Source organism: Colletes latitarsis, chromosome 10, assembly GCF_051014445.1.
Source record: "Colletes latitarsis isolate SP2378_abdomen chromosome 10, iyColLati1, whole genome shotgun sequence".
In the NCBI taxonomy this organism is placed as follows: Eukaryota; Metazoa; Arthropoda; class Insecta; order Hymenoptera; family Colletidae; genus Colletes; species Colletes latitarsis.
In genome coordinates this window covers 24018282-24162460 of record NC_135143.1, presented here as the reverse complement: position 1 = coordinate 24162460, position 144179 = coordinate 24018282, and the positions used below count along the sequence as shown (strand labels likewise).

At 38.6% G+C, this 144179-nt stretch overlaps 10 protein-coding genes across 27 annotated transcripts in view; 4 read left to right on the top strand and 6 right to left on the bottom strand.

Moving 5' to 3' along the window:
- Nucleotides 1-44017, top strand: part of Dtn (transmembrane protein 132C dtn) — a 114853-nt gene extending 70836 nt beyond the window's left edge. Inside the window, exons 3-11 of one of the 4 annotated variants that reach the window (XR_013080529.1) lie at nt 10087-10230; nt 16984-17257; nt 25659-25802; nt 27737-28582; nt 29028-29466; nt 30559-30893; nt 31566-31846; nt 35553-38889; nt 39260-44017. Coding sequence is in view for 2 of the 4 variants with exons in the window: in XM_076775598.1 (XP_076631713.1) it covers nt 10087-10230; nt 16984-17257; nt 25659-25802; nt 27737-28582; nt 29028-29466; nt 30472-30893; nt 31566-31846; nt 35553-36252 (3250 nt within the window). In the remaining 2 variants the exon portion in view is untranslated. The other 3 variants (XR_013080528.1, XM_076775599.1, XM_076775598.1) reach the window with 3 other exon arrangements.
- Nucleotides 44018-44096: 79 nt separating this feature from the next.
- Nucleotides 44097-45954, bottom strand: LOC143346914 (large ribosomal subunit protein uL16m-like). 4 transcript variants are annotated; one of them, XM_076775601.1, is made up of 7 exons: nt 45899-45954; nt 45197-45280; nt 45061-45129; nt 44838-44995; nt 44632-44763; nt 44442-44552; nt 44097-44363 (listed from the first exon to the last, which is right to left on the bottom strand). In XM_076775601.1, the coding sequence occupies exons 2-7, from the start codon at nt 45231-45233 to the stop codon at nt 44148-44150; spliced, it is 723 nt and encodes a 240-aa protein (XP_076631716.1). In that variant the 5' UTR covers nt 45234-45280; nt 45899-45954; the 3' UTR covers nt 44097-44147. The 4 variants fall into 4 exon arrangements, with proteins under 4 accessions (XP_076631716.1, XP_076631715.1, XP_076631717.1 ...); XM_076775600.1 differs by lacking the exon at nt 45899-45954 and adding an exon at nt 45411-45543; XM_076775602.1 differs by lacking the exon at nt 45899-45954 and adding an exon at nt 45467-45502.
- Nucleotides 45955-46168: 214 nt separating this feature from the next.
- On the bottom strand, nt 46169-47937 carry Trs20 (trafficking protein particle complex subunit 2). The gene is made up of 3 exons (XM_076774166.1): nt 47711-47937; nt 47137-47370; nt 46169-46790 (listed from the first exon to the last, which is right to left on the bottom strand). Exons 1-3 carry the CDS (start codon nt 47798-47800, stop codon nt 46692-46694), a joined length of 423 nt encoding a protein of 140 aa, XP_076630281.1. The 5' UTR covers nt 47801-47937; the 3' UTR covers nt 46169-46691.
- A 4859-nt stretch (nt 47938-52796) lies between these two features.
- C1galta (Glycoprotein-N-acetylgalactosamine 3-beta-galactosyltransferase 1) lies at nt 52797-62832 on the top strand. 4 transcript variants are annotated; one of them, XM_076775895.1, is made up of 7 exons: nt 52821-52930; nt 55707-56666; nt 57601-57743; nt 58388-58563; nt 58647-58854; nt 58952-59090; nt 59585-62832. In XM_076775895.1, exons 3-7 carry the CDS (start codon nt 57695-57697, stop codon nt 60129-60131), a joined length of 1119 nt encoding a protein of 372 aa, XP_076632010.1. In that variant the 5' UTR covers nt 52821-52930; nt 55707-56666; nt 57601-57694; the 3' UTR covers nt 60132-62832. The 4 variants fall into 4 exon arrangements, with proteins under 4 accessions (XP_076632011.1, XP_076632010.1, XP_076632012.1 ...); XM_076775896.1 differs by lacking the exon at nt 55707-56666 and having other exon boundaries at nt 52797-52930; XM_076775897.1 differs by lacking the exons at nt 52821-52930; nt 55707-56666 and adding an exon at nt 57076-57295.
- Skd (mediator complex subunit skuld) lies at nt 58410-91640 on the bottom strand. 4 transcript variants are annotated; one of them, XR_013080543.1, is made up of 18 exons: nt 91500-91640; nt 78769-79102; nt 73816-73984; nt 73541-73686; nt 73023-73452; nt 71810-71959; nt 70068-70635; nt 69786-69992; nt 68003-69715; nt 67590-67932; nt 67098-67393; nt 65806-65997; nt 65332-65643; nt 64750-65088; nt 64103-64387; nt 63492-63763; nt 62927-63173; nt 58410-58551 (listed from the first exon to the last, which is right to left on the bottom strand). XR_013080543.1 is itself a non-coding variant. In XM_076775890.1 (17 exons), exons 1-17 carry the CDS (start codon nt 91566-91568, stop codon nt 63041-63043), a joined length of 5958 nt encoding a protein of 1985 aa, XP_076632005.1. In that variant the 5' UTR covers nt 91569-91640; the 3' UTR covers nt 60735-63040. The 4 variants fall into 4 exon arrangements, 3 of the variants coding, with proteins under 3 accessions (XP_076632005.1, XP_076632006.1, XP_076632007.1); XM_076775890.1 differs by lacking the exon at nt 58410-58551 and having other exon boundaries at nt 60735-63173; XM_076775891.1 differs by lacking the exons at nt 58410-58551; nt 91500-91640 and adding an exon at nt 90824-90900 and having other exon boundaries at nt 60735-63173.
- A 22-nt stretch (nt 91641-91662) lies between these two features.
- Nucleotides 91663-97116, top strand: Mrpl50 (mitochondrial ribosomal protein L50). The gene is made up of 5 exons (XM_076775898.1): nt 91663-91874; nt 91996-92096; nt 95542-95744; nt 96428-96547; nt 96888-97116. Exons 1-5 carry the CDS (start codon nt 91800-91802, stop codon nt 97019-97021), a joined length of 633 nt encoding a protein of 210 aa, XP_076632013.1. The 5' UTR covers nt 91663-91799; the 3' UTR covers nt 97022-97116.
- A 1366-nt stretch (nt 97117-98482) lies between these two features.
- Nucleotides 98483-103643, bottom strand: Nop17l (PIH1 domain-containing protein Nop17-like). Of its 4 annotated transcripts, none has more exons than XM_076774951.1 (7): nt 102968-103640; nt 101683-102897; nt 101187-101620; nt 99932-101105; nt 99667-99868; nt 99483-99597; nt 98483-99399 (listed from the first exon to the last, which is right to left on the bottom strand). In XM_076774951.1, exons 1-7 carry the CDS (start codon nt 103607-103609, stop codon nt 99243-99245), a joined length of 3939 nt encoding a protein of 1312 aa, XP_076631066.1. In that variant the 5' UTR covers nt 103610-103640; the 3' UTR covers nt 98483-99242. The 4 variants fall into 4 exon arrangements, with proteins under 4 accessions (XP_076631066.1, XP_076631065.1, XP_076631064.1 ...); XM_076774950.1 differs by having other exon boundaries at nt 99655-99868; nt 102968-103639; XM_076774949.1 differs by having other exon boundaries at nt 99483-99868; nt 102968-103639.
- A 258-nt stretch (nt 103644-103901) lies between these two features.
- Nucleotides 103902-107114, bottom strand: LOC143346109 (uncharacterized). The gene is made up of 4 exons (XM_076773870.1): nt 106287-107114; nt 106020-106130; nt 105679-105942; nt 103902-105594 (listed from the first exon to the last, which is right to left on the bottom strand). Exons 1-4 carry the CDS (start codon nt 106522-106524, stop codon nt 105416-105418), a joined length of 792 nt encoding a protein of 263 aa, XP_076629985.1. The 5' UTR covers nt 106525-107114; the 3' UTR covers nt 103902-105415.
- A 766-nt stretch (nt 107115-107880) lies between these two features.
- Nucleotides 107881-110759, top strand: LOC143346082 (uronyl 2-sulfotransferase). Its single transcript, XM_076773836.1, has 6 exons — nt 107881-108304; nt 108728-108937; nt 109829-109989; nt 110134-110208; nt 110365-110525; nt 110605-110759. The coding sequence occupies exons 1-6, from the start codon at nt 108149-108151 to the stop codon at nt 110757-110759; spliced, it is 918 nt and encodes a 305-aa protein (XP_076629951.1). The 5' UTR covers nt 107881-108148.
- LOC143346977 (obg-like ATPase 1) lies at nt 108828-127209 on the bottom strand. Of its 3 annotated transcripts, none has more exons than XM_076775725.1 (11): nt 127075-127209; nt 125039-125220; nt 119085-119145; nt 117325-117452; nt 116786-116961; nt 114717-114794; nt 114543-114640; nt 114263-114403; nt 112779-112875; nt 112589-112711; nt 108828-112511 (listed from the first exon to the last, which is right to left on the bottom strand). In XM_076775725.1, the coding sequence occupies exons 2-11, from the start codon at nt 125217-125219 to the stop codon at nt 112401-112403; spliced, it is 1194 nt and encodes a 397-aa protein (XP_076631840.1). In that variant the 5' UTR covers nt 125220; nt 127075-127209; the 3' UTR covers nt 108828-112400. The 3 variants fall into 3 exon arrangements, with proteins under 3 accessions (XP_076631840.1, XP_076631841.1, XP_076631842.1); XM_076775726.1 differs by having other exon boundaries at nt 127033-127116; XM_076775727.1 differs by lacking the exons at nt 125039-125220; nt 127075-127209 and adding an exon at nt 119695-124931.
- Nucleotides 127210-144179: the final 16970 nt, after the last annotated feature.

The following is a 144179-nucleotide window of genomic DNA, read 5'->3' as shown; positions in this document are numbered from 1 at the left end:
TGTCATATAGAACTCGGGCGTCTGTTGTAAAAGTTCATTATAAACGATTACGAATCTAGACAGAATCCCGATATTTTGAACGATATAATGTTAATAAAAACGAACGAATTTTACCGAGGAGACGATCAATGACTGTTTTTATTTCGGTTACGGGTCAGCAACCGAAAAATCCCGACCGTACGTCCGTTCTCAGTTCCAGGCGGCCACAAAAGCGGTAGTTGTCCTTTATGTCGGTGGTTCTTTTCAAAAGCCAGGCCAATTCTCGTCTCCCTTTTGCCCTTCTGCCCTGCGCGACTGGTCTTTTCGCTCGCTAGTGAATATCGCGGTTAACGCCGGACTCCCTGCAACCTTTCGCAACCCTAATTTGCCTCTAACCGTGTTTAACTTAATTATCCAGCGGAACGGGGGTTCGTTTGCTTCGGATACTTGGTCCCGACCAGGTGTAATTCGATTTGGAAAAAGACCGACGCGCTCGCAAGTTCCCTTCCGTTCCCCTTGATCGCGCCGTTTATCGATCACCCGCTTGTTCCCGGAGCTGCGTGAACCCCGTTGGTCGCGAAAACGAGGCCGAAACGGAAGACTTACTCGGTCGTCGGGCCCGCAAATCGAATCTACCGCTTATTTTGCATCGTCGATCGAATTATCTGGCCGTTTTGCTCCCCTCTCCCGACCAGGCGGGGGTGGGATTCTATTTGCATCGAGAAGACGGTCTCTTGATAATTCATGCGACCGATTTTCCGTATCCTGCGCCGGCTGCGGGTATCGATTTCGTCCTAGGATGCCCAACTCTTTATCTCCTTTCCGGCTCGGCGATATGAATGTATTAGAAAAATGGAAATGGGAATGTTTAACAAGACCCGGGGAAACGAGGTTAGTCGAAAACGGATAGCGAGTTGCGAGGAACAAATATTAGGCGAAGCTGGGAAGATGAACGATGTGGGTTGCGTAATGGATGTAGAGGTAGAATGAAACATATGTTGGGGCACCACGTTTAAGCAATCGGGCAGTAATTGAATAGAGTAGGATAGGAGCGAATATTTAGAGCAGAGAGAACGAACACGGGATGGATAATTAAGTATGGTGCAAGACGGAAGGATGGAGCGACGCGCGAACAGTACCCCCTCGTTTAAACGTTGCATTTGTTCCTCGATATAGCGTACGGCGGATAACCAGCTGCTGCGTACGAAAATATTTTGTTTATTAATTTAAAGAACGGAGATATTTCACCTGGGAAAAATTAGTGTTTGACCGTGTATACCATTGGAGAAGATCTGAGCGGTGTATCCCCTTAACCTTTTAGGATATTCTCAAGGATTCACAAACTTAATAACACCTAAAGTAAAATGTTCAGAGGTGGTAAAAACTTGGACTTTTTCGCGGCTAAATCGCCGTTTTCGAACACGGTTGCGACGCAACCCCTCGAGCGGTTAAGGAAACTCGATCTAATTCTATCCTGAAAAAAAATTTCTATAACGCGTTGCAGGGGAGGGGTCAGTCGACCCGGCGAGCGACGAACTTTCCCCGTAATTACTTTGATGTGAAAATTTAGTCGGTCACGGTTTCGTTAGAGTGTATCTATTTGGCGCGGCGTCGGGTAGACGGTAGCGTTCCTTTGAGCACCGTAGCTTCCCCGTGACGCCGACCTCGTGACCCGGTCACGTAACTGGAGCGTGAATTCTCGGGAGCAAAGACTCCGCGAGAGCGTAGGCGAGCCGGCGTCGCGACGCCAAGGAAATGTCCTTTCGAGTGCCGACGAACGGCGAACTTTTTTCCCTCGTTTCGCAATGGAGGCTCTGTCGATCGGTATTCATCTTGCTCGACGCCAGAACCCTGTAAACTTCGTTTCGATGCTGCCTGGTAAATTCAGAACGCGTCGCGCGGAGAGAAACTTCGCGTTTCCCTCGCCGTGTTCCCTGCCTACGGAAAAATTCTGCTCGCGACACACGCGTACACAGGGTGCACCGACAATTTTTACCGCCACGAATATACCCCGTTATTTTTAAAGATATCGTACACGTGTATTCTTATATAAAAGTCGTATGATATAACTTTTATTCGTATTGCATGTTTCAACAGATACGTGAGAAAATAAAAAACCTAAATTTACATAAAAATTATTGCATATCACGAGTTCCTCCATGCCATACGATTTTACGTGAAAAGTTTCTCCGTATCTTTAGAAGATATTCAAGGTGGACAAAGTTGTTGGTCCATCCAGTACACGCGTGTATGTGCTCTTTGATGCACGCTGTAATTAACGCGTGGGATTAATGTTTTTTTTTTTCGGACGACGAGGAGGATTAGGCGTTCGTTCCTCTAATTAAAATGCATTAACGGCGGCCGGGGTCCGCCTGGCTGGCGCACTCGCGTTTATCTGCGTTTTCGGGGCGTTTTAATTACGTAGCCGACGACGATGTACCCGCAGCAGATTTGTCATTATTAACGTCTCGATATTGCGAGCCGGCAAGTGCTTCTCCCGGTCTGCCTCGAAGCCGATCGCTTAAATTGCAATCTTGCGCAGCAAACCGCGAGGCGACGAGCACCGGATGAATGGTTCCTGCATTTCTGCGGCACCCCGTGTACACGAAACGGGTTGGTGTGTCCTCGTGAGCGATATTGCCGCGACGGGAATGACGTTATTTCGCTTGAGACCGTACGGGAAACGTCGTCTTGGGCCCTTTGGAATCGATTTCCCGTCCTCCGTAACTCACCGACGAATTCTTCTGATTAACCTTATCCATATCCGTGCGTCGCGTGTGCGTGACAGACGTGGCAAATGCACGTGAAAATTATTTTTGCCGTAGGGACGATTTGCCTTATCCGGCGAGGGTTCGCTGTAATTCATTTTAATTCGCTTCGGGTCCTCGATATCTGCGTAAAAGTATTTTTTCCCCGATCGAATTTACTGGATCCACGATCAAAAATTCACAGTCTGAATCATATCTGTCGAAGAAGGTAGCTTACGGCGACTGTGGCAACAAGACGGAAGATCCGCAGTATTTCAGTAGATAAGACGCATAATAAAATAGCCAAGTAAATGGAGTAGCTTGTGATAGGAGTTGAAGGAGTGGCGGTGTCACGCACATTTCGTTTCACATGTTAAACTTCAAGGGTCGTATGTCACGTTGTCTCGCTATCCGATCGAGCTCGTGTTTTACTGGAATTACTTTTTTATGTATTGGAACCGTGCTGAGGGATGGGACCAAACAAACCCCAAGATCAAAGAGTAAGAATCTATTTATTTATAAGTGATGAAGAATACAATCTAAACAAGATTCCTAAATCATATTAATGGCGTAAAACAATCGAGTACCGCACAATAATTATAAACATATACGATTTACGGGGTCTCCAGAGGATAGACTTAGTTAAATATCTGTTGGGGAGAAAAGTTCGACCCGGAGCATAGAAATTAATATAGAATAATAGAATCTAACCAGAGACCAAACCATTTAATCCCTCGATTTAGTCAAATTTTGCCTGGTATGAAAAAAACACGTTTTAACGTAACTGAAATTTGTATCCTTTGTAAGTGAAACATTGATCATTCGGATTCAGTTACCTACAAATCGTATACAGAGTCTAAAGGATTTTCTTCGAACGGAAATAATTTTAAAACATGGGATGCGGATGATATTTTTAGTATTCTCGTAAGAGACTCAATATGCAGTTCGCTTTTACAAAGCTATCAATGGTCCGAACGTTGTATCCTTTCTATTTTTCGCTCGTTTCTTTACGTTCGATATCGACTACCCCGTTTAATCTGCTATTGTCTACGGTAACGTATTCACGACTTCCGGCAAATAATGGTCCTCGTTTCATAATCGAATCAAATAAATGAAACGCACGGGATATTCAGCGTAACGATCGACACGATTTTTTTACTTACCTTTCAACGGTTCGTGGAAAAGAAATTACACACAGAAGCATGTCAGCTTTCGACGGTGAAATAAATTGCCGCTGCGAACTTTATATACTGTATATGCGTTTCGATGCTTTTAAAACTGACAAAATGACCTCGATGGTTCCTAACAGAAAAGTAATTTCAAAATTTTCCAGCGTCAATTTATTCCAACGACGAACAACGAGAAACTTCTGTTACTAAAAATTCATTTTAATCGTACACGCTATGGACGCGTATATACGTTGTCGCGCAAAAGTTTCGAGCGTCTTTCGATTTTTAAACGAATGAACCTTTTCTCGTATATGCACAAATACTTCATTAAAAATATCTTTATATACTAATTTCACGTTATTTAAGTGTAATTTAAAATGAACATTATAATTGTAAACAACGGGCCACTATAGCCTATTTGTCCTACTGAACACTAGATTTACGGAAACCGTCAATTTGACGGACGTCAGATTCCATATTTAAAGTTGCAAAACGCATAAATATTATTGTTTAACAACTTACGTTGAATTTGATTGATGCAATGGCATGAATACATATTCTAATTAAAAGAAAAATCGTATTTTAAGGTAATCGTCAACATGAAAGGTATCAATAAATATATATGCGATCGATATCCGTAAATCTAGCGTTAAATTGTTGAAAAGTTCCCAAATAATCGTATTTCATGCTCCTATACGAAAGATTGCAATTTCTCAAGAATTGCAACTTAAAAATTTATCTAAAGTTATGTATATTATCGTTTACGCAACGAGCGAGGATCTCTGTCATTATTGTTGTCGACTAATATTAACTAACAGTGTTAATATTGTCGAAGATTAATACTAGTGTCGGTCGAAACTGGTGTTGGTGAATTCTGGTCGATGAAATCTGTGTGCTTCATTTTAATGGGACTCTTTTGAAATTCTGCAGAAAATAAAGTTTTTAAATCTATCTCGAGCGTTTTACTTTGTTTAATAATCCATTGTAATACCGTTGAACATTTACAAAGGTATATTTTCGCAGAAAATCTTCCTTTCTTATGCTTATAACTGTCGGACGTAATTTCAACAATTATTTTTAATCGTTAGACGTTTGTTTCTGATATCAGTATTTTTATCCTGCAACGATTATGTAAATTTAGAATTCCTTTTTGTTCTTTTAGTTCCAAATACGCTTTAAGTGGAATGGAAATGTGTATTGGATCATTCTCTTGTTGCATAATGAATCCTTTGTCTACTAATCGTTGCCCTGAGGGGATTGCCTATTCGCATAAAATACGTTTGTATTCCAGTTGTTCGTTTGCATAATATCTGGATGGAGTATCGAATTGACTACGCGTACCTCCCACGCTTAACTAAATTTGTACGAGTCGTCGAAATAAAATAATTGTTAGTTGCACGATATATGCAAGTATCTTTATTTAAATAATTATACGTGAAAAGTGAGTATTTAAGGATGAGTGTACGAATCCCATCATTCAATAAGGGAATAGATATCAAAACACCCGCGCAGGTAGTAAAAAAACTAATTATTTATCCCATAAATATGTTAGGCATAATATTTATAGTCACTCGATCTCTCCACAGATCACATAAAAAAGATTATTATATCTTGATTCTCGCACGCCATTGATCCTTCCATTAAAGTTGAACTCTAACTTTGATAGAATACATAACACTAATCAAACTTTTTTGTTTATTTACATATTTTTTTTTATGGATTACAGATGACTGTTACCTTTAATTTATTAGACAATCAGGAACGTTTGTGATCGATTGCCTATTTTGTAATGTACGAGCTCTGTAAAACGACGACTGTGAACTATTCCCATTAGTGGATTTCTAGCGGTGGGAGTAATGATGTTGCAAGTTTATTGGTTACTTTGACTATGCGAGAGTTGGTTGCTTGACAAGATGGAAAATTCTTGTGTCTTCGTAGATGCATTGTTTGACCAAGCAACGGTTCTAAGAAAGTTGGTTGCTTGACAAGATGGATCTTGTGGTCCAGCTAAATTGCAGGCCAAACTTATTTTCGAGCTCGATTTACGGCTCTAACGACCGTAAAAATAATTTCCTCGGTCGTCGGTACTTTTTGAAAGTAAAATAAAATCATCCGAACTAACAGAGGGAAATATTCGTCTCGATTTTTCCGATAGTCTGATTAAGAAACTAAAGCAGGCAACTACGTTATAAAACAAAGATGCACATTTATTGCGCGAAATCGCGCATAGCGGTTGAAAAAGCAAATTACTAATTCCTATATATGGCTGTATTTCATATTTCTTCTAATATAAATATTTGAACGGCATCTATTCCCTCTCGAGCTTTCGTTTATTCTCATGCAATATTCCTGTACTTTATTTTTGCAATATCCATTTCTGCGTAGTCTCGTTTAATTTATCATTTTTTGCTAATTTTGCATTCTTTCGCGAACGGTTACTGCCACGACCACTCGTCTTGTTTTAAAATTGTAATAGTTCTGATTCATCGCTTTTAATTCGGATAATTATGGACTTTCTGCCATCATAAATACACATTTTGTAGATAAATTAGCAACTCGTTTGTCTAGTTTTGAACGTTAGATAATATTTAATTTTCTTTCAGGCTTCTGTTCTATTTAAATCAAAATATAAATGGAGGGATCCATTTTTATATATTGAAAGCTATTCAAAAAATTACTATAAAAAATAACAAAATTTTAATACATAAATGTTTTGTTTTGGGCGTTTTCATCTTCATGAATACTTAATCTCTTTTCATAGACATTATCGAAGTACTTAAAATTTAACGAAATAAACCATTGCATAATAACAGAAAACTACTAAAATTTGTATGTTCTTATAATCAGTTGATGATCTAATAATGATAAGCAACGTGTCTGCTACATTGAACAATATCACTGCGTTTAATCATGGATTTACTAGTTTGACCTGTCAGTAAGGCTTATCAAGTAGATTCTGCGACAAACGTGACGAAATTAATTGTTAGAACACTTTCCAATTAATAGGTATTTTATTAGCAGACAATTAGTTTGAACACATTGTTCGAACGATTAATGGCATCACATCGAAGGCAGGATCTGCTAGATAAGCTTTGCTGATTAATTCAACGAGCTGTAACACTGCTCTTTGTTCTAAAACTATTAGTAGATACTTACTGTGTAAAGGTCTTTTAATACAGGATGTTCGGCCACCCCTGGGAAAAATTTTAATGGGGGATTCTAAAGGCCAAAATAAGACGAAAATCAAGAATACTAATTTCTTGATGGAGGCTTCGTTAAAAAGTTTTTAAGAATTTTTTTCTAGAAAGTGGGTAGGATTTCGGGGGTAGGTTTATTCATCAAAAACTATTGTAATTGACCTCCGCAACCGAAAATAATTTTTCCAGAACGATTTGAAATTTTTTAATTTCATTGTTAATAACTTTTTAACGAAGCCTCCATCAACAAATTGGTATTCTTGATTTTCGTCTTATTTTGACCTCTAGAATCCCCCATTAAAATTTTTCCCAGGGGTGGCCGAACACCCTGTATATTAGAGATTTCAATAACAGAGAAGCAAAGATTCCTAATAAACATAATTTTAATGCCAATGAAATGCCGTGATTTTCGAAGGAACGTTTACGATAGAATTACAAATTTTATCTTAAACTGTATCCGTGTAATATCTGTTATAAACGAGTAAGTAAAATTTTCGATAAAACGTGAAAAAAAAAAAGAAAAAAAAGCTGCGTTTCTCTAAAGAACGAAGGGTGCTCCAAACTTTTAAACGGCAGTGTATGTTTCGAGTGTAAACACGAACACGCGTACATTTTCCGCCGGGCGTAACGACGAGCGCTCCCGTCGAGTGGATCGTCGACGTTGGCGCGGAAAAAAACGTTTTCGTGGCGCAAAGGGTTGAAAAGAGCGGCGTAAGCTTCCGTTGGAAGCGACGATTTGTCTGGGAGCGAGACCGTGGCTCGTGAACGACCACCCTCGGTGCCTATATTTCATCGTGCTCGTGGAAATTCAATTTTCAATCCGGTACTTTGTAATCGAAGGGGGTAAGACGCGCGAGCGCGCTGGCATAAACGATTCCCGATGCTATTCGGCGTGCATGCACGAGAGATACTCTCCCTTGGAACACGAGAGACACGAGAAAGAACACGGTTATTGCACATGCACAACAGAACAAATCGCTGAAACGGTTCTACGCCGAGGATGCGTCAGCGACGCCAGATTCAAAAATATTGGCTGGTCAGGATCGAATCGAAAAATTTAGCGACATTTCCGCCTAACTTTCGTACCATGAAAAATATCAGAACGAAATTTATTCGGATACGATGTAAGAAATTGTTTTGTAATCGCTGTAATATCGATTTTTCTTCTGCTTGTTAAAAGACAAGAAAGAATAATAATAAGTAAAACAAATTTTATTTTAATTTTAATGTAACCGTCAACGCGAAGGGTTTCGATGAAAATACGTGAATTTAGTATTGAAATTTTGGAGCTTCGATAGTAGTAATATTTCAATTAGACGCGCTCGTTTTACGACGAAATGGCGGCTACTTGGCGTTACTTTAGAGAGTTGTTGCTCGCGGCGACGCGATCGAACGGAAATCCAATACATTCGTACGATGGTGACGCTTCGTTTGCAACCGGTCTGGGATAATTGAAAGAACCGTAGGGCTGGAAAAGTTAACGAGCGTGCGACCGTTCGCATTGTTCCAAGGAGTTGAGCCTTTAGGGAAGGGCTGGAAGTAATTGAAGTAGTCGGATTGGAATCCCGGTGGCTGAATGCGCGCATTATTCGCGAAACCGAAACGTCTCCTGTCAAAGTATCTAATGTCCAAGCTCGCGGCCAACATCCGCCGATGTCGTAACGTTGTCGTCCCGTTTAGGCGAGATACGACGATAATTATTCCGACTTGTCGTACGTTCTTATCTCCGACGTCGTTGACTGTACGTCCAAGAAATTTTTAACTCGTTCAAGAGATCTTTGCAGAATATTCATGTACAGTACAAGGTTCCTGATTGAATTTTATATAAATTCTTTATTTATCAACATCGTCAACTCTACAAACTCCCTCGGTATAATTTCTATTATTGTTATTCATCAAAAACCAAAACGTGTTTCAATTGAATTCTTTAAACTAAATACATTTTGGAAAATCGACGGAATATTGTAGAGGGTAAATTACATTAACTTTTACGGCCGAATATTTATGAATTATATTTGTATAAAGCTCTGCATTGTAAACGTTAAGAAAAGGAGTACAAAATTTATGCATGTACGTTCTGTTTAACGATGGTTAGTCTGCACGTTTCAACCTGTCGTTCATCAAATTTTCAGTACGCAAGATTTTATGGCAACGTCGTACAGCCGTACGATACGACCACGGTGCACAAGTTACACAACAACCCCACGCACTTTACAATAATCGTTCGAACAGTCGTATCGACGACAGTCGTACAAATTATTACACGGGAAGTCGTTACGCTTCTGTCATAAAATTATCATGAGTCTTTACCCGCGCGGAGAACTTATCGTCGCGGCACGTTTCGTCGTTAACCGCGGGAAATAACGCAACTGGCATCCAGATTTTCCGTTCCGTCAGCTCCGGATGGAATTGGCGAACGGTTAATTGCCGATGCAGCTGGCAGCTGCGAGCCGATAATTGCCGACCGGCGCGAAATCACCTCCCCCTCCAGTTATTGAACAAAAAAAAAAAAAAAAAAGAAAAAAGTAAACGCCGTAGAATTATCTCATCCTTGAACTCGCTTACAACCTCCCTCCCCGGTACCTCTCGTTTTTTCGCGGAAGTTTGCCATTCTTTTTCGTCGTTTCGTGCCTTCCGGTCCTCGTCTGGCCAGATAAAGTTGTTACCGTCTCTTTTTTTTTTTGTCCGCGAAAATTTCGACGGGAACGCTCGTTGCTCGGTGTATTTTCGTTGTCGGTCGTGTTTGCCCGTCGAAACTCGCTGTTCGGGTTCGCATTGTGCCCCGGACTAATCGGATTCGCTCGTTTCGTGACGTCACCAGCGGTTTCTGAATAATGTAACGTCCCCGATTTATGAACCGCCCGAGCGTGGGATTTAACGGCGCTCGACAAACCTGCCGGCTTGTTGTCGAACGAAATATTTGTACGAACGGCCGATTGATTTTACCCCCTCGTGAATATTACGATTAATCGCGGGGACACGCGCGTGTTTCAGGGCGAGGATGAAGTCCGGCGTGAAGATCTTGGAAGCCTCGTCCAGCAATCCGGACTGGGTCGTCGACAGCGACATAAACGCGAAGAACACGATCGCGACGTTCACCGCGAGGAGAAAGGAGAACGCACCGCGTGCACCAAACGGGTATGTACATCGCCATTTTTACAAGGGGCATTTATTGTGATTCCAACTGGGAGAAAATAAATTCATCGCACTATACGATTTTTTGATCGTACGACTATTTTACCGAAAGCAACATTCGCACCTTATTTTCGTTTTGTGTTATTTAACGTTAACAGCCAAGATCACGAGCGGTTATCGATAACCTACGTATTTTTATTTTAGATCATGTTATATAATGTCCTTTAAAAAATTGATAAGGTTTATTATATTTTCCTGTAATGAAATAAAAATCATTTCATTCGAATATAATATATTTCATACTGAGATTTACGTTACAGTTTGAACGTATTGGAGCATTTTCCTTCGTTATTAGGTGCGAATTAGTTAATTTAGCATGCCTTGTTTCTTAAATTAGTAAAATTATGACAACGTGGGGAATTAACGCGCGTGCTATCTCTTTTCTTGAGGGTGTATTTTGTCAGAATTTTTTGTCAAAAGTTTAAAAGAGAGGTGTAATTTTCCTCAGAAATGGTCCGACCATAAATTCCGCAGCGCGCGGTAGAAAAATACATATAAATGGATAAAAAATAAGTTAACAATGATAGCTAAGTTTATTTCTAGTTTGCAATAAAATACAGTTAAATCCCTTAAATACAGTGTTCCTCAGGTGCAAACCATGTTTCTTCTCGCAGCGACTATGATTGCAGATAAAATTATTCGAAACGTTACATAAAATGTCAAGCAAAAATGATGAATTCTATGCAAAATACATAGATACAAAACAGTCCAACGAATTCGGTTTGTCGTCGCTGTATTAAATCTTCAAAAAACAAAAGATATCGAAGAAAGGTGACGCCGACGCTCTTCAAAACTCGTAACGAGCAAATGTGCCAAAATCGCAAGCCTTGAACTCCGGTACAATTGACATTATCGTCCAGATAATGCTCGGTAAACAGAACATACGCGTATTGCAACTTTCGATGAATCTCCTTAATTGGAAACATGGTTCACACGTAATTCTTTCACTCCCTGTTACGATTCTTCTGTCTTCGCGTTTACCTCGTATTTTTTATTAACTGTGATGATTGGCTTCTTCATCTTCTTCCTGTTCCGATCTCATGTTCTCGTGCAAGGAAAGATCGCCGAGGCTATCGTCGATCGACAAAGTATCGTCTGCGCCGATCATCCGTTTTTTGCGTTTACCGTCGCATTTTTTCTTCGTTTTGCACTTTTTGTCGTCGCTATCGTCGCTATCGTCGCTGTCATCGTCATCCTTCTGGCATTTCTTGCTCTTCTTCTTGTCATCATCGTCATCGTCGCTGTCATCGCTGTCGTCGCTGTCGTCGTTATCCTTTTCACATTTCTTGCTCTTCTTCTTGTCGTCATCGTCGCTGTCGTCGCTGTCGTCGCTGTCGTCGTCATCCTTCTGGCATTTCTTGCTCTTCTTCTTGTCATCGTCGTCATCGTCGCTGGAAGAACTACTACTGCTGCTGCTGCTACTACTACTACTGCTGCTGCTGCTGCTGCTACTGTCGTCGTCCTTCTTTTTCGCTGATCGTTCGTGCCTCTTGTGAACTACTCCCTCTTCTTCTTCGATCAGTTCCCTTTTGGTTTTTCCCTTTTCCTCGCTGCTACTACTATCGTCGTCGTCCTTCTTTACTGATCGGTCGTACCTCTCGTGAACTACTTCCTCTTCTCCTTCGATCAGTGCCTGGACGAGGCTAGCCTCCCTTTTAGGTTTTCCTTTTTCCTCGCTGCTACTACTGGACTCGTCGCTCGAGCCAACATTTAGCTTCGCGACTTCCGCTTGTACTTCCGGTCCATTCTGCGGTTCTTCGGGCACCGGGTACGCCTCGACGAGAACCGTCGAAGCCAACACCACCGCGGAAAGAGCGATTACTAATGCGCTGTAACGCATGTCGAGGATAAATTCGACGTCTCGATATTGTACTCGTCGGCTGGTCTCGCGCGCGGTCTTATATAGCTCGTGGCGTCCATGGCATCCGATAAGCGCGCGAAAGAAGTGACGTATTCGGATCAGCGATACTCGCTGGGACGCGGATGCTGATAGATCGGTGGCGTCGAAGATTAATCTGTTATTAGGTTACCAGCGGAACGTACCACGAAAATTGCGACGCAACCGCGTGGCGATCCTTCTTGGAAATGTAATTCGACGTCGCAGTGAATTTTCTTCGCGAGTAGATTAAACAACATCGGAGTCGAGAGACTCCCATAGGTCCCCAGGCTCATTCGTCTTCGCGAACTTCACGGTCGGAACGATAATAACGACGATCCTTTTCAATTTCATTCGTTTATCGACGTTCGCGGGGCACGGTATCGATAAATACACAAATTTTAGACAACGTTTTCCGTTGAACGATCTCGGTATACCGTTCGCCTTGCGATTGTCGTGTCTGGAACCGAGGTTGCACATTGTGATTTTAGCTGGATCGCTGTGTGTCTCGTCCCTGGCCGAGTCGCTGAATTAAAAATAGACTCGATTTAGAATGAAAGACCCCGAGAGAAATCGTCCTTACTATTGAACCACTTGGCCGACGAACGAGTTTCTTTTCTCAATATCGTAGAAATTGAATTTTCGTGTAATATCTTTGTGATCCTGTCGTTTTCGCGCAGTGCTTCGAGGGCACGAAACGAAAGAGGTTCCGAAAACTGTTTAAGATGGCTGCTCCGGAGACGCAAGAGGCTCGGGAGGTATGCAAATGACACCGTAAACGAATGTCAGAAAACCCAGCGAGGAAAACTGGGCGAGAATTGGAAAAAGATTTTATCGGTTCGTCGCGCGAAATAAAAGTAAAAGTTGCCACTATCACTGTATGGTGGAAGTCGTTATCGCTGTTAACCTTGCGATGCTCCGGTTTGATTGCTTCTTTCCCTCTCTTTCTATTTCTCTGTAGCGCACGAAGTTAGCACAATTTATTATCGTGGTTTACTGAATCATAGATCGAGAAAATACGTGGCATCAAGACCTATGACCCAATAAAACGTCGCTTTAAAGGCATCGCGATCGTTCCTGGAATCGAGCCTCACTTTTTCTGCCAATTCTTCTGTTTTGTTGCTTACGAATATTCAAGAGACCCGTTCAAGAACCAAATATACCGACGTAAAGTAAACCTTTTATCAATGTTACGTCGTGAAAAGTAAAAATACTCGATACCTCGATAACGTACTTTTAATTGTACAATATTTCTAACGACAGTAACAGTTCAAAGTGTACAAATATTGGGTTTCGTTTATTTCAAGTATTTCAACAGAATATAAAAAATCAATCTTTTATGTTAATTAATTATTCCTCGTTCATAAAAATCTCTTAGGAATCGAAGCTTTGTCTACTGTTTGGACCTGGTTGTTCTGTTTCTCAAAATATAACAGCAAGAAATTTGAACCTATTCCAATATTTTCATTATTATTTTTTATCGTACAATTACTTCTTGTTAACATTAGCATACAAATTTATTATTTTCTTTTGGACAGAAATCAAGCAGAACTTTCCGGTAGACCTAATACATGAAAATAAAATATAAGTAGAAGGGACGTCGTTAGAAAACTCAAGTTACCTCCATTATACGAGCCGATAAGAAGTATCGATCCATCTGAAAGAAATACACGATTCAATTTAAACGAAACCTTATCAGAATAAAAATGTATTGCGATCCGCTGTATCAGAAGCTTAAAGCGAGGGCAAATAATGTCGATTCGAGAATTACCTTCCTCCTGCTAATTGTATTCCAGTTTCCTTTCGCTTCTATTTCCCTTCGATCTCATTCCATTTTCGATCCCGCCGCTTTTGCAGCCATTGGTATTGCCTTCAACTGGTTTAATTCGGATTCCTTTCCTCGGGAACGGCGAAAAATTCCCTGTTTAATTTCGTTCACGGTTCCTCGCTTCCCTCGATTTCTAGCGATTTTATCTCAAACGGAATATCATCGAACTGCGCGAAACGAAAACCGGTGATCCCTTTCTCTACTTGAGCGAAGCTTTGCAATGAAAAGAAAAAACGAAACTCCTGTTTTTAAGAGTAAGTCAGAACGACTCCGAACTGTTTCCATTAATCCCCTCTTCGTCCACCTTGCATCCTTGAATTTCCATCGCGATAGAGTGCCAGGATTCTCCCTCCGAGTTTCACGATTTCGTGATCCTTGAACTCCGGAGGATCTTCGGCTAGACGTTCACTGCTCTTCAATTTTGTCGAAACCGTCTGCGAGCACGACTATTCTGACTCGCAAATTCGTCAGGAATAAACGCTTGTCCTCCAACGTGGCGCGTAAGCAGCGAATTGTAAATTGTAATTTACTAAATTTGGAAGAAAATTCGTTTGAAAAGCTTCGAGACCTCAGTAATCTTCGGAAACAAATTGCAAGAATTTACAAGAAATAAAAACATGTTTTCTATGACCGTATACGGTTATCAATCAGGTCAAGACGATTGGTCACTATTCGACGCGTAATAATAAATGATATGAAACTAATAGAAAATTTAAATGATTTTTATAATGATAAAAACTTTACAGCTAAAATTATAGATACGTTTATTGTAAATATGGGCACGTCATTCTGCCAAAATTTCGTTGAAATCGGTACGATTCGTGTCTTATGCTTCCCTTGCGAGACGTCATTTGCTCAGGTTCTCGTAATTCTTCGATGTACATGGCGTAACGGAACACCCGTGATTTTACAGCGCAACGTGTTGCGTTCGCGTTAACGTAACACCAGCCATTTGTAAACTGGAAACTTACCCTCGTCGCGAGTTTATCGTTCTCGCTAATCGTTGAAATTCTCGTTAGCTTCTCGAACCTCGACAAACAGTCGACGCAACGACGTTTCGACGTCGTGACGTAGCCTTCGCCCCGTCTGGTCGCGACTATTTAAGCGGATAAACTCGAACGTTTCCTCTTGCACTTGATTTTTCCTGTTGGATCCAATTACACGGCCCCTGCGTATCTCGTTTCGACGAGAGACGTGCAATTTACCGTCAGACGCCGTCCTCGTACCATGGGATTCGTCAACGTGGCCGAGCTTGGATCACTGATCGACGAACAAACTTCGAACGAGACGACGGTGTCCCATTTCTCTGCTATTAACGGTGAACCTCTCGCAGTCTGAGTTCACAAATCTGACGATTATAGACTTCCGGCGCTTTTGCGTGAATTCAGAAATCCATCGCAATCGGTCACATCTTATAAGTATTTTTATCAAATTATTACGTAGCTGTTTTTATTAAGTACTATCGTCATATTTATTTTTATTTATTTCTGGATAATGGAAAATGAATTTCTAAAGGCATAATTTTTTATGGTATGTACGAGGCAATAAAGTGTGAAATATTTATAAGAAAACATAGATACACTAACCAAAATTGTCTCTTTTAAATAAAATTATTTGATTCTTTTTTTTTTAATATCAATTACAATTTTCCAGACTTCAAACTATCAAAACTCATTATTTATTTAAAAAATAAGGAGTATCTTGGTGTCCTTAATTATTGAATATCCATAAATAATATGTAAGTAACAAAATTTCGCATAACAAAAAATAAAAAAGGAAAATAGAACAATGTCTGCTTAAACAATATGGTTTTATAGCCAATGTTATAGGATGTAATAATAAAGGATTATTCCCGCGTGGCAACATCCAATTTTGATGAAATTTTTTCGCGTGGTAGTTCTTGCACAAACACACGATGTGTATTTTTTTCTATCAACAAAAGTATACACTGTACTGGTGAAAATAGCTATCAAAATTTTGGATGAAAAATTTATTTGCATCGATGTATCGAAAACTGTTACGCGTAGGGAAAAAGGTTTAAATTCGAAAATTGTGAATTTTTGCACAGAGAATCCGGCTATGTATGCAGTAGTCGGTAAAATCCATTTATTTAAAAGGTTGAACGTCACGTCATGCATACATGTATGATACTAATGTTTCGGTTACTGCGGCGTGATATTTTAAAGCATGGCCTCTGTAGAAGCTTTTGGTCAAATTGGTAAAAACGTAGGTATGGGTTTAAAAGCATAAATCATGGAAAAAAAACTAGGGTGGTGACGAGACACGTTTTATGAAATCGGTTTGGCAGTCAACGCGGAAATAATATATTCAAATTTTCTACATATTTATTAATGTTACTTCCCTTCTACAAGGGCCTCGATTTTCATCTAGATTTCATTAACTGATATTCTTTAAACAATTTTAGACGAATTGTAAATGTACGATATAAAATATATTCAGAGATAAAGTGGTGCACTTAAATGACTTGAAAACTGTTATATAAAAGGATCGAACAAAAATTCTAGAGTATAAACATACACTGTTATCATTAGTTTCTACTTTTTCACAAAGTAACGTATGAAATTTCACTCTACTACTGGAAGGGGTGCGTAAAACTGGGTAAAGGATTGTAAAATAATATGGGTTTAGAAACTGGTATTTACCAAAATAATTGGAATCCGTAAACTTTTACATAAATGTACTAACAAAAGAAATAACGTATGTAATAACAAATAATATACATCCAAATATAATATTCGTAGCACTCGTAGGACGTATTCTTTCTGCTATTGATTTAAACAAAACGTAGTAAGAGGTCGCTAATGGGAACGTAACCTTAGTAATATTTCATTGTAAACTGGCGACACACCGGTTGGAAAATCGCTGGTCCGAATGTTTTCGTCAGTTTTCGAAACGAGATCCACCGTTGCGGGGCAGTTTACGAGCAGTAACAAGGACCTTGTCGCTGTGAACGGTTTTGCTTTGTTTCCAGATCGGCGGAGGAAATTCTGACGATGCTTTTGGAAGCCAGCGAGGAAGGGGTGGAGGGAAATTGGGACGGTGGTCGGATCGTATGGAGCGTGCGTTACGCTTTCGAGGGCGAAGAGGACAACGGCTCCCAGTTGAATGGAATGGATCAGCTGCAGCAAAGGTTGCAACAGAGGCAGATGCAACACCATCACCACCATCATGCCGAAAGACGAAAGCTGCAAGCACGTCTTGAGATACAGAAGGACGATATCCAGGCTGTTCTGCCCATTTCCAAGGTAGGGCTTTTACGCGATTCGCTTCTATTCGGTAAACTGGGTTACTCTGTCAGAAACGATCCTCTTTGTGCTCCTTTCTAGCGGAGCCCAATCAGTCCTTTCGGGATCTTCGATGGCGCTTCATTATTTTCTAATACCCAGGGCGAGGCACCTAACCCAATGCTATCGCCTTCAATTCGTTTCCCCTAGCAATAGAAAAGAAACTGGGAACGTTGTTGCAGCATTTTTCCAATCTTAGTTTAGAACGAATGAAATTTCCTAACCAGAGAAACGTAATTCAATTTTTCTGTTTGACGCTAAACCTGCCGACACTTCGTGTATATCCATTCCAGCCAATGCTAATTTTTGCATTATATGTATAGAAAGTCGTGTTTTAAAGTTTATTCGTGAGATACTTTCTCTTTTATGTCACATATTTTATTCTTGAAGCATGCATTTTAAAAATCTGTATAAAAATATTCAACAACTTTACTCCAAATGTGCATATTTAGTATTTGAACTTCATATAGAAAATTTACAAACTATATACACAGAATAATAAATGTATTTTATAACTGATTCATATATAAAATTTTATTAGTGTACAAATGCATACAGACCTCACAGTTTCTTAAATTCAGCGAGTACATTTACACCTCTGAGTTGCAATTTTTATTATTGCACTTTGTTCCTCTGAAAGTACTCGTTAACTTGTATTCAAAACATTTTTTTATCAGATTAATGTCAAAGTAAATGACAAAATGAACATTGAAGATAGCATAAATAATAACAGTTGATATAGTCATCGGATAGAGGATGAAATGCCCTTTAAAATGAGCGTTCGTACAAGTCGATAGCGTAATTAGTTCCGGAGATATGACGATTTTTGTTTCAAGTCGATGCGGTGGCTAGTTACGGAGATACAAGGGTTCGAAGCGTTTGTTTACGTTTCATTGACGCGAGGGGAAATAGTAAACAGTGCGTAGTAAATTCTTGGAAATACTACGACTTCCGCGTCACGCGACTGTCTCGACTCACGTGCGAGCGAGAGGTCCTACGCGACGCGTCAGACGGAGACACAGATAGTCAAATTAAAGAAATTATCCCTTTACATAAATTACGATATCTCCAAAACGAAAAGTCCGATCTACATAAATCAAAAACCACTTTAAAGAGGAAGCTTTGCCGGTTCTAACGATGGCTCAATTATGCAGAAATTATGGGTGGCTTCAGAACTGCACGCGTTTAAAGTTTTACTATTTTTAATACGCGTTATTAGACTGTTCTAAGATAGTGGAAACTGAAGATTCTTTCCTTTCATCTTTGCTATATATTTTCTATATATTTCAGAATTTTATACCAAATTTTGTTCGGTATTTTACAAAAAGGTATAAATCGTTCAACCGGTCATTTGGCCAATCATGGTAGATTTGGTGTTAATTGAATAACTACACATTTTACTAAACTTAACAGGTACACTGGATAATCAACTACTAATCTTACAGTTAGTTCAACTTTCATACGAATAGTTAAAGCACTAAGACAGTTGAGTGCAACTCATCGAGTCACTGAAAATGCACGATTTCATGAGATTGCAGATCTTCTAAATATACCGCGAACAATAATTCATAACCATTCGATAAGTCTCGAATACGTAAATCGCTTTGAAATATGGGTTTCTTATCAGGTGCTACGGAGAAGAAAAATGCTCGATTTAGTCACGTTTCAAACTACTGATTTTACGAGTCACTAAATTGAGCGTCAAATTTTTGCTCTCCGTGTCGCGTCTGATAAGAAACCCCATATTTCGAAGGGATGTACGTATTCGAGACGTATCGAATTTCCCCGTTCCGTTTGTAAACCTCGAACACGAAAATGTCCCTTTTCCGTGGGTCTTCTTAAAAAATTGGAAACCGTCGCTGTATAGTGAATTTGCTATGCTACGAATTATACGGCATCGAACGTGCCGCGAACCTGGTCGCGAAATCGACTACCCTGCGGCTGGCAACGAAAACATTCGAAATAATGTTTGCCATTCGATACACGTGGTCGGACGCGAGATTCGAAAACGGTGGCGACAAGGGTGGTCCGATGTAATTTCGAATCGTTGTTCGAGGACCGATACCGAACTCGGCGCGGATACGTGCGCGACAATTTTCATTCCCACCAACTGTGACCCGAACGTGCACCTATAGCTGGAAGAATCCAGCTACCGGAAGCGAAGGGACGAGGGCTACGCGCGAACCAATATCGCCACTCGACGAAAATCGACGCGATTTTCAGGCCAGTCTCGCGGTCTCCTGCACTGTCGCGCCCGCCCACGCTTTCCTCGAAACTCTCTGGAAAAAGTATCCGCTAAGTTGCACGATAACCGTCGACAAAAATGGCGATCCATACCGTCGAACGAGTACGCGGCGTATGGCCTTCCGCGCGAGAATTCGCTTCCACGCGGTTGCTCGATCAACGATCCGACCCGCTCTTTTTAGGTTCGAAGGACTAAGGCTTCCGTTTGGGTAAAAAGGGCGCGGTGGTGTGTCAAAGGATAATGCCTTCCTGTCGATGACAAAGCAAACGACGCGGCGAACCATATACATACTTAACCCTCCTACGACAGCCAACATACAGGGTGTTCGGCCACCCCTGGAAAAAATTTTAATGGGCGATTCTAGAGGCCAAAATAAGACGAAAATCAAGAATATAAATTTTTCCCAGGAGTGATCGTACATCTTGTATAGTTTTTCGCCTTCGGGCTCGAGTCGATTATGTTTGGTATTTATGCGTTTTTCTCGTATTTCCCACCCCGTAAGCTTGAATATCAGCTGCTGAAAAGAATACTGTATTTTATAAAAATCAGGGTATGACGTGGTGATGTCCTTTGTTAGATACTTTAGAGAATCCTTTTGAGGAATATCGATTTTATTTAATTTGTCTGGGCATGCATTTCGTAGATTTTGAACGAATGTATAAACTTTACAAAATTGTTGTTAGTTCTCTGTAAGTACGTATAGAAACACGAACACAATTGTAGAGTAATTTATTTACAATGTTTCGATTATTTCACCTGGCATGAGAAACTCGTATAGTTATTTATATCATCGTACTGTTTTGAAAATTGCCATCAATCAGAACATCCTTACAGTTAATTCTTAATAACGTCGAATTACTGCAGTACCGGTAGAAGAAATTTGTGCTTTCATCGTGTGGTTCGACTATATCGGAAGCACTTATGGAGATTGGACAGTCCACCTACTACCCACTTGCATGAGCCACAATAGGCGGATCATATATGCAGAACAAAAGAAAACCTCTTCGACAAAGTGTAGGAACTCGTATGCACTTATTACCGCGATATCTTTGTAAAATGGCAGCGTTCGTCTTGTGTCGTCTCGTGTTGTACGTCTCGCAGCATTTCTTAACCGTTTTAGTATACTTTTAGGAAGATTATCCCCGTACATAATTTTCAATTTTTGACACACGCAATAGTTTTTATTTTTATAAAATATACATTTCTTCTAACACTGTTCTAACACTAAAGCAGTACGAAAATCTGAATTGCATTCATATTAAAAGACAGTGTTTCTCCGTACAATTGGATACAAGACGGTGTAGAACCGATAAACTAGTTAAAGTAGAACGTCTGGATATAAATCTGGGTTGTTGGTTAATTAACAGGTTTTTAAATATGGACGATAATTTATCAAGAACATGTCTCGTTACACGAGTATATTAAGATTCCATAATTACACGCTAGACGTTTCGATTGTTGTTTGTTTACATTATTAATGAAGATTTACAGGTATCTCTACGATCGATAATTTTAATAGACAAAAGAAAATCATAGAAAAACTTAATCAAAAAAAAAAAAAAAAAAAAAAATACAAAATATGTTCGGAAGTTGGAGGATCGCTTCGACCGTATCAGCCACGATAAAAATGAAAATGATCGATCCGGCATGAACAAAAATAATAGGGGTGAGGCGAACACGCTTTGTGGTTCGTCCGGTATAATGCACAGGTGGTAATAATAGAGCGCGCGTTTCTTCTTATTATAAAAAGGAACAGAGCGCCATTAAGTTAACGCTCGAGGTGCAACGAGCGGTTACGATTTCGTTTCGCCCCGAAGATATAAACTTCTTCTTCTTCTTCTCTCGCGGCGTGCAGTTTTTATCGTCGGGTCTGCCACTAATACGGCCCTCCAGGAAATTTATTCGGCTCTCGGCTCTTTGACCGGGGGATTTCGAAAGCTTAGGGCTGGAATTAATTGATTTCGGTTCCTCAGTTTCTACAGTTTCATCGCGCCATCGATCCTCCCCCCGCGAATTAAACGACTCGAAATCGGGAACGGTCGGTCAACCGAGTCGAGGGATCCGTGCACGACGATCGCAGGGAGCTGCGTCGCGAGAGCATCTTGATTGATTAATCGGTTAATTAATTCGCTTACATATTCCTTTGAAAGCGTCGCGACGGAGAAGTTGTCGGAAGCTTGCCGCCGCTTCTTGATTATCCTTACTCTAATTGCCGTTCCCCTCCCCCGCGTGACGAGGTCGAGGAGGAGGTGGGAGGAAGGGGGAGGAAAGTTTTTAATTAAAAGAGAGACCCACGTTCTGCTTTCCTCGTAAACCCTCTGGTCCAAGCTTAGCGCCAACATTGACACCAGGCCTTCCTGGTAACCTGACCGAGGAGCCTCCGAGCGTTTAATCAACGGCAAGAAAATATTTCGGCGGCAGCTGATACGGTACGGTATAAATATTCAGCCCGGCCAGGCAGCCGCGGGGATAAGAAACTGGCTAGGGAATTCCGCTTGGGCTCTCGAGCCCTTTGACGACCATCAGTCCACGCCCCCGCCACCCGATAATGCATAGCTAAATCTTGCCGAGACGGAGAACGCGAACTCGCTAAGTGGATCAGAGATTTCTCCGATAAACTTCGCCAGTTCGAAGCCGACGAACTCTGATCGGCCCTGTAGACACGTCGTAGTTCGCGAACTTCCTTGGAACTTCGATTCTCCATGACCGAGCATCCGCGTTGCGTTCGATGTTTGTTTTAACGTAGCTCGTGATCGCACGCGTGACTACCGATACGAAGAAACGGCTCAGAAACTACTGCAGACGTATTTTGGAACTGTTTTCGAACTCTTTTTATCTATCTTTTTTAGGTCGATGAAATTAATCGCACCAAGTATAAATTTATTACAAAAATTAAACGATTCTCAATATTACGATGTATCGGTATATACATGATTCGTAGTAACGATTATCTGCATGTATCTTTAAAATAAATGAACCTTCTTTTGCACATATACAGACATTATAAAACTCTGATGCAGCAGGTGTAAAATTGAAATGAAATAAAAGAATCCTATTTACATTTTCTAGAAGATTAAATATTTAAATGTATATTTTTTAAATTTTATTCCGTGTTCAGCTCGTGACAATCTTGAATGAAATGTAGCATTTAAAAGATATCAAATGTAGTAGTGATATCGAATGTTCCGCAAGGATGGATGCAATTCTAGCTGTTAAGATAAATTTTCTTACCGTAAAAGAAATTTTATTTACACTCTCTACAGGTTTAAACCTTTGACAAACTTAGAAGTAAGAAACCTGAGTAGGTTCTTTGAAGAATTTGAAATAACTCGTTTTCTTTTCGTATAGCACTCAATTCCACGATGGTTACACGCAGTAAATAAAAATCTTTCGATTTCGAACGGGTTGTATCTCTATTAAAATCATCATGATTAAATATCAGACTCTAGTTATAATATTAAACTGCTTGATACAATAGAGACCGAATTATTAATTGACAATAAACATTATACATTCAATGAAGCCGGAAATCGAACGAAATATTACATTTTAATGAAAAAGAAGATAGTGATATGCAATTGGCAGATATTTAATTATCTGTTATATGTATATTGATTCAGTATTATTTGCGATATATTATCAGTTGAAATTAACAGACGTTTCAAAGCATTCAAAAATATTTTTATGTATTTTACTATGCTTACAAATTTAAATGTAAGTTAAATATCACCTAGAGGTTACAATAACTAAAGTATCGATTCAATTAAATGCCATTGTCGCTAACGCTTTCGAAAAAGTATTAATGTATAAATCAATATTTGTATATTTATCATGATTATACAATATAAAGTGAACCTTGCTTCCTTATTATAACGTATCTTTCAACTTAAAATTGACCGTTTAAAAAACACTTAAAAATTGAGTTTGACTATTTTACATTTTTAAAAACATAGTTTTGTTCGATTCATTCTTTCGAAAAGATGCTGTAATATAAGAAAATTATGAATACGAATATCAGTTCGATGATAAGGTTGAATATACGTATGTATATAAATTTCAGCAAACTATACCTTGATCGCGATAAGTCACATCGATACTCTGCTGGGATTTTATGATCCCCGGGGTCTCTTTACTTTACAATATGTACACTACGTTGACAGATGTACAGTTTGAAAGGTATTCAAAAGCTCGTGGACCAGGTGCTATGCATTTACTAGCTGTAAAGCAATATTTGTCGATTGAAGTTTGTCAAACTGTCGGCTGAGCTGTTGGTATTCATGTAATTGTCCGATTTCGAAAATGATCTACTCTCCAGATTCGGCTATCGATCAGAGTCGTGCTACCGTTAACATCGTATTCTCGTGGACGAAACATCGCGATTCGTTTCGAAGTTAAAGGAGGAAGGTTTCTGATTATTCCGCAAAAGAAAAGGAATCCGCTATATCGAAGACATTTTGTATGCAGAACGATTGCGCCATCCATTGAAATATCTGGGCCTCGATGAGACGGTAGAGTCTATAGCGTAAGAAAGAGGTATTCATAGCTACGCTTGCTGTTGATCTTCGAGTCCTAGATCCTCTCGACTACGATATCGCCAAAACCAGTCCGCTTGCTCCAACGAGTGAACCACACACCACTCATGCACCCTGATTATTTTCGTCGTTGCTGGAGCGACCTAAATTCTCCTATCTTGAATAGCTCGGTTCGGGGATGCCCTGCAAAGCATCTTCGAATTTTTCAACATCAGTATTAATAAAGGTAACGTTCGTAGATTGCGAGAGTAATGAAAACTATGACGTTTCGTCCTGGATCCGTTAGAACAGTGCTCCTCAACTCGAAGTTTTATGAATCCCAAGGGGGTCGTAGATTTCTAAGGGTCCGTAAACAACTTGCGCGTAAAAATATTAAATATTTATATTCGCTTAAAGTGTCAGCAAGTAATATCAGCCTGTATTTTATATTTTATATAGAAAAGACACGCTGATATTTTCGAACGAAGTTAAATATTCAATATTTTTATGCGCAAGTTGTTCGCGAATCTTTTGGGATCACGTGAACCTTCGGATTGAAAACCACCGCTCCAACGGATCTTTTATATTTATAAATTTATAAGTAAATTGTATCGTGTTTGAGAAAATTCGATCGACGAATAAATATAAAATGTTTATTTGTCGTTCGCAAATAAAATTCGTCGAGCTACGGATTCGTTCGAACTTCGCACGCCCTGTTCCGGGCGTTCTCGGTCCCATCCGGTCGAAATATTGAAAAATTTTCCGAATATTTTTGATCTCGCGTGCCCGGTGGGAGAGGGGGCGGACCGTCGCGTCCCGAAGAATATCCGCGATCGCGGGGCGAATATTTTAGGGCGGAGGGGAGGGACAAATTCCGGCGGAACACTCGAACGTACTCGACGGCACCTTTTTCGCCGTGTTAAGAACGCGAGATCGGTCTCGTCGATGCACAGCCAAGGGCCAACGGCGGCGTGTGGGTGACCGTCGCGACACGTACACGGCACGATGGGGCGGGTTGTGGGTGGACGGATAGAGAGCGGCTCTCGGGGTCAGAGATTTAAATTCCCTCGCTGCAATATCCGAGTCGTTTGATGTTCCTTCCAAAGGGCAGACTGTGCGGAAGCCAACTTGGAAATGGCTTCGTGCACCGGACTCGCTCGTCCCTGCGCCCTCCCTGCGTCCCCCTTTTCCACCCTGTCCGCTCTCGTTGCAAAGTACACACACAAACTGTACAGGAACCGGGGAGCGCGCGCGTGGAATAACTTCCGCGGTCGTCGCACGCCCCCGCGCGACCGTTCACGTACACGACGATCCTACGAAACAGTCGAACGGCCGATTTCGGCCGGCCCGTCGGAAAAGCCCTTTTAAAGCCTCTCCTTGGCCACGAATCCGCGACCGTTTCGCGTAAAACTTTTCCGACAACGTGCCCTCGGGAGCAAACAAAGGCTGCCGCCGTCGCGTTCCTGTCGGAAACGATCGCGCCACCCCTTAAATCGACCAACGACTCTCCTAAATGGAGTTTCGGAGCGTTTTAACGAGCCCCGCGACGACCGTGTCGCGACAAAGGCGACGCTTTAATCGAGTTCGTTTCTGTTCGCCGTCGCAGAACTGGGAGGTGATGAACACCGCGGTGCTGACGGGCCGGCAAGTGTCCCAGGGGATGAAGGTCTTCATCGTCAGCCAGGCGGGGACCGTGGCCGACGTCACGCTGCAATCCTCCTGTCACTCCGAGGACGAAAGCGTGCTCAAGGTACGTAGTTATCCTGGTACTTTAGGCACGGTTTAAGCTCGTTGAATTCTCCGCCGCGGAATTTTCATCCCTACACGGGTTGGGATTCCTGCAACTCGAAAAACAACCATCGTGTACCATTCACCCTTAACGGTCCAGAAGTATTTCCAAGAGAAATTGTGGACTGAATATTTTTACGTCGAGTATATAATGAACGATATTTATTTTTTAGTGAAAATTTACTGATATACTTTCAGAATAATAGAATAATGAATTTTGTGACAATAAACATTCGACCTAGTAGGTAAAAGTAAAAAACGTTAAAAACAAATTTACCATTTTAATTGTACGATGATTATTATTTGTACGTGAAAACACGAATCCTCTATTTTGTACGATGTACAGATTATAATATTCGAAATTTTAACGCATATCGTGTTAAAGTTTAATTTAATTTACTAAGCCGCATTCTACCCAATTTGTAAAAAAAAGAAAAGCATGGTAGAGGCGGAGTCAAAATCTACTTTTGATTGAAATTTAAAACTAATTTTAAAATTGAATATAACTTAAAATAAAAAATAGATTTCGGTAGTCTTTTCAGTCTATGGAACACGATTTGCGTAAGAAAGAGGTAAAGTTTGAAACGTGTATTATTTAAATTAAACTTCGGACTTTATTCAAGGATCGTGTGTAATATTAAGTACACCACGGGTAATTCTAAGTCTATCCTTTTCACTAACTTCGCCCGTAACATATATTTTGTACAGTCTTATTTAATAGGAGCGTAACCAACATTATTTTAAAACTACATGTTGTAGTGGCGTAAAAATAATTATAAAAGTTCTGCTTACAAAGTGCTACGACGCTTTCATGTTAACGAGTGTGGTTTAATTGCCATTGTAATCTAAAAATATTTTGCATTGCATTATTTTAATTAACTTGACAATACGTCCTCGAGGTAATAAACTACGTAATAATAGTTTTATATTCCACATACATTTTCTTCAGAATTTTAGCTTCGCGATACTGTAATATCATTTTCTGCTTACTATTCTGCCCAGATGCGACACCTCTGTTTGGGATCACTATCCTCTAGTAACAACCAATTTACATTTTTCCTTTTAAACTTTTTTCCATTGATATCAAAAGAGCTATACATTTCTGTCGTTCTCTCTGCGTTTAAATAATTTTAATTTTGCCTGCCTTGACGCGAAGTCTTTTGTTTTGTAGCACATTCTACTACATTGTCAACTATTTTTGTTTCCTTAAAATGCATCAACCGTTTGTTTATAAATTCCTTTGACTTTTTCACGTATATTGCAGCCATTTGTGACATTTCCCTTTGAACGCAGACTAAAGATAAAAATATCGTTTCGTTGCTAAAATTAGAACAAATTGATAACATTCTCTATGATACATCATCAGGTACTTTCAGGTAAAAATTTGTCCGATCATGTTCTTGTTAAACAACCTGTACTACGTGTTTCATGGTAACACTCTCGGCCTGGAAATTGTAATCTGGCGTATAACAAGAAATGAAAATACGACAAGTATACTACTTAAACTTGTGAAACTACATATTTCTAGGAAAACTAAAAATAGTAATATAAAAAGAATTTACAATTTTAGCTGTCACGCCACAGTTCGAAGTTAGTAATTTTTTGGGCGTGGTGCAACAATGTCCCAACTCTATTTTTATTCTAATTATTCCTAAACATGCACCTAAGTAAATTGTACAAAAATATACATATTCTCAGATCAATAGTACCCACTCGAATTAATAAAAATAGCTTAATCTTACATAAAAAGACAGCCAATATCTAAGCTTTATCGTATCTCACACGAAGAATATTTAAATTCTAGATAACAGAGGGGTATAAAAAAAATGTTATTTTCGAAGAAATATATCCGGGGTAGACTCGCAGAATTTTGTTAACGACAATCTCGCGTTGCAGGTGTCGTCTTCCTGCAGCAGCGTGTACGTAGACGGTACGGAGATTCGGGGCTCCAGCAACGCGTCTGTCCTCGTCAAGTACGGAACTTACACGGGGTTGGCGAAATTCACGGTCTGGATGCCGGATTTCCCACTGGAGGTGACCGTCGGGGACACCAGGTTGAGCCAGATCAAGGGCTGGAAGGTACCGGAGGAGCACACGGTCGGGACCAAGAGCAAACGTAGCTTGAACGCCACTGGTTCGCGGATGAACGAGTCCGCGGTGAAAACGAAAAAGAGGAGCGCGGCGGAACTGGAGGACTCCGTGGACGACACCTCGTTGGACGTTGATGACGCGGACGTGATCCTCGAGGAGGACGAGCAAGAAGAGAGATTCCGTGGCAACGACCACGGTTGGGACGCGATCAATTCCATCGAAAGGGGACCATCCACCAACTGCAGGCTCCGATTCCAGCAGAGTCCCGTCGAGGTTCACGCGAGATTCCTGGCCACCGACCACGACTCCGGAAGGGACTCGTATTTCGTGAATCGTCGTACCTGGCTGCGTGTCACCGACCTGGTGATGGGCATGCTTCGGGTCTCGGATCCCAGAATAGCGATTCTCTTGCAAGGGAGGGTGGTCCAAGGTCGCGGTATGGGCAGAACGGAAGTGCAGGTGCTCTCGCCGATTACTGGCAGAGTGATCGGCGCGAAGGAAGTACGAGTCGGGAACGATCGAGTGGCGGTCACCAGGCTATCCGTGAGAGTCGTGTCTGGCCTGCAGCTCACCATCAGTCCAGATACAGCCATCGAGAACGGATACATCGCGGAGACGTCGGTTACGAGGAGACTGACTGCTAAGTACCAGGTGAAATAACCCGTATCTGTTTGTAATGCATTCGTTGTTAAGTATCGGTCGAAGTATGTAGTTCGATCGACCTCTCGAGATCACGCTTCCACGACTATGAATCACGCCAGGTATAATACTCGGGTGGTAGAAGCACGACGAGCTCGTAAAATCAGTGGGGGGTGGAAAGCCGGTGGCGTTACTCGAATGTCCGGGAGTCGAGAAAGTTGTCCGATGGGTATAGGGCTTAGCGGTTTTAAGTTAGGGTCGGTTTTAATTTTTTTTATGGAACTTGACACGGTATCGTAAGATATCTGTGTCTATTTTAACACGGGGATTGTCGTGTCACCCATAAATGAGTCATACAAAAACTTCGCTCTACAAAACGTTTATAACTATTTTACAGACTTGTAAGTTGAACAGAAATTGCTTACGAGTAATACTCTCTTAACAAATACTTCTGCAGGAGGGCCTTCTTGACATAGACGTCGAATTCTCGGATGGAACAAGGACACCGTTAAGGGAAATAGCCGTGACCGACTACCACTTGTTAGTCGAAAGCTTGGACCCGGAGGTAGTGGCTTTCGCGCCGATGGTCGCTTCCCATCATCCCCGAGTGATCGCGGTGGGCGAAGGCCGTGGCGATTTGTTAAGAGTTAATCTTCAGCTGGCCGACGCCTGTCGTCTAGGCGGCAGGAGGTCCGGGAAAGGTTCTCAAAGGGCCACGGCGTCCGCACTGGCCAGTGCCTCGGCCAACGTCGAGGTGGATTTCGCCTCCAGCGAGCTCCCAAATCGACCAGAGTTCGTGCAGAACGACGGGGGCGGAACAGTCGGGTCGCATCACCACAGGGAAAGGAAGACCAGCAGGGGGGAAATGGCGCCTGACATGCGTGACATTCTCATCGGTAAATAGATCCCTGTTCCCCATTTGCATCTCTCACTGCTTCTCTTTCTCAGAACGCCACTGCACGATTATCTTTCGGTAACATCGAAAAGGTTCTTTCACCACAGACGAGGTATACGAGTAGATCTTACACATTATGGACTTTCGTGGCCCAATCTGATTGCCATGCCAATCTAAAAAAATTATTTTTAGATAGGGGGGTCAATTATAAACATTTTTGGCGAATAGACATACCCCTGAAATCCTAACACTTTCGAGAAAAAAATTCATTACCGAAAATATAATGTATAAGGTCTACTCGTATACCTCGACTGTGCTTTCACTTTCCATCATCGAAATCTTTTTCTTCCGAGCACGTTTTGCTAATGGATTATTTTTACTATAAGTGTTTAGTCGTATTTAATGAAACGAGTCGAGGATGTACAAGATATTAAAACGACTGCTCATGCGATCGCCCAAGGCCTCCTATTATGCCATTTTGATATTCCGTTACTATATTTTATATCTTTTCGCGCAGACCTGTGGACGTTAGCTGTCTTTCGAACACGAAGACGCGCGATGATACCGTAAGGGTGCAGGCAATTTCTGACGTCGCTCGCGACTTCGTATCTAGATAGAAATTTCAAAGATTAAAAAATGTTTGCGATCTGAAATTGCAATCTGAATTGTAAAATTAAATTATATTTCACGTTGAATAAAGTAAGATCTAAGGGAATAATTGTTCGATGGAATAAATGTTAAATTGTTATATAGATCTAGACTCTAGATTTTGAAGTGATCAAAATATTCGGCATGAACTTTGGTTAGTAACTAGAGTCCATTGTTGCAGTCCTCGACTCGTCAGTAATTAACGTTTGCATGGTGATCAGGCCTTCGTCTCGCTTTCTGCAGCCAGCTGGTCGCTGGGGAGGATACGTAGCAGCTTCGGGAGCTCTCACGCTCTATTCACTTGATCGTTTCTCACTCTTCTCCTCTCTGTTTCTGTCTCTTTGTTTTCTGTGCAAAGGGCTACCGCTGAAAGACGAGAACGGGCACGAGCCTTTGGTGCAGGCATGGCAGCACCACACGGCTATAGCTAATGGCATGTCTTCAGGAGGAATGGGCGGCGTCGGGATACGGCATCACGGGGGAGTGCGCATGAGTCCACTCGAGATCGGGATGTACGTCCTCCTGGCGGCCTTCTGTTTCGCCATCGTCGTCTTTGTCGTCTCCTGCGTGGTCTACGCCAGCAAGTTCAAGCCCCAGCCGCCGGACTCGCCACTGACCGGAGCCGTACTTCCGGTCCTCTCTGGAGCAGCGAGGGCCAGAGCAGCAGCCAACCAACTGGCGTCGGGAAGACGACCACCCAGAGAGTCAACGACGAACGCTCACGATTGGGTCTGGCTAGGAAGAGCAACCCTCGAGAGAGCTGCCTGCGGACCTCAACAGGTAGAAGTTTCATTCTTTACATCCGGCATTATTTCTTATTCGGATATATTCGTCTAACCCTAATCCTAATCCTAGAATGTGACTTTAGATCGGTATTAACGTGATTCGTAAATTGAACATTTCTATCCCTTCAAACTTGGAGGATCCCCCTTCGTCAGATCTCGCCAATTGACGTTTGAAGACCACAGCATATTTACTCTAGAAAGATCTTAAAAGTATGCTATTTACCACGTTAAATTATTTAGTAATTTAATAAGATTAAAATAAATAATTACAATAAAGTAATTTTCTTGAAACAAACAAAATATCTGACGCAAAAACAAGTGCCCAACTTGCTCCTCGTACTTATCCATAAATAGAATAGCACCTATAATAGCAGAAAATGAAATAAATTATTGGACGACCTTGCCTGTAAGTCGTTATAATCTAGAAAACAACGCTGTTGGAATTTAAATCCGCTATTCCATAGATTTATTGAAACGCTATTTAATTGCACGGACGAACAGTAAACTGCGTATATCCGGGGTTGATATTTAGTTCCCCTCCATCCCTTTACCCTCTTTAGCCGTCTCCCTTCCATCGAACCGTATTACACCCACTACGTCGAATCGAATTTATTACCGTTATCTATAATAGATCAGGGTAATGAATCAGCGAGCATTGTCGTTCCAGGTACGAGTCACCAGCAATCCTCTCGCCAACGAAACCGAAGGAGATTCGAGCGATCTGGCGACTTGCTTCGACAATCCGAACCACATCGAATTGCCATCCGTGGGCCAACGGAACAACAGTTCCGGACCCATCGACACAACGACCTACTGCAAAAGAGACAAGCTCCCAAGGAATAGTTTCATTTCGAAACCTGGCTCGAAACTGTCGGCCGCGGTGACGGCAACCACAGTGACTACTCCAGCGTCCATGGCAACATCGACCGTGACCACTACACGAAACGAGTAATTCATTTGCTATTATTTCTCTCTTTCGATCTTCTAAATGCTCTCTGTCGATTTTACATCCATAACGGTAACAATAGAGTAGAGATCATGGTTTTGAACGTGTATTTTATACGCACCTGTACACATGTACAATTTTTAAGACTCGCGTATCCGTGTGCTATTAATATTTTTTATTTTGTGCAATCATTTTATGTAGAATAAAATACTAGAATTTTTAATCGTATAATTTTTAAATGGGCAATTAATTTCGGAAAAATATATTGCCTCATATGATAACATACAACACCGTTTCAATTAACAACGTTCGTTAAAATAATCCTCTACTTCATTTTGATATTTTGAAATCTTTTAATAACCGAGCGCTATATTTCGCCTCTGTAGATAATGGTGCAACGCTTGTTCGTTTCTTGTAACTCCAACTTATCGTCGCTCTGACAAATTGAAATGCAAAACCATTGTTCGATTTTCTATCGATTGTATTTTATGCCCAGACTGCATCTACAAAGCCGATTAACTCTCTTTGACGGTATATCCAAATTTCGACAGCTCATTTAACCGGCTTAATTGAAATCGTGTTAGTCTCGTTAAATATAGGCTATCAGACTATCAAAGCAAACGAAATTTCATAAATACATTGTCAGTTACATCAAAAGCATTTAGTAAAATTGTTACGAATGAAATTATTCGAATAATTTACTTCCTAGAACTTCCTTTACTTTATTTAGAAAAATTACATAAAATATAAAATGTTGCAACTACCAATACTGACTCAGGAATCTTTCCTCTGTCGTTTAAACCAGACCATTTTAGCTTTCTTTGATCATCTTTAATGAAACTATAAATGTTTAATAAAATATTTTATTATTTTTACATAGAACATATTGACAAAACTTGACCCGAATATTTTGGAACACGGTATATTGCACTCTTGAGAAAAATACAACATAAATAGAATTGTGATATTTTACAGTTTCATTCAAAATTGTCAATGGATAAATTACTGGTCTTGTCTTATTAGAACCAATTTAATTTCATTATGGCTCTAGATTTAGGGATCTGATAAACCGAATCGTTTCTTTCACTAACACTTACGATATTGATTTTCTCTTCGACTCAATCACATCTCTAATAGATAACTAGAATAAAACGTTGCAAAGTAAACGAACCACGCATTTATAAAATATTAGGTTGGTGCATAAAGTCGTAAAGGTTTAACTCGATCAAAATTCTGAAGCAATCTTTTTATTAGTCAAGCCTTATACATCATTTTAAAGCTCTTTCTTCGTCGAAATGGAATGCAAATAGTTTTTCGATTCGACTTAACGATTCGAAGATCTTAAATTCGAGATTATGGAATACCAAATAATAAAAGTCAACATTTTTCAATCTACTGCTGTTCGCGTTCGATCGAGACTTAAATGCTTCCTTTGCTTCGTATTGACGTACATGCATCGTTTCTCATCGTCGGTACTGATGAGTATCGGAAACAGTCGATATTTCTGACGGAAATGACGATGGTAGAGATAAGTGAAGAGGGCGGCGACTGTTGCACGATGAATCTTGTTATCGGCATTCGATAGTCGTCGACACCCACGAAACGAGTTTTTGTACCTTCCTCGACGATTATAGGTGTCGGATAGTGGTTGAATGATCACAGACCATCTCTCGAGACAATTCTCCAACTATTTCGCGCTGATCCTCGCGAATTAAAACGTTCAAGCGGTCCACATTCAATTCGAAAGGTCACTCAGACCGCGGAATGTCACTCGTCTTGAAAATGCCTTCTTTGAAATTTGCAAATCATTTTTGGGTCGTTGAATCTTCAATAGAGACTTCTCCATAGTCAGCAAAAATTTCTCGAGCAGCTTGGCAAGCATTTAAAGGAGTATGCTATAGTTAATACGCTGGAATTGAATGCTATAAAACGAAAGATCTTACTACTCTCTTACTTAATTAAAAGAATGCACATACAAGGATATTTTTTAATAATTGAACGATATGCATAATTCGTGGACGACTTATATCCAAATAAAAATGGTCAAATCGTTTTGTAACTCTTTGTACTCGTTTCAAAATTTAATTTTATGGACTTGATAATTAAAAACAGAATATTTCAGGAAAAATGTACGATTACTTGTTTGTAGTGAAAAGGAAACAACAGATTTTATCGTGTGTATGCCAATATATTAATTTAGAAAATTTTACATTTTTTTAGTTAATGTCACAAATAATTATAATAATTATTCTATAAAAAAAAAGCATTATTATCTCAATTATTTCAAAGCCACTTATCGGTGACTACGGTGTAACTTTCCAAATCATGCTACTCAGGTTTTTGTTCTTACTTAAAATAATAACATAATTTCCAATTGCAGGGCAAAGGGGGGAGGGGTACCGGTGCCAAGTGCACAGACTGCGGAGCTTACTCGCTTGAATATCGTTCGACTCGGAGTGCACGCTTCCAAAAAAGTGACTATATCTTCTTCATTTTTTTCAATGTTCAAATAAATCTTTTCGTATAATAATTCTGAGTCCGTGTACTTTAAAAACCAGCTAGAGAAAAATCTTGAGTTTTTTTACGTTTTAACCGTAGATATTTCCCCTTAAGCATTTAATCGAGCGCGAAGAGAAATAGCTGGTAATATTATATTTTCTCGACTCGGCGATCTACAAACTCGAACTTAAAGCATTTACGTCGCTAACTTGAATGGAAGAATTTCTGCATGCGTTCGATAGAGGAAAGAAAGAGCTATAAAATGATGTGCAACACTTGACTCTAAACTTATACGTCGATCCGATACAGTAATTCCTCCCTTAAGGACAGAATTCTAGCATGAAATTAAGAAACTGAAATATCCCTACTACTGCATGTAAATAAATATAAATACATTTTCACCGAACCAAAATAGTAAAGGTAAACAAACGTTAAGGAGTGCATACAATCGCTAACGAATGCAAATGCATTACAAACAAATATTTAAATCAACATTCACTGATTAAACAAATGAGGGTATGCAATTACTAGTAACAATAGACAATCGCTGAAACGTACACATTTACTATAACAAGTATGCGGCGATTCTAGTAACTGGGACAAGTTGTAGGTTTTTTCCAAACAAAGGTACACATTAATCCCTAAAGAAAGAAGTTTAATTCCCTGATTCCTAAACGCAGTATACACTTTTTTTCTAAAATGTACTTTGCACGGTTTTAAAAATATTAAAACACGTCTATCTTTCATCTCGATAAGCGTGGAGTATTTATCTCCATAATACTACATATTGGTGAAAGGATGGCACGAAAGATTCAAATTAGAACTTCAGAATATAAAATGCAAGTAAAAGAGTAACAAAATGTTTATACGTTAAAGGCAGAACCATTTGTATATAGTATGAAATAAAGTATTGCACTTTCGATAGTCGTATCTCGATCCTTTTATATGCAACAAGACGAGGGGAATCGATTCGCGTAAAATAAAATACATGGTCATATTTAAAAAAGAAAAAAATAATGTCGAACGATAACCTCGTATGGAAGACTCATGTAAAATGGTAAAACGAGAAGTGATATTTGACAATTTTTTTACAGCGTAAGGGTTTGATGAAACTTTTCGCCACGGCTCGTCCCAGTTTCTAGAATCCGCGTGGAATGATGGGAATACGCGGATAGGGATAAATACTGATAATAATAATTCTGATTGCAGCAACGACGACATTCCGCCGCCTCTGCCGCCGCACGGGATGCCCGTCGCGACCGCCGCGATCGCGGCGATGACAGTCCCTGCCCCGATCGGCGCATCCGCCAACAACAACTGCAACGAAGACTACAAGCCGCCGGTGCCGCCGCACAGGAACACGGGGGTGATCGTGCAGGTGCCAGACACCCCGAGAAAGCATCGTCACAGGGTGTCGAACGGCAGCGCGGCCGGCAGCCATCACGGGAACAACCAGCGGCACAACAAGCAGATCCATCATATCAAGCCATCGCACGGTAAAGCTAGAGTAGATAGTCCGAAAGAGAACGTCGCGGAGGAGGAGGAGTTCGTGGAGCTAGTGACACACGATGACAACAGGCACTCGAAGGACGCGAGAGCCAGAGAGGTGAAGAGAGCGACGATCGTCGGTAATCCAATGTTCTCGTCGTTCTCGACAGCAGCAGTCGCCTCGTCGATGAACGTGTCCAGCCCGACCGTGGCATCGTCCTCCTCGTCACCGCCTAACTCGTCGCCGTCCTCATCTTCCGCCTCCTCCTCGTCCTCGTCCTCCTCCTCGTCGTCGTCCGCCTCGTCCGCGTCCTCGTCCCAAGAGCAGGAGGAATCAGTGGCGCTGGACGACCTTAATCTGGGCATGGACTACAATCAGATCATGCAGTACTTCGACAACCTGAAGGAATCGAACGCCTAGGTGATGGCGTTCGGCCTTGGAGAAGGTCGAGAGTAGTCAACGTCGATACGAAACTAACCGGAAACCTCGTCTTGAGCGTGCGAACGAACTCGGGCCACGTTCTCCGCTTCCTCTCTAATCGCCATATTAGCACGTTCGCATTGAGAACGCGCACGTAGGCCGAGTCGTCCGCTCGAACGACGCTCCGAAACGTTTCGTATTCTAGGCTATAATCTAGTCAGCTTCCTAGCAGCACATCAAGAGTATCGCGCAAAACGCATCGACACACAGGTACACACCGGTACACGTATACAGGCATAAGCAGGTGAAAGAGATGTGCGGTGAACTCGCGGTGACTCGATGAATTCGATATACTTTTTCTATAATAACATTTTTAGGGAATGGATGAACGTAGAATAAGAAGCTTCTTTGTTCTCTTCGAGGCAAAGGTGGTTCCTTACTATCTTCACGATTCAGTTTTGCCCTAATCGCTCAGCCTGTGATTTCTCGTATTCGTTCGCTATTAAATTATTAATATTGGTATTATAAAATGTTTCCAACTTTAGAAGAGATACGCTCGCGTACACATATCGGATGGGTCACATTGATCAACGCATGCGTTATCAGACAGTAGAAATATTTTTCATTTAAATTTAATTAAAATATTATCATGTATCATCGATTACATATTAGCGTAATGATCGATATTGATTGACCCGTCTTCCACTCAATTAAGTAGGGAACGACATGGAACAAGCAAAAACGAAGAGAACAATCGAACGGACAACCGTGTACCTTTATTTATTTACGTTGTTCAGCGACGATTACCATGTTCGATAGCTGAGATATAAGGGCTTGAAGTTTCACGCTACCGTGTCTCGCGAAGTTCATCGTATCGCTTCTACCGATTATTCATAAACATATATACACACATACACGCATACACACATACTCACAGAGGCTTTAAAGGTGTGATCGTCGGTGGCCGGTGGGGTTAGGTAGATCGCGCGCTCGATTCGAACAGCTTTCTCCTCTTTTCCCCGACGATCGATCGACCGCCGATCCTCGCTTCCACCTCCGTGCACTATCGATCTCTCGCTCAAGCCCTCGCCGCGCGGCGATCGAACGATTCTCTCGTTCCCGCGCCTCGTGACAGGGCATTCACCAAAAAGTGGCCGAACAAAAACCGACCTTTTTGTCTCGAGATCGATCTCGGGTTCTTCGACAGCCACGTCGAAACACCGGGCGCTTGTTTTTCTCAATTTTTCTTTCTTTTTTTTTTCTTGTTTTGTCTTTAGTCGCCTGTCAAAGCTTTAGCGTCCATCCATTATTGTCAGTGTTCCCGAGGCAAAAAAGGGGGCCTTTTCATTTTTCCATCGACGTGTTCTAGCACGCTTATTTTTTTACACTGTTGCTCGCCGCCGCGTCTTCCATACGTTTAATGCCTGGCGCAACCGAGATCGATATCGCGACGAACGGGTAGCCGGTCGGCCGGCCATTTTCTTTCTAATCTGCGCCGGAGGAGACGTATAATAATATTTATTCGATCGACCGTACGTCGTAATGTTTGTAAATTTTGCTTTGTAAGACTGTGTAAATATATATATTATATATATATATATACATATACGCGACTTAGCGCATGTTAATTATGGACTCGAACGGATGTAACGATAGAGCACAAAACGCGCGCGTCAGTCGTTCGACGGAGCCAAACGGAAAAGCGAATACGGGTCACCAGGTCGTTTTCACTGGAGTTCCCTTTTACGTTCATTATATAATCCATGGGAATTAATTTTGTCGTGTACAATAAATTCTTTTGGGACGATCGCTTAGGGGAAACAAGGGGAATCCTAGACTTTTTTATTTGGATAGCTCCTTTTTTTTTTGGTACGCACAGTTACAGAATTAAGGCGAAAAATTATAATCGATTCTATTTACAAGCACGCGCTTCTAGCTTGCTATTTTTATTCCTTGTCTTAAGTCTGTAACTATGCATAGTAGAAAAAAAAGAATGATCAAAGTAACTATTAGCTTGATAGGAGTTACCTAAGAGATTAAAGAATTATTTTATTACCTAAAGTAACTGTTACGTTGAAAGGAATCCTCGTTTTATACGATCCATTTTTAATATATTACTAAACGCAAGACGAAACTGAAGACAATGTACCGTTAAACGGAACTAATTGCAAATAATTTCTACTCGAAGACCATACTATTTGAAATCAACTTATCATTTTATGTTGCGAGGTCTAAAACTTTGGTCTTCCAACAAATCCAAATTACCCGAACGAAACGTACACGAAAGTCGGTTAACGAATTTTAAATTTATACTTGTTTGCGAATAAGATTCTCCGTGCTAAATTAACGGGGAATTATGGCAAGCAACCAACTGTTGCGGGTTACTCCGTTCGATGGAGAATCGTTAATTCGCCAACTCCAACTTGGGAAACGATTATCAACGAGCTAGCTGCGGCCCGTTACGCTGCTCCGTCTATCGCTTTTAATTATGATTCATTCCCCGTCGATTGGATTCCGCAATTGTCCGCGTACGTGCCGCCTTTCGAGTCGCGGCACGTGTTTCTTTTCGCGCGAACCCTGCATCTGTGCCATCGTTAATTCCATCGCGAATCGCGTTCACGTTCGTATATACAGGGAGTTCGGCCACCCCTGGGAAAAATTTTAATAGAGGATTCTAGAGCCCAAAATAAGACGAAAATCAAGAATACCAATTTGTTGATGAAGGCCTCGTTAAAAAGTTATTAACAATTAAATTCAAAAATTTCATATCGTTCTGGAAAAATTATTTTCGGTTGCGGGGGTCAATTACAATAATTTTTGGTGAATAGACATACTCCCGAAATCTTGCGTATTTTCGAGAAAAAAATTCAGTACGGCCGGAATTTTAAACGTTAATAACTTTTTAACGAGGCCTCCATCAACAAATTGGTATTCTTGATTTTCGTCTTATTTTGGCCTCTAGAATCCTCCATTAAAATTTTTCCCAGGGGTGGCCAAACACACCCAGTATACCTATAGACGCACCGAAAGAGACACAGAGAGAATGTGATTATGTGTGCGTACGCGTGAGCGAATGACTGATATGCAAACATACACGCACATCCCCTGGTAGTGTTCGTTCTCCCCGCACTGGTTCAATTTCCTGTTGCGAATCCAATCGCGCGCCTCGCCGTAAGGTCCGTCTTCGCGCGACGTTAATCTCACGATTTTTAATTCCGTGACAGTCGATGTCACGACAATTATTGCTTCGAAAGTGTAAACTGTCCAGTTGTCACGACGTTCCAATCACAGGCATCGCCTTCTTATTTTTATATAAGTTCTTTCGAGACGTCGAAGCTGTCGATGCTACGTTACTTAGCGACAAACGTCAGCGTGCAAAATTGTGGTTTACGTGACATCAGAGACACTTGTCGTTGTATTAAAATACTAATAAACGATTGAAAATGATTCAAGATGTATATGGATTGAAAACTATGTACATTCGATACATAAATCTTTTGAAAACGTCGATGACAAGGGAACCACGGTGGACCAGCAAAGTCTCTTTAATTAATCCGTCGATCCGTGTTCCCGATTTTAAAAATATAAAACGTATTACGAAATATACCGTTGAAAGAACGCTAATTGGAACGCAGTGTTTACGCGGCTTTAGATTTTCTCTGCGACAAACGACGCGATATGGACAGTCACGGCGATAGAGGTCGATAATTAACGTAACGTGAACGCGCGGCTTTACAATGCGATCAGCCAGTAGGAGCGCAGGGGATCCATAGATCCGCGGATCCATTCTGTCTTACATAGGCATCTAAGAGCTACTTGTCTAAGTATGTATGTATCTGTAAGTTGTGTGTTAGCACGTCAAGCGTGAGGTATAGTGATATGTAATGTTGACGAGAACCGAGAACGAGGGAGGAGACGCTCGAGCGTCGGCGTCCAGAGTGTCAGGGCGCGTCCTAGCGGGCCACGCACGTTAACTCTTTGCGGTATTATCGTCGAGTCTTTCCTATTTATTCGAATCTGTACTCTGAAATGTTTCCCGACTCGACGCCCTGTGTTTATTTAAACGTTTTTAAGGAAGATCGATCGACTCCGCTTGGTATATCATTCTGTTCCGAATCGATCGAAACGGCGGGTTCCCTTTTCTTTCGCGGGTATGCTCGAAGCTTCGAATATCGAAATATGCGCAGAGCGTTCCGAGGGGCGCGTGCACGTCCCGAGAAAGAGCGTAGAGTCTCGTTTAGTGTAGTAACGCGTGTCTCGGTACGCCCGGTGCCTGTACTTTTGTAAATATCGTATACACGGAGAAATACTCCAGTAAGGGAAGCTCGGTTCCATTTTGTACATTCGTTAGGTTTATAGTCGGCCGCGCGCCGCAGTAACTGCAAAGGGTTAAAGGGTGCTGGAAACGGCGCAAGATACCCCGCCGTGAATCTAGTCTTATAGCGTAAACTAATGGATTATTAAATAATAAACGAACGCGAATATCCACGGTCGCCGAAAAATGGCGCGTCCTCGAATTCATCTAGGCGGGGCCCAGCGTATCAGCGTCATTCATCTGTCCCCCGTGGCTATCCCTATCCTCTTCTTCGGGGAGCACCGAGAGAGACTCCTCGTCAGCGAGATGGTGGAACGTCATACGAATCAATCATATCGAGCATCGTGAATGGAGACACGCGCTAATTTACTCATAACCACTGTCCGACGCGAGTCTTCTTCCGTAATATCCGCTAAATGTTTCTGGTGAAATTCTTCGTCTCAAACGCGAGTCCAGAGGCAGAATCGTTCTATCACCTTCGGTTCTGGAGAAACATGAATTTAAAAAAAAAAAAAAGAAACACGATATTGGGCAAATATGATGTACTACGTGAAAAGTAAAAATGTTCCAGATGGTATCAAAAAAAATAGAGAAAAGTCTCATGAATATACAAATTTGCGTTTCTCAAGAACTGAGAGGATGATGGAGCAATTCTGCTTCCGGATTCCTAGTACGAGGATCTGTACTGGGTACATCCAGTGGACATTGTGGAATAGAAGAAAGATTTTAATGCGTAAGACAGTGTAATCGATCGTACGCCCGGGAACCACGTCCCCCACAGTGGCGTAATTGACAATTCTGGAGATTGCGTGCGAAAATTTACGAAGGGGGACATATCGTATAATATTAGAGAAAAGGATAAAGTTATATTTTTGATTTTTAAAGGGAAATAACCGATACAAGTTCTAATATAATATTTATTAGGTTAAATAAAATTTTCGTATAAACTATTTCTCGATAGATTAATCATAGGACTTCCCTATATTCGCTATTTATTACAGAACTTATATTTGCGCGAAGAAAATACGCGCAAACTTGACTCGTTGGCTGTCGCATCATGTTTTCCAAGTCTAGAGTGTTCTCGATGTCTCTTCGAATTATATTGCGAAAAATAAAAATACTTTCAACGCACATTTTACAGAATTCTCGAAAACGTTATTTAAAAGTTTACGAGTATTAGTATATTTGTTTTAAAGAAATGTAAATGGCAGTCAACGTATTAAAGAAAAATAATCAGAAATTAATCGGTACGTTTGATTTTTGTTCGTCGCAAAGTCGAAACCCCTCGAATTGATCTCGGTAACGCCACTGCGCCCCGGCAATGCTCGGGACGAGTGTGTCGACTTCGTTTGTTCCGTGAAACGAATCACAATGGCGTGGTGTCCCGGGCAGAGCCGGACAAAAATAGTATTTACGATAGAAAATAGTGGAGAGCTTGCGTAGCCGTTTCGCGCAAAAAAAAAAACCAATTGCGTGCACCGTACTCGTGATTTTTGCGCACGACGAGAGTTTATTCGCGAAGGTCGCGTTTGGCGTCAAGAAAGTGTCTCAAATAAGAGATCGTGCACTGTATTTGTAACGAGAACCGAACGCGATAACGCGAACTGCTCGACGGATAGGAAAAAAGTATTTTTAGTTTCGAACTCGTTGCCGAGAAATATTGAATAGACTAGAATTGTTCGCGAGGTTAGCGATTCGATCGGCCATAATGCAAGAAACGACGTTCGAAGAGTACGGTACGCGCAGTTATTGCCGTTTGAATGTTCGCTTGCCGCGATGTCAAAGAAGCGAAACCGCCTCGAAATATCGCCGTCACACTATCGACGTACAAATACGATCGTTACAGTTACTATTTTTTACTTAGAATACTATTTCCTCCAGCTCTGGCTGCGGCCAACTGTGTATATAATACATGTACGCGCATTTTCCTTCTTTTCGTCGTTCGGAAGTCGCGCGATCGGCCAAGAGAGAGCACAACACGCTGTAAAACGCCCCGTGGAAATACTTTCTCGGCTCGCTTGTACGTACGTAGTTTGGCTGCTCGCTCGATCATTTGTCACCGATGATTTCGCCGCGGACGTTTGCGTAATCATTCGTCGAGCGAACGTCCGCGATCGTCGCGATCGATCGAATCGCACGAGTGATCGCGACGATCGCGAACGTACGAATCGGGAACGGACGACGCAAAATTCGGTGGCGTCTAATTTTCTACACGATGTATGACTCTCGGGGAGTTTAGTTTAACGCTCGTCCTCGGGACGCGGAGAACGCTAGCAATGGCGGCGCCCTAAAAAGTCGAAACTACTGCCGGTCTCTCTTTTCCCCTTTTTTTATTTTTGATAAGTTCCCACCGATCAGGGAGGATGATTAATATTATATATAAATATATACATATACATATATTGTAATAGACTGTAATCGCGTCGCAATGCTGACTCTGCATTCACACACATTCCTCAAGGACACACGATGTCGTCGCTGTATATCTACATTTAAGTGTGATAAATGCGAATTTACGATAGACAAACGATTGACGAGGCGACGGCGACAAAGAAAAAAAAAAAAAACAAGAATTACGACGAGGACGGCAATGACGACGACGTCCACGACCACGATGGCAACGATCGACGATCTTTTCGCGAACCGCCTATGTATATCTGTCATTGACTCGTAGAATGGTCCGTCGTAAAGTGATACGAGCTGTTAATGTCGTTTACATTCCACTTAAAGGTAACTACGCGCGAGTAGGATGAAACGTTTCAACTAAATTTTTTTTTTTAATTGACTATCAAAGAATGCAACTTGAATTACGTTTCTTTTAATACAATTAAACGATCGTTTCTCCAAATTCTTGACAATCCACGGTCGGATAACCGAAGCACAAGAATATAGTTCTATCTGTATCCCTAACTGTTCCCAAAAAAACAGCTTGTAGCACTTTCTGTGGACCACTCTGTACATTATCGTTACCCGTAGCAGACACAAATTCATGATAAACGATGATATATAACGATCATTCGTTGTACTTATTCATACTGTATTATTATATTGCAATGATTATATATTGCCCCTTACATTCTATTGATTACGACCTCGTACGTCATCGTTGCTGTTACTGTTATATTGTTATTGAGATTATTGTTGTTGTTGCTGCTGCTGCTGTTATCGCTGTTTTCATCGCCCTCGCCCCGTCGTTGGTGTTGCCTGTCGTCGTCGTAGACGTCGCCATCGGCATCGGCGTAACCGATACGCTAATTAAACACAATAAGGTACGACTATCGCCTACTCAATGTACAATATGTAGTATTTACCTGTTGTTACCACCAAACCGTCATCAAAGATATATAAAATATTGTAATTGTAACATATCGGTGTTGTTAGAGTTTCATTTCCCGTGTCGTCCTATTAGCGTCTACTTTCCTTTCATACTGCCAACTAAGGAATCTCATTTTTATAAAAACCACTTGAAAACGTATAAACGAAATACAGAGGGAATGCTTAAGTGGTACAGAACAAATTACAACTCTAATCTCGAACATTGTTTGATTCTTATTTATTTACAAATTGTATAGCCTAAAGTTTACAAATATTCGTTAAACCACCGTCTGTCGTATTTCGATATCCAGTTGTGGCAACCAAGCATATTGTTTTGAATTATGTACTTCCACGTCCAAGGATTTTGATTTTCCTCTTTCAATTTCTTCTTTTTTTCTAATTTACTATCCAGTATCTCTTGACTGACTGGTATAGCAGCGAATGGTAACTTGTTAGCAATGTCCTTCAATACTCTTTTAACCTAACAAAATCATTCCAGATATAAACATAGTATATAAATGGTAGCATATTTGTACCTAGTAATAAAATTTATTATTACCTCAAAATATTCAAACGGTCCTCCAACTTCAACGATGACTTGATCTGCTTTTACTGGGCTTACATAATGGTCAATGGCAGCTTTGCCGCTTCCCATGCGTACTCCCAGGCTCTAAAATGCAAATAAAATTGTAATTATATATTTCTGATTATTCTCTAGTACAATACTGTATTGTATAGAGTTTAGAGACCTTTTTAGAAATTGGCTGCCAAGGATCCTGGACTCGCCAAACTGCAAATCCAATTGTAAAATCCATATTCTTTAATAATGTATGTCGTATCATTTCAAAATGACAGTGTTTCATTCTGCCTCCTTGAGTTGCCTATAATGTTACAGACCTTTGCACGTGCACAAAATATATAATAAATCTTTTAATTCCAATACCTATTGTCTTACAATTATGCCATACTGCTTATGTAGAAGAGTATTATGTAGTAATTCAGGACCACGCATTAATCTCAAACATTTTTGCATCTTGAAAACATGAACGCCTGGTGGATATATAGGAACTTTGGTCATAACTCTAAGCTTGTGACGCGAAGGATAGTCGACATCTAAAAAACATAATTTTTGTTGAAAGCATTGCTCTCGTATTACATCTATTTCTTAATTTCGTTACCATTGAAAGTAACTGGAGGTGCGAAAGACTTCAATCCAGCTGCTGATACAAATTTGTAGAAAGTATGTGCTGTAAAATAAAATAGATATCAGTAAGTGTAAACACATTTCATGAAGATGAAGATACGGAAACTTACGTGAGAGTAAGGCTCTCATAGTTGTGCTCGCCTGCATTTTGTTATAATTGTTGCAACTGCACGATTCACTCTAACCTATACAACCTGAAACCATTTTTCGACGTACAACATTAATTCTTTGCTAGAAGAGGTTTTCCACAAATATAAGTAAATTATATAAAATATACAGCACAACTACAATTTATTGTTAATTTTAAACACTGTTGTTGTTCACCTTCTATTCGTTGATAATCTTCGTATACTTTGTCAGTGTTACTATTGGTAACTTACGAGACCGAGCACCCGACTGCTAGACGTTTTAAGAGCCTCTGATTATGTGTATTTAAAAAAAAATTTACTTTCATTGTACGATTACTATAAAAACATATTATTCAACAATTTAATTTATTTATAAAACGTGCTTATTTAATAGAGTTTAAAATCTGTAAAACATTCCTTATGTTTATATTAACAAAAAATCAAAATCATAGTACGTATTTTCCATGCTTTTTATTTACATTCTCCTCTACATTTTCTATTAATTCCTTGATTTTTTAGATTCTATTTAATAAGGCATGGCATGGTTGCAACAGGTATCCTTGAATCTTGCCAAGGTCTATACTATATTCTTCAATTTTAAAAGTTCATATTTTAATCCCAGAAAAAGAGTTATTAGTGAATAATCAAGGTACTGCGTATCAGGAGTACCAGGAGTAGGGAAACCTGTACTCCGGATACTTCCTGTAACATTCTGTGATCCTGGCACAATTTTAGCAGTACGAATCCCTGATATTAGATGGCGACACTATTTTAGGCACTGTTTTAGCACAATATTGAAATAACTATCGTCTCCAGTAATCGTTTATAACTTATTAATTACATGAACTAATGTATAGAGAAATGGTTGAAGAACTTAATTAGATTCGAATAATATTTAAAAAATCAAGGAATTAATGGGAATAGTAGAGGAGAATGTAAATAAAAAGCATTGAATATATGTACTATGATTTTGATTTTTTATTAATATAAACATAAGGAATGTTTTACAGATTTCTAACTCTATTAAATAAGCACGTTTTATAAATAAATTAAATTGTTGAGTAATATGTTTTTATAGTAATTGTACAATGAAAATAAGGTATATACATATGTAACTGATTATGGGTATCGTAAAACGCTCAATTAGCACGAATATTAGAGATCCTTTGGATTACAAGCATTAAACTTTTTATTAAATACGTATTACTACACTTTGAAAATGAATTTTAATACGTTTAAAAAATTATGTTAATTATGAAATAACGAGGATCGCAACGAGAGTTTTAGTACATAGAGTTTTATAAGAAAGATTTTAATGATACTGTAATATTTACATTATTTACAATGGAGATATAAAACTTAATGAAATTATACAAAATATAATTGTTATACATTATATAATAATGTCTAACAATAATAATGTGATATTTATATAATACTTGTTATACTTTATTGTATAAATTTTAAATAGAAAGACTTAGGAAGATAAGTATTTCCTGCCATACAATTGTGCTTTTTTCTCAAAACCAACAGATTTAATAGGTGTATTTAATTTGTAGAATGGATTCATTGAATACTAGAAGAAAGAAAAACAAGAATTAATATATAATTTAAATAAAGTATCAAATGTTTGCCCTTTATACTTGAATATCACGTTAGAAATGGTACAGAACTTTTATTATATCAGAGACTATATAAATACATTATTATTTAGCTTGAATATTGTGTAGGAGGCAACATTGATTTGGGAAAAGGGCTCTTAACTATGCTGTTTTTGAGACAATATCCTTCTGTACATATAATACATAGGCACAATCTTAGGCTTGCTAATTAGATATGGCTTGTTCATTTAAATATTAATACAATTAAAATTCAGAATGCAAAAGGCTAAAATTAAGTCAAACTCCTACTACACTTCTCACCTTTATATATGTTTCATACATTTCATTGAAGAAGTTTTTTATACCATCTTCATTTTTGCTATCATGTACCATAACAAATCGAATATGGGTTGCAGTGACAAAAGCACTCACAAACCACTGATTAAACTTATCCACAACTTTCAAATACATGTTTGTTGTCTTCCATGTATGCTCATCAACAAGGTCTAATGCAGCATGTGCAATAAATTGGTTCAAATGTGTATAATCTTCTTTCTATTAAAATGAAGTAAATTTAATTAATGTACATCGTATATGTACACAATAAGATAGCCAAAATATATACTAAGTATAAGTACGATTTACCTAATTAAAATATAAACTATTTGTTACATATTACGTACAATATATTTCTAACCAAAAATTCAGCATTACATATGTAATGTTTTAAAAGACATTAAAAAAATCTGGCATTGAAAAATACTAATCATATTACAGAATATTATTATACCATAGCAACTGAAAGCAAATAGGAAAATGTAAATCATATTTCCAAGGAATTAATTGTGTAAAAACGATCATTAAGTAAATTTGTAAATATATATGAATGACGAACCTTTGCATCCTTTCCAGAATTATTAAACTCAATTTCGAATAAAGGGTTATCGGCGTGACCAACAATCGCAAAATAGTAATTAGCTGTCATTGTGATACTCAATTTTAACGATGTTTATTAAATGACTGACTGACACCACAGATTAGTATTACCAGACGACAGACCACTATTATGACCGCGTTCGCATTGAGAACAATAACGTTATGGCAAATCGAGCAGAAATGCATTGAAGGTGACACTAGTAACGATGAATTAACTATAGCCGCCCAAGTTTGTCGTGGAATAGTTCGTTATTTTTAACAATAGATGGCGCTTATTTATCGACCTCGAACCCTCTGGTGTTAAAACGCCCAAGTTTGTCGTGGATTAGTTCATTATTTTCAACGATAGATAGCGCTTATTTTTCGACCTCAGGCCCCCTGGTGCTAAAAAGCCCAAGCTTGTCGAGAAATCCATCTAGCGTTGAAAATAATGAACTATTCCACGACAAACTTGGGCGTTTTAACACCAGAGGGTTCGAGGTCGGTAAATAAGCGCCATCTATTGTTAAAAATAACGAACTATTCCACGCCATACTTGGGTCAGAGACAGAGATGCCAGAAAGGCACCGAAGGTACTCTCTGACACTATGTCAGATCACGTGTACGTGAGCTCGTGGAGTTTCGAAAACCCGACAAAGGCAAAATGACGCATGCCCTCTTTCTCGATTCTCCGAAGCTGCCCAAAGTAAGTTCGGACCGTCTCGTGAGAGTCGAGAGAGAAAGGCTCACACTTCCCTTCTCGCTCTTGAACAACTAATATCCGACCTCTCGTCAACAGGTCTCCACTGGCCTTTGCTGACCGCTGCTGACCACTCCTGGAATTTCTAACAACGTATAACGATTACGACTGGCTACTGTTAGTCTCTCCCAGCCTCTGCTGACCGCTGCTGACCACTCCTGGAATTTCTGACAACGTATAACGATACTACTGACGTCTGCCAGCCTCCGCTGGCTTCTGCTGACCGCTGCTGACCACTCCTGTTACTTCTGACAACGTATAACGATTACTACTGACTTCTGCCTGCCTCCACTGGACTCTGCTGACCGCTACTGACCACTCCTGATACTTCTGACAACGTATAACGATTACAACTTGCTACTGCCTGCCCCTGCTGGGCTCTGCTTGCCACTGCTTTCCACTGCTAGCCTCTGCTGACCACAGCTAACCACCTCTGATGCTTCCGACAACGTATAACGATTACTACTTGTTACTGCTTGCCCCTGCTGGACTCTACTTGCCTCTGCATGCCTCTGCTAGCCTCCGTTGGCCTCTGCTGACCGCTGCTAACCACCGCTTATATTTCTGGCAACGTACAACGATTACTACTGGCTACTGCCAGCCTCTGTTGACCTCTGCCAGCATCTCCCGACCTAAGCTGGCCTCTACCAACATCTCCCGACGTCAGCTGACCATCGCTGACCACTGCTGACCGTTGCTGATAACTTGTGACATGATGTAATATAATATAATATGTTTATATGTATTAAAGTTTTGTATAATGTAAATCTATGGCAATAAATGATATAATTTCAAAGTATTCAATGTGTTCTTATCATTTTTTACCGTCCTTTTCCTCTCCAAATCATTCTCTTACCTATAAGATGCGTATCACCTTCTTCGCAAGTTCACCAGCATTTTAGAAATGTTCCGGGAACTTTGAAAATCCGAATTTGACCTTGACCTTGGCCCAGTTTCGAAAGTGGGCCAAGGCCATTCGAATCTTAGAAAAATTCCGGGCAGTTTGAGAATCCGGATTTGGCCTTGACCCAATTTCGAAAGTGGGTCAAGGCCATTTGAAATTTCAGAAATCTTCCGGCCGCTTCGAGAATCCGGATGGCCTTGACCCAATTTCGAAAGTAGGTCAAGGCCATTCGAAATTTCAGAAATCTTCCGGCCGACTTGGAAATCCGGATGGCCTTGACCCAATTTCGAAAGTGGGTCAAGGCCATTCGAAATTTCAGAAATCTTCCGGCCGACTTGGAAATCCGGATGGCCTTGACCCAATTTCGAAAGTGGGTCAAGGCCATTCGAAATTTCAGAAATCTTCGGGCCAACTTGGAAATCCGGATGGCCTTGACCCAATTTCGAAAGTAGGTCAAGGCCATCGAATCTTAGAAAAATTCCGAGCGCTTTAGGAATCAGGATTTGGCCTTGACCCAGTTTCGAAAGTGGGTCAAGGTCACCGGCATTTCAAAAAACGCTCCGGGCACTTTGGAATTCCAGTTTTAAGTAGAGAAACGGTTTCTTATAACTAAGGGAATAATGGGGAGAGGAAAAGAAAGGTAAACGTGATGAGAACACATAGAATTCTTTGAAATTATATCATTTATTGTCATAGATTTATATTATATAAAGTTTTAATACATGTACATCATGTTAGAAGTTGTTAACAAAGGTCAGCGTGGTCAGTAGGGGCCAGCAGAGGTCAGCAGAGGGATGCAGAGGCAAGCAGAGACTAGCAGGGGCAAGCAGTAGCAAGTTGTAATCGTTGTACGTTGCCAGAAATATAAGCGGTGGTCAGCAGAGGCCAGCAGTGGCAAGCAGAGATCACCAGGGGCGAATAGTAGCAAGTAGTAAGCGTTATATGTTGTCAGAAGCATCAGAGGTGGTCAGCAGTGGTCAGCAGAGACGAGCAGAGGCATGCAGTGGCAAGCAGAGATCAGCAGGGGCGAACAGTAGCATGTAGTAATTGTAATACGATGTCAGAAGCATCAGGGGTGGTCAGCAGTGTTCAGCAGAGGCCAGCAAGGGCATGCACAGGCAAGCAGAAACCTGCAAAGGCCATCAGAGACTTGTAGGGGCATGCAGTAGTAAGTATTAATCGTTATACATTATCAGAAATACCTGCAGTGGTCAGTAGCATTCGGCAGAGGCCAGGGAAGTTCAGCAGAGACAAGCACACGCTGACAGAGATCAGCAAAGACCAACAGAGGTTAGCAAAAGTCAGTAGTAATCGTTATAGGTTGTCAGAAATATAAGCGATGATCAGCAGAGTCCAGCAGAGGCAAGCAGTAATCAGGTGCAGTCAGTAACAGTCGCTGTATGGTGTAAAAAGTTGTCGGGAGTTCTGTACTTTTGTCAGCACTGGTCATCAGAAGTCATCTGAGGCAAATAGAAACCAGGAGTAATTTGTAGAGTTCAGTAATGAACTCTAGGAAAGGCAAGTAAAAATACCTGGGCAGTCGAGATTCCGAATCGTATACCGTAGTTGTTAAGAGCGAGAAGGCAAATGTGAGCCTTTCTCTCTCGACTCCCACGAGGCGGTCCGAAGTAACTTCGGGCAGCTTCGGAGAATCGAGAAAGAGAGCATGTGTCAGTTTGCCTTTGTCGACTCCCCGAAACGCCACGAGCTCACGTATGCGTGATCTGGCATGTGTGAGTAGTGCACCGGATGCTGAATCTGGCATCTCTGACTTGGGCGACTCTCTCGATTCCCACGAGGCGGTCCGAAACTACTTCGGGTAGCTTCAGAGAAGCGAGAAAGAGAGCATGTGTCAGTTTGTCTTTGTCGAATCTTTGAAACCTTAGCTACGAGCTCACGTACGCATGATCTGGCATAGTTGAGTAGTGCACCCGATTCTCCGAAGTTACTCTTGTCTTGCCTTCTCGCTCTTGTAACAGCTGAAATACGACCTAGCGATAATTGGCATACGATTTGGAATCTCGACTGCCCAGGCATTTTTACTTTCCGACCTATGTAGACCTTTCCGACTACATAAGCAAAGTACCATAATGAAAAAAAAATTTCGAGAACAACTCCAATTTTATAGATAAATTCGTAACTACAAAATTTATGAAACTCCGTAAAATAAAGAGCCATCTGTTTACACAGATTATTTACTCAGATTACACTACATATATCAAACGATATAATGATAAATACACTCCGGAACAAAACGATAACACACCTCTAAATTAATATATTATTCTTAATTAAATATTGCAAGTTCAATTTCTTTTATACATATGTTTTCAAAATTCCTCTATTGACATATACATATGAATGAATCGAAATCACCTGATTAAATTGACGATACAACAGTGTTACGGTTGGATCCGCAAACAAAATGTGCGTTTAATATACCCTCAAGGACCACCCTTTTCCTCAAAATTTTCAGTTTGTTCTTTACGAGTTGGCAAAAAAGCCGCCATGAATATTAACAATGCTTATGGACTTAATACTGTTAACAGGTGTGTAATATTTGAATGGTACATATTAGGGATTCAAGTGTGGAATATTGACAGTCGATGATCATGAACAGCGTGGCAGACCGTGTTCAGTCGACCAAAAAAGTGTTGTCAACGTCATCGAAGAAGATTCGGCCCTGACTACACGTATTTTGATGTATTGTTAACAGAACGACACCAGATAATATGTAACTCGTCAAACGTGAATAAACAACGAATAAATGGACTAGGAAGTATTTGAATGTTCTACATATAGTCCAGATTTTTCATTAACTGATTCCCACCTGTTTCGAGACTTACAGCACCGAATTTGATGCAAAAATTTATTGATCAAGATGTTTTTAAGCTCACTTATTTTTACTTTTTTTTTATTCAAAGTAGTACTGAATTTTAGTTTACAATTCAATATTAATGTTTATCTTCGAATTAGACGAATTAAACTTCACATTAAAGTTACGTAATGATAAATAAATAATAACTGAGAATTAATCGTACGTGTAATTTCTACAATCGCGCTGTAATTGTACACGTTTGGTGAAAAATGAATTACTTAGTTAAATGTTTAGATAGTTTAATCTGCTGTTGTGGAATATTATTGAGTAAAATGAATATATTTGAGTTTTCACTAAAATTACAATTTAAACAGAAAATTGTAACTATTTTTTACGCATGATGAATATAGTAGTCAAAAACAGCTTAAATTCTACTTGGATTGATTGATTACTTTGTCGACCATTACTATTAGTATCAAATATTCGACGATAAAACTTCAGTCATAGACACTAAATGTTTCTATCTTTATAAAACTTAAAAAGAAGGGAGACGTTATCACGTGTGTATCAAATAATGTAGTTGCATTACGCAACATACGATATACGTAGCTACATAAATACATGATGTACAGTTATTAATTCTGCATTTAACCGCTCCAACGCAATTGGTTAACAACAAGAGCAGGCACCATAAAAATGTGATCAACAATATGATAAGGTAACTAAAAGTAAAACTTATATGTACTTATTAATCATATGTAATTTTATATTTAGAAAATTTATTTTTTATTTATGAGCAGATTGTTATACAGGGTGTTCGACCGCCCTTGGGACAAATATTTAAAGGGGGATACTAATTTGTTGATGGAGGCTTCGTTAAAAAGTTGTTAATGTTTAAAGTTCCGACCGTACTAAACTTTTTTCTCGAAAATGCGCAAGATTTCGGGGGTATGTTTATTCACCAAAAATGATTATAATTGATCCCCACAACTGAAAATAATTTTTCCAAAACGATTTGAAATTTTTTTTTTCCGTCGAAAAATTTCACACCTTCTCGAATTTTTTTCTCGAAAATGGATAGAATTTCGAAGGTATGTGTATTCACCAAAAATGATTGTAATTGAACCCCGCAACCGAAAATAATTTTTCCAGAACGATTTGAAATTTTTGAATTTAATTGTTAATAACTTTTTAACGAAGCCTCCATCAACAAATTGGTACTCTTGATTTTCGTCTTATTTTGGCCTCTAGAATCCCCCATTAAAATTTTTCCCGGGGTTGGCCGAACACCCTGTATAGTGATGTAGTGATATATAATTACTAAAAAAATTCTTTATAACTTTCAGTTGTTTTTTCATACGTATTATTTAAAACACCGTATATAAAAACAGAACAAAATTAATGATATACAAAACAAACGACTAATAAAAATGTCTTTTAAAATTATTTTACACTTAGACAAAAGTTTTGGCTAGAAAGTTTTTGCGGTTTTCGGTAATGTTCGTTATTTTTCAATCTAGATAGCAACTAACTTCAATTTATTGTTGAGTGTGCGGATGACGTAACCGTTCTTATCGCTACGATATTTTCAAGTTTTCAAGATAGCATATTTGGAATAAGATTCGATTAAGATGCAGATAATTTGGAGTGGCATTTACCTTTACGATACAAAATTAAAAAGACTTGTAAAAAATAAAATTATTTTCACTTATCAGCTAACCAGAAACAATAATTACAACAATTTATAACATAAGAACAATCATGTTTGAGAAATGTTTTTTCTAACTTTTAAAATTTATTTACAATAATTGTTAATGTAATTTCTAACATCATAACCAGTATATTGGCAATGCATCCACATTTCATTGTACTTTATATTGCAGAAGAGACACACAGCATTCTCCTCGTTATCATTCAGTTTTCCTATATCTTCAGATTTCAGTCTTGTTTCATCTAATGAGTTACAGATGTGATCATATTAATGTTAAAATTTGAGGACTCATTATCAGAGACAATTTTCTTTCCTGTTCTTTTCGTTAGTTTACTTCTGACTTTTCCTTTTACCAGATTTACTTTTCTATTTTTTTCAGTCTTCTCATTCTATGTTATTTCAAACTGCCTTCTATATGAGAAATTTGAAATTATAGCAGACTTTGTAAGCTTTTGTTTCCCATTAGAAGTTCATTTTTTGTACAAAGAGATAATAAAAATCATTTAAACAGAGATTTATAGAAATTTACAGAGATTAAATAGAGATTTAAAAACTCTTTTGGTGAATCTAGATTGAAAATAATTAGAGTCAATGTTCGAGTGTTGTGCAAACGGGTACAAATTTATTTACAAATACATATCTTTATTTATAAACAAATTTAATGTTAAAGTTTTAACGAACTGGAGGTTCGAGTATAAAGAAAGAAAAAGTAGGTTTTCGAGTACTGTAATAGCCGTGTACTTGATGGGATTAAATATTATTAATTTTATAGAACAAACAATATCACAATTACATGAAGCGTTCTCTGATTTCCTTTTCCTTCCAGAATTAAGCATGAACATAGTTGCGTAATTTAACCTAGCTATGTTCACACAGAAGCAAGATCGCGAATATGCAGTAGTCATAACACATTATAGTAATAACGAGAATCGTAACAGTATCTAAGTAATACTAAGCATAGGAAGCATTTGAAGCGATTTGAAGGCTGCAATCATTAATGATGCCTGGCTAGCGTCAAATCTATTAAATTACTAGATTTACGTAAACCAGATACGTTCAACCCGTACCCTTAAGAGAATAGAGGAATGCAGAGAATTTTTTTGTATGCCTTAGGACACTAAAGAATACTTACTGTTTTCATTGGTACTTTTTCAGGCTGCGTTATATAATTTTAACTGAGTGATTTCAAACAGTTTATATGCCTTTCGTAATCTAAGATCATAAACAGTAAAAATATATGAGACAATTATTAGGCATATTAGCAGAAAGTAAAACAACTATCGGAAGTCTGGTTAGAAAAATATAAGATTCCAATTTAGATGAATTTTTCTTTTTTATTACAATAAATAAACTAAATTAATTCTCATAGCAAGATATCAAATCACACTTTCAGAATTTGGGGGTTTTTCTGTCTTCGCAGCACTGGGCGACATCTTGAAAAAAAAGGTCAACTGTCAAACGGGCTACTCGGAGTAAAAATTAGAAGTTACAGTCTTCGTCATACTCATAAGCGTCGTATTCAATCGTATTATAACAATACAGTTAAAATATTTTCTAAAGTAATTCATTTTTGACTTAAGTACCCTAATACTGTTTTGTAGAAAATAATGAAAGGCATCCAATGGCGCATGAAAACTGTATAGTTATATGGAAAAAAAAGAGACGATCTAGAAATTACCAAAACAACTCCACTTTCGAAATAGACGCATATGTTAGAACAAGCATAATCCAATGACGTTTAAGCTTGTTTAATTTAATTTTCTTCTATCTGTTCCCGTTTAAGAGTCGTGCCTGGACCAGATGCATGAAACACGGTCTTTCAAACACCCTGTATAGTGATCAGTGTCTGTTACTATGTTCACGGACTCCTGGAAATTCACAGCTTACAGTCTACAGCTTGAGAAACACTGATCTAATGAAACGAACACAATAGTGCATATTGTATATGCATTCTAATAGTTCCATTATTCTTCTCATTTCATTTTACTCTGTATATCCTCCAAAGTCAAAATTATTGTCGATTTAAAATATTTTAACTGTAACGAATTAACAATAAAACACCGAATAAACGAATTTGTGGTACAATTAAATCTTATATGTGTAATTTGAAAACAGGATCTTTGATAAAATTCTAATCAATTAAGGGTTAAATGTTTTTTGTTCAAAAGGTTTTGGTTGGTAGCTCAAACTGTATGATTAAACTTTTGGAATATTTAAAAATTAAGTGAATTACTCAACACAGTAGTTTGAATATATTTGCTATTCCTTAAATTCGTTAAAATTTGTAATGCTCAGGTTTTAAAATTAACGAAAGATAACAGTAACAAAGTGTCTAGGGATTAGTTTAAATATCTAATCTATTAAAGAATTTTGTATTCATATAAAATAAATATTATTTTTACATACGAAGTAATGCTAAACAAAATATTTGTAAAAGTGAAAAAATGCTTTTAGAACAATTATACCAATGTAGTGATTGCATGAAAACTTAAAACAATCTTACTACGATGATAGATTGACTTAAATATAATATAAAATTTTTACGAAAAACTTTATTTCTATATGTAGATTTGTTAGGCAAAATAAACGTGTATTTTTAATGTGCCATTACAGAAAAAATGATTTTATATTAAATATTTGGTTGCATTTACGTGTATAATTCAGTTCCCTAAAGACGGTTTTACGCTGCAATCATTATGAATTCGTTCATGTTTTGCAGTGATTGCAAGTTCTGTTTGCTGATGTAAGTAAATAAACGTCACAATATTACTTAGTAAATACTTTTATCAGAATGAGAACACAGGACATAGTGATTGGGAAAGGATGACAAAGTCATTTTTTTGTGTTCCTAGAATACGTACATATTATAAAATATTCTTTCATTATAGAGAATAGTGATAGGTAGTTTGTTGAGAAAAGTTGAAAATGATTAGTTGTGTTAGAACAACAATTCTTCATAATTAAAACAATCAGATAATCAAAATAATAAAAAAATCAGAAGAGAGTTTCTTGTATAGATTATGGTAAAGTATTATTGTTCCATGAATAACATTTTTATACGTTCTTTTTTGTTAATAATTCATACTTTTGTATTCTTTTCTTGTCTACTTTTATTTCTGCACAATGCAATTGCTATTAATGGCCTTGCATCGAGTCTATACAGTTCTCGATTCTATTGACTTGCATATTTTATGATGCAATATTCTACTAATACAATGGATTGCATAACATTTCCTAATGATGTACTTAGTTTATTATTTTCCTCTATATACTTGTTTCATACTGACATTTACACATCGATTATCATTCTCTGCTTGCTTTTCTGCTAATTTATTACCAAACATCTTGTTAGAACAATGTTAACTTAGTTTTGTAAGTATTTAATTCTAAGTAAATAATTATTGAGTATATAAGTTTAACAACAAGACTATTTCTGCTAGAATAATGAATTGAAATGCAGATAGAACTTCATTCGATTATACTAATGTTTCATACAAATTTATAAAGTTCTTCAAAATATGTTTAAATCTAATGTTACTCATGAATTTACTAAATTGCTAGTGCATTCAATACTTTCCCAATATTGTACAAAATTTTTTCTTTTACAAATATATATTGTAGCATTGTTATTGTCCTCTGGTTATTATTGTATGTAATTAATTCAACATTACTTTCAGACACATGGATTCAAGATTAACAAGAATTCTGTTATAAATTAGTAATTGTAGAAAGGGACATGTTAGTTTATTTGAAGAATCATACATTTTTAAAATGGCCAAGACTATTTTGGATTTGCATTTATACATCCAAAAATTTTCAGGTATTGTATAGACAAAGATTAAAACAAAATAAAATTTCTATTTTACCAATAGTTCTTTATGTATAAATTTTACTAACATGCTATCATCAATAGTAAGACTGATGATAATATCGTAATAAAAATCATAATGATGAAGGATAAAAGAATATCATATAATTGTCAAATATTATTAACATTTATTAGGTCTTTTGTTGCAAGATCATTTGTATTTTATGTAACTAAATTTTGTTTGTTTCCAATGTAACTGCAATATCTATTATTAAATTTTTTCCCATTTTTGATATTTTCATTTCAATATTTTATTTGTAATTTTTTAATTGTGCAAGACTTTTATGTTCTTTTATAAATTAAAGAGCTTTCTATCAAATTAAAAAAGTTGTATTTTTACGTTGCAGCAATTCAATTAGAAACTGCATGATGTATGCTTGTGGCTAGTAACAGATTGAAATGGAACTGTGGTGCTGATTATAATATTTGTCCTTTTGCTTAATTAAAGTTACATGCTTCTGTCATGTATCATGGTTCGACAAAGGCTACTAAGTATTAATGGTACATTGATGTTTAATTGTATCTTTGACAATAAATGTATCTAAAGAGAGAGAAGATAACATTTTCTAATAAAAGACTTTTACTCTCCATTATAGGTATTAGAAATGGGAAACATTTCATATTGACCCTTATTGCTGGTGTGATATTTGGATTTCTCTCAGCATGCCTTTTAATAACATCTGCAAGAGATGTGCCATATATGTTTAATTGGTTTCCTGGTGGCTTCATGGTTGCCAGAGACCCACATCATTATTCAGAACTGGAATCAGAAGTGAATAAATTATATGTGATTATATGTACTTCTCTTAAAATATATTTCTATTTAACTAATGACATTGTAAACGTATGTAATAGGTTGGACCTGAAACGGAAGTAAAGTTTCATGGCGACGATGAAGATTTCCATAAAGATGAGGATAAAGTTGCACAAAATATTGCAAAAAAAGTACGTGTTCTTTGCTGGATCATGACTGGTCCAAAGAATCATCAAAGTAAAGCGCGACACGTGAAAGCAACATGGGGCAAACGTTGTAACATCCTCTTATTTATGAGTTCTGCTGAAGGTAAATTACTTTTATATTCATGAAAATCAATATAACAATGAACATCAAATTAAGAATAAACATATCTAAAATAATATTATTAACTTTTTCTGTCCAGATACAAATTTACCTACAGTGGTTCTACCAGTAAAAGAAGGAAGGGACAACTTGTGGGCAAAAACCAAAGAAGCATTTAAATATTCTTACGAAAAGTACAAAGATGATGCTGATTGGTTCATGAAGGCTGATGATGATACGTTAGTATAGTCTATATAAGTTTTTTTTATTATTTTGTATTTAAATTGTACTAATTTGTCATTCACTATGGGTTTACAATTTGAGTTTTTAAATTATATTTAATTATATAAAAGTTAAAAGGATTTCGGTTTGAAAATGTTTAAATATATAATGCACTGCATTGGAATATGAAATTTTATATTAAAATTGTTTTCTGAATAAATGAGGTTACAGGTTTTATATGATGAAAGATGAAAAATTTACTAATATAATTAGTTAATTCAAAAGTTAGAAAATTTTTAAGAACTTCTATTTAAAGCTATCCGAAATTTGTTTATACATCTAAATCGATTCGAAGTATTTTGAGCGCAATCCTAGTCAGTCATTATTTGTTTTTTTGGAAGAGATAAACGAAACTAGTACTAACAAACTAATTTGTAGTACGATTGTATTTCTATTCCATGGATGAAATTACTCAAATTTAGAAGTGATTAACTTATTATAATACTTTCAGATACGTAGTAGTAGAAAATCTACGGTATATGCTGTCCTCTTATAATCCAAGTTCGCCACTGTACTTCGGCTGCAGATTCAAACCGTTTGTGAAGCAAGGATACATGAGTGGTGGGGCAGGATATGTACTTAGCAAGGAGGCTTTACGAAAATTTGTGGAGGATGGTTTGCACGACAAAACTAAGTGTCGTTCGGATAATGGAGGTGCAGAGGATGTGGAAATGGGAAAATGTTTGGAAAAAGTCGGCGTCAAAGCGATGGACACTCGAGATCCACATGGCCGCGGAAGATTTTTTCCTTTTGTGCCAGAGCACCATTTAATACCCAATCACGTGGATAAGAATTTCTGGTACTGGAAGTACATTTATTATGATACCAAAGATGGCCTCAATTGTTGTTCCGATAGTGCGATATCGTTTCATTACGTGTCGCCTAATATGATGTACGTCCTTGAGTACTTAATTTATCACTTAAGGCCATACGGCATCACGCACGCCGTGGAGAAACTTACTGTGGATTTGTCTACTACTGTCTCGATTGAATACTAGTCTTTAAAACTATTTTAACTGGGACACTTTAAGCAGTGATGGGCAGTTTCCATTTTGCAAATTTTGGAACTTAAGACGTTATTAAAAGTGAAACATATTTGAAAATCTTGAAACATTTATAGTGTTAATGAATTTGAAGTACTTGAAAGTTTCGAAATTCTCCGAGAATGTCGAAGGTGATAGAAATACACAAGAGTATTAGTATACCAGATTGTATTAAAATTATTTTCTATACGAGTTAAAAGTTGTAGCAATTACGTTATTGCTTAATCTTTTGTAACCTTTGAGAATTTTCGAAAATTATAAATACCATAATACTATTTAAGATTCGAAAAGTTTGCAACAGAGGTGGACAGAATTTTATTCGATTATATCGATCTATCGAACTGTCAAGTTAGATACATATTGTGTTCGTCTAACCTGAAATTTTATTCAACCAGTAACGAGTGAAATGCTCACCTTTTATTCGTTTTTAGTTAAGATAAGAATTTTGTCCATCTCTGAACATCTTCAACTACTATTTTCAATAACATTTAAAGAGTTACTTCAAACTTTCATTGCATTCCTCTTAAGCCCATCACTATCTATAAGCACCAACAATCATTTTTTACATTCTTTTTTTTTTGCTTTTATTATACAATGCTAGTCTATTCAGGCCAACGAATTAAACGTTAAATTTGTTCACCGAAAGATAAAATGTGTTATATACAGAGTATTTCGTTATATATATGTAATATTCGAAATATTCTGCATACTAATGAGGTTAATTATAAGAGTAAGATGGGGTGTATGCTACATATAAATGTTGCAAGCATATCAGAAATGCTATGAATAATTTTATCTTTTGTATCACCGAGTTCTGATGATCGTTGAACTTACAGAACGAGAAATACTGCAGTATTTATTAAGGATATACCAAATTAATTATTATTTAATCAATGATAATTAAATACTTTTTTAGAGTATGTTATATTCTCGGAATTGAAAAAAGCAGTTAAAGAAATGCATTTTCCAAAGATTTATCTTTCAAAAAAACATAATTTATTTATTTTATTTAAAAATTCTTGAATTTTTCTTAAAAATAGTAGATCTTATAAGAAATAAAGAAACAAAAATTATTATCTAATCAGTTGATCTACAGTAGAAAAGTTTTGCAGTAATTTATAGTTTTTAATTTTCGTATAACGAGAATGCATTTTTTTCTATGAGATTTTCAAACAGTAGCAGCAGTGAGAAAAATTTCGTGGAAATATGAAAACTTTGCAGTATTTCCATTATGCTTGCAACATTAAAACTGTAAGACACGAGTTTCGTGCGAAATGAGGTATATAATTATATATACACATAAAACTGTATTTCGTAATATTAATATAATAATGGTAATAATAATAATTAATAATAATAATCCCAATAATGATTTTCTACCCAGATAATAAATACTATAGATACAGTGTGAGTGTGGTGTGTGAGTAAATTAACCAATTAACTTTATAAGGGGGAGAGGATTAAGGGTTGCTATGTACAAGTCATATTTGTACTATGCGACTGACGCCCACTAGCCATCATTGGCTTTCATTCAGACGCGCCCTGTATTCTCTTCTCTTGTCTTTTTATTTGTTCCTTATATATTTTTTTTTTCGTTTCATTCGCTTGCTCATTTGTTTGTATGTTAAATCATTTTTTCTAAGTTGCAGGGAACAAACCTCACTGTGCTCTTTTCTCATTCTCTTTTACTCTCTCGCTCCCTCCGTTCATTCTCAATTATCTAATATCTCTGCGATGTCTCTCACTTCATAAATTATTTAAAAACAATATTTTACACTATTAATGTATGTATAATATATAGAGGTCACCTAATTTGAATAAAATTTGTCAAACAGCATCGAAAAATTGCGCTAACGGGTCCAGGAAACATGATAACAGTGACCCAGTGCCGCGCGAGCATAATATAATATAATATTATGTAATTGTCATACTTATCTCACACCAGGGGCTTGTACGAGGCATTATACTTGTAAAAAAGAAGTGTCGCCTCCCTTTCCGTTCTCTTTTTTTCATTTATATCATCTATATAAAATTAAAAAACAACGTAATATCATTTATATTACTTCGTCGTTATTAATAATGAAAGCTTTGTACAAAATTCAATTTACAATTAAAAACGTTTTGGTTCGTAATTTTCTAGAGATTCTGATTTGTAATTGAACTATCTATCGACAGAGAGGCAATTGAAAGTTAGCTTCTTTTAACGCACTCTCTTTTGTGTCCCCTTCTCTTCCGTTTATACACACTCTTTCTTTTCCTCACTCTCGCATCCTCTCTTCATTTTTCTCTGTCATTCTTTCGCGTTTTCATTCGTTCTTTCAATCTCTTTTATTCATAATATCGCATGCAATTCCAACTTTCATACATCAGACTCCATTTGGTATGCGGCAATGCATGATCGTTAATTAGTAGTTTTTTTCGTGTTGTCTTTTTTTCGTCACGATTACTGATAAATACAAAGCACAATTTGCTTATTTTTTTGTTTTCTTCGCCGATCGAATTACACGAATAGAAAAACTTTAATTACTGTGCTTCGATAATTATCGAGTCTATGCTATCGTCGCGGCGTGACTTGTCTTACTGTATCGTATCAATAGAAAAAAATAAAGAAAAAAAAAAAAAAAAAAAAAAATAAAAAAAGACCGAGCAAAAAAAATGATCTCGATATTTCGAGTCAAGGGATCATCGACGATTGGACGAAGGTTCGTTCTCTCCCAGTTATCCGGAAAATCTCAGAGTCACTAACGTACAGTTGAAGACGGATGTAGGAAACCAGTTGCTCTCGTAAAGCCCCAAGTGATGGTACGGTTAAGGAGTGCGTGAGAGAGGTGCATATACTGCACTACGAAGGGAGAGGGTGTGGGTCAGACGAGAGCTGCTGCTGCATGGTAGAGCTGCATGAGCGCTTGTACGTGAACTGGCAAACAGGATAACCGATCCTTCGTGTTCGCATCCACTGCAAGCCATGATAATGCATTGTATCCCTCCAGCACATATCTGAAAATTATAGAATGCAATTAGTAAATTATATGTTATCGGTAAACGAATTTTAGTGACATTACTTTTTGCTTTATTTAAGTTATAGCTAAAAAGCTACTACTAAACAAATGTAAGTTATTTAAAACAAATTGCAAAAATATTATTAAAAGTACTATAAATATTTATAAACGAAAAACAGTAACTTATCAATAAATACAACGTAAACGTTCTAATAATTTCAATTTGGTAAGTTTGAAGTTTTTGAAGTTAAATTAGTAATTGTAGTAATAATTACGAAAAAAATTATTTTAAATCAAATAAAACAATAATATAAACCTGAGCACATCGGTGGTATATTGTGAGTCTAGTGGATGAGCAGTTAGTGCACTTTGTTGTTGTAATAGATCGTCACTATTCTGCTGTATTGCTGGACTATGCAAATGTAAGGCATTCTTCAAGAACACTGGGCAAACGCCTTCAAGATGGGGGCAAGCTGACCAAAACCACGGTGGCATGCGTCCTGTCGGTGCAGTAGATACTAAATAACCGAGTGCAAGTGGTTGCTGCAATAGTGTTCCAACTTCTTCTATCTGTTCAGCAACCGTTACCTATTAATTAATAATTTCAGAATCAAGTTTATTTTTGCGTCAAATGTTACAATTATTATGATTAACACATAGTATACATCATGTGATTTTAGAATTCTCATTTCAATTATTTCTTTTCCAATGTTCCTATGTGTTAATAATAAATTACGTGCTAGATCAGTTCTTGTAATATTTGTAGTTGGCAAACTACAAGATAATATTTTTCACTTTTAGATTTAGATAATGATGTTTTTATAATGTACTTTATAAAATGCATAATCACGGCACGCAAACTAATGTAACATGTAACTTTTAAATGATATGTGATCTTATATTTTCTACTAAGTAATTTTAACTTACTCTTGGAGTGTTGCTACATGGAAATGGACTACCAGGACCATCGTGATTGCCTAAACCCGAGCCACCACCATCTCCACCCAGTGGGGATCCCTCAGGACGGTGTGGACTGCCACCAGGACTTTGTCCTCCACCAGCCCCAGCCTCTGGCCATACGTTAAAAATATCGTTGAAGTCTCCCATACCTTCCATACCTTCTGGCATGTCATCGTTTAGAGCAGAAAATAGTTCATCATCCCCTAGTTCTGGTCCATTAATATGTTGCTCTTGAAATGCTGTCTGTGATGACTGTAGCAGAAAATTAATCGTTTGTATAAGTTTTATTTTTACATTTATTAGGAATAATTTCTTCTGGTATCACTTTGAATAATAATCTCGTTTTATTATGTCTTTGTGGGTCCTTATGGATTAAATGGTAAGAAAAGGATAGGGAGAGCGTTTCATCCCGGGTCTGCTAACAGACTTGTCGGTAAGGCATCCTAGCAGACCCCGCCTTAGACGTCGGGATATTGGGAGTTGGTCGAGGATCGTATATTTACAGACGGAAGGTCGATCGAGTGCTTGCGAGAGGAACGGTCCCTCTGGCGGCGAGTACGGGAAACGATGGACCCCACATGCCCTACTTGAAGATCGGGTTCGTACGAATTTACCTGAGTGGTAGCAGATGTGGGAAAGACGAGAATGTGAGTGCACGTGACATCCTGTGGTGTAGATAATTGGCAGTTTACTGATGCCTGACTGAATCTCTCATCGGGTGTAAACTGGTCAGCCATCAGTCTGAGAGTTGAATCTGGTTCAAGCGAAACTAAACAGGCGCTGAGCACGCAAGGTGCTGCCGATGGATATAGAAGGCTACACTGGCCGCATAATTCTTTTAGATGTTTTGAGGCTTTTAGAAGTGCTTTCCTAGATAGTAACCAGCTCCATCCTTTTAGTTCGCCATGCCCAATGCGTCCCACACGACCTACGACTAATCTCCAAGGTTGTACCTATGCACGGAGAAATGTCTTTTTATTATAAATCACCAACATGATTCATTCTAGTCACATGATGACACTCTAGTCTTCGATCTAGTAACATTTCGAAACTTTTGAGGTTACCTTCCTTTTTTTTTTACGTAAAATTACTCTTTTTAAATTGATTAAATATTGACGATAAGCATGTTGCAGAGAGCATTTCCTTGTGCACTTGATTTGTGCTCTATGTTGTAAAAAATGAATTGTGGTACTTACACCCTGAGACATCACACTAAGTATGAAATCCATCAATTTTTGTAATCCGATTCGTCTAGCTGAGGCGCGTTTTCTTCTCTTTCTGTTGGGTATATCGATGTTAATGGTAGCCGTTTCGAATATCTCGCCCCTGTCATCAGTCGCGACTGCGAGCAGCCAGGATTGATCCTCGCTGAGGCAATAGCTCAGATACAGAACTGCGCATTCCTCTGGTCCAGCAATACCAAAGGATTCAGGTGCTTCGCTTTTCGCTCGTAGAGGAGCCAGGACGTAAGCTGGTGCGTATAACCGGTACGGGGCTTTGTTCCGTTCCTGACGTATAAGTTGGAATAGTATTATTATAAGACTTGGAAACGATTATTTTACAACCTGTTTATTGTTCGCTACTTTCATCGTATCAGACGTCATGAAACACGGTCGATTTAATTTAAAGAGCCCTATTAAACTGGAGAAATAAAGAAAATAGAGCCTTACATCTTTACTCTTAAGAAAAAGATCTGCAGCGGCAGCAGTACCAAAGCCAGTGAGACTTTTTACCGTGGAGTTGTGATTTAACAATCGGCGGCCCTGTAGAAACACGTTCAATGCTAAGGCTCTCATCTCGTCTTGAATCTTTCGCCTTTCTCTAGCTCGTCCTAACTCCATTATACTTTCCAATGATATTAACTGTGGGGAAAAACGTATCATTAGAAAATGAGTTCACTTTAAAACAGGCCTAGCCAACACTCATTGCCCATACAACCAGCTTCCAGCATGACTAAACAGATAACTTTTTTGGGGCACACGACCATGGCTTCATAGGACAATAATCTCGTAATGCGATACTTCTATAAATATAAATCATGTATGAGAACATACCGCAACCATTAACTGAAATCAGATACCTATACTGACTTTCGAAGCGTACAACGTCTTTAATACTGCAATTAATCCTCACTATTTACCTGAAGCAGTACCCGGATTTTCTGTCTGCGAACATGGCTCGTATCCGCGAGAAACTTAGTTGACTAGACCTCGTTTAGCGGTATTAACGTGATTATAGTATAAAGGAAGTTGAGTATTAACCCTTTATCTATTACAAGTGTATATAAAAGGTGTTTACCACCTACTATTTTATAGGATAATTCTGCAGGTAAAAATAAATAAAAACCCACCATCCTGTTTATATTGCTACCTCTTTCACTTCTCTGCGTTTCGCTTTCGAAAAAAAAGAGACAGCGATATAGACAGACTAGTTCGTATGGACGATTACTATAATTGTAAACCTCCACCAGCTCAATTCTGTATGCAACCACATGGTCATATTTTAGACAATTTGTCTAATAAAATTAATTTTAGAAGGTATCTGTATTAGTTTTGTTCGTGAATACATCTGCATAAAATACTGCCTATACTAAAATCCATTACACTGAAACCTATAGTTAGTTGAGTAGATGCATATTCGACAGATTTCCTTTTTATAGAAAATCATACTTAAAAATGTTATTTAAAATTTTCAATTTGTTTTTGCATGAAGAATTATCACCTTCCCAGTTATACTACGATCGATGGGCCACACCTTGCACATATGCCCACCAAAAATAAATAGCCATTTACGAGAGATGTACATTACCGGACAAACGTTGGGGTACATCTACTGTTTTAGAGAATACTGTCGATTTTCGTGGGTCATATAATAAATAAATACTGTTTTGATATTTAAAGACATTTACGACCTCGCTATATCGTGACAGCTAAATAAAAAATTGTAAATAATAAAATTTTACCTGAACGTTGATATTGGATCTGACATTTTCAGGCATGCTATTAACTGCTGCTGAGTAAGCACGCAATAAAGCTAAAATTGCAAGTCTTCGACGATCAGGATCTTCAGGGCTTCCCAGTGAGAAAGGTTCTATCAGATAGACGACCACAGCCGGAGGCTCGGCTTCCTCTTCATCTGGACCCGCTGTGGTGTTTGTGGGTATCGTGGCAGTTTGAGAAGTCGGTGTCGTGTTACCAGTATTAGAATTAGAATTTGTCGCTGTGTTCGATGGAGTTTCACTTCTAGGATTCTCTCCTTCTGAAAATGTACAAACTGCATGTATAGAACTACATTATTTGTTTACGAAATTGTTCATTACAGTCAAATTAATAATAATAATAAATATAGGTAATTGGTATTAGGATAATCGTCATTTTTTATAGTACCAAAATCGGTAAAATCGGCAAAATCGGCAAAAAGAAGTGAAATGAAGTATTCAAATATTTAAACATACCAACAGACTCAGGTTTGCTTGTCATTACATCAGGCGTGGCTGGCATCGTATCGGTAACAGGAATAGTCGATTGTTGCTGTTGCTGTTGCTTATTGGTTAATTGTGTATCTCCAGGGTCTAACAAACTTCGATCTTGTATAACCTGCGTTAAATATGGGGCTAATCGGTGATTACAGACTTGAGCGTATAACCGTAATAGTTCTCCTAATTGGTTTTCTCCTAAAAGTTTGAACCAATCATCAATTGGTTGTTTAACTTTATTTTGCACAGACGATTTCCCAACTCGAAGAATGCCGTCGCGCAGGGCCTTCGAGATCGGGGTATGCCTTCCTAACCGACAGATCTGCAGAAGAACTACAATTTTGTATCCCGAAACGAGAAAAATATACGTTTGAACGGAATACTTTACTTACTTCATACGTAGTAGATAGTTCACGGAAAAATGATTTGACTTTATCGATAACGCAGTCACTGTCGGGTGCTACTACCACATAAGCGACATCCCTAGGTCCAGCATACGGTTCTAAAAGCAATTTTTCCCAGTAGCTTAGAGCATACGGCGATAAAGACAACCAGTCCCGATCGTATCCGACTACTAAAGCTGGTATTGGCTGAGGTTCACAACGATCGTCAGTTCCACGGCCGGCTAAACGATGGAATTGTCTCCAAGTAAGAGGACCAGCGACGGTGTACGGAGCCTCCCACATTCGAGTAGTGCACTTTTTCTGCACTGCATCTTCCAACAATGGTTGTAGCGCTCTCATCATTCGTACAATATCACCGCTGCACTGAGGACCTTTCGCTCGGAGAAACACCCATCGATGTACGCCATTCACGCGGTTAGTCCTTTCGTTATGTGTACCATCGATTTTACCCTGATCAAGAGCAGCCAGTGACACTTCGTTTCCATCGTTAAACTCCAACATATTCACCGTAGGCGTGAGCATCGAGTAACTTTTCATCGCAGCGTAGATTCTGGACGCCCTATAGAGGCTGCTAGCGGAGCTTTGTATGATCAGACACTGTTCTCTCAGCAACTCTAACACGTTAGGTGGTATCGCATCTAAACCTTCGGATGGTTTAGCTCCTCCGCACGCGATAGTAACCAAAGATGTCTTTTTCTTCTCCGTTGGATCTTCCGCGATACCGGTAATTTCCATTTCATCTTCGTAGAATAATCCTGCCCGATGAGCCAGTCGTCGGTTTACAACTGCACTGAAGCCACAACTGCATCTGATTTGATCGTCATCTTGAAAGAGAGCTCCACCCGACCACGAGTGTGCCAGATAAACACCAGCATCCGCGCCTTTGATATTACCAACCACTTTCGGGCCTGCATTGCACACGCATAGACTGCAACTGTCGAAATTATGATCGCGGAAGATGTTCAATGCGGTGTCGCCTAAGAGAATATTTACTATGAGAGAGTTCGATTCTGGTGCGCGAGTAGGTCCCGGTGTGTCCGCTTCAATACTATTCAAGTTTTTGTTCAGATACGAAGAAGTGGTAGATGTAGCTGGGCTCGGTTGATCGTACGGAGGCGGCGGTGGTCTACCGGAAATGGTTGCTGAGCGATAGGGTGCTCCCAACGGTGCTGGGCTTGGTGGGCACGGTTGTTGTTGAACAGAACCAGGTCTAGTCGGTGGAAGCGGTTTTTCTGAATTGCTAGGAGCAGGGTTGCACTGCCAGGAAGGTCTGTATACGCAGTGTGATGGCAGTGTAACGGGCGGTAAAGATTGACTGGGCAGATTCGTGAGAGGAGCATATTTGGAAGAACCAACCATCTTGCAGATGGACGTGGGCTTGAACACGTAGGACCAATCGTCGATTGGTTCTTCTTGAGGGGATCCCATATTTGGATAGATATCAGGGAGATGCCTAAGTGGTCGCTGGGGCACAGAAAGTTCTGTCTGGTCCATTAAAGGGTCGTTTAACTGACAAGGCGAAGCGACTGGATTATGTTCTAAGGATGGTGGCGTTGGAAACATTTTGGAAAGTTCTTCTGGTCGCAATACACCTACTCCTCGATTATTATGTCTGTTGTTGGTATCTACTCTAGTTTCTTCGTGCAGTCCACTGGATCTATTTGATTCTGGTGGAGTTTGTACTTGAAGCTGATTCAAATTCTACAAGAAGTCACTTATCTTTAATTATGTTAACATAAAAACAAAAACAAACTATAAAAAAACTACATACGGTTTCATCGCTAGAGGTGTCGGGATCGGAATTATCGAAGATTTGGTCTAAATCTTTATAGGATGCTTGAAGACCTTCGCTGGTGAATAAAGACCCTGGTTTAGAAGGATCGTCTCTTTGTCGTCTAAGTCCATCAACACCTGTTCCGTTTTCATCACCTGTCGCATCAAACTCGTAAGGATCTGTTCTTCTTCCGATGCAATCTCCCTGCAGAGCATCGATAAAATTGATGTGTATAAAAATATAAAATGATATTCTACAATAACCAAAAATATGACTTACAACATTGACATTTGGTTCCTGCTTAATTTCTAATTTTGGAGCTTGAGATTGAGGAACCTGGGAATTCATTGGTGGATACAAAGTATTGCTCCGCACATTGACTGGACTACTATTAGATTCCTTAAAACGTTTCACAGGATGATTGAGCCATGCTTCTTGTGTTGAGTAATCATAGAGCCAAGGTAATGACTGTTCATTTTCTAAATATATATCCTCACATTCTCTGGAGACTAAGACTGGTCGTTTTAATGTTGGCCCAGGAGCTGGACTATGCACTTGATTATTGCATGCAGAGGAGGTTGACTTTGGGCCTTGAGAAGGGGTTAATGGTGGGGCAGTGTTTGTATGACTGGGTGGTGGTTGAGGACTAAGAGTAGGCATTGTAGGCTCTGCTGGTGGAACCGACGCTGGCTCGGAATGTGGAGTTGGAAGAGGTGAAGGTGCAGGAGAGCCTGGAGAGCCAACAGATGGAACTGGCAGACAATCTCCTCCTGTCGGTGGTCCTCTTGAATAAGAGGGTGGTCCACCTGGTGGTGTACTTGGCGCCTCTGTTCTGTTCAATACAGACCTGTTCAAGTTAAAGACATAGTTATTGGGATTACTGTTTAATTGAAACGTTATGATTGCCTCTAACAACTTAAACTTGATGAAAATAATTGATGTTGACAAGCTGATTCATGCTATATAAAAAATAATGTAAGAATAGCTACTGCCATGTGCATTGTATGAAGAGCATGTTGTGATACAGTTATCTACAATCATTGCACTAGTTAAAGAATTATTATAAAATATATTTTTTTTAATTTCTACACAGCTTTTTAGAGACTGTAGATAATGTATGAAGTAGTATGTAGAACATAATATATCCAAATGAAATATTTAACATTAACATTGAGTAAATGGAAGGAATGAAGCTACAAAAGTCATGCTGAGACTACAAACAACAATGTTCGACGATGCATGCAAAGTATTTTCTTGCGAGAATAAGGTATTAAGAAGTAGGAAAATATGTTTTAACTGTGAATACTATAAAAATGTGTCTCTATATCGTATTCTCACAACAAAAATATTTTCTGTGATTTTTATTAATTGTACAGTAGTACGTGAAAATAGAAATAAAGAAATCAATTAATTTTATTCGAGTTCGAAATGCGTTTACATTAAAATGTGTGAATTTTGTAATATCTTAAAGTATGAAATACTAATAAACATCATATAATGCATACTAATGTATGAATTACACACGAATATACAGTATTTATTATAGTTTACATTAATAAGTACGCGTATGTAATAGATTTCATTGATAGTAGTACGTATATATAAAATACATCTACCAGCTGTTTCTTTCTAACAGCAACAAAATAGTAGAATCTCTACTGAGAATATTTATATCTGTTGTTTCCTATTAAAGCAAAGTATCATTGTATGTTCTTACTTTTTTTTATATATATACAATATACCAAGAATAATATTCATACCTCGTCCAAAATTAAAAACACCCTCCCATCACTAGGGGAAGAAAGAAATGACTGCACAATGATATTTGATTAATGCATTATTCGTGCATTAGTTTTGGTTACGCATATGACTAAATAAATAGCGGGGCTTTCAAAAGCAATGTGAATTAAAAGGTGACGTTATGGCATTATAACATTCATACGAAATTGGCATTATTGCGGTGATTAATTAAGATGTGATAAAATGGTTTTCTCGTTGGTATCGGAGCAGAAATTACCCACCTGGGGGCATTAGCAGGGACAGAGGGACAAGCATCCCACTGGGTGGTAGAGCGTCGATGAAACGGTACGACCCTCCGTCCACCTTTATCTACTCTTTCCCTCTGAACCTGAGAGGAGGCCAGGCTCTTCCAACCCCCGGGGGTCGCATACCTGCAACCGATGTATTTAACATCTCGTTTTCTCTTATTTCTACTTATTTTAACTATTTCGACTTACTGAGGTCTGGAGCAAAAATTATTGTAATTTATTATTATAAACGAAATATATACTTGCTATAAAATTTAATTTACAATCCTCACCTCTGGCACGCATACATCTTTCAATAACGCGTTGTGATTAGTATTATTTCAAGACGTATGCACTTTTTTTACCCCGAGAAATGTTTTCAATTGAAAATAATTTAAACAGAACGTAAACAAGTTATATAAAATCTGCTTAGTAGCTTTAGAGCCACATTTTTTTCTTTGTAATAACATTTCATGTCTTTGTTAAACCTTTATTACACCATGGACTTGCAATATACTGTCCAAAATAAGTATGACATTCACACTACTCTTGACAATAGTTTCTAATACAGGAAAATTCTGTTGCATAAATAAAAGAAATAATTTTAAAGAAACAATTGCATTCGTGACATCCTCAAAAACTAAATTTACATGCACGTGTTGCAGCAGCCATTAAAAAATCGCTATTTATACTGTAATATTTTCAACCTACACTTTATGAATTGTGTTATAACATGCAGAGAGAATCAATAATAATTGTGAATATTGCTATTTTAAACGTTGTCAGATAAACATAGAATGTAGTTGAAAGAAAGAAATGTTTACTGCTACATTTAATAAATATATAGAAAAAATACTTCAAAATTTAATAATAAATTAATACACATACTTTACGTAATATTAAAATAATATTCGATAAATTTGACACTTCCACTATTATTACTATTACTGCATTGTTTTTTAATTTTCATTTACATTACGTTCTTGATTCGTAAAATTCGAAAATAATAAACATGCCTTTTCTTAAAGGACAAGGCAACCAAAAACATTGTCCCCGACAAAAAATGTATTTTAAAATACATGAAATTACTTTTCACGTTACAAGTTAAAAAAACTTCATGAATTTGTTCATTGTATAAATAAAATTTAGTATTCAATGCAGTAAAAGTTAAATTCATTGACAGAAATCATTTGCAAGCATTACTTACTTTGAACAGGTACAGGAAGACTTTTGCGTTGGATCAATGAAGATCCAAGTTCCATGTTCCGTGGAAGATTCTGTCTTGGAAGCAGATATTGGTGAACTCAAAGTACATTCTGCCCACGCACGTTCTGGTAATTCCGTAGCTGCTCGTAGTTCCTGCTGACCTAGAAGAGGATGTTCGCAACTAGCAGGACTACTCGGTGGAGAAAGAGGAGTCTCGGGTGGAGTGTCGTCCATATCCGTGACCAGGACATAACAAGAAGGATATCGCATGCGTACACCACCGACAAGCACTTCCACCAGCGGTGGAAGTCCTGCTTCGACATTACTGCCGTTGATTGGATAAAAGTGTTTCCATTCTTCGAGAAGTTGGCTATCTGTACGCCCCACTGGGCCAGTTAATGTGCCTGCTAGTCCATGAGGAGCTAAAATCACTGGAACAACAAATATAAGTAATTATCAAATTTGTCAAATAATTTGTTATATATTGTAGCAACTTTCTGCACCACAGATGTTAGTTACCTTTAACACTAGATTGGGAGGTTTGAGTACGTTGTAAACAAGCCCTTGTAAGATGACGAACAGCAGGGTGTTGCCTAACATCCACACTTGCACATACAGTGCTCTCTCCATGAACAAAGAATGCGAACGAGAACGACAAGTGGCTACTGCAAATGGCAATAAATTTGCTTACATTAAAATACAAGGGATTTATAATTCAATCGTTTCATGACACTTACAGATTGCTTCTTCCACTTTGATAACAGAAATCATTGAAAACTAATGCAAGAACTTACCTACTGCAACGGTGTTTCTCGAACCCATCATAGGGCTGCACGAACCACTTTCCTAGCCGAACAAAATCACGAGACAGTAAACATCGTTCGATCAAGTTGTGCAGAGCTTTGAAAAGAAGTGACCGACACTCGTACGACAATCCGCTTTCCCATGAACCCTGTTCGCTTTCTGGAATCAAGACAAATATCCACATTACGAATCGAACTTTCGTGTATACTATAATATTTAATTCGTTGACTATTGGGACATTTTCATAAAATGTAAACTGAGAAGCTGTTTGTAATTTTAACGTGTTCAGTTTAATTCGGATCATTTTTCAGCACATATGTTACACACAGCGACTCACAAATTCATTCACATACTTTCGCGTTCAAGTAAATATGAATGTATCTTTCTTCAACATGAACTTAAGATGTAAACATCGTAGTCACCACATCTGATTCTATTGTACAAAGCCCTCTGTTACGTTCCTTACGTATATTTTGAAATCGTTGTGTTTAATTTTGTTGAAACCTTCGTGTTAACATCGTAAACAAATTTGTGAGTTGTGTAGTGATTACTGAATTCTGGTATTCTAATTCCTGATTTTTGTTAGTCCTATAGCAAGGAAGACGTTTAAATGTATGTAAGTAAACCGTATGGTAGATATTTAAAATTATTATCATCACTTTGTAAATGGATTTTTATAAATTAAAATGAGACAAATTTTACAAGGTTTGAAAAAGTAAGGACTATCCTCCTACCGTATGATTTTATCTAAATAAGGTTTGTAGGTGTAATAGCAAAAATGAAAATCTTGCTGCGATCGTATCTTAAAAACTGAAGTCGGAAATTTGAATATAAGAAACATGAATTGAGCAAATATTCGAATGCATGCAACACCATTGAGTGTTCAATTAATTCAATATTTTACATATCGTTGTGTAAATAATAGACATGTAATTCAAATCATTTGTAGACTTTTTCTCACGGCCAGCGGAAGCATAATACACATTCTACTTTAGAAATATGCAGATTTTCTGTTACTTTTCCCGTGATCTACTTTCTTCGTCGAATCGAGGTAATGTCCATTCTCACTGGTTGAACGAAGCGGTCGATTCCACCGTGAAAGTAACGCGTTCAGCCCAGAAAACTAATGTTTTTGAATTTCGTGTTGACGGACTTAGAATTGTTGCATCTTTGCATACGGTGAAACAAATATTTACTTAGTTGTCATCCAACATGAAATTTTATACACTGACCCCTACTGCATTAAATTTATTTTCAATAATGACATAACAAAATAACGTGATAGTAGTCGATATAGTAAATAGATCCCCTTACAAAAAGACCGTTCTTTTGTAACTGTTTTGAACATATTTCAACAATTCCACTCGCGAAGTTCACCAGAGCTTGATAGCGTTCATTTTAGGGAAGATAAACAGAGATGTATCCTACGTTTATCAAAGTACTCTTAAAATCACTAATATCGTCTCTTTTCGATTTCCTTTTGATTTACAGTGTTCAAAGTCTTAGATCATCTAGGGCTAACGGTTTACCGGTTGGTTCCGTAATTGGTATACTCCTTGCGATGCACAATAATGGATCTCTGCGTTGTATTGCACCGAGTTGCAGACAAGTATGTACATGGTTCAGCGACCCCGTGCAGAGAGAAACACGGTCTCGGCAACGTTACCGCTTCGTTCACTTTGCATACCTTCTTTCTTCGAAACAAGACCACACGGGATTTCCTACGATAACATACTTCGAAATTGCGATTTGCAGCATTTAGGTCGGTCTAACGTCTAATCTAGTACTTTCCAAAGTAGGCGACGCTACCCTTAGAGGAGGGACGCCTCATAATCCGAGAACGATACTACAGAAAATGTTTTATGTGGAAAAAGTATGGATAACTTAAAGAAATGATTTTTAGAGCTTGAATTCTAAGAAAGTAATGTCTTCAAGTTATGAGAATTAAAGTGAATTGCAACGCGATCATTTTTAATTAAAAAATCAGATATTTTTTATAAGGAAATGTTATTATATGTTAGTTAAATTAATTCTCTCGCGTCTAACGTGCTTGTAAATGTGAGTTAGAAGCGATTGTTAATACATTGATAATCGTCGTTTACCAACGGTATGTTTTTTCTTCTTGTACCCATCTAGGCTTTTCAGGTTTTAACTTTCTTATGAGGATGATCCCATATTATATTATTGAAATACTTTATTATGAATATTTATTCGTAATTGTAGTGGTCACAATCATGCTTCAGTATTTAAAATAACTTAAAAACTAAACGTACACAAATGTATGGGTTAGTACCTTTAAAATACAAGCGAATATAACTTTGAATTAATTAAAATGAACTTGGTTTTCATACGGAGCTGGACGTCTTTCGAAAAGTTTGGAAATCACTGATCTAATCAAAGGTGAACGAACAAAGAAACGAGATTTTCTGTTCATTCAAACCTACAGAAATTTATGGAGCCTTAAAATATATTATTTTAGGTATTTTCATATCTAATTCGACTGGACTAAATATCATTTTCGTATTAATACGCCATATTAGAACGTATCGTTACAGCGTATTGCCGTAACTCCGGAAAGCCTCTCAGCGCGTTTCTCTTTCGCTTATCAGATGATTACACGGTTGCACTGATTCTAACGAAGAACATTTCAAGCATCATTTAGACTAAACACACGTATTACTTGAATTTCAGTAACTTTCAACTTTTTATCCTACCTAATATATTTGTTTACTTATTGCTCGATACTCCCAATAAATGATTGCTACCTCCGGTTTTATCGGGTTGTAAACTAGCTCTCGATTTAGAAACGTTTTATCTTTTAAAAAGCTGTCTAGACGATCGAAAACGTGGTAATCGATGGGGAATTAGGTCTAAAAAATATTTTGAGTTTTTTTTTAAATAATAATCACAGAATATGTGGTTACACGTTATCGTACAGGAAAATGAAATTTTTCCTGTTTACAAACAACGGTTGTTATTTCCTTATCACGTTGAATGTCATGGTATGTAACCATTGGTGATCGGCACTTCAAATTTACAACGTGTTGTAAAATTATTTACAATGAAAAAACTCTAATACTTGTAATATTATATAAAATGTTGTTAGAAATTCTATAGAATGATAGGTACACTATTGAATTATTATTATTTTTAATGAAATTAAAACTCATTGTGACAGAAGTCAAATTTCAAATAATTGATTAATAAAGATTCTGTAAAGAGAGTCCGGTTTCTTTTTAATACCACCTCGTATAAACGAAAGATGAACACAGTGTGTGCTAATTGTAATTAAGAATCGAGAAATGATTCATCGCTAACTTTTCATTAGCAAGGACACTTCAAGATTATGATGTTATAAGGTTGTTAAACTTGTCTTCGTGCTAGTTATGTATAGTGCCACGTGATCAAAAGCACATGGTGTTGCGTGGAAAAAAAGTTGATGACCTTAAGTACGACATCGGAGGTAATTCTTCTTCGGTATTATTTTATTCCACTTAGCGTTACTTTTGTTCGATTACGATGTTTTGTAAAATTTTGATCTGCAAAATATTGATACAATCATCGTCGTGTTGACACGAATAAAGTCATTTTAAAATACCATTTTTTTAGACAGGATTAAACAAGTTGTTTTTAAATATATTTATATATTTAATTACCGTTGAAGTATTGTCATCTAAATCTTCTAATCCGCAAGTAGATACTGTAACACACCTAAGGCATAACCGAAATATAAACATATGGTACGGTCATTTTCAAATTGCCTATTTTAAATACTTCGTCGACTCAATTTGTGAAGAGATTTAACTTTTACAATTATGAATAAATATTCAAATAATATGACACGGTAATATCACCGTAAGATCGACGTCATAAATCGATATCAGTTCAAGTCTTAGTTTACTTTATACATAAGCAATTTATACTTGAAAAGGTTGAAATGATACAAGAAAAATGTATTCATATAGTTTGTTGAAGTTCGACAATCAATGTATTAATATAAATAAATGTTTAAATTATTCACATTTGTTTGCATTAAAAATCGTGTGTTTCACCTCCTACTTTGGAAAATATCGTTCTAATAAATTGAATGGAGTATGTTTTGTCTCATTTGGCTCATGTTCTTCCTACGATGAACAACATTCACTGCTTTTAGTTTTTAAATAGCTACTCTTTTCACATAAAAGAACAAATATAAAACTTAGTTTTCATCGGTGGATGAAATTCACTCCCACTTGGGTATCCTATCGCTCCTGTCTGTGGCCATTGGTTGTTAGGGTCGCGCGTGTTGAATAAGCATAAACAGTGGTAGGAACGATCTTGCTTCTCAATTAATCAGGGACAAACTGTTTCAGTTATTTGGAGAATATTGTACAAATCTAGACCAATGGTTTTAACCTTTTTTTTCCACGGACCCCTTTTGACAGTCTAATGGAGTTTATGGACCCTTCCTATAGAATATTTCTCAGAATAGGGTTCTTAAGTATTACTTAAATCAGAGGAGCAACAGAATTCTCCAAGACTTTTTCAGTTTCAATTCTATAAAATGTTTTAGCTAGATCCACATCTTCGATAGAATTTATATTATGATTGTGGATCCACGTTCAATTTTAAGCAAGCCTTTAAGAGTTTCGTTTACAAAATTAATTTCTGTCAGCAGCTTAAGAAAGCTTGTAATTTCTCTGTAGAAGATACAATAACGAGTTCACGATATTCAATCGAAAGATTCACCTCAGTCTAACAATTATCGTAATATCAAAGCATCGATAAGATAAAGTTGATGTTTCTAGAGGAAACGCATGCAACGAAACTAAATATTAAAAACGTCTACGTGTAAAAGTTCGCGGACCCTTCTGAAATCTGTTTACGGGGCCCCCTTTGGGGTCCGTGGACCACGGATTAAGTGTGTACCACTGATCTAGACGATTGAAGGCTCCATTACTCACCGCACGCAATGAGTTCCGGTGACACAAGACCAGAGAGATCAGGTTCCTCGCCATACCAGAAAATCCAGAGTTCCTTGGCGGCGGTGAGAGAGAGGGGTGGCGGTGCAGGCGAGGGTGCGATGCCCAGGTCGAAGATGCCAGCCCCGGCCCCCGTGGTGGTTGTCGGGCCGGACGTGGCCGGTGTAGCGGCAACTCGTCGCCACACGCAGAGAATGTCACCCGCGAGGCACCGCGAGAAGCTCGAGAGCACCGGGTCCTCGAGGGGAGTGCCACCGAAACCGCCGGCCACTTCGCCCCACACGAGCTTCCTCCATTTGATGCCGCAGAGGTCCGTCTACCAACGAAACGATGGATATTAGATTGATTCGACGATCATTTTTAAAATGCTTTACGAAACATCAACGGCACTCCAGATTTCGCTGCATTTCCGAATCCGCCGAATCCCACGCGACACGTTTTCCGGACCGAGAGCACGCATAATTTAAGGGAGGACACCACTGTGAAAATAAAGGCAATTTTCAAGAATCCTTTGGGCGTAACTACGAAACTTTTTCTGATAAATGTTCGACGTTTTCGAAAGTACATTTCTCAAACTGCTTCTTGTAAAAATTTCGTATAAAAATGTTAATTATTATAGCCGTAATAGGAACCAGCGGACGTGTAACTTTTCACTGCGAGTCGTGAAACAGTAAATCATGCGATTTTCTTAAACTATGAGACAGTAGTTTTAGTTGCATGTATCGGATTTTTAAAAATATTTATTATAAAATGGCGAAACTTTGAACCCTCTTAAGGTTTCCCCCCTTAAGAGGATTACAATTCTGGTCTACAGCATTGTTTATTCCATTTTGTTATAGTTTCAAGATTGAAATATATGTTCGTAAACTATGAAATTGATATTCGTAAAATTCCTGAATAAACATTCATTAAATCTCTAAACACTTGCAGAGGTTAAAAATTGCTGGTCTGTTTTGTGCGATTACTTTTAACCCTTTTACGAAACATTTTCGGTTACTGTATCATCGCTGTACAGAAGTTGCGAATCCAAGGTGCGTTAAACGGTGAACAGGAAAGAAGAAATTCCTTGCGCATGAAATTTAATTATTCGTTCGTTAACTGTTCAGAAAAAGCAGAGATTCCTACGCGGAGCCAATGTTACAGGCAGCCATTTGTCGCCAAACGGTTAAACGCTTTGGGTGTGTTTTGCTCCGTTATTCGCGGCGCACGTGGTGATGCAGTTTTAAAATGCTTCCAGTGTACGACTGAAAACTGTTACTTTTTTATGCAGATTCGCGTCGTGAGCCTGTAGCGCGTAGAAATTTTACCAAATAAACGACAAGAATAGAACCATAATATAGTAATTGAACGCAATTTGTGGACGTGCACTTACGACTACAGAAAACTGTACATTTTCTGGCAGCCATTTTGAGATTTATTTGTTCGAGGTAGACCCAGACCACTACACTCTTGGACAGAAAGACAGCACATGTGTACTACCGTTAGATCTAACCCAGACCAGACACTACTTCATATTGAATAAATTTAATGTTTAAAGCGTATAAAGCAATTCAATTTTATATAAATACAGAAACAAATTACGAGTAATAGGACTACTGGAATTCCTAATTAATTCTTACCCAGCACCTGGGAAACTTTCCCTTCGTTCGGCTGAGAAAGCGCTTTTAAAACACTTGCGAGGACCATAGGACTTAATAATTGTCTGTACAATGATTTGTAAAATGTGTGGAGTTGTACAATTTACCGTACAACAGATGTACAATAAATAGTTACGAATATCGCTTCTATTAGATACGTAGAAATTGTGAATAGAAAGAAATTATTAAGTTATCCACATCTTTATGTATTTAAAATCTCTTTTTGCAACAACCCCTTTATTTTAGAAAACATTGCCAATTTCGTGTAAAGAATATTATAAAAAGTCGAAGCTTCTGTTTTCACCAGGGCGAATAAAACGATAAATACACCACTTAGAAACGAATAACAATAATAATAACAATGAATAATCGGTAACATCCAAGTAAAGGTTCCGAATTAACGTAGTCGGGTTAATGACTACATGGCACAGTATTGAATGCTCGTTGACCGTTGAGAAAGGTCGATTCTTGAACTTTCACTGCATTTCATTTTCATTTGTCACGCAACGTGACAAATATTTAGTTTCATTGTGAACAGCGAAATGTGACTATAATGTAACTAATAAACTGTTATACAATTTGATTGTTTACAAACCAATTGTTTAAAAACCTTCATTGCAGATACAGGAAGCCAAAAAAAACATTGCCATTTCTATTATTCTAAAGTCACGTTTTGTATGTTTCGGCGCAAATTGGTAGATCATCGCCTTCAAACACTTATTGTTATTTTGTGAGACTCCTCCGAGACGTCTTTTGAAATCATCTACTGTAACATGTTCTTCAATGAATTTAATTGCTTGTTGTAGTTTTTGTTCAAAGAAGAATTATGTTTCAAACTGCGACGTTCTAGTACCTTCGTTTTAAATATTTTGTAAAATCGTTAATTTTGTAAATACTGCAATAAACTATACTTTTGAAGCTATAAATTAAGAATAATTTCAATTCAATCGCAGAAAGTTGTAATTATTTTTATTATATCGTCGCCCGTGTATACAAAATAAACATTAAATAAAGCTTCAATATCCACCACTCCTAAATAATCGAACGATAAGTTAAAAAAAAGTTAATACATTTTTATGTTATAGGAAGAAAAATGGACAATAAAAAAAGCATAATAAATACATTAGCGCTATCCGATTATGATCGAAGGTCAACGCACACGCAATACGTTATACTCGTATCTCGGTTAACGAGAGTCCATTCACCCTGATTCAATATCTTCATTGCACCTGATTCGTACACTTACGCAATTAGTCGATATTTTCCACAAGTCTTCGATGAGTAATATTTAATTAAATAACTTTCCTGTACTATACATCAAATACCATTTACGATGACGTTTCTCCGATTATACATGGTATTCCACCAGAACCAAAACCCTACTTATCCTCATTATTCCTGATTAAATGAAATTAAAATCTTTTCTCTCAGGGTCATCGATGTTTTTCTTGCATAAAAACACATTTTCCCTTCTTGCAGCCCAGAACGAATTTTAATATATACACTGTGTTTAATCTATGACCTTAGATTCCAAAAAAATGTCTTCATAGAAAGATGTCTTAGTATTTAGTAACATAAACAATAAGCTAATATATTATTTTAATATAGCCTTTGAACTTAGTCGTGTTTCTAGAGTTCAAGATCAGTTCAAAGTCATAATTCAGACACAACCTGATTAAAATGGAAATATATCAATGTTATATTATAATAATTTATTTGACGTTTATATAACGTCATAAAGTATTATACTATGTTCCCCGTTTGTATGCAACCGAATGAGTTCTGCTCGTTTATATACGTCAAAGGAGTTACCACTTTTTTTTATAGGCATCGACCTTTTTTATAACGCACATCAAGGCCAAGGTTGACATATACCGTTTGACGAGCAGAATAAACGGGATACACTAAGGGTAGTGAGATAGAACGGCAAGTGTACCTCAGCCTCTTTGCGTTAAAAATTAATTTTAACACTTTGATAACCGATTACGAGTATACTCGTATTCGGTACTTGCAATTTCTTTTAATATACTTTTAACTACGTATAACCAAAAATAGTTAAAACAAGGTCGCATTGAGATTCGTTTTCGTTGAGTAAACCTTGTCAATCAATTGGCGATAACCTCATAAAAAAATAATAATAGATATAAACATGTCAATTTTCAGTAACGAATAAAGTTCAATTCCGTGTGCGATAACGATTGTCTTCGCCTGCGGTCGTTGACCATGCGAGTCAACGTAATCGTCGCATATTGTGTCACTTACATGGGAATTCCGAACAAAAATCGTAATTTCTAAACTAATCAATTTTCAACATCAAATCATTGATAGTTTTTTAAAGAGAATATTAAAATGCATTCAATACTGTACACATTATAATTTTTATTTGTTGATTATCACGTATTCGTTAGGGTTAGGGATTCCTGTCCCAGCGGCGAGGACGATTACTATGCCGACGACAACATTAATAATAACAGAATAAACGCACACTACACATTTTCTCATTATTTAGTACAATGTTCCATGAACTGCGGCGCCACTATATATCTGTCTATCTATCATATGGCGCCACAATATGTCTGCTAGTGAAATAAAGGCATGCGCAGTCGCGAATAGAACGTGCGTTCCTTAACCAATGAGATACGCGTGTTTCCCGCGTCATACTGTCAGCTGATACAAGTTCAAATAAGTACGAAAACATTGTTTTATACGAATAATGAAAATCAACGTTACCGAAAGCTTTAAAATGAAAAGAATGAATCGTTGATATTTTTATTTTAGTATGTTTATTATCCATTGTTCTTAACTCGAAGTAACATCTTTATTACCCCTACGTTACACGAACTTAGATTATATTTTTAACATGTTGATTACTATGCCAGTTTTCTACGTCTAAAGACACCCTTGACGACTGTCCAAATTATAGCGTGAAATTTGAATTTTGTTAAATATATATGTATGAATAAATAGTTTCTATCCGGGACATGGATGTTTTTAATTGCAACAAGCGAAAGAAAAAAATCAATTTCAGAAGCAATGACGCGATAGCGCCTACCGTGACGATATGACGAAATATGTAATCGGTGAACGAAGGCGCCCATCGTAACGCTACGGGACTGTCAAGCTTTGCTGATCAATACAAGCAAGGCGACGTGCAAGGCCGTCCGCGTGGATTCAACTTGCGGATCCCTCGTTTCATTCTGCCACACGCACCACTATTCGTACTCCTTTACTCACACTTGCCATTTCTCGTAGTCTCTTCTCTTTCTCTCGCTTCCTACTTTTTCGCGTCCACTTAAAACTATCCTTGTCTTTCCATATTTTCTTCTTTATCACGTCGCTCCATTCAAAATTAAAAAAATTTTCGCTATCGTATTTTCTCTTCCACTCGTTCCGCTATACACGAGCCTGATTTTTAAATTCACAGTAGAGTCTCCTCGGTGCTTTGAACTTTAAATCCAAACAAGGTTCGGATACTAGTATTTTTAAGTAAGAAATTTTCGTTAGTAAATATTAATATTTAATTTGTTGCTTTTATTATTTTTTTAAAACGTTCGCGTCTATTACTTTCTAATTTTCTACCTCGGATTTTCCAAACTTGTGCACGGCCAGAAGTTATTTGGAGCGACTGTTGCAATTTAAGTATTTGTACAAGTTGATTAATTTTCAGATTCATATCTTTAAGTCCCATAATTTCGTACATAGGATGTGTTACAAATACTTGTATCGTGAAATTTATAGCTTCTTCGTTTATTTAAATTATTTGAATTTCAATACATTTAAGTTCCATTTAATTATGTTCGATAAATTGAATGATTTTTTATGCATAAAAAAAAATTATGACTTTAAGCACACTCCTGACAAAATGGATAGTTTTTAGGCACGTACATTGTAAGAAATAGCATGTTATAAAAATGTGTCCATATAAAAAGATTTAATGAACTAACACAGTGAACATGAAGCTTGGCAAAATCACACATACATGTACGACATGCACAGTTAATTTGCATTCTCAAAGTATCGCTATCTTTACGTAATATTTTTCATATTTTTACGTAAAACGGTACGTATGAAACGATAAGAAGGGAAAACGTATGAAGTACGACATAGTTACAAAGCATCTACGCATCTGTCAACATTGCAACGATAATGTTCAATGCACCTGGTCGCAATCCGCGGAGCTCAATTCGAAAACCGAAATACACATCGAATTATTGATCGAGTCAGAGGACAGGACAATGCCTAGCGACGTGTCTATCAAGACAAAAGAAACTGTACGATTTTATTTTTATTGCGACAAATGCAAGTTCGGTGCGTGTCGAACGTACCCACAGCTGGAAGTTCCCATTTCTACTACTGTCCTCCTTATACGGTCGCCGTTCAAGCAGCACGGTGTATTACATTCACGCGTGTAACGAAGCGAAATTCTCTTGTGTACGTAAGTTCAGAATCGTAAAAACAGTTCTCTAACAAATTCCGTGTTCGAATTCTGATACAGAAATCCAAACGACCGAATCTTCTCTATATTATTTTAGCACACTGCGTACGGATGACGAGATACCTCGTTTTCATGTTTCTTCAATACAAAAAAAAGGAGAAACTATTTTCAAACGGAAACGTGATATTTTATTACAAATTTGGAAAGATAAAAGAGAAGTACGAATGATTTCAACAATCCACAAATTTGAAATGGTTGAGTGTGTTGGAAAATGCAAAACCATAAGGAAACCGAAATGCATCGCAGATTATAATTTAAACATGAACGGCGTCGACCTCGTTGATCAATATCTGTACTCAATATTGAGGAAAACAATTACATTAATATTAGTTCCATCGTTTCGTGTCGTTGCGTTTAGTTTTCGAATTTTTGTAGAAATATATTATGTGTGCGGTACAGATTATGTTTGCGGACCGCATCAAGTGAAATTCGCGTCGAAATTCAGATATTCTGAGCAAAGGCCAGACCGTTAATATTTGCAGGTGCCGTTCGACAAGAAAATCGAACGAGATAGCACCGACTCTGAGCAAGATAGAGTACCTAATAGCGAAAACTCCGAGCACGTTCATGCGTTCGGTAGCTAGTAATTCGATCTCATGTGCGAATGAGTCGCTAGCGGTCGAAGCTTCAAAGAAATGCCGAATGCGTGTCGGTGTGTCAACACCAAAGGTGGCCCTGCATGATGCAGCTGGACACGTAGCCCGCCCATGAAATGGCAAATTGTTCTCGATGGAAATGAGTATCAAGAGTTTATTCGCCCTAACGGAGATCACAATCCTGATTTTGCATCAACATTTTTAAGATTGTTATTCAAAAATCAATTTCAATTTATGTACATATAACAAAAGCTTATCGTGTAACCATGTTTGTTAAAGGTGGCCTCTGCCAATGTTTTGTACGTTAGTAGATACTGTTGTTTCAAACAAAGAAGTTGGAAAAATTTCACATTTTGAAAATTCACTAAATACAAATATGGTTCTTTTAATTTTCCACATCGTTGGTATACCGAAACTGTTTACTATAGACAGTGAAATTCTCCATGCAGTCATTGTTTATGTTACAGAGATAAGATTGAGCTGCGCGGGGGCGAATGCATTCTTTCCTCATACATTAGAGAATCCAAACATAAACATTGTTATTAAAATTGACCCGGTATTGATTGAGCGATACTTGTCGTGATGGATTATGGTTTAATTTTTCCAGAATTAAGATACCAATAAGGCTTTAACCGGTCACATCTTTGTTGACATGAAAACTGCTAATATCAGGAAAAATTATTACCACATTCCGTAATTATTCGCTTTCTTGAGTAATTTTTCTCATATGCATTGGTCATTGTTCAAACAACTTTCCACTCACTAATTTCTTTTCCATTCGTACTAAATCTCTGAGTACAGGATTCCAACTTCCTTCTCTCATTTTTCGTGTTAAAAAAAAAAAGCTTGTGTTACTATATTTCCATTCCAGTTATGTTTGGTTGTCTTTAAAATAAAACATATGAATCACAGATCGTATTTCGGTAACCGATGCCCCCGAACAGCAAGCAATTTTTTTAGCAATTTTTTCGTAAATGTTAATAATCATAATAACATTTATTGAGAATATAAAATTACATTTATTGACATTGTTTCAAGCGTAAAAATTCACGCAGAGGAACTGAAAGCAGAACGGACCCTGTAGGTAAAATGGACCACTCTTATATCTTTCAAAGTACTAGCACAATCTATCGGTGTCTTTCCTCAACGCATTAGTTCCCTCTCACCCGCTTTCGGTCAGTGCTCTCAAGGCTGCCATACGTCGGTACACATTTTTATCACGGTAAGTTATTTTCATTTTTCTTTTTTTGTATTTTAATGTTAAAAAAGCAAAGTTCGATTAGCCTTCACTTTTGCTATATTTCTCGTATTGATTTTTAAGCGTGTTTACGTTGGTTGTCTATTATTTCTATTATTATTAATGATATGACGATCAAACATCGTCGCCAGCTTAACCTCGAAATTTTATTTGTTTTCATAACTATCCAAAAGGCAAAACAGACCGGGCAAAGTAGATCCCGTGATCCGTTTTGCCTTCGAAGGAATTCTTATGCTTTATTCTTCGCTTTATTTGACAACTAATGCCAAACAAGGAAAGACAATAGTGTTAACGTCGTCGTCCTACCGCAATGAACTAGAATCGTTTCAAAACACTCGTGCAAAGAGACTAAAGAAGAATCTATTGTTCGACGATAAAAAAAATAAACCGGAAAAGGCATAGGGAAAGCAAAACAAACTGACACAAAAATAAGTAAGAACAGGACGTCGTTTGACGAAGAAACCCAAGAAGACGTTGGAGTGTCTTTATTGTTCGCATCTTTTCTCAGAATCGAATGAAGGACGAGTGCAATGTCCATCGTGTTACTTATGGGTTCATTGTAATTGCGCTGGTATCGACGACGCGAACGAGGATGCAAAGATGACTATTGTTGATCTGGGATCGTTGAATAATTGAAACAGGACTAAGAAAAGCGATAGCCAAAAGCGAGGAATTATGAAAAACATTTCCGTAAGAACAATCTGTTCTAGCGATTCCTCGAGCAAGATACGCGAGGCACGCGGCTTCTTCGTCGACGGAGTCACTCAGTTAGATTATGCTGAAACTGGTGCTGTGTGGAAGAAAACAGGAGAAGCCAAGGGGGGCTTGACCAGCCTAGGTGAAAGCCTTGCACCGCGAGGACGTGACGTGTTAAGACTACAAGAGAGTTTACACACTGCTCGGTTTTAGCTCACCACTTTTGCTTGACGCTGACCTCGGAACGCCATTCTTTTATACAATTTACAGAATTTTTCCATGTAACCAGACTTAGATAAAATTTAATGTAATTAAGAATCAAAAAGTACGATAAGCCACTACGTGGTAACTGATACGTAACTATATTAATATATCCACTTTTGAGATTAATTCTTTGATCGTGGACAACTTTTACGCAAGCCCAAGCTGTATGCGGAAGGCTTTTTGCACGTTGAACGCTGATAGGCGTTTAACGCACACAGTCAAAGAAACTATTAACCGCAGTCAAGATATCTATAAAAGTAAACCAAAACCTATAGTGCAATTGAATACGCTCCACATGCAAGAAATAATCGATAGCCAAAATGGAACCTTTCTAACCAAAACTGTTGATCGCTTGCAAATTTTGATGTACCAAAATGTAGATTTCCTTACAACAAATTATGATGTATGCCTTAAAACTCAACTTATAGATTTCCAATTTTTCAGAGCACAAGAATTATTACTATTATTTAATAGTTGTAAAATTGAAATAATATACAAAATAAATTTTTGAATATCGACATTCTGTTATTCTCGTTAACAAGGTCAGTTTTCCAATTATAAAATTAAACTATACTTTGTTACCTGTGTAAACATTGATTTATAAATATTCGAATGTCGATGCCAATACGAAAAACAGATTTCTCTGTGCTACATTCTATGAGGAAAATAACAGTACAGATCCCATATAAAATCTAGAAGGCTACGTGACTGCGTGCATTTCAGTCATTCCAACGTCAACAAAGAAGGAAGTTCACGCTCCTCTTATTATTGCGCTAACGCAATTCCTGATTGGAATCTGTTTCACCAATATTTCAAGTATTACACCACACCTACAGGCAAATCGTAGCGTTATTTATTTAAGAAATATTCTAACGGTATAACACTTGATTACCATCCAGGTAAAAATAATTAAAAATTTACATTTATCGTGAGATTTATATATAAGACTCGATACGTTTGGTTATTAATTTACACGATTAATTAATTTTTGATGTACTGGATATTTGAGTTTCTAACTACGTCCGAAGTGGGAACCACTGCACCCGTGCATTGCCCCTACCTCGACGCTACAACTTCAAGTTTACCCGTGAATACGAAGTGATTATGAGGCTACATATAAAAAATGTTACGATTTATCCTCTGCGAAATTATAGTATTGCATTTTTCAGCAGTCTTCAACAGATTTAACGTTAACGTGAAATAAAACAAGTTTTTAAACCGATTACTGTCGAGAATTAGCGTAAAAACATCTCGTAAATAATAAAAATATTAGATCAAAGATAAAAAATTGTTAAAAGAAGTAAGTTCTCCGTCAAAAGTTGTTCAAAACAACACTTGCAAATCTAAAATGATACCGAGCAAATTTCATTGAGGAAAGCAACAAGAGAAATCAAAATGAAAGTAAATAGTTTTCCTCAGGATTGTTAACGGAGAATTGACACGATGAATAAATCAACTTTTTCGAAATTTTTAAATGTAACGCGGTCAAAAACACTAGAAAATAATCGAAATTGTAATTGATCAGTAGACACCGACGTTTTAATATATCGAACTTGATTTCTTAATTTCTTGGCCTAATAAACTGTATCACAACAACGACGGACCCGTTAAATGTTATCTTACCTTTCGATTAGAAAATTGACACAAAACAGTTCCAAAAAATTTCTTTCGTCTTACAAACACGAAGGATAGGCTCGTTTTTGATCGAATATTCGAGGAAATGCAACGTATTACAATTAAAAACAGAAAAATGTGTCTACTCAGCGTTACAGCCAGGATAAGTATGTGTATACACTATCTGGTGCATACTGCACAGTAAAAATAAATGAAAAAGAGAGAGAGAAACAGTTTAGACACGTTTCTAAAAATAGGTGGTCTAACGCCTGGTTGCATATTCCATATCAATTATAATTATCTGTTGCAAATCTTGATAATTGAAATATATGTATTCGTCTTTTTTCCTTTAAAGAGGCATGATTTACTGTTGGCATCTCACAGGCGTCAAGGACACTCAGAAATGTTTTCACACTATTGTTGTTAACTTGTTAATAAGTGCAACTGTTCCATGTTTTACAACCTCACATATTCGAATATATGTATACACTCCTCGGTAATCAACAGAATATTGTTTGTTTTAATAATGGAAGTTTTATATATATTTACAAAGAAGAGAATTCAAGAGAAGTCTTTTACCATATGTTTGGAAAATATTTAAGAATTAACAAGTGATTTAATTTAAACGAAAAAATTTGTACAAAAAACGTAATTGTTTTGAAATTACAGTTATCCCTCGAAGTACGCGGGGGTTCGGGACGCCAACGTGCCGCATAACTGAAAATCACGTAATTCTAACACCGACCAACCCTCTCTCCCTACACTTCAAATATCTGTTAACTGGAAACCGTAATACAAGGATTACAACATATATATATATTTATTATATTTTATGAAAGGGTAATTTTATATTTTCATGAACTTTCAAACTTTTGTCACTACATTTAAAAAATCAATGCACTGTTCATCTATCACTCGTTTTTCATCATAAGTCAAGATGTGAAACAATAAAGATATACATTTAACCGCGTATCTCGATCAGGAATGACTTCCAAACATTTTAGGCATTCTTTAAAAATTTTGCGGCGACCAACTTGACAGGAATACGTTCACAGAGCTTTCTTCATCCTCAAAATGGAGCGAGACGTACGCTCCTGACATTCACTCGTCTCTATTTTCAAAACATCCTGTATACAGGTAGATAAATGCATAAAGTCCGTCCACATTGTTAGGTTGGCATGTATAGCACAAGTACGTTCGAGATTCGTCGAGTTCAACGAAAAGGTGTTCCTAGACTCGCCGGACCAGGACAGACAAGGACTTTCGAACGGTGAAAACAATGTCTGACACAGTTTTCTGGCTTCATCGAAAGGCGAAAGGAATGTTACGACGAACGATCTCGTTATCCATCGAGAAAGGAGATGAAAACGTCGCGTTTTCAACAGTTTCTCGAGAGATTGTCAGCAGTACAAATGCACACTACGCGAGAATAATCGAACCATATTCACTGCGATCAAAGGATAGATGCAACTGTTACCGGTTCTCGGCCCTGCTGCAACCTCCTTAATTCTCTCACGCGCGGAAAACTCAGGGCCGACATGAATCAGGCATGACATTGGGTCGCATAACAAACTTCAAATCCCACTGACGCTCGCACACACGCGAGTGTTATATATATAGTATGTGCGTATGTGCGCGCGCGCGCATACGGAGTATATTCAAATATATACGTATATACACGCACGTACACGCACACAGGTATATATATATACATAACACATTATATGTACATATGCATGTACACGCACAACATATACATATATATGTATATATATGCATCACATATATACATATATACGAATACATATATATACATATATATTTATGTATATATGTATATGCACATGTACATACTATGCATTATACATATATGTATACGTGTATATATATATATTTCACTGGCAGCAGAGGGGGGAGGGGAGTGCCGCGATACACAACACCGACGTCGACAACGAACGATCGAGTACTGCCCACGGGAATTCTCCGATATATAGGTTAACCCGGGCGACTTGTATTCGCGACATTGCACGGAACCTTTAACTAGTCATTGGACAACTGGTTTCCGCCCAGCAAAGCTCGTTCGTTCGTAATTCCAAAAACAGAGAACGTATGCGCCCTGACTCTTGCGAAGAGTGGACTCACTGATCACTCACCAGTGCGAAGAAATTTGTGTGGCAGTCCTCCAGGCTAGCGCCGTTCGTTTGATGCGACGGATGCGTCATGGCTTCTCCATCGTAAGCCGTACACTCATTAGCAACACTTCTCGCGACGACGCGCCTCTCTCAGCCCCGAAAATCACACGGCGAGGCCGCTATTATTCGAGAACATTTAGGAGGGTTTTCACTTCTCAATGGCGACCGTAAAATGGCGGACGATGGGAAACAACAAGCGCAGCCGCCCGAGGTGCCCCCTATCGCTCACACGCGCAGTTCGCTTCAACGACGAGGAAGAAGATGGCGGCGCTCATCAGGCATGGTTTACTCGGAAATCTTTCAAAAAGTACATCCTCGATTCTTGCCGTGAACACGGTTAGTGTAGACACTTCACGTGCACTTTTTAATCATCACTATCACAAAACACTCCTTACTGGGAGTGAAAAACTTCAATTTGTATGCAACGCACACTAACGAGGCCACCGTCATTTTACAGACAAGTCTGCGATGCAATGTAACGCGCTCCAAAAGCAAGAAGGTTGTCAAAAAGACGAAATTCCGCCTCGAAGACAACAACAAGTCTCTTGCTGCCAAAGGGTAAGTAATTTACTTATCTTACGTACGAATTCGATCGAAATATTCGCGTTACGTCGCGCCGCTTGCTAACTGGCAGAGGACACTCTGTGGCCATATTGCCGTTTGCCACCTCTCCTTCGCATACTAGCCAATAAGCTGCCAGATTTGACAGCTTCTCAGGGCAGACTCTCGCACTTCCAGTGCCCCTATTTTACGTTCTTGTACAATTCATTCTTTGCTACATGCATGTGACTAGGGATGGAAACAAGAATATTGCAAGTAGCATCGAAATTTGACAGGATATGTTCGAATTATTTACTGTCTCTTGGCCGAAAAATAGTAACATTGGATTTAACATTAAATTAAGATCTAATAAAATGTGTTCAAATTTTATAATATAGATTTCGGAAAATGCTAATGTGACGTTCAAATGGAATTATTTTAAAAATTTTTTTACATTAAAATAATGCCAATGTACAACAACTAAATTAATGAACAATTAATAACATTCCCATAAATATTGGATTATTGTACATCGTCACATTGTACAATCTGTAGGAAATTAAAATAGGTTCCAGCAGCTTCAATAAAAATTTTCATTACTAAATTTGATGTTGTATTTTCAAGTACATGTATCGTTTTATTTTGATATCACTTACATTTAAGTACTGTGCAAGCATATCAAACGAAATATCAATTTCTGTTTTAAGTGCTATTCAATTTCAATAACATGATACTGAAATATTGGTTAGATTCAGATTTCTGAGTACCTATATGCTGAATTGAATTCCACCTTTACGTGTGACGTAACGGTTGGCCGTACCCTTTTGTACCGCTATATGAGACTTTCCGTTGATCGCGATAATTCTCTCTACTGCGTAACTTTAAAATATTTTTCGTTTTTAAAAAGTAGAATTTACTTTCAAACAAAGAATGTAGAATGTATACATTTGGTATATACAAATGAGGTTTATATTTTTTTCATGATGTCTGTTAAGTACATAGATATAGTTTGAAAATATAATTATTAATTAGCAAGATCGTCAAGTAAAATATATTTACAACGAAAATAAGGCGTGGGAGACAATTGAATCAATATATTTTTATTCCCTAATTGTGCCAATTTTCGTTGAGAACACCTGTTTCTAAGACCAAATTTCGTTGTCCTTATAATCAACATCGACAAATTATCACAAGTAATTGTGTAGATTAAGTGTCACGTATATGAGAAACAATAAGTCTACGATCTGATTTCCTAAACGAACTAACTTCCATTTAACTACATGTTAATAATTGTCAGAAAACGAACCGTAATGTCAACAATTTTCATGTATATATTTATTTTTTAATTCATGACAGCATGAACAGTATTAACAAATGTTTGAATTTAATTAAATAGCTATAATAATTTTAATTTCAAAAACAAATTTCGCCAGAATACCAAAAACTTTCATAGTCACAGGGTTTTTCCATTTTCGATTTCGTTCCTGGCCAATATTAGCCATAACTGTTCCTGAGAAAATACAACTGAGGGCACCACTGTACGGTCGTTGGACATCGATCTTGTCCCTTCTCTTTCCCTTCTCCGTTACTCCTATACCCTCCTTTTCTAAAGGAAGCCTCTTGTCGCGTATCGTCCAGTAACCGAAGTCTTATACACTGTATGAAAAGTTTGGCGCGAGTCGTGTTGAGATAATCTAAAGGAGATGATATTGATTTGTAACGTACGAAATCAATGACTCTATCAGCGAAGATAGTTTTCAAAAAAGTAGTATTACCATGAAAAGTAACATACTCGATGTCTTTCGAAAGAAAGCTGGGGAAAATATATGCTGATGCTATTTTATATGTATATCTCTTGCTGCTAGATACAGAATTCTTTAAACTATAGATTTACTCTAAAAATTCACTTAAAAGATGAAAATGAACAACTCTTTCGCTACCCATTTGCATTCAGAATTCAATCAACGACATGGTGTCTACAATATTTTTGTTTATAATCGTCATATCATTATATTTACAATAGCCAGTTTTAACTTCGACTACCGGATTCAACGTTCAAATTTCTGAAAGTGGTTACATTCTGTTGTCTTTCGTTAAAAACAGCTTCAAAGTTTATAAATCGTCCTGTTTTCAGATCGTTTTACAGATTCACAGTTAAACATTTAACGTACCTCGTCATCGATCCGCGTTTGCAGTCTATGGAAAATGAGAAATAATAATAAGAGAAATAATTTCTTTTTTCAAAAATGATTGAAAATCTATATTTTTTTGTATAATATTTCGAGGAAGACTATGTGTTAAATTGTATATAAAATGGAAATAAATAATATATTAAAAGAACATATGTTGAGTTTAATATTATCAATTTACGGTGTGTTGATTCTACCTAATTTATTCGTGGATTAATATTGTCCTTATTTTGTAATTATTTGCATTTTTTCAAATTTTGTATGATTTAAAAAATCGAATAACGACGTTTATCTTTCGGCCATGTTTCCATAGAATCTTCTTTCGTTCATTCATAGTGTTAATGAACGCTTGCATTCATTTTTTAAAAGAATCCAGGGAATTTTTCATACATTATAACTAATAGGAATCACTCATAACCAAATTTACAAATTAAAAAAAATAAAGTTTATAATTATTTTACATATTTGATTCTACTGGACGTAGTATAATGTAATTTCAATAATTACGAAATTTACTACTTCAGAACGAATTGCAATTCAACTCGTTTTAAAAGGCCTTTATCACGATTAAAATAACCTTAGTTATTAAACAAATAAAAACAGCAATACTAGTTTTTATTTCTTGACCTGATATGTTTGATATATCAAAATTATGATGTTTGGCATTTTATCGAAATAAATCTTTCACGATAAAATAAAGCTAGGTGCCCCTCGCAAAATCGATATTTTCAAGATTTGGTACATTTGTGGCTAAAACAGAATTAAAATTTAAAGATAACATTGCAATTTCATTGAATTAGTTTAGTATATTTAATTTTACTTATTGTCGATAATATGTAAATAAACGAAATATATAATTAGCATATTTTCTCTTTTGCACACAAAATTATAATATTAACGTTTTAAGTATTCAATTATGTTTATACGTATTGACTCTTGTAAATAATTTTATATCAAATTTTGTATTATGATAAATAATTCTTTATATAAAATTTTTGTTATTTAAAAATCAAAATTAAATTATATTTTAAATGTAAATAATAAATTATTTTTGCAATATTTAATAATGTTTGTAATAATGATGACCCTGTAATTATTATAATGCTTACAACTCATACTATTTAATTATAGAATAAAATAATACAATTTCCAGTAATAACATTTAAAAATATTCTTCCAATTCCTAACCCATTTTAAAATTTGTATTAATATTGTTATTATTTTTTTTAGTACATTTTTAATAAAACAAGAATATATTTCTCTGCTTGTTTCAGATTCCTGAGATATCAAAAGGGATATGATCCACCTGCAAACGCGTCTGATCTAATAAATAACATTTGCAATGATCAAGCAATTTCAACAAATGACAGTACAAAACTTGAGGATCCATTACAGCGTTTTAATCTTTTCTTAGCATGTGAACAAGAACTTCAACATTCCATTCCAAATTCTGTACTGTATAGTATCGAAACAATTGGTAAGTTTTCTACAATAATGGCATACAAAATTTTTATTATTTTCATCTTTTGTACACTGCAACATTTTAATAATATGTCTCTCAGAAGTTTAACTTAAATATTGCTTATATAAGGATTCTGGATTTTAATCATAGTACTGTTTATAAACAAACTACAGTCATCTGATTCTTTTTAATTAGAGATTGATTGTAATTCAAGGTTGCTTTGATTCCATAGTACTTTTCTTAAATTATCAAAATTGTGGTTTCTCATTTATCTACATATATATATATATAATACAATTTTTTATACAGTCTTATTTCAATTTATCAATGTATATCTTAAAGTAGGTTTGATTAAATTTTGTTTTATAATATTTATCACTTGAATTGCAGACAAATTATTTTACAAATTAACAGTATCCCAGGGCAAATGTCATTTAAAATAATACTTGAATTAATGATTTCATAAAATAAAATCCACAGTAGAGGACAAATTTTTTTAAATGAATTACTACATTTTGTATTATTTTTCTAGATAAAAACGAGATAAATTATTATATTTGTAAATTAATAATTTTAGTTTTATTTCAAACAGTAATTTGATTTTTGCTGTAATTTTTATGTAAATATTGCACTATTTCGTATGCATACAATGTTATTTAAACACTACACTGTATTATAAAATTCCTTTTATATTCCAGCTGATTTGAAAGAATTCTATCAAACACCAATAGGTGTTAACACTCCATTGGATGAGATGCGTACTATGGAATTACCAAAAAATTTACATATTACTTATGATTATCATCGGTTTCATCCTAGTAAGTTAATTTTTAAGTTGATTTTTTAAAAAAAATAATCTCATTATTTAAAGTTAGGAAATATCTTTATTTAATGTATATTTCATTCTACTTTATAACCTATTCCCATCTTTTGAACGGTTTCATAATCCCTCATTCATAATAATTTGTTTACTTATTCATACAAAACTAATTAAGAGCTGTTTAATGGCCTGTTAGAAAACAAAGTTTTGTTCATTGAGAGAATTTTACAGAAAATGAAACAGATGGTCAAAGACTTTTATTTTTTAGCCAACCCAATAGTATATTTACAATTAATAAATTTACTTGAGTATTCTAATAACTAATAACATTATTTCAGACACAGACGCTATGTTTGATGGAAGAACTGCATTCCCCAAAAGCTCCACTATAGTAACTGGTCTGAAATACAAGAAGAAATATCCTGGATGTGTGCAAGAAAATCCATATTTAGAGCAGTTGCTTAAAATATAAGTGCTTCAAAAATTGACGAATTTAAGAATATTAAGTAGATTGTATGGAATCAAAAAATGTATAAAAATATCAATAAACATACTTATTTCTAATTACATTACTGTTTCTTTGATTGTCACAAATCTGATCATCAGATTGTCATATATGTATCTTCACCATTTCATAATCAAAGATAATAACAATAATAACAACGTCCTAATTACAACCATACAATGAGAAAATACATGTAGGCCACACTACTGGTTAGATTAATTATTATATCCTTATTTCTAGTTTTACCTATTTGTGTATCTACCTGTATTATACTCATTTTTTCGGCTTGTATGTTATCCTATTTTTCTCGATGGTTCCTATGTTCTCTTTTCTCGATGTCCTAAGCAGGGTCGATATTTATGTTAGACAGAGTTTGAAACTTGCAATTTTTGGCGCCGTACGTCCATTGGTCACGTTGCCCGCTTTAACGGCAAAAAGAACCGATCACGCGCCTTTTGCTGCATACTGGACACGTTCTTCGAGTTGTATTACGATTTCAAAGTAATGTATCTTTTCGCCTATTGTAGAATATTCTTAAATACTTGTGAAACCGTAGGTGGTGTTTATTTGAAATCAATCCATTACCCTAATAGATTATGGACCCACAACGCCTGAGACATTTTAAATAATCTCGCGTCCCGTAGAAGCAAAGCGAGGTTATTTGCACGTGTCATCGGTTTGTCTATCTCTTATTTTGTTTCTATTATAATCTGTCCGTGTCTATTTAAGTTTAAAAAGTTTCACATTATATTGCAGGTAATTACTTTTCATTGAATAGATATTAAAAAAAAATAACATGCACAAAATTCTGTGAAATGTCTTCTGTTATAAACATTTATCAACTCTATCAAATCAGTATTTAAATAAAAACAGGAATTAATATAACATTAATTGAACGATTCACTTACGAACTATACTACATATTATTTCTTCCCAATATAGAAAAGATATAGACAAATTTCGTTAATATAGGCATAAAATTACAGAATATTTCGTAAGCTGTATAGATAGTATTACATGCCAGCATCAGTACACAAATTCTTCAGATTTTTCTATCTTTTCCATAGAACTTTCATTAGATAATATTAATAACGAAGAACATTAGATTTGTAGTGTACCCTCTTGGTTCTGGAGGGGTTGCCATATGGATAGTAGTGTTATTTCAGATTCGTAAAACTACGTGTTTTAATTATAATAAGTTATAAATTCAGGACGAGGATTTAACAACAATGAACAATTAATGATCGATCGAAATTTTGTGATTTGTACACTTTATTTCTCTTTTTCGTTTGCATAAAATACGTTAAACTGTTTTGCGTGCACATTGATATGGCAATCATCCTGTTAGAAAAACAAGTGCGCGTTTATTCTAGAACGAGAACGTGACATTTTATAATCATGAAATACAGTCACACTATACGTATGCAATTTACTATTAAGGAAACGTTTATTAAATGCATTGCATATAAATAATTTCACGTCGATCTATAAAATATTCGTAAAAATTCATTTATAAGAATTTTATTATTTTATTAAATAGTGCGCATGCATTCAACTATTTTTACACCTCATTCGTTATTTACTTTCATACTTTGCCGACAATCTTTTCAAGAAATGTTAACAAGGTTCATTTTTTTTTATTTTTATTAAGAAATACTAAAAATTTAAAATAGATCATACGCGAGATTCAGACCAATTCATTTACACATTATATCAATTGATTATGCATAACGTTTATGAATATAGAAGATAAAATTTAGTGGAATACATCGACATTCTCGAATCATTATACTAAAAAGTTACTACTAAAAATACTATTTAGGACTATTTATTTTTTCATAGTTATCGAGTTATGAGCTCTGTAAAATAACGCGGTTGAATAATTTCATTGATTCACGATTATTTTTGTGACTGCAATTTTATCGTGAAGCCACTTTGCTTTTCTGCGATTTCAATGATTAATTACTACAAAATTATCACACAATTCTAAATAAACTATGATTTTCTTGTTTTTTTTTTTTTCAATAAATGACCCTATAAATAAGTTTGCGATAATAACGTTCTTTAATGGTCAACGGTCCCTGCTTCACTCGACTTTAAAAATAATCAGATACGTGTCTCGGCAAATGGCCGAAATCTACATATCGAGATCGAATATTAAATCATTATTGAATCCTGCTGTATTACATCACCTACGTCTACCCCAAACTGCTATGACTGTGTCTTCCGAAGTTTCTTCTTGCGACGACGGTTTATTTTGCTTAAGTATAGGTTTTACTACCTGAGACATAGTACGTGGCGCATGTCGTCTCCTTTTCTTGAGTCTAACAATGCTACCATTAGATCTGAAAAATGATATGAATTAAATAATAACACACGCCGCATTATTGGAAAGAATTTACTGCTGATATTATAAACGCAACAATACCTAAAGTATTGTATTGATACCATGGTATCGAATCGAACTGTTTTCTTTAAACTCCAAGAATCTGATTCTATGGACGATGTGACAATCCCATTTTCATCGGTGTTCGATTCAGACACTGAAGACGAAAAATCATGAATACGGCGTGACTTCAATACATCTTCCGATAATGTACCTGCTATACTACCGTCACTCGTTAATTCGTCTCCGCTGTTTTCTGAAACAGATCTAGTTTTTGTCACGGCGTGTTCTCGCGTGGAATTTGTACTTTCTTGACCCACTTCGTCGTCGGAATCTAATTGATTCGGGCTAATATTTATAACAACACCATCATCCTCTGCCTGTTCATTGACTGTTCCATCATTTCCCAGTTCTGTATTTTCCGTAGCCTGTAGAAGATATAATTAAATATAAAATAAATTTCGGCTGCAATAGCCGTATAAAAAGTTTACCGTTAATTTTTTCAGCAGGTCTTTGAAAGACGCCGCAGATGGATAAAGTTTTTCTTCCATGAACTCTTCATTTAGTCCAACATAATATCGCAATAAATTTTCGGTATTGTTTAATATAACAGTAAACAGAACGTCATTATCACACGGGTCGATCGTGAGGGAATCAGGATCCACAGTATCATTGTGTATTTTTATACATAACGAATAGTGTTGTGGAATTAATTCTGCATTTACAGACATTAATAAAATGTGTATTCCTAAATTATTTTGCAAAATTCTATGGCGAATGGAATTTGGATTCACGTATTTTACATCTACAGTGATTGCTAATTGATTAAGATATATGTTACAAGTAAACGGTGGCAATGTGTACTTAATGCTGGAATCTATAAACGTATCTATGTTGTCTACATTATTAGTCCGCAATATACTATCATTACACTCTTCTAAACTTTCACTTTCATTTTCTATTTTTATGGTTGTAAACACTGTTTTGCACTTTTCACCTAACTTCGGCATAGCGTCACTCGAGTGACTGTTACTTAGAGAATTTTCCAGTGCATCTTCAGGTAACACTGGTACAGGACTACCATGATCGCTATCAACTCCACTATCCTCTCTAGTATCTAATGGTGTCTCCATTGGTGGAATGACTGATAATGTTACGACGAGTTTCTTATATTTCGTATCGAACCTCGAACTACCACCGGCTGCGTGTACACAATAAAATAAAGGGAGTTCCAATAAATATTTTGCAGGCTTCTCACTCTTTAAACTAAGGTAACGTTCTTGCACATCCAAGAAAACATCAGTGGCAGTTTTTAGTAGAGGTAAATCTATGGTGATGATTAATTTTTTAGGTATTGTAGAGTTTATTTTTGTAGTTTCACTAGTCTCAAAGTCATATAGCTCCATGTCAGATAGATATTTTATAGAGAACTTAGGTGTAACATATTTGCTATTTGTTTCTGCATTTGTGTTTGATGTATCTTTATGACGCGTAGTAGGTCTTGATGCACGCTTCGATTTCCTCTCAACACGCTTCAGTTGCCGTTCTCTTTTCTCGTCATAATCGGACATCAACTTTTGGTAGATTCCTGGCTTTGTGTTAAATTGTTTTGTAGTCCGAGGTATAGTCGTTACTTTACGTTGATTAACAATGCTAGATTTAGACCTACAAAATTAAACAAATAAAATAATAACATGCGACGTGTCGTCAAAATTTATACCGTTAACATTAAAAACGTAACAATACCTAAATAACTGTTGTGACACGATCTCATTAAATCGCACAGTTTTTTTTAAATTTGAGCAATCTGTTTCAGAATTTATATCTTGCTCCGAATCATAATGACTATCTATAGGCGACGTGGGCATTCCACTTTCGTCGGTGCTAGATTCAGATGTTGAACGCGAAAAATCATGAGTGCGGCGTGACTTCAATATACCTTTCGAAAATTTACCTGCTGTACTGTTACTCGTTAATTCATCGTCAGTGCTTTCTGAAGCAGATCTTATTTCTGTTGTGGCGTCTTGTCGATCTTCATATTGTTGCGTTGATTTTGTTATTCCGTGTACCGGTTCGTAATCAGAATCTGATCGATTTGAACTAATATTTATAACAACACCATCATCTTCTGCCAGTACATTGATCGTTCGATCCTTTCCAAGTTCTGTATTTTCCATAATCTGAAAAAAAATACAATTAAATGTAAAACAATTATTAATTAGTAGCCATATAAAAGACTTACCGTTAATTCTTTCAGTTGGTTCTTAAAAGATGCAGCAGTAGGAAAATCTTTTTCTTCCATGAACTCGTCGTTTCGTCCAACGTAATACCGAGCTAAATTTTCAGTGTTTTTTAATGTAACAGTAAATACAACATTATTATCCCATGGTTCGCTCGAGAGAGAATCAGGATCCACAGAATCTTCCGAAATTTTTAAGCATAACGAATAATGCTGCGGAAAAAATCCTGCTCCTACAGATGATAACAAAACGTGTATTCCTACATTATTTTGTAAAATTCTATGACGAATGGAATTTGGATCCACGTTTTTTACATTTACAGTGATTGCTAATTGACTATCATATATGTTACAAGTAAATGGTGGCAGTGAATATTTAATGTTGGAATCCATAAATGTATCTATTTCATTTATTCTACTAGTCCATGGTATTGTCTCACTACACTTTTCCAAATTTTCACTTTCATTTTGCATTTTTGTAGTAGTAAGCACTGTTTCATACTCTTCGATTAACTTTGGTACAGTGTCGCTTAAATGACTATTACCAAGTGAATCTTCCAATGAATCAGTGTTCAACACTGGTTCAGAACTACCATGGTTGCTATCAATTTCACTGTTTTCTGTATTATCTGATACTAGTACTACCGGTGGAATGACTGGTAACATTATAACAAGCTTTTTAAATTTTGGATCAAATTTAGCATTGCCATTATTTGCATCCACACAATAAGGCAATGGGAGTTCCAATAAATATTTTGCAGGTTTTTCACTTTTTAGGCTAAGGTAGCGTTCTTGAACATCTAAAAATGCATCATTGGCAGTTTTCAGTAGTGGTAGATCTATAGTGACAATCAATCTTTTAGGTATTGTGGCATTCATTTTTGCCATTTTACTAGTAGTAAAATCTTCCAATTCTACATCTGATTGATGTTTTATGGAAAACTTAGGTGTAACATATTTGTTATCTGTTTCTGCATTTGTATCCAATGTTTCTTTATAATATGTAGTAGCTGGTGACGCACGCTTTGGCTTGTTTACATGCTTAAATTGTTGTTCTCTTTTCTTATCATAATCAGCCATTATCTTTTGATATATTTCTGGTTCCATATCTAATTGTTTTTTTAGTGGTTCCTTGGAGGGCTTTCTGATGACTGTAGGAAGAGGTAAACCTTTGTACTTCATATTTGGAAATCTCAGATTTTTTCTATCCAATTTCACCTGATAGATGGAGAATTAAAACGTTATAATAACTGAAGGAAAAATAACGAAATTACATTGCGACATTTACCTTAAAATTATTTTCCACGCCATCCATTGCCGTGTTATTGACAGTTTCGCGAAATTGAGCATTCTTCGACGATAAGTAAATTGTATCGGGGTGAAAGACCACGTCAAAAACCATACAACGCATATTTTTCTTATCAAGGTCGTCGCGAGCTGATAGGAGCGCATAAGGAATAAACCATTGTAAACTCCGATGACCTTGTTCGAAAGCAGGTTGATTGCTCGGTTGTGCAATAACGTTGCTCTTGCAGATATTCAGGAAACATTTTTTGTCTCCATTCACGCTAGTTTTTATGACGTAACCAGGTTCCGGGTTAACAAATACAACGTCGACGCCCCGTTCTTTTTCTAATTGTGTTATCTCTTTCTCGTAGATCTTCCTATTTTCCGGATCGGTCACTTCTTTCACGTGTTCCACTAGTAATTTGCGGAATTCCTCCTTCTTCAGGCATTCTGTTAATGTCTTCAGTTCTTCCTTGGTCACCTCCAAATCTTCCCAATCTTTTCTACGTGTTTCGTACGCGTCCATCTTACGAAATGATGTCGTGTGTTTACAAATAAACTCGTTCGTAGAAGAATCGCGAAGCGCCTGTACCACGTGGATAGCGGCGCTACTACGCCGGCCGGTCAAATAGCGGTTAAACATAGAACTTCCTAACAACTAATGGCGCGCGCGCCATTTTTCTTCTATCGATTGATTATAATTCTTTAAATCAAGATCCCCTAAAATTTTCAAAGAATCATTTTACTTCTCCGCATAAGAAAGAACTCGACTCCTGAGCTCGAAATCACAGACGAGGTGTACGAGCAGACTTTACACCTTGTGGATTTTCGAGGCCCAAACTGACTGTCATACCGATCTAAAAATTAAGAGGTAATTTTAGCGTCCTCTTCTCATGGATGGCAGTAAATTTAGGAAATTTTGTATAAATAGTTTATTTAGGAAATTACAATAACAAATGTGCGTATGTGCCCACATTAGACAACGTAAGAACTTATTTTACAGGCACGCGAAAATCTTATCCAAAATTGCATCGACAGTGTTCGAGTTACATTGGAATAGCAACAAATAAAACGCAGGTATGTGTTCGTATAGCTAAGCGTAAACATTCGGGTCAATATAATTACAGTCAGTTTACTTTATTCAGTTTACTTTGAGAATTTTTTACATAGTCATAGATACAAGTATTTTCGTTTCTATGTTAAAAGCGCAAGCTCGCCGTCGTTTGCTATGCGTGCAAGCGAATGTAAAGTATTTTCGTCGACATAAATGTGTATATTTCTACAATCGTCAAGTACGTATTTACAGTCGTTAAACTGGACTTAATAGGAAGACGAAGGTCTTTGTTGAAAAGTAGGTAAAGATGTATGAAAGTGGAAGAAACGTTATACATTAATGTCAATAATACGTCATTTTCAATTAAGTTACTCTCCACTATGCTTAAATACCAATTAGATACGACAATTTGATAAAAATTGTAGTCCACAACAATACTAATAAATACTGGCATTTGAATATTTTTGAAATACTAAAGGAGCGCGCGTCTTTTAATATAATTTGCCCCTTAGACTTCAAATGAGTATAAAATGGTTATTCGACTACATTGACATAAAGGCTCAATGGAGGTCGATAGGTTTAAAAGGACGGAGGAGAGGGCAAAGGAATAAAAAATGTGTTGCGATATACCGCAGTCTTTAACAATAAGTTATTTATACAAGTGAGCGAACTTTTCACTTGTAAAAATTGTTAGACAGCTGCCATTAAACACCACGAGATCGTGATAGCACATTAACGGTAAAATTTGTTGTATGTATTAGTGTTCGATAACACTCTTGTGTTAGAATCTTTAAGACACGTCCTGAGATTCTACTCAAGTAAAACTATCATACGAATCGGACCCGACGTGAAATCGACATTTTGATAGTAAAATACTTCGATCTAGAACTCCGTGATCCCTTGGCACAATATTAAAAAAATTCGCGATTATTGCGAAATATCCACAGCCCTGAATCGATTAAAGCATTGTTTTTTTTTCTCGGTGCATTAATTTTGGGAAATCGACCAATTTTTCAATGGCTGACGTAATTCTTAGCTAGGAGTATAATGAAATCTTCAAAAATGCAATATACTTCAGAAATCAAGAACTGTTGCAATGAATGATTACAACCATCAAATTACGAAATATGAGCGCATAGTATGTGCGTTCAACGTGCAAACGATCTGTTTATAGATCGTTGTTTAAGCATCTCAGGTACGTAAGCGTGGACGAATTTTTGTGCCCTGTTATAATGTCATTCACTTCCACAGATATTTTTTCATCATAACACTCGTAGTTTTGTTCCCAAACTAATAAATCATTAAATGACTGTTTCTCGCATTAAAACGAGATCGTAATTTTTCACATTAGGTCAGATGGTGGTCTTTGAAATGCAACTGCTTGCTACTGAAACACTACTTTGAAATGCAACTACTTGCTACTGAAATACTACAAAGACAAGCTGTTATCACTCCCAAGCATATGTATGATGATGTTATTAGCCAAAACGCAAATAAATATAACGTTTTGTTGCAATATTTTCCAAGAGATGGGTCATAATTTGGTTCGTATTCCTTATACACCCACATTGAGCCTATAAAATCAAAACAACATAAAAGTGAAACAGTTCAAAATGTTATAATAAATATCAGAACAAGATATTGATCGTATTACTGACCTATGATAAACCAACCAAGCATAAAACAGTTGATTAATGTTTGAGTAGGAGACTGTCGTATTCTTTCTTCGTCTCGATCTTCCTGACGTTGACACAGTCCTGCTGAGAAATGTAACAACTGTTTGAAAACACCAAAACCACCACCCACTAATAAATATACAGGAATATATTCTCCTTGTGGGCAATCATTTAGATAAAGCCCTCCAATGACCATCATAGATATTGGAACTGCAGTTGTTACTCCTAAGATAATAGTACATCCAACTGAAATCAATGGAACATAAAAGTAGTAAAATTATTTTGAAAAAATCCATTAAATTATAATCAATGAGTTTACTTACTGGTGCCTAATAGTAAGACAATAATGTTTTTCAAAAAATCAAATACCCCTTTTGAAACTTTATGTGCTTCTCTCATACGACCAAACAGTGAATCGTAGGATGGAGGAGGTGCTAAAACATAAAAATAATCACATTTTCGAAATATTAATTACATATGTTATTTGTAATTGAGAACTTTTGGTAAATTCATTTATATACATATTTAAGTTCTATAACATGTTATGCTAAAGCGTTTAATTAAATCTCTTTTGTCAGAAAATTGTTTACCATTTGGATCTATTGCTTCCTCATAAGAAGGGGGTGCACCACGATCATTACCCAGAATAGATGGGTGACCCAAAGGTAAATTAATGTTATAATTCAAAGGTGGTGGAGCATAACAAGTTGATGTTATTTGAGTACTTGCACCAGGATTTACACTCTCATTTGTATCGATGGAATTACTTTGACTTATTTGACTTAACGGCATCTCTTCGCGTATATTTGTTGCTTGAAGCCAATGCATATAGTTTACATTAAAAATTTCGTGATGTTTTGCCGTTGCCGCTATCGACAACAGCACGCACGCACACACGTATCTTTATAACCTATGAACAACTTTTGCTACGTCGATGCTGTAAAAGCGATGTTTAAAATCGCAAATTGTTAAAATATGGCACCAGTTACTCCAAAAACCAGTTACTACACTTCGATCGAGTATAGATTGCAGATATAAACAAAAGGAAATAAACACTTCAACATATGTGGTATATTTTCGAAAACACTTTACGACAACAATTCGTTCGATTTTGTAAAGAAGCTGACAGTAAAATTTATGCAGCACTGAATTTTATTTAAAAAAAGAGAAAAAGTGCTTCACCCAACTACGAATTGTCACACCCCCGTTTTTGGAAATGCAAACAATCTTATCGCGTAAACCCGGCGTCTACATTTGGTTAAGCCCACTTTTCTTCGAGCAAATCACAGTAAAATGGTTGCAATGCGGAAGCATGCAACATTTCATATCAGTTTTATATCGTGCGATGATTACGTTCAAGGTCACCATTAATTCGGAAGCTTACATTTGCGCCACAATAAACCATGTGCGGTGTACATATAAATTAGACTCCGTATTCCGTATCGAATATTGTAATATCGACAACGACGATTCGATGTTGACAAATATGGCGCGATTTTAAGTCGAGAATTCAATTACAAGAGCGGGATTATTCAAAATTCTCAGATATTATTATCTATAAAAGCTGCGCGTAAAATAGGTGTTTTTTCATTAGAAACTTCATTGTCATGCTTTTATCATTTTCATTTAATTACATTTTTCTCATCACAGAAACATTACAAGTAAAAAAAGTAAAATGGGCCTCTCAAGCCCCAGAGAAATGATCCGAAAAAATACATTTGATGTAACGTCTACTCGTATTTCGTTGAGGAAATGTGGAATATTTATCACGTGGTATAAATAATGTCACCCAAAATCTTGCTAATTTTTCGATGGGATTGAGAAGGTATGACTATTATATAGGGGATATTAAAAATCAGCCATTGCTGAATTAAATGCGACTCGTGTTTAAGGTCGTTATTCCGATAAAAATTAAAATCCTCCAAAATCCCAAACTTCTTAGCACTAAATTTTGTTAATTATACATACGTAATAACATTTTATAAAGACGCTATTAAAATATCAATACAATTGCATTGAACAAATGTTATTCTCGTGTACGAAGACTCTCGCGGGTCATTGTAGGTAATTTACTACTTCTAAAGCAATCTGAATTTCAAATGTCAGAGAAAAGTGATTCATTAGCTGGTACGTATAGCGGATTAAATCCGTCGAATGGTTATCTGGAAAGTATGCATTTCTTATTCATAATTAATTAAATGGACATGGAAAAGTTGAGTTTCCCTTTTCACGAGATCTACACTTGGTGGGAGTTAAGGTGAAGATGTGGGGATCAAGCGGTACAGAGTCTCTGACCCACTGACATTCTCCTCAGTTTCTTAGTAGACACAACCGCCGCTAATTCGTGACTGAAAGTTCCGATGTCAGTAATCAGAACTATCGGTCGTACACTTTTCAAGAAAAAAGGGTTACATCCACCGTCGCAGTATCGCAAATCGTATCTCATTTTGACATGCGTCTGAACCGTAGCTTTTTAACCAGTGTCACTGTATGCTCGACGGTTCTATTCATTGTTTTAAGATCGAAATCCACGACAGAGTTCGATAATCATTCGGGAGACAATACAGAAAAACGTTATGCGAAGGAACAGGATATCAGTAATGGCCAGGTGAATTGTATTTAATAAATCTACAACGATTAACGACGAATCGAGTTCGCGAATCAGACGATTGGATACGTATTACGAAATAGTTAAATTTTCATGTAGAACGTTCTCGTCGATTTATCGTATTTTCAAATGCACTTTTTGGCAGAACTTTTCGGACGGTGCACTCCGATCGAGTTCAAACCGTGCTCGATGCAGTGAAAGTGCGTCAGCGAAGGATGTAATTGCTGGAAAGTGATCTTTCTTGTTTGCGATTTATAAACGGGTTCACCGGAAGTTGACCGCGATAATTAAGTAATGAGATAATCAAGGATCTTTCGAGTTACAAGGAATATTATTAATCCGTACCCATTTATCGTGTTGTATTAGATTAATAAAATTGTAGGCTCTATAACGTAATGATGGTCGTTAATGTGATTTACACAGACGTATCGGTACGTTACACCCTCGCTTGCGGAACTGGGTGTACGTAGGAGCATGTCCGAAATGAACAAGCACATCTTAATGTTAACACGCGTGCCCGACGCTGGGGCTGAGCTGTTGATCCTGATTTTACAGCGTTTACAGGGCTACAATGCTTTCAAACATATACGTTTGCCACCTGGCGACCATGGTCTTTTGTCGACATTGCAAGAGGTAAATTCCTGATGCATCATACCGCCAAGTTACATAGAGTTTCATTGCGAAAGTATATTTATGCTGCTATATACGGGGTTACACGACGCATCTCAGAATCTTTTCAATCGTTAATAGATAGTAATAGACATTCACTCGAATAATTGTGGCTACGATGATTGTGGAACGATAAAGCGAGAAACATGAATCAACGCGTGATTCATTGAACGTATAAATCCCCGGGGTATTTAATCACGGTGGTCGTTGCACTTTGCGTACACGTCAGAGTCGGTTTTCGGTGTTGCAATCGAAGTTGTACTACTTTCATCTGCCGAACTAAAGCGACAGACGCGAGAATTCCGGCTTGGAGCATATCCAGCCAATGTATCCAACGTGCTTCCGCGTAATGTAATGAGAAAGGTAATAAATATTAAAAGATTCGATGTATTTGGAGTATGGCGATCAATCACTCTGACGCTTTATATCGTCCGATTCTCGGTTATTTTAATTTGCAATTTGGCACATTGCGCGAAGCAAAGGTCGTTGAATCTGATTTTATATGCACGTATGGTCAGTATAATAAATTTATTTCATTAAAAAGGGATTTAAATTTAATTTTTACCGAATTGTATCGTAAACTTTTTTGCCGCGAAAGTATAAGCGAAATATATATTTTATAATTGGCAAGGAAGAATTTATCAATGTTACGTAACTGTTAATTTACTAGACGAGTTAGTCTACTTTAGGAATGCGTTCTCCAGCTAGTTTTCCCGTAATGCAGTAGCAAAATTATATAACGCAGCCACAATTAAGTTTCGTTTGTAACTATTTAGTATTTACGTTCCCGTAGTTTTTCCGTTACGCAAAATTCTGTTCGAGTTCACGATGAATGTGGATGGTATTGTTTCGCAGGAACTGTTAGTGGAAGAGATTACTAATATCATAAAACAGGAAGCGATTCCTTTAAGTTTCGACGGAAACGTTAGGTTTATAAGTTTCTCGAAATTTGGACGACAGGCTCCAACGTTTATATCTTTAGTGAGAAATCCCATGGGTGCTCAAAACTTACAGAGGTAAACAGTGTCATGCTTTTTTTCTTTTACAGAGTTTTCTATAAATTTTGCTAAGCAAAAAATACATTCTTTGCTACGGTGTACTAATAGCGGAGCAAAAGTTATCGCGTGTACGGCGATTACTCGTGTGCTTTCCTTTTTCAGGTATCGTGAGAAGCGAAAAACGATGCTTGAAAGTAGATCTATACCTACGTTTTGCGGACAGGATCCTCGCTGCTCGTGAGTATGTACATATACAATGGCGAGCATGAGCGTAAATGGAGAAAACGGTTGTATAATGTTTAACTCGATTCTCCTATTTATAAGCGCGTCGCTCTAAATAAGATTTATAGAGTTATTTTTATCTCTATCTTTCTATATAAATGAAATTTATAGAGAGATAAATAACAAATGGGCATTGCAACGGGCTAAAGCAAATATTATCGAATGGTATCCAGTCGTTGGCATTTTAGATTGCATGGAGCAGTCGATAAACTTGCTGGAACATAAATTTCCATATTTTTTTCGCGGTGCTAGGCAAATTTACAGAAAAATTCGTAAGTAATTAGATAAAACGGATATAATTGTATAAAATTTACACAGTTACAGTTTGTTACTCTGGTCTTTGTTATTTAGGACCGAAACAGAAGTACCTTTCTCAAATGTCGTTAACATTAGAACCAAGAGAAAGAGATATATTGTTCAGACTCTATGAAGATGAAATAGAGTTGTATCAGTGGCTGAAATATCGACTTTTCAACGAAACATCGTACGACGTTGTAGAAAATTAATATCCACAGAACGAAAAGTTGCCATGCCCCATTGATATCTAGTTTAAAACTGCACCAAAGATAACTATACTAAACATATTGTGGTAATGAATTCTTTTGATAATGAATGAAAGGCTGTTTTATACTGATTGTACCGAATCGAATTCGATTATAAAATATTTTTCAAGAAAAAAATCTAAATAGATATTATTCTTTTCGCCTGCCTTAATTATAGCGTTTCGAAAATCGTGGGTTTTTACAAAAACACATTTTCCGTTCCACGATGAATGTGTTTGTCGGTATAAAATGTGGCGTTACTCTTCTGTTACTAGAGGACTTAACAATAACTAACAAAATTTTATTAAATCCTACAAAACGATATATGTTAACTACTCGAAAACTGTGCAAGGAGTGTGTAACAAACGGTTGCTGAGGGAACAAAACATAAAGGTTTTCAAATGAACGTCCACTGTGCCGCCACAGGTATTTCATGATTTGAAACTGTGCCGCCACAAAAATGGTGTACGTGGCGCCATCTTCAGAGAGTGGTTAACCCTCCGGCGGGCACGTCCGTCAGTTTCGCGGCTTAATCTTTTGTCAAAAACTCTTTTTCCCGTGACCAGATCGACTTCGGACCTTTTTCTATTCCTCATTTGAAGGTTTTTCTATCTATTCGACCTAAAAGTTAAGATTTCATAATATCAACGCCGCATGAACGGAGTACGAAAAAAGGCGCGCTTGCCGGAGGGTTAACGCAGTGTTATTAGACCGGTGCTCAGAGGAAACTGTCCAAACATTTAACTAATGCACAGCCACGTGTACACGAACTTCGGGGATTTGAGAAAGAAGACAAACGTGAGCCTTCCCTTTTCGCCCTTTAAACAGTTGAAATCCCACATGCGTCAACTGGCATACGATTTCGAGTCTCGACTGCCTATCACATCGTAAACAAGGTACAAAATAAACCTATTGTTTAATGGGACTTCGTGATTCACGAATATAAATTCGTAAAATATCAGTGGTTTTAGTACACACGGTAACGCGTAACATTTCAAGCGCATTAGTTTTATTAATAGTAAGTGGTGATTGAATTTATTATTCACTTCTAAGTAAATGTATTTATAGAATAAATATGGAAAACATACAAATGAACATTCAAGAACACAAGTTACCGATCTCTTCTTTTACATTACCCTTTTTTTTTTCACTGGTAACCCAGAGCAATAGAAGCAGGATATTGTATTATAAAGCCACTATTATTTATTTACACCTAATAACTTTGAAACATAACTTTTTGTCGTTCCGTTTCGTTATGTAACACGAAACAAATGCTGTGATTGTTCCAACGGTAGTTATACCAACATCGATACGATAGAAGACTGCGATAAATTATTCAAGTCGCGGGAAGAAAGGATCTCCCTGTTTCTATGGTGTAATAAAGCATGTAAAAATAGTTACTCGGGTATCAAGTGTTGCTATAAAACTGTTGCTATCGTCATCGATGGTGGCACGTATCGTTCGGTGATAATGTAAAAAAGAAACACGTCAAGGGATATTGGTAAGCGATTTTGGCCGCTTCATACTTATGTCACGTGTGCAGCAAAACATGAGGATCATGTTGATGTACAAATGAACGAGCAACAACATGAGCAACGCGTGCCATCACTTTTTCTTCGCGTCTTTTAGTCCAGCGCCAGCGTTAAACTTGAAAAAGATGATATCCCCATCTTCGACAACGTAATTACGCCCCTGCTGTCTATATTTTCCAGCAGCCTGTCGCAGAATGAAAAGGCAAAAGTAACACTCGTACAAAAAATTAATAAAACATCGATGTTTACTGTAAGTATCACCTTCACTGCCGCTTCTGATCCTTCGTTTTTAAAATCGTCGTACTTCATGACTTCAGCCATAATGAATCCTTTCTCGAAGTCCGTGTGAATCTTTCCTGCAGCTTGGGGTGCTTTCGTGCCTTTCTGAAATATTATTAAACATCGAATGAACACACGGGGAAATCATCGCGCGACGTTCGTTTTTATTTACCTGAATCGTCCATGCCTTGACTTCGTCGTGCCCTGCCGTGAAGAAGTATTGCAACTGCAGTGCTTTGTATCCTTGAATGATGATCTTGTCGAGGGCGCTAAAAGTGAGAGACCGTGCGTTATTTGTAATCACGATTAAACTAAAAATTTAGTCTCAATTTTCATTCAAACTATTTGCTGGCGTCTATCTCTGAGTTTCCTTGTTGCTTGATAATCGTGCAAGATGCAAATTAAACGAGCTTCCCGGTTAATAACGCTGTACACAGACCATGCCCCACGAGATAGAAAAATAAGTTCGCGAATTCTTTAGTACGGTGTATTAGAAAAAAAAATAGTGGATTCTCGGTTGAAAAAAAGGGGTGGTCGAGAACAGGACTGCGGAATATGATTGTCTCGAACCGAATATCGTCTAATGACAGGGTACACGAGGGGAAGCCATCCTGTTCCGTGGATCCTGACGGACTTCGGGACTTCAGAGAATACACATAAAGCTGAACGACTTAATACCACAATTTTATCACTCTGACTCTGTCCGAGACCAGGTTCGACGTCTAAGTTATCTGCGGTCACGAAATAAAATCGCGGTATCTAGAAATCTTTCGTTTGTCCCCTGTGATTACCGAGCGAGCCAATCTTATGCGATCGTTCCGAGGGATCGAGAGAGTTTGCCGAAGAATTTCGATCTCTAACCATTGACCTGAGATCGTGGACGTTATTGGTGTGCACGATTCGATATTTCCTACGTCGTTTCCAATCGAACGATACCACCAACGGGTGCTTTCGCTTTTAAACAATCGTCGCTGTGTAGATTCGGATTTACAGGCGACACGAATATTTAAAACGAGCATAAACTCGAGCGAGCTTGCTGTACGCAGGATAAATTGATCTTGTTCACGAATGACCTACTAGCCAACTGAACCGGTTGGTCCTCGTTTCCACTCATCCCCTAGTTATACCGGTGTGCCCGGGAGGGCAGGAGGGGTTTTTATGCAATTTTACAAGAATTTGAATAGCCGTCCGTAAAAATATAATGCGCCACGCCAAAGATGCCGCAGTTTTTATTGGTCGTCCTACATGAGAGTGGGTCGAGTCTAGACGCTTGGACTGAACCCTTCATTATTATTACCGTTAGTAGATAACTCGGTGCATAGTTAAATGTGGGAACCCGACTTTCGTAGGGTTGGCGTCACGAATTTTACGAACGATCGTTTACCTTCCTAGCAACTTTTTACGGCTAGTATTCCGTAATTGGATAGGATTCGAATCTTTCAAATTATGCTATTCTAGCTCCTATTTTAGGATGCCAAATTCGCGTTGTACCGTGTAATCTAGTATAAATGTTCGCACAGTTTTCCATAGTTACAATAGATTAATCGTCACGTATACGTGATTGTGTAATAGAAATTTAAAGAGACAATTTGCTATTTACGGACACAGGTCGAATTCGATTGCCAGGAACTGTACGTTACAAATTAGGAACAGTACCTCGTAGCTTTCTGTTCTTCCAAATATTTAGCGCGTTCGGCTTCGTTCATGTCGGCAAGCTTGTTCTCGAAAGCGCCGCTAAAAGGGATCAAAACAGCTCCGGGGTCGTTCTTATCGACCCATTCCTTTATTTTGATTAACCTGAATATCATACCGAAACAGAGAATTAGATTTAAAACACCGAACAATGTTAAACATTCTGAAAAGATTATACGAATACGATGTAAGTACATTCAATGGATTAGAATATTTAAAAAATTAATTTCCCGCGCGTACATACCATTTGTTCTTTTTACGTATATAATCCTTTTCAGAGAGATTAACTAAGTAAATAACGGGCTTCGACGTGAGGAACAAATATTTGTTGAGAACTTCGATCTGGAACAAGCATCACGCTTTACAGCTGACTCTCAAAACACGAAGAAATCTATGTGCACGAGCATAGTAAACTTACGTCGGTGGCACTCCAATCGGCGAACCGGATGTGCTTTTTTTCGTCCACCATTACGCCTCTCACTTTCAACAGCGTGTCCTATGCAGAAAGAAACTTTTATGCACTTACGTTGTAGCGTCGGTGAATTTCGTTCTTTTTTTCCCCCCTCCCAAACATTCCCAATATGCAAATTTACTTTACTATCAATCAGAAGAAACCAACGTTCCGTTTAGTATTTAACCGCACGAGTACGCGCCGTTGAGTGGAATGATTCCGTGATCGTACCGTGATTAGAGGACTGTGCACACTCGCGAAACGTCGCTCCATTAGTTTAGCCGAGAGGACGAAGAGCCAACTTCGAACTCTCGAAAAGTTTTAGCAAATTGCAAAGTCTAGAACGAGGGAGAGATCGGAAATTGCCGTGGGTCAATCCACGGAAAGAGGGTAACTCGATTGATTCGTTCTAGGAACCAATGTACCGCTCTCTTTCTCTCTTCCTCTCAATTTTCTCGGTGATTTCGTCCAGGTTACGTAATATGCTCGCATTTACAACAGTTTCCCTCGCGTCTCGAAGAGAATAGTACAAGCAAACGAACCACTTGGCTCGATTCAATAAATGCTGATCAAACGTTCTTGGGCAAGATCGATTTTTGCCAAATACGATCTATATTCAACGATATACAGTGAATTCGCGAAATTGATCGCGACGTAACATCGTTTTGAGTTTTCCTAGAATATAGTCTTTTTTTCGAAGCGGTTGAAATTTGGGCAAAGTAATTTCATAGGTGCAGAAATTTTTCGACAAAATTAAAAAATTTGAAATCGTTCTAAAAAAAATATTTTCGGTTGCAGGGGGTCAATTAAAATCATTTTGGTCAATAGACATACCCCCGAATTCCTAGGCACTTTCGAGAAAAAAATTCGAGTAGATGTGAAATTTTTGGACAAAATTAAAAAATTTGAAATCGTTCTAAAAAAAATATTTTCGGTTGCAGGGGGTCAATTAAAATTATTTTGGTCAATAGACATACCCCCGAATTCCTAGGCACTTTCGAGAAAAAAATTCGAGTAGATGTGAAATTTTTGGACAAAATTAAAAAATTTAAAATCGTTCTAAAAAAATTATTTTTGGTTGCAGGAGTCAATTACAATCATTTTTGGTTAATAGACATACCCCCGAATTCCTAGGCACTTTCGAGAAAAAAATTCGAGTAGATGTGAAATTTTTGGACAAAATTAAAAAATTTGAAATCGTTCTAAAAAAATTATTTTTGATTGCAGGGGTCAATTACAATCATTTTTGGTTAATAGACATACCCCCGAATTCCTAGGCACTTTCGAGAAAAAAATTTGAGTAGATGTGAAATTTTTGGACAAAATTTAAAAATTTAAAATCGTTCTAAAAAAATTATTTTTGGTTGCAGGGGTCAATTACAATCATTTTTGGTTAATAGACATACCCCCGAATTCCTAGGCACTTTCGAGAAAAAAATTCGAGTAGATGTGAAATTTTTGGACAAAATTAAAAAATTTGAAATCGTTCTAAAAAAATTATTTTTGATTGCAGGGGTCAATTACAATCATTTTTGGTCAATAGACATACCCCCGAATTCCTACGCACTTTCGAGGAAAAAATTCTTTACCGAACATATGATGTATGGCCAGAAATGTTTCTGTAATTTCATTTTCTATGATAGGCCGAAGAAATACATTGACTGTAAGATCTACTCGTATACGTCGTCTGTGATTATATTCCTCGTTTGTATCATTTTATATGTAAGTATAGTTCAATTATCCGGTATATTTGATTTTCCAGTATTGCCTCAGTTCCGAGTATGCCGGATAATCGTCTAGTCACCTATACACCATTTATAATCTTCGCATAGTGAGATTTTTGAGAAATCTCTTCGAGCATTCCATGCATCGTTCGCAAGCGACGGCATCGATGCTTCGCATTCGAGAATTCAGTCACAATTACAAGTGCATGCTTTCATACGATGCACGATGGTGGAGGACAGATCGTGAGGATCGCGATAGATCACGATCGCGTTACGAGAGTATTGTATTTGATATAAAAAAATATTACTTACATATTCGGGCTTGAGTTTTTTATCGTTTCCGCGAACGACGAGCTTTTCCAATTTCTCGAGATGTACGTTCAAGAACTCGATGTCCTTCAGTCGCAGTTCCTCGCTGATGATCTCGAGATCCCTCACGGGATTCACGTCTCCCTCTATGTGGGTGACGTCGTCGTCGTCGAACGCTCCTGCAGTCGGTTGGAAAACAGAGTATTAACTAGCTTTTTAAAGATACGATCGATGAGAATCGGCGCGGTTCCGGGAAAACGGTTAACAAAAGCAATAAACGCGCGCCCCTGGTGCTAGCAAACTAACGCGTGCGTGTTGTGGAGATAAGTTGGTATCCGTAATTGCTCGTGCAGTACACGGAAGAAGTAAACATAGCGACAAACTAATCTTTCGATCTCATCGACGGGGAACGTTACCCCCCCTTAAAGTAATTGATTTTTATCAGTGGTCGTTTGTCCCGAACAATAACGTTTATACGCGCGAGAGATAAGCGACTGTTTACCCATCGGTAAACTACAGACGCGTGCATCGAAACTACTTACGACAGAGATGGAAAATGCCGTCGCAAGCGTTGATGTGCGAGAGGAAATTGTTTCCCAATCCTTGTCCCTCGGCGGCGCCTTTTACCAGCCCAGCGATGTCCACCACGTTCAAGAAGGCTGGAACTTTGCTGGAAAGCACGCGGAAAAGAAACGTTTCGCGTTACGAATCGTTCGTAGAGGCGCGAAAGAAGGAATCGTTTAGGTACACGTAATCCTTGCATTCGGAGTGCACGCGTCTAGAATCGAGACGAGGGTGTCGCAGCGACAACGAGCTGTATTTAAATGCTAATGCGAGTAGCCTCATTAAACAATTAGCCTTTGAAGAGAAGCACGTTGGTGAAATGAACAAGAAGAAGGGGAACGCCGCGTTAGGTGGCTTTCATTAGGCATTGTTGAATCATCCGACACGTGCCGGCAGTCGGACCGTGCAATGTCGTTGGCACGAGTGTTCCGGAGCGTTGGGTCGTGGGAGGCCAGAACGAACAGAGATGCTCTTTGATCTACCGTCGTTTCGCATTTTAATCCCTCGGAATTACCGGAATTGTCAACGAGCACGCGTCCCAGAGTAAACTAAACTCCTATCAGCCTTACATTTTATAATTACTCCTCGTTTATTTCGTTCTTTTGTTACTCGTTGCGATCGTCGAAGAATATTTCTTTCCCTCGATCGAACTCGTATATGCGCTTTGGCTTTTCGACCCTCCGGTGACTCTGCTGCTTCGTACATTCAATCTCTTCGTGTCAACGAGCCAGCATGATGACGCGCGACACGATAAACATGACTTTCATCGATAGTTACTCGCGCTGATGTACACCGCAGCACGCATACCGGTTTCCACGCGTTTCAACGAAACATCCATTATCCCACTTGACTAGCTTAGAATACGCGTTCAGGACTCCGATTAATTACTTTCCACGGCACGCATAGCCGCGAACTTTTGTCTTAACTCGAAAGAATTAAATCCATTTAAAGGGGGAAACCACTGTGACAAATGGAAATAAAAGCTATTTTCAAGAATTTTTTGGGGCTAATTTTGAAATTCTTTCTAATAAATGTTTAATGGTTTCGAAAGAACATTTCTCGAACTACTTCTCGTAAAAATTTCGTATGAAAATATTAATTATAATAGACACATTGGAAACGGGCGGACGTGTATTTTTCACTGCAAATTCTAAAACAAGGAATCGTGCAATTTTCTTAAACTATAAGACAGTAGCTTTAGTTGCGCGTAGGGATTTATACAAATAATAATTTATTATAAAATGGTGGAACTTTGACTCAAGACTTGCCTCTAAAAATAAATATTAACCGTCGACAGTTTATTTCACAAATTCATTTTAAACTGGAAGAAGGTCGTCCACGCTTATGTTTTCACGCGATTTTATCTACGTAATTTCACTATGTAATTCCGGATGGAAAAAATAAAAGAGCGACTATGAAATACTGTCTTAAAGGGACATTGCAAAGCAAGCGAAGAAAAGGGATATGTAAAGTCGGTCGACGGTTCAACATGGACTCCGTGTCGCGTAGACGAATTTAGATCAATCTGCATTGCAGATCACGTACCGTTTCCTCCCTGCCTTGTCCCTAGCTCGCGAAAATAAAAGCGAAGAAGTATGGAAATGCCAATGGTTATTCCAACTCGTTTCCCCGTCGCGAGGGTGCATTTCCAGATAGACACGTTGCTTTCTTTCGGTAATACGGTAACACGTTCCAGACGTTCATTTATCGTTGCTACGGAACAATATTTACTACTCACCTAGCCGGTTTGAAATATTCGCACAGATAATCGAACCTTGCGTCGGGTACGGGCACGCGACGTGCTGGAAAACAAGAAGAACAGTTAGACTTTGGGCAGAGAAGAATATCGCAATTAAATTTTTCAATAATTATAGATTTATCGATTACGTAAACGTTCGTTTATTCGATCGAGATACAAGTCACATTTTAAATATCATTCGATTGAATTCAATTATCCGACTCGTCGTCGCTCGGATCCTGGAAAGTTTGCGTCGGCGATGTCCGTCGGAACGTAATAAGAACCGACTGATGAGGATAGACGCTGCCTAACACGGACAAGTGTTTACTGATTCTATGCGATTTGTCGCTGTTACAATCCAGATGTACAGGAACTTTTAAGAAAGGGTTGCGTTTCTTCTTTATGGCGCGAGTCGCTACTTTTATAATCTTATCGCGTTTGAAGATTTTACTGCGAGCCGCCTCGTAGATCTCGATTTCTTTCAAGGCACAGGAGACGTTTCGAGTTTTCAAGTACACGCCAATGTAAATTGCAGCGGTAACGGAGGGCGTTAAGCCCGGCAGTTTCGGACGAATTACGCTGACCTGATTTACGGCTTCGACTATTACCTTCGCGACCGTTTGCTCCAAGAAACCGAGCCGAGGTAAATGTTTCACGTCGATCGCCGGTAGCGTGTACAGAAATTTAACATCGACGTTCGCGTATTTCTCGCAACGCTCTAGAAATTTGTCGCGACATTCCTCCGTGCAAAACAGGTACGCCTTGTCTTTATATAAAACGCCTATGCTCGGTTTTCCAGATACGAGTTTACGATTCGGTAGATTGTCGACGTAGGTGACCAAACAGAAGCCTTTGATTCGCAGACGCGTAGCCCAACAGGGGTGTTGCGCGTCGACCGTTTCCGTCAAAATACGAGGACGATCTTCCGGCAAACGTGCCGTATTTATCGGTGGAAGGTGCCTTTGTGGATCTCGAACGAAATCGTTCGTGTGTTGAGGGCAGATCCAATAGAAATGTTCCCTGAATTGAACCATTCCTCGATGATCCGGCGGAGGTCCAGACGTCTTCATAATATTCTTATAAAACAAACAGAGAGGACAGTAAGATTCGAATCGGCTTTGTCGTTGTTTAAACTCGTAGGGCGAAACGTTCATAAACGTTAAATCGTGACATTTGTCGTAATCGCTTTCGCGAAAATACAATCTGATGCGTTCGTATCTCGAGCATATCTCTCGATCGGCTCGCGTCCATATATGCCACGTACTTTTGGTGGCGTCGACTTCGATCACGTTCTGCGTGAATTTCTTCAACCAGTCGCGATATTTCTCTTGGTCGACGTCCCAGCTCGCGTAACGATGCGCCAAAAATTTGTCAGAAAAATTTTGTTTTAGCGGTCTATCCGTCCCGTCGGTGTCCCGCGACGAACAGTCTAAACAAAACGCCAGGTGCGCTTTGAGATCGAGCACGATCGTCGGTTGACTGCCAAGGAACGTTAATTCTTCGTACTCTTTGCGATTCGCGGGGAAACCGTCCAGCACGAAACCCTGAGAGGTCGATCGAGGATCGATGGTATACGTTTCGACGGCGCTGGCCAAAGATTCTTCAGGGGCAAGGTGACCCTGTCGAAGACGAGATTCCGCCAGTTCTGTTGACTCCGTCCAGGGTAAATGTTTCAAAACATGGCGCAGAGCCACGCCTCTAGTTACCACCTTGACGCCGTATGTTTTTGCGACTCGATTCGCCAGCGTCGTCTTTCCACACTTCGGTGGGCCGATGATGGAAAGTCGAAACGGAACGACTGGCGAGCAAGAATCCTGTTCGAGGTATTTAAACGGATTCTTCAAAAATCTGGAACGAGCGTCTTTGCCGCCGAGGAAGTATATGAATTGCCGATGTATCACCGGATAAATCTCTTGCTGGGCCTCTAACGGCAGAAACATCTGCAGAGGAATTTTATTTTCGTGCAACTGCACCGGACACCAGCGGCCAAACGAACTTTGAAGACAGTGACCGCAGTCGAGGAGCATTCCGGCTGTCTCCAGATCAACCGTGTACGTATTCTCTAGAACAGAAATATCTCGATTAGCGTAAGGCGTGAGAATCTTCATAGCTTGCAAAAGAACCTCTTTCGAAGTTCGTTCCCCGTCGAGCACCACGTACGGTATCGTTTCGTTCTCCAACGCGTTCCGCACGGCGTCGATCATTTCGATATCGTTGTCGAACATTTTTTCGAACTCCCGCTCGATTCTTTGCTTCGCGGTCTCGAAATTCTCCCAATCGGTAAAAAGTACAGGTTCAGGATTCTCTTCTCGCCAAGTTTCTTCGAGTTCGAGCCGCTTACTCTCTATTATCTCTGGATCGATATCGTCGTCGAGCGTACATTCTTCGTCGTCTTCTGCCGAATATGAAAATTCCTCGCCTCTTTTCATACGCAAGTCGTCGATCGTTTCGTTCAGTATCTTCTCGATCCATGTTTCTTTATCCTTCTGGTAACGATCGAGTTCCTCTACGTAGCGCAAATACTCGACGCGTTTTTTCTTTTCCAGCGTTTCCTGCCAGGACTTGAGTAATTCGGGCATTACCCTTTCGTACGCTTTGTCTTTACCGCAACGGAGTTGTATTATTATCTCAGGTACAGCGTAGGTTTTCAGCGCAGTCTCTACGTCCTCCGGACAACTGGGAAATTGCTCGAACACGATACCGTGTAAGTTATAAAGTCCTTCGAAAAATCTCAATAAACACTCGCGAATCATCGGTTTGGGAAGAACACCTCCTGTTCTCCAGTAGCGTCGAACGAAGGTTTGCACCGTGGCGGCGTCGATGATATATTTTATATCGTTTAAATCTTCCGGCAATTCTACCTCTTCCGAAAAATCCTCGGGTGAAATCAGAACCGCTCTGCGACTGAGTGGCAACATTGCTCGGCTCTTCGTGTACGCAGTGAAACAGTTGAAGTAATCGACGCGAACCAAGCCATACTCTCGAGATATCGCATCGGCTAACGTACTCTTTCCGCTTCCTGGTGGGCCAACAATGCTGACGCGAAGGGGTGGAATAGTAGACAATGGTTTCTGAAAAGGTAGAGACAACGACTGTGGACTACGTAGGAATTCCTCGAGAGCCGTAGCGCTGGAGAGAAAATAAACTTTATTCATAAAGACGGCCGCGAAGTCTTCTTTACCTTTCCAGAAAGTATTATACTTTAACAGGGCTACGGGACAATAGTAATTAGTGTCACCAAACCGACGACTGTCCTCTTTAACGTCCAAGTCCATGGCTCGTCCTTCGTCTTCCGGTGCATCCTGTTCCCCTACGATTTCTGTGTTATCAGTCATAGCTATGAACTCTGCAATGTCTTTTTCTCTTTCCTTTTCCTCGTCGCTCATAATCCTAGCTTTATCCCTGTAACGATTTTTAATATTTTCGATCACGTACTTGGAGACATTATCGATTTTGCTCAGGTTACAAGTAACCAAATTTTTGCAAGCATTCGCCACGGTTTCCTTCATTTCTTCCCACTCCAGTTCAAACTGTTGAATGTGCCGAATATATTCTACCAGTCCTTGAGTTTCTTCTTCCTCCCCTTCGTCGTCTTCGTTCATATTTATACTATTTTCCATGTATTCCGTACCTTCCCCCAGTTCCTCGTGCGATTTCTGTTCGACGTCGTGAATGCTGCGCCATTTGGACAACAAATATTCGTACGGCTCCTCGTCGAACAAGAGAATCGCATCTTCGAACACAATCTTTTGATCCTCGACGATCATTTTCCAGTTATCGATGTCAAGGCACATGCCATCCACGACGTAACCACCGTCTCTCCATACATTTACATCTATCTCCTCTTTCGATATATCCTGTATATTTTTTATAATCGCATTGGTATCCTCTTCTATGTTGCTACAAATGGACGAACCAAAGAGACTGCACGAATTAACATCATCCTCGTGCGCGTTTATTATCGTGCCTCCAAAGACACGCGCTAACGTTTTACATAAATCGGATTTACCGGAATACTTGGGCCCGAACACTACGATTTTACACGTCGGTCGAGGCGAGAACGGAAGTAAAAAAGTTCTCGGATTCTCGATAAATAGTTCAGTCGCCTCCAACGACGAGAGAAAAAAAATATAGTTCATGAATCTTACAGCATATTTCGACAACCCTTCCACGGTCCTTCCTCTGGTTAATTCGACCGGGCAAAGAAAGTTCCAAGGCGACAATCCCCAAGGATATGCAGGCGAAACGGTTTCTCTGTTCGTTAGATATTGAAACGCTTCTTCGTTCGATTTACCTTCGAATTCGTTCATTGGATCGGACGTCGTTGGCGACTCGTCGCTGTATTTAAACGCGACAGGATCCATTAATCTCTTTGGAATAATCACCCCTGTAACCGGCAACGTGCACAAACGTGCAATCGTGATTTGAAACATACGCAATATCGACGCGCGGCCATCGACGCGTATTACGTTTTGCGGATTATGCAACAGAATCCATTTCTCGATGGCGGGTATCGCGAAGCGTTTGTACAATTTGCATTGCGTCTCGACGTTCGATTTCCGGTCGGCGAGCCGCTTTAACAAATACTTGCTTTGGTGTTCGTCCAAAATTCGCTCCTTGTTCATCAGTTCCCGGTAAAATTCGAATGAAACGTTCCTATCGTCGGATAACGACATATCGATATTTCTGTTCATCCCCGCGTGGCTGGTGTCTATGATGCGACCAGTTGCTGCGTTTATGCGAAAATGTCCACGCTTCCTCGTCGCGTCCGTATCCGGGCATATCGCGTAGACGATGATCGATGGCTTTACAGGCCACGTTGTGAATATTTCTTCGACCTGATTGAAAATAACACTCTCGTAATTAGGTTCAACCGTGCACGTCTTATTCTTGATTCGTTCATCGGACGAAATTGTAGTTCGTTCGCTTTCTTCAAGATCGGTCGTTGCGCCGCATATTCTTTCGAACGACGACCCGAAAAATTTCGCGTAATTCTGAGCGAAATGTCGATCGTTCGAGTCTTTGTCCGGGTTACTTGCATAGGACGAATAGTCCAGTATCTCGTTTGGAATCAGTGGCAAACCTTCCACAACGTAACCTCTGTGAAGCACGTCCCTTTTATTGATCCTGTTCTCTATCAAGTTCACGATAATATCTGGGCCCAAGCATTCGCCTGCCTTTAAAATGTCTGCGATAATTTTACCTTTCTCGGTCCCTTGCTCGATCTCCTGTTTCACGAGTTGCGATTGAGATATTAAAACGCAATTCCAAGCGTCGGCGATCATGGTCGCGAGCTCGATGGTGTTTAGATCCGGTTTCCCAAAAATGGCGAAACACGTTGGTTTGCTTTCGAGGTATTTTTGCTTCGCGTCGGTCTCGCAAAAGGGATCGCGAGACGCGTACGGTTGCTCGGAAGATTCAAAATGGGGTTGGACGTTCCCATACTGTCTCGATTGGCACTTTGCGGCGAATCTGTCGAACGGATTCGCATCTTCGTGGAAAGCATAGTAAGCGTTTGCTTTCGGGTACACGCAGCCGTGCGGTTTCGGCCACGAAGGAACGTACTCTTTGCGAGGATATCCCTTAACGAAAGGGAAGAAACTCTTTTTTATGATGAACGAGGCGCTCGCGTAAAACTTGTCGCCATCGTCTTCGCGTCTGTCGCGCCTTTCGCGACTCGAGGTTCCATCGCACATCGCTGGATATTAATAAAAAGCTTATTTTGAGGTTCGCTGTGTAACCTGTCTTGGTAGAATTGCAAACAAATGACAATTAATAGTGGACAGGTTAATAGCTCGTAACAATGTTTTTCGAACTCGTGTAAAAGTAAATTGACTGGAATACGCGAAACGGTGATAGATTTACGCTATTTTTTAAGTAAATTGAACGAAATTAAATACACTATTTGTAGAGCAAAGGCAAGACAAAAATGCGTAATGAATGTAGATACTTATTTTCATTGGGATCGATGGTGCAGAATGGGAAATTTTCAGCAGCTGCCTGGCTTTTGGTGAGAACGTTGAAGAAAGTTGATTTCCCTACGTTCGGTATGCCTACTATTCCAACTTTTAAATTGGTACCCACACGGCCGATAAGTGGTTTCCTCTCAGGCTCCTCAACTTTCTTTGGCGCCATTCTAGGGAAGAACATATTATCCATTATTATCGAACCTGTTCTAATCAGGTTTTATTATCGCGTTGCGGTTTTAAAAGTATTAAATTATCGCTGTCGGGTAAAAACTAGTTCTAGTACGCGCGTCTGTTGTTATCGATAGACGATTGACTCAGGGATGGAGAGCCTTTTGGCACTGGATTGTTACAAATTAATCTTTTTCCTTTACTTTTAGTCCACGTTTCCTTTTTTACGTTTATTACAATCGATTAAAATGTACGATTTACGAAAGTAGACGATACGCGATTGATAAAACGTGCCAATAGGCCGCACCGAACAGCTTGAAAGGCTGCGGGTTCCTCATCCCTGATCGAGCTCCTCACGGCATTGCCGGTCCACGGTGTTCCTCCGGCGCTGATCTCTCTTTGTTCGCAGCCTGCAAACTGACGCACAGCATGCAAAAACGAATGGGAGGGGGGATATCAGTTTGCATGGATAGAAATGAAAATGACCCAACATGGATCGACCACGCCCTTGTTCCTCCAACCCTCGGAATCTTTAAGAGTCCCAGCATGGTTTGCGTGTACGTGTAATGCCCCCGGCCCCGTGATGGTTGAAACAGAACCAAGCCGAGTCGGCTTCTCGAGCATCGGGTCGCTTTCGAGCGCTAGGGGTGACTAATTATATTAATGCGGACGGCACATCAAGCGATTGCTGTATTTACCGCGAGATTGCCCCCCTTCTTACTTCTCGTCCACCAATGTACAACGGCCCGCGCCATATCAAAGGACGAAGCAGGTACGAGACGCCCGCGGGAGGCGCAGGGGTAGCGGGAGGGGGGGCTGGCCGAAGGAAAGTGCGGAGAAGCGAATTCGAGAGAGAAGAGGGCCGAGGTGGATTCACCGAGCAAAGATGCGAGGGAGGAGGAATACGCTGGGCGAGGGGTCCGACGATTACTGGGCACCAAAGCCGCGAATCACCGGCATCACGCCGGGAATCTGCAACCGCGCCCCAGGCCGCCAATCCGCCACCGACTTCGCGGTTCTTCTTCGTCCCCTTTCTTCTCGTTCAGCTCCTTCAATCGTTCCCTCCCTTTTCCGTTCCTTTTCTTAACCATCGCCCGGGCCTTCCTCTCTTTCCTTCATTCCGAACTATCTAGTCTTCGGGACGGTTTAACGCGAAACTGCCGGCACCTCTCGTCATTCTTCATCGCGGTCCCCAGGAAATTTGAAAATTACGATAATGGAGGAGAAGAGGAGAGAGACCCGTCCGCGATGCTACTCGAGAGTCGGTCGAGAGTCGCTTTGACGCCGCGGCATCAACCCCCTCCCCCCAACCCTTCACGGAACCTGATTCGCTGCCGCGGTTCGCGTTCTGCGAATCGATTGCTCGTGCTCGATACCGTTTATACGAGACTAGACGCTCGAGAGCAATCGAACCGCCGATTAAGTATTTACATAAAATATCGAGTGCAAGTTTATAAGGTTTGAACGATCTGCGTATCATTAGTGCGAGCACGGGCCGTCGAGGACGCTTCGGGTTACAGCCGCGTTGCACAGTGCTGCCTCGTAACACTCGGTTCTCGAAACACGCGTAGCTGCACACTGAAACTTAACCTCACTTTTTCGAAGAAACGAAGTTGCTCGCGGATTGCTAACGTTAACAATTACGCATTTTTTATCCGTCGATGTTGTCGCAACGGGCGCAAGCTCGTATGTACACTCTGTGTATACTTTCGTAACATCGCGACTGGCGTCGTACAATTTTTGCATGCATCTACGTTACCTGCCTTCTATGAAAATCACAGTAACATCTATGACAATCGAATAGTACTCACTCGCTACATAAATGTATCGATGACTGAAGTTTGTTTAAATACCTTTTATATCGTTGATACTTTGACGAAGTAAATATCACTGTACAATGCGTGGCACGGAAAAGAACACAGCACCACAGTGACGTCACGCGTTCGACCGGCCTCCGGCTTGGAAACAGACAGCTACTTTACCGTCGGAGAATCCGTGTCGCGTTTAAATTCATTGAAAAAAACAGCCGATAGAGGAACAAAGTGAAAACGGGATGATGTAACCTAAACTATGTATAATATCAATAAATACTTGGACGCGTTTCAAAATTAATGTTTCCTTTTGGTTATTTCGTTTCGGTGTTTCGGTACACGTCGCTCTATAATCTCCGTAAAACGAGGCTCCGGTTGATTCCAATGATTGCGTCCCGGCGAAGTCGTCCGTCCGCAGGCAAGTTCATCGTAATTCTAGGAATAGCTTTACAAAATGAAATGCCACCTTTAATCTCTCATAGAAAAAGGGGTCATTAAAGAGGGTTGATTGCAACGTTTTCGTGGAAATCATAAACACGCACATTGCTCTCGAACTTTAAAACCCTTCCAGAAAAAAAACCACGCTTCTGATTGAATCGTGCCGCTGCACAGTGGGGTATCTGCACACAAAATCCGGACATAACCAATATTCAAACTTCCATAATTTTCTTAATTTTAATCCAACGTTAAATCAGTCAAATACGTATGTGCAGACTGTAAATGTTTTCTCGTATCGATCGTGTGAAATTGATACAATCGACAATTTCTGTAATTTTTATGTACACGTTTTGATCGTCTTCTTCGTCTTGACAAATTCGTCAAATATTTTCATATGGATTTTAGATTTCGTACCAAAGAAGTTAAGTAAAAAGAATAAAAAGAAGATTCGAAAAAAGATTGACTTCCTCTGCACGATTATTTGAGTTCCAACTCGGCGGTATGCGCGTGTGATGGGAACGCACATCGTGGATCACCGGAGGGCCATAATTCGAAGGATAATATTAAAATTGCCGTAGAATGGAATAAAAAAAATACAATCACGCGTGTGTGCTCTGATGTCTGACCCGGTGGCGCCGTGAGATCTGAGCAGGAAAGGGCGCGGCGATCGTTGACGATGACTTCGCATCCGAATCAGAAACTAACCTCATTCTTTTCATTGGGAGGCTGATTCCTGTATAAACAATTATCCCTTCTTTCGTTTACGTCACAGACATCTTCGAAATTACGTAAGTCGATAGCTAAAATAATATCGTACCCCTAAGATTCTCTGGTTCTCGTTTGAAAATTACTATTAATTTGCTCTGAAAGTTTATACGCACGAAGTAAAAAATATTTTAGGTTAAAGTATCAAATACAACTTGTGAGTATCAAGAAATAATATAGAATCGACGAATATTTTTATTAAAATTATTGCGTTCGTATTGTAAATTCCAATTGGAACCGGTAGGTTGCAATATTTGCAAAGAACTGGTAACATTTTCAACTGTTCGGAGGATGGTGGTCGCTAACGCGATATCGCGTTAACTGCGGTTTCGTTTGGGCAATAGATTTCTAACGTGAAGTCGTCCTTGTGGCGTATGATTATTTCAATTATTTTATTACGAACCGTATTAATTCCGACCCATATAATGCATATAATCAACAGGCTATTATTCCATAAGCGCACGGCCGGCGGAAAGGACCTATCCTCTACCTCTCTCTCTCCGGTTCGTAGTCCATACCATCCGAACTTGGTCGTTTTCGTGATATTGTAATTTGGAGACCGCAAATTCGTCGACGTCGCTGGTGTACTAGAGCATCTTGCCAGCGCAGCCATACGGTCGTATCCTCTTTCCCTTTAGCGTTCTTATTGGCAGACAATTTCGATGAAAAGCATATTAACCTTCGTCGAATTATAGGAATTTTGGCAGATTAGATGCGCGTTGAATTGAAGGATTGCGTTACTAATTTCAAGCAAACCACCGACACTCCGTTCGTTTCCAGCGGGATTTACAGTGACTGTCACTTAAAATCGTACACCTAGCGGTTCAGCCGACATTATTTCAATAAAACATGAAAATTGTACTAAATTATTGAAACTCGTATAGAGGTATACAGGGTATTCGACCACCCTTGGGAAAAATTTTAATGGGGGATTCTAGAGGCCAAAATAAGAGGAAAATCAAGAATACCAATTTGTTGATTGAGACTTCGTTAAAAAGTTATTAACAATTAAATTCAAAAATTACAAATCGTTCTGGAAAAATTATTTTCGGTTGCGGGGGTCAATTATAATCATTTTTTGTGAATACACATACCTCCGAAATCCTATCCACTTTCGAGAAAAAAATTCGAGGTGTGAAATTTTTCGACGGAAAAAAAAATTTCAAATCGTTCTAAAAAAATTATTTTCGATTTTTTGGGTCAATTATAATTATTTTTGGCCATTACACATACCCTCGAAATCCTACGCACTTTCGAGAAAAAATTCCTTACCGAAAATCTAATTAGGTGCTTAAATTTTTTAGACGAAAAAAAACAAATTTCAAATCTTTCTGGAAAAATTATTTTCAGTTGCGGTGGTCAATTACAATCATTTTTGGTGAATAGACATACCCCCGAAATTCTACCCACTTTCTAGAAAAAAATTCGAGAAGGTGTGACACTATATGCCTCTATATGAGTTTCGATAATTTAGTACAATTTTCATGTTTTATCGTAAAGATATCGGCTGAGCCGCTAGGTGTACGATTTTAAGCGACAGTCGCTGTATTTGCGCACCGACGTACCGATGGATCCCGTCGAAGCAACAGCGTCGTTAAGTTCGCATTGATTTCGTAATTGTTCCGCGATCAAGTCTATATTTGATTGTTAAGAAACGCAAACGTAGAGAAATTTGTTACACCTTCGTGTTCCACGGTAAACAAAAAATAACCTTTCGTTCGTCGTAACTACCAAGGTAGACCCGCGAAGAAAGCAAAAGCCAACAAAGAAATCGCATTAAGTCTTTGTTCAAATATTACACACCTCCCGGGCCTCTCGTTCACTTAGAGGCGATCCGTACGCCGTAACATTTGACCAGTCGTTCGGTTGCGGCGTTTTCGAATGTGCCCGGGCAGTTTTATTGGTAGAAAAAATAGAGAACGATGGATCGTAAATGCAGCACCGAATAACAGGGTAGAAGAAGTAAGAACGGAGTTTGCATTGAAGGATAATAAATGTAGAAACGATTATTTAATGAGAAACTTGCCGGACTCGCCTTTACGAGGAAATAACATCGAAACTGTCGAGTATGAGCCAATTAGACGGTGCATAAAAATTGTATTTCTATATTGTCCGCGATGGACTCACCGTAATCACTGTTAAAGATGACTTAATCCACATGGGTACTAATTGTTAAACCTACTTGAATCTCATATCGAATTAAATAAATATTGTTCGAGGTTTCCAATTAACTTTCATGTTGCTTAAAGTTTTTAACGACGCTCGTTTTATTGAATTTGAAGGCGAGGCAAAGCGACGCTGAAAATTATATAGCGGATGCTATTAAATGAAATACACATATTATACGACAGATGCTCTTGAAAGGTACCGACGAATTCTATAAATTGGTATCGAGTTCGACTTTGATGCCAACCGTAGCGAGTTAAGACGATCATAGAATCGAAGAAATAAAAGTTTGCTAGAACATAACGATGTTGTAATAATTTTTCAACAAGCCGGCAACGGTCCATCGGTTGCGTTACGTGCTCGTAAAAAGCGAAGCTGCTTCCACGTTGCATCCGCTGTTTCGTGCTTTTACGAGGCAAATGAGGGATTATAGAATGAACGGTCTCTCTTTTCTCAGCTGTTCACTGCATCGTTTAGGAACATTACAACTCGCCACTTCCTTTCTTATTTTCCATATCTATACGCGGAGAAATGTGGAATACTCAGGCGGGAAATTATAAAGAAAAATCTTCAAGCAAACAGAAATTGTGTCCTTTCTTTCTACCGAATGTAGGAGCTGCTAGATGCGATGTGAAAATTTCTTTTGCAAAATCGATGCAAAAGCGAGATAATTATTTTTCCTCATTACGTGTAAACAGAGAGCAATTTCGAGTCTGCGACGCGATGCAGCCTTCCGTGTGCCGTGCGCATCGTTACAATTCGTCTTCGATGTTTATCGTTTTTAATTTGAACGAAGACGTGTTGGATCTTCGCGAAACGAAGTCGAAAATGATCCCGCGGGGATATTAATACAGAAGGTATCGTTGCTCTGATCTTCGAGAGCTGATAATTACATGCATTCAGGATGAGCCTGATTTTAGCATTGTACCGAGCTAGACCATGGGTACGTCTCTAGTAACTAATTGCGTAGGGACGTAAAGAAGCCTTGATAATTCCTCGAGTATGTAGCCGCGCAATTAAGGTGTAACGTTTCGAAGTTCTGGTCGTAAACAACGCGGGCAAAGTAGCGGAACCTTCGAGGCTCGGTTCCGCCCGTCAATTGTTACCAATTGTTGCCAATCAGAGTAATACGTGTCATTATGGCGAGAAGGTTAGCAGCAATGCGCACCACTCCGCCGTATACCGATCTGATTACACCGCTGGCAATATTAATTTGGCGATAATTGCGCGGTGTCTGTCAAACACGCGCGAAACCTCAAGAAAATATATTATACTATTTAATCGGTTGTCTCGTATTAACAGTTCGTTGACCATAACTAGCATTACTTCTATCGCGGTTACTTCGTTTCAACTTCGCGCAATAACGCGAGACGCGCCGCGTTTACACCGTATAATAGTAATTACATGTCGTATTAACGCGATCGACTGTTCATTATCTCCTGTTAATTGATACAATAGCATCTCTATGTACAGGAAAGAGCATTCGTTTTTTGGCGCGCCTTGCATGCAGAGCCTTAGAAACCGTAAATATGATCCTTGATCTGCTACCAGCTACAATGAAGTTTATAATCCAGAAATCCGGTATTCTAGTCCGTGGACGCAGCGGTGATTTATCAACGTGGAATACAGGAGATTCCGGTAAGATAATCGGCAATTGCCGTTTTGTATCATTTGGATTAATTACAACGGCGATATTTATCTCCGACTTAACGTCCCCTGTTATTGCATCGATCCGTGCTTTTTTGCAGAGATTACGCGAAACGGAGGACGAAGCGGCGTGCTTTGGTTTCGCGTATCTTCGATGGCGCGCCGCGATCGGAGTTTATACGTTGCATAGCTTAACCAGCGAACGGCAGCGGATGAAAAACGACTCGAAAGTCGCGGTGTATCGTGCTCCTTGCGGAGCCGTAAAAAGAAGACGAAGGAGAAGTAGTAGTAGAAGAAGAAGAAGAAGAAAACCAATGCGTTCGTGCATCGCGTGGCAGAAACTGAACCAACCAGTGGCCACGCCTCCTTAGACAGCCGCCAGCCAACAATTAAGATTTGATCGGCAAAAATGGTCGAGGCAAAATGGCGCTGGCCACTGAATACGTAATGCTCATGGACGAGACTGGCCGACCTGCTGGCGGAACTCGCAGAACACGTGCTTCCTCGCATCCGGACTGCAGTCAGTCTCGCGGTTATGATTAAAGGGTAAGTCTTGTAACTTACATCGACTTTTCTCCATCGGTACGAACTTCTGGGGGAGCAGAAGACATTGTTGCAAAAGCCACGGGGCCACTTATCCTCAATTTCGCAACAAATTGATACCGCTGTTCGATAATGCTTTCGAATTCGAAGAGGATTGCATCCGTGCGTCCGCCATTATTGTATATTATCCGTTGAACGTCTGTGGAATTATCTGTGGAACGTTGAAATCGTATTAAGGAGGTATTCTAGTCAAAACATTGGACATTCAAACATTCTAATCCAAAAACATTGGATTAAAAAGATTTTGCTAAGGACTGATCGGTCGACTGGAACTTGAAATATTGAAACGCGTATAGCTTCGTTATTCTTTCGAATCTGGTAGCACCTGTTGGCAGGAAATATTTTTAAGGACACGTATGTATACTTTGAGAAATTGAAAGAAAAATCGACTTTCGTAAGGTTCTAGAGTAGAATACTCCCCGAGGTATCTCGCATGGTATCGTGTGCGCCTAAATGTTGGCAACCGGCAGGACACAGGTGCGCGAGTATCGTCGGGAGAAACTTTGACTGGCGGAAAGTATCGTTGTTTAGGGTCGGGAAATTGCAACACGCGAGAAACGGTACGTAGGAAACGTCGAAGGAACGTCGTTGAATATTCACGGGTAAAATAGTGCTCGGAAGGATACATTGAGACAGAAATTGTAAGTTCTCCGTTAACGTGACACGGCAGCCAGCGCGTAGCGCGTGTCGCGACGGCAGAAGTACATCGTTACGTCGAGTCATAAATCATATCGATAGCAAACCCGCACCGTTTTCATCGCTCACGCACGTTGCGTCGTACGAATATGTCTGCGATTAATATAGTTTGATACGCGGCCAGTACGAATACGGTATCCGCGGATATTTACCTGTCGATATCGGCGAAACCGATTCGCCCCGGAGCTTTCTCCTTGTTCCCTGGCCAGTTATAGAAGTTCGATCTACGTATATCGCTCCGCCGACATTCCTTTTTCCCTTCGAACGAAGGAAGAGTAGAAGAGACCGGATTAAAATTGCAGGAGCGATTTCGCGAACTCACGATATCGGCGAAAATGCAGCCGAGGCTCTAATCATGGCGGATACACGCCGCGGTAGCTGCTACCACGTTTTACCCCTTAACTCAAGACTCTCATTACACTAATGTCCCACCAATCACAGACCCTCCGCCGTCTCCACCCCCCTCCGAACCCTACACTTTTTCTCAATCACTCCAATCAGAATCATGCAAACCGATGGAAAAATCGAACAACCTCGGCTCCGTCGAGACACGCAGTCGACTGTCGGCATCTATGGCCGCGCTTCCGGAATCGACGAACTGGATAGGAAACCGGACGATTATTCGCTCGGGAGGCGAAGTTGTTCGTTAAAACCGAACGTATCTTCTACGTTCGAAGACTACCGATACGCAATGGTCGTTGTACTTGGGGAATAATTGAAGAATCCATCGTTCACGAGCATAGTTTAGTACCTGGCGGAAGGTTAATAAACTTCAAACTCTTTTAAATTTTGGTCTGATCGAATAACGGATTAATTACAGGGCAGGTAACTTGGAATCCGCTTTATAAAAGTAAAAGCACAAGTAAATAATAAAATTATTTTCTCTTAAGGTTTACGTTCTATGGAAGAGACATCGATAAGTCGTATCAGAAGACAGTCACTCTGTGATTAAACGATGTTTAAGTAAACGAATACTTATTAAACGATTCGGTACTGTTCTTCCCCGAGAGCCTCGACTTTCGAGGACGCGGAAAAGTCGCGAAAAGAAGCCGGTGTCCCTGTTCGTAATGATCTTCCGTGAAACTCGGAGCAAAATGGCAGGTCGTTCCGTTAACGATCCCGTTACGTATTAATTTGCCGATTTTACGATTCCGGATAGCCGAAATGAACGCGCGTTTCGCGTAGAACGCGGTCTTTTGCGCCGTTCAAACGTTGCAACGGCCCATCGGAGTCTTTAACAGGGTACTTCGCGAAATAGCCGAAGAAACGCTCTTTAGCATACCGGCAGGGCCAACCGTTAAGGCGGTCGTTAAGTTTATGGAGGAGCGCGAGATGCAAGAGGTTGGCAATTAGATGCCTTCTGTGAACACTGTGATCTTCGCCACGCGAAACAGAACGACCGTGTGCAGAGTTCCTCGAGTCTCTTTAGAAGATGCACTCTTGCGCGGCCAGACGAGCAAATTGAAATACGAAAATCGCTTTGCTCGTGTTTTCCGGTCGACGCGTTCGCCGGGTCCCCGCGTCAACTTCCTCCTTTTGGGCCCGGTGGCGGCGCTGGATACATTGTTGCTGGCGTTCTTTTCGCGAAGGTCGCACTAGCCTCTAATAAATATAAGGACTCGAGGACCACCGCTATCGATGTAATTGCGGATATGCTCATTTACAACTTAGTCGCGGTTCGGAAGATCGCTTTTCATCTACGATGTAGACATAAATCTTGTTTTCGAGGCTGCCCTATACTCACTGCTCGCATGGCTGGGTACGTGTCACCGATCGATGCAATCTCGAAAATGACTGGCGACCGACGGACGTGTACACAGCGGAAAAATCGTCCAGGAATAATTGATCCCGCAGCTTCAGCGATCTTGCGCAACGATTACGAGAATATAAGAAAAAAAAGGAAAGAAAAAGGAATGAAAGAAAGGGTCGAATAAGGTTTCTATCCGCGCGGTGAAAATGGCGCTAAAAGAGACTAGACCGAAGGCAACACGACGAGTATGGAAGGCTCGAGAGCAACCAACCACTTATCATTAGCCGCATCTTCTACCGAGCAGTCAGGGTAATTGTTTCCTCCGGTTTATAGTTTTATTCCGACTCACCGGCGCGATGATATCTCTCCTCGTTTTATATTCCTCGAGGCTATATCAAACCATCATGGCCGTCTACTTTTCTCCCTTTCTTTCTCTCGATTCTGCTCGTGATTTCGTCCTTTTTCCCCTGTAAACGGACGCGTCCGCTTCTTTCGCTCGTCGCTTCGATCGCGCCGCGTTCCGTTTCTTCTTCTATGCGATTGTTTGACACCATTTCTCCCGGTGATCGAAGATATTTCCGCCCTTGTCGCGGAAAAAACGACCTTTGCTGAAATCGAATTGGATCGCGAGCAGGTTGTTTCAAATATTGTTTATACGTTCTGAAAGTCCTGAAAGTCCTTGTCTTCTAACGAAGTCGTCTTATTATTATTATTAATATTATTACACGCGTGACCAGCGAGTCGAATTGAATTTCTTCCAAGTTCGAGCCTCGTACGATAAAATGTTATTTTAAACTTTCGATTTATCGTCACCCGTAGAATCCACTTCCTGCCCTTGCTGTTCTGCAAGATCCCGTGGATGCAAATTTGACGATTAAGCGATACGCGAGACGGAACGCATTGGCTGTGCCCGTTGTCGAGGAAGATGGTCGTAGGACCACGGGTCTCTTAAAGGGAGTAAGGGAAAAACGAATCGTTTTAATAGCGCGCCATCTTCGTGAAAGGGGTTGGCTCGGTTCTGATGGTAGCATTAGCCTCGCCTAGTCGCGCGATATGGAAATATCCGAGCCACGTGTAATAACATGGCATCGAGCGGTTCTTTTGGTAAACGGCGACGAAGAACTGGACGCAAAGTATTTTCGTGGAAACCGAGCGACCGGGTGGTGGCTGCGGCGTACTCGTTTTGCTTGGAAATTAAGAGTCTCGCGTACGAGGGCGGCGCTGGAAACAGGGCCTATCGTTTAAGCCGGATCTCCATGCGAGATTGCTGCCCCCGAGGGTGGCAGCGACGGCACCGATGGAGGTGGTAGTGCTGGTGCCGATATTGGTAGTTGTAGTAGTTTACTGGAAAGGCGGACTCTTAAGGCTCCCCACCCATTTATAATTTATCAGAGTTCTGGACGGTTTCGCGTCATCGTCTAGAAAATCCCTATATCGTCAGTGATGGCGGGCTACTGTCGAAATCAAAGTCGCAAACAAATGATTAAAGTGAATAAATCGTACGGTTCGTCGCTTAGGCTAAGAGATTCAATTACTGCCATCTCGTTTGCATTATTCGTTTACCAAAAACAAAGTTTTTCTTTAATTTAAGAAAAGTAATAAGAATATTTTGGATGGTAACACTGCCCCCATTAAAATTGATCGAATTACTGACACCCCCATTATTCTTAGTCGACCAAGTACTGCCAGGACTAAAGTAATTATTGTCCCCTTGATCGAAAATCAAAATTATCTATGAAGTTCGACGATACTTTTGTACTGTATGTAATGATAAATGAAAATTATACACTATAATACTATAAACAGTGGGCATGTGTTTGCGTGAAATAGCTGTAATAGTTGCTATTACCAAAAATACTAAATAAGAAAGTATACTCTATAATTAAAAGACTTTTTACGCAACTGTATTTTATCTAACTTCATTTTCAATTTCGTTTTGTGTTGTACATTTTATCTTGTGCGTTGCTTCGAGGGTAGGTTTAAAAGTAATATTCTGGTATACCTCGCCTTCACGCAATTGGGCAATTACTACCCCCTTATAATAATAATAATAATGTTATTAACGGCGTTGAAATGTGTTTATATGGAAAATGTATAATATTAAAGAGAGTATAAATAGTGTTTTTAGCGAAAGTTGCATAAAATGGACTTTGGTGTGCAAGGAAATTAGCACGATACAAAACGACATTTTCGATGTAGATTTAAAAGTACACGGCGAGCTCGGGAAAAATTGATATATTTGCGGAAAATGTTCGCAAAATTACATGTTCCGTATACAGGACTTTGCAAGAGATTTGTTTTAAATTTACAAATACGGTAAAGAAAGGCGGTATAACAATACAAATAAACAAATTTAGCTAATAGCGGTTGTTTACTACTTTCTTGATCACTGTTCTCAAGATTAGGTTAATAACAACGTATGGCTTTATCACCTTTATATCTAATTTACAGTAGGTCAAATGAATAGTTGCGCACATTGAAAGTACGTTTCGATTCTAATTTCCCGGTTTTAATGTTTGCAAGTTCGATGCAACAACACCGTATTATTTATATCTGATTTACGTGGAAACTGAGGGAGCGGTAAGAGTGCACGCGTCATTGTCGCGAATGTTCCGTTATTCGAAAACGCGTGCTACCCCCTGGGTCTCTAGGGGTGTGTCGGGGGCGTGAGAGTTGCAGCTGCACTCGTGGCCTGCACGCGTCTTGTGCACTGGCCTTTGTACAGACGTGTGTGTAAGACAAAGGCACTAGCACACAAAGATACATTAATGTATTCAATTTGTCCATGCAAACACAGAGGCTTGTAAAAATATTTTCTCCATCATCGAAGAATGTGAATTACAGAAAGAACTTGTGCTGTTTTTCTCGTCATTGCAAAGCACGTCAGTCTGTATATATGATCTCAAATGCTTAATAAAAAGAAAAAACAGAACCTTTTGTGGGTGCAGCGACGATTCGCGCGTAAAATTCGACGTTTTGCGGTCGCTGTTTCGCTTTTATCAATTGTTTCTGTCCTCTGATCGATGTTTCTCTGTAATGTGTCATCGACAGAGACTAACACACAGGGGCCATCGAGTTCCAAACTCGCACACCCTAAAAATATCGAGACCTTGTGCGATGGGCATGACCGGTGACACCCACCGGAGCCGATGGCGTTGTTGCTAAATAATAAACGCTTCTATCCAACAACGAGGAGCTCCGAAAGAAGAATAACGAATGCCCAACGGCGGCAGTCACCCTATTAAGTAAAGAATCATCTATTAGCGTGCCGCGGAGGGAGGAGCGGGTTTTTAAGGGCGCTGCCAAAAGGGTCTCGAGTGACAGGAAGAGCGAAACGAGAATGCACGCGCTCCGTTTTCACGAGACTTCCGGCTCCTTTAAGGGCGTCCAGTCGTCTTTGAACTTTGCGCTCGATTCATGGAATGGAGAACAGTGTTCCTTGAATCGAAGTTGTATAACAATCGTACGTGGAATCCAATCGTTGGTCGTTGTTTCTTTTTTATTAAGCATTTGTACAACGGAATTTCTTAAATTTGTAATTTATATTCTTTGAGGAAGGGGGAAATAATTTTACGAGCCTTTATGTTGTGTTTGCGAATAAACAGATCGATGGTTATTGGAAATTGGAAACGTAATGTGTGGTATAGATCACATTTACATTAGGATTTTTAACAATTTTAATGCGAGCTATAGAAGAAGCCAAATGGTAATGATTAATCCTCTTCTGTGTAAAAGAATTGGAAATATTTATTACCTTTAGTAATTTAAAATGTTTAAAAAGATCGGTGAATGGAGTTTGAGGGATCCGAACAGAGTCAGAGTCCAGTAGACATAGTTTTCCTCTTGTTTTCGAATCGAAATGCCACGGTCGATATCAAATGATCGGCCTTCCGCCGGTACGAATTCTAATATCCAGAATCGGCCGCGTAATGACTACAATCATCGACGATACACAATGGTATCTGATCGAATCGTAAAATAGGTAGGTTGTTCTTGAAACGCGTACGATTGTGCGTGGCACTCGTCATCCTTCGACAGATGGTGTCCCGAGAAAGCCACGTGTATCGTTAATAGTCGTGGAAGGCAATTCGTTCTTGTAACTTCGGCGATTTCGAGGGGGCGGCTGCGGGGAAACGGTTAAAAATTACCGTGAAATCTTTACGATCTAGGACAATTCGGGTCTCCTCCCGTAAGGCGATATATACTTCCCCGCGGGATAAGAATTTTACACGCCCACGAAGACCGGTTTTCCGGACGTCGCCATACAATTTCATTATATTTTCTGCCCGTGGATACCGTCAACCGGGAGCAAGACGGAACCTCGTGTCACGACCCTGTTACGATTCTTTCCCAAAGAACGAGACCGGGAAAATCTGCTACAATGACGGAAAGATCGGTCGCTCGTCACGGAAATTGTAACTTCACAAAGGAGCCCCCGTGAACGCTACCCGTGATTCAATAGAGCTGTTACTATTACTGCTTCCAATGACAATCTCTAAAGACACCGATTTCAAAGCTTTGAAACGCACCGCGGTATTCGAGAAAGCTATTCGCGAGTTTTTCGATCTGGATCGTCTTCGGTTACGATCACAAGGTGCAGAGTTCGATGCGATTTACTTACGAGGCGTGCCCAGGAAGTAAGTTTGTAAATACAACCGTCGTTCCTTAGAAGTTTATTAATTTAATTTTTGCTAACAGGCTCAAGAGACATTAAAAATGTTTGCCCGGGGTTTGTTCGTCTCTTGTTTCGCGTAAACAGATTGTAATGGTTAAAAGATTGATATAGGTAGCACAGGAGGGGGCAATTGGTTCCTCGCACCCCCCGTGTGCACCACTGTGGGATCAGGTTTGGCCACCTACTGTTAGAAAACACTGGCAACTTATTCTTTCAATGGATTTACGATGCTTTGAATTAAGACACTAGTTACCTCTGTTATCATTTTTGTACGACATTAATCACACAGATGAAAATGAAGTCACTAACAATTCGATAAGAAGCAAAGGAAATATGATTGGGGGGAAAAAGATTTCATGATCTTCGAACCTTTTTAAACAACAATGGAGCAGAAAGAAATATAATATATTTCTCTGTGTCTCTTCAATACACTCAATGGACTCTAAGCGTACGTTATGTATTCAAATAAAACACAATTCTCTATTCTGCTCATTTTACAAAGCCATTAACGACTATTTCAATTGTGCATTCCAATTAAATTGACCTTAAATCGTACCAATAAATTTCAATTACTTTAATTGTCAATTTCCTCCGAGAATTAATTGTACGAATAAATTAACGGATTAGTGGCCAACTCTGGGTTACACGAGGCCTAAAGTTAACGCGCGTCCCCGCCCATTTTTGAGTTTCCATCCGTCTTGTTACTTTGCAGCCACATCTCCTGCCGTATCCTCCAGGAACTTAGTATTCGCGAGCTCGATTTGAGAGTATTTTCCGGAAGAGTGCGTCGAGGCTCCTAATTAATATGCGAGGTTTGCAATTCTGCCGTCAAACACACGTAAACGAGCATCCTCTCTGAATAATAAAACCGTCATTTCATGGCAGTCATTGTTTCCCTGCGCCGCGACGCTTTCGTATAATTAACCGGGCAGGAAGGATGTATAATGCACGAATAGATCTCTGTCGCTCATTTGCCGGTACATGGTCTATCACAGTCTTATTATGTGGAGGACCGCCCACGATCACGGACATTAGTGTATTTCGTATATAGTCGCTGATATCGCGACTCTGCCCCCTCGTTCTACGCGAGCATCGGAATCTCGATTTCGCAGTGCGTGCAAAATCCCATAAAATCGCAGACATCTTCTGTACGCGCGCGTGCAACGAGTACGTTAATGCTCGACTCGTTAGGTTTCTTGCCTGGCGGCAATTATTAACGCGCAAGACGGCCCTTTGCTATCGTCCAGTTTTTCCGCGAACGTGAACTCGCGCGGCGGATTCAACTTCCAAGACTCGCTCGCCCATCTTGCCTCATTTACGTATTTACGAGAATAATTACCATTATTTCTCGAACTAAAATAGAGCCCGCGAGGATGCAACGAGGACTTTGTGTTACTGGGAGCCACCTAATACGTGGGAAACGCTTCGAGAATGAAAACCACACGAAAACAATGAAAACGAGTCGCCCTGGAAATCGTCCAGCGTCGTCTTTTTAACATTTTTGTTCGTAGCATATTTTTTATAAACGTACAACTGTTACGACCTGTACGGATATATCATACGCTCTTTATTTAACGATTCTATGTAAAAAATAATTTATATTTTTCATTTTTTTATTACTCTTTTTGTTTTTTTTTTCTTAATACGATTTTCGTTTCTGTATCCTCTTAGGATATACTATAATTCGGTTTTTATTTACCATTTTTGCAATTTCTCTTTGAAGAAAATATTACTAGTTTTCTTCTAACGTTGTTTTCACTTTTTCACTTTCCTTTTTTGCTAAAAACGGTTGACAATACATTTTTTAGTCCGGGAAATCCCCGAATACTACAGGTGAATGACTTAGTGCGATTTCCTTCTCGTAGATGTCGCTGAAGACATTAATTTTAATTTGTTTTCATGGGAAACTATACATTACTTTTCCCATAGAATTATCAAAGAAAGTATGTAGCATATTTCGTACGACGATTTCCAGTGCGAACCACGCACTTCCTTCGTTGTTTTTAATCGCTGAATATGTTCCTGAAGGTATGCTGCATATTGAGTTACACCTTGTATATCTGCATCATCGTCGGGATGAGCGTGCACCATGAATATGGGATTCGCGGACGACTGGAAAGAACTCGGGCGTTTTCTTGCTGTATCATGCTGTAAAATATGTTCAAATCTTGGCGCGGAGGGTCTATCGCGAGCTATCATTAAAATCAGCGTCATGCCTCCTCTTGCAAGGATAATTATAGACACGGTCCTCGAAATGGCAAACAAACGGGGCGTTGTAAATTTTCATCGTGCATTGCGCGACCAAAGAAAGAGGCACGAGGTTCAATTAGAATCCTTCTTTACGTGAGAAACGGTCGAATAAGGATACGGATGGTCTTCATCGTTGGGAGGATCCGGCGTGGCTGACGCAATTTCCGGCTCGGGAACGCCAACGTCACTTTTTACCGACCGTTGTCTCAATCAGCGAACGTTGCAAACTTTTGTTTTACGAATTTCTACTCTTTCGATCAGAGGAGTTCTGTGGAAACGAAGATTTGCACTAATTGCAGCGTTGCACTGTGGAGCGAAATTCCAACGAGCTGGTAAAAACCGAGGAAACAGAGTCCAAAAATCAAAAATTATTGCAATTATTGCGAGATGGCGATATCAGATACGTGTGAAATCACGTTAGTAAAATTTATTCACTCTCCAACAATATACTCAGCCACGCAGCCACCGAGTTCTTGTATAATTTATACTAAAATATTAAAAGTATCGGTAATTATGCAGATGATTGATGACCTCGCCGATTTTAATAAACGTAACCCATTTTTAATAGAATATAATTCAGTATAATCGTTTCGCGTGGAAAACCTATAATGGTAAAACGAATTTAATATGTTACTGTTCAAGTCGTGGGGGACGTTTTATTTTTTGCTCCGCAGGGCTCATGGAACGAAGTTTCATATTCTTGTTTTTTTGTCGCAGGAGAAAAAATGTCTGAAATTGTGGCTTTGAACCGACAGTCGGTGAATGACGGCAATAAAATTACTTTTGCAAATATCTGGAAAAGAAAGGCAGTAACATGTATCGGGAAAAGTTGTTCAGAATAGTGACCTTGACAACATATTTCAAGGTCATCAAAATCGGCAAGGACGTCAATCATCTGAATAATTACCAAAGAATCTTTTTTGGTAAGAGTCTTTTAAAATTATAATCAGAATTAATGATTTAGTTGTCTGAAAATATTATCGTGATCAATATACAATAGAAGAAATACCCTTTATCCGAAGTGTTACTATTAAAAGATTGGTTGTAATGCTTCTAATTTTTAATCAATGGTCAGGAAAATTGTTGGGAGAGTATAATATCAAACGTATTCGTTAAAAAAATCGCTGTAAGCGTAATGCTCGTTGAGTTTACCAAAGTAAAAATGTATCGATGCCTGTCTTCCCTATATCATTGGATAACGAGCCGCACGCTGGCCTGGTTAGCTCGTTCGTTTTCGATCTGTTGCAATTATCGGGATACTAATCAGCCAGGACTGTAGGAATATCGTATATCGAACTGTAAGTCTTGGTAGCTAGGAATCGAGGTAGGTACGGTTTGATCGGAAATAAGCATACGCATCGTCGATAGCAATCTTTCGGCGGTTCGTAGTCGGCAATAGGTGATTAGAGAAGGGGGTATATAATGCGTATTAGCCAGGAGGGAGGTTCGTCCGTTTTATCCTTGCCTCTACCGAGCTGGTAACGAAGGTCGGGGCATTCGGGCCTCGTAATGACGAGGCCAAGATCGTAAATTACGGCCGGGGAGTGCAACGGAGATTCAACGGGAAAGAGAGCGAGGTCTGACTGTCGATGAAAGGGGAAGTTAGTAGAACCGTAGCTAGCACCAGCGATCGCTCGCGACTCGCGCAGCCTCGGCTGCTGCTGTGTATTATACGCTGGAAACGCAGTTTGTCTTATCGTCCGTCATCTAGCAATGGCGGAGCGGAGCATTGCTTTACGACTAATGGACTTGCACCGGTAAATCACCGAGCACAATACGTGCCAGCCTGTGTACAATTTACGACGGTCCAGCAGCATCGATCCTCCCGCCCTATAAAAGATCCAAGTTAAAAGTGGATTCCCCGCGTACGTTCGACAAGGACGGGCAAAGACGCCGGAACTCGTAGACGTTTTCGAAGTTTCTGCCGCGGGTTTTTAGCCGGGGCTCGTGAATGCAACGTTGTAAATCACGGTAAACGTAAATAGCCACGAGACGGTGGTTTCTTAACACCTCGTGAACGACGAGCAACAGCCGACGACGTGGATTATGGCTGCGCTAACTTTACGAGCCGATGGTCCCGCGTTTTATAGAATACGCCTTTATTAAACCGCGAACGCCGCGACGGGAGGGGTTCAAGGTGCATAAAACGAGGAACAA

Excerpts from the sequence above, each read along its gene's own strand:
- LOC143346914 (XM_076775601.1), bottom strand. The coding sequence starts at position 45,233 with ATGCAGGCGAGCACAACTATGAGAGCCTTACTCTCAC. Across the intron at positions 44,764-44,837 it reads ATAAGCAGTATGGCATAATT|GCAACTCAAGGAGGCAGAAT; the intron begins GTAAGACAATAG and ends GTAACATTATAG. Across the intron at positions 44,553-44,631 it reads GGCAGCCAATTTCTAAAAAG|AGCCTGGGAGTACGCATGGG; the intron begins GTCTCTAAACTC and ends TTTGCATTTTAG.
- Trs20 (XM_076774166.1), bottom strand. The coding sequence starts at position 47,800 with ATGACAGCTAATTACTATTTTGCGATTGTTGGTCACGCCGATAACCCT. Across the intron at positions 47,371-47,710 it reads ATTCTGGAAAGGATGCAAAG|AAAGAAGATTATACACATTT; the intron begins GTTCGTCATTCA and ends TCATTTTAATAG. Across the intron at positions 46,791-47,136 it reads TGTATGAAACATATATAAAG|TATTCAATGAATCCATTCTA; the intron begins GTGAGAAGTGTA and ends TCTTTCTTCTAG.
- C1galta (XM_076775896.1), top strand. The coding sequence starts at position 57,695 with ATGGCCAAGACTATTTTGGATTTGCATTTATACATCCAAAAATTTTCA. Across the intron at positions 58,564-58,646 it reads ATTCAGAACTGGAATCAGAA|GTTGGACCTGAAACGGAAGT; the intron begins GTGAATAAATTA and ends CGTATGTAATAG. Across the intron at positions 58,855-58,951 it reads ATTTATGAGTTCTGCTGAAG|ATACAAATTTACCTACAGTG; the intron begins GTAAATTACTTT and ends TTTTCTGTCCAG.
- Skd (XM_076775890.1), bottom strand. The coding sequence starts at position 91,568 with ATGACGCATCCGTCGCATCAAACGAACGGCGCTAGCCTGGAGGACTGC. Across the intron at positions 67,933-68,002 it reads AACTATCTACTACGTATGAA|ATCTGTCGGTTAGGAAGGCA; the intron begins GTAAGTAAAGTA and ends GTTCTTCTGCAG. Across the intron at positions 65,998-67,097 it reads GATCCAATATCAACGTTCAG|TTAATATCATTGGAAAGTAT; the intron begins GTAAAATTTTAT and ends TTTTCCCCACAG.
- Mrpl50 (XM_076775898.1), top strand. The coding sequence starts at position 91,800 with ATGGCGGCGCTCATCAGGCATGGTTTACTCGGAAATCTTTCAAAAAGT. Across the intron at positions 92,097-95,541 it reads AAGTCTCTTGCTGCCAAAGG|ATTCCTGAGATATCAAAAGG; the intron begins GTAAGTAATTTA and ends TGCTTGTTTCAG. Across the intron at positions 95,745-96,427 it reads GTATAGTATCGAAACAATTG|CTGATTTGAAAGAATTCTAT; the intron begins GTAAGTTTTCTA and ends TTTATATTCCAG.
- Nop17l (XM_076774949.1), bottom strand. The coding sequence starts at position 103,609 with ATGTTTAACCGCTATTTGACCGGCCGGCGTAGTAGCGCCGCTATCCAC. Across the intron at positions 99,869-99,931 it reads ACCTGCTGAAAAAATTAACG|GCTACGGAAAATACAGAACT; the intron begins GTAAACTTTTTA and ends TATCTTCTACAG. Across the intron at positions 99,400-99,482 it reads GTATCAATACAATACTTTAG|ATCTAATGGTAGCATTGTTA; the intron begins GTATTGTTGCGT and ends ATCATTTTTCAG.
- LOC143346109 (XM_076773870.1), bottom strand. The coding sequence starts at position 106,524 with ATGCATTGGCTTCAAGCAACAAATATACGCGAAGAGATGCCGTTAAGT. Across the intron at positions 105,943-106,019 it reads TGTCTTACTATTAGGCACCA|TTGGATGTACTATTATCTTA; the intron begins GTAAGTAAACTC and ends CATTGATTTCAG. Across the intron at positions 105,595-105,678 it reads GCTTGGTTGGTTTATCATAG|GCTCAATGTGGGTGTATAAG; the intron begins GTCAGTAATACG and ends TTGATTTTATAG.
- LOC143346082 (XM_076773836.1), top strand. The coding sequence starts at position 108,149 with ATGCGTCTGAACCGTAGCTTTTTAACCAGTGTCACTGTATGCTCGACG. Across the intron at positions 108,938-109,828 it reads TTTTGTCGACATTGCAAGAG|GAACTGTTAGTGGAAGAGAT; the intron begins GTAAATTCCTGA and ends ATTGTTTCGCAG. Across the intron at positions 110,209-110,364 it reads GGACAGGATCCTCGCTGCTC|AGAGATAAATAACAAATGGG; the intron begins GTGAGTATGTAC and ends TGAAATTTATAG.
- LOC143346977 (XM_076775727.1), bottom strand. The coding sequence starts at position 124,780 with ATGTGCGATGGAACCTCGAGTCGCGAAAGGCGCGACAGACGCGAAGAC. Across the intron at positions 112,876-114,262 it reads GAAGAACAGAAAGCTACGAG|CGCCCTCGACAAGATCATCA; the intron begins GTACTGTTCCTA and ends TCTCACTTTTAG. Across the intron at positions 112,712-112,778 it reads TCAAGGCATGGACGATTCAG|AAAGGCACGAAAGCACCCCA; the intron begins GTAAATAAAAAC and ends ATAATATTTCAG.